Source organism: Lissotriton vulgaris, chromosome 8 (assembly GCF_964263255.1).
Source record: "Lissotriton vulgaris chromosome 8, aLisVul1.2, whole genome shotgun sequence".
Classification (NCBI taxonomy): Eukaryota; Metazoa; Chordata; class Amphibia; order Caudata; family Salamandridae; genus Lissotriton; species Lissotriton vulgaris.
This window is the reverse complement of record NC_141696.1, coordinates 792,641,835-792,763,636: the sequence shown is the minus strand read 5'-3', so window position 1 is coordinate 792,763,636 and position 121,802 is coordinate 792,641,835. Positions and strand designations below refer to the sequence as shown.

Genomic DNA, 121,802 nt, shown 5'->3' with positions numbered 1-121,802 from the left:
TCAGATACATATACCTTGCATTATTAACGCCGTGTCCATGCTAGAATATTTCATAGCTGTTTTATTGACTATGAAATGTATTGAGTTCAGTTATATATACAGCTTGCATTATTTATGCTGTGTTTTTGCTAAAATATTTCTTCTTTCCATGCTTATTTTCCTCTTCTTGTCTTTCTCTTCTTTCTTTTCCTTTCATTTCTGTAAGGGGGATGTGTTATGTTTATTCCAGAGCTGTATGTGTCATATATTCTATCTCCATGGTAGCGTCTCATGTGGAGATTCAAGAGGCTGGCAGCTGGAGTTGGTGGTTCCTTATGAACAAGAATAAAGTATTTTGAAACTTACCAGTGTAAGCTGCTTCTTAACAGCTGGCAAGCAAGGTCCATGGACGTTTTCCTTTAAAACTGTACGACTCTGCTGGATAATTAACAACTAACGGCCACATGCATCAAAGTCCGGTTTTGCGATTACTTATTTGCGATTTTTAGGGAATCGCAAATAAGGAATCGCAAAACGGGATGCATGATTTACATCGCATAATATTTGCGAATCGGTAAAAATCGCAATTTTTACCGAATCGCAAATATTATGCGAATTCTAATTTGCGATTTCGCAACACCCATTGATTCCTATGGGCCAAAAGGCCCATAGGAATCAATGGAAAGGCATTGACATTTTGCGAATTTCAATTAGCGATTCGCAAAATGTTAATGCATACCATGGGTGCAGGGGGGTGTCCAAAGGACCCCCCCCCTGCACCCCTGAAATGTATTGTTACACACACACACGTGTCCTAAGGACATGTGTGTCTGTAACATGACAGTGTTTTAAAATGCAATTTTGAGCATTTTAATACATTTTCGCAAATTACCACGAGGTTCACCCTCGTGGTAATTTGCACCCCCCTAATTGCAAATTCGCAATTTTAAAAGTAATCATGCATTGCTTTTAAGGAATCGCAAATTTGCGATTCCTTAAAAGCAATCGCATTTTTGGAATTCGCTAAAAATAGCGATTTTTCCAAAAATGCTTGATGCATCCCAAAAACCTATTTAGGAATCGCAAACGGCCGAATTTACCGATTCGCACCGTTTGCACTTCCTTAATAGGTTGATGCATGTGGCCGTAACAGCTTACAGCGTAATTACCAATTGAGGGAAATATTGCAAGGCGTTATTTGAAAAATTTGGGAGGACAAAAATCCTCCTACTAACTTTTTGCTTGGTGATACAATATTGCTGTGTGCGGCGTTCACTTACCGTCATTCAGCGTTTGCCGAGTTGTTTTTCTCGATATTTTGCGAGTGCTGCGCCATTTTGGATCTTGCTGCGGGATCCCGCGGGAGTTTGGCGACGCATCGCGAGAGTTCGCAATTGCGAACATGTAGATGCGGCGGGCAGCAACAATCTCGCACTTGCGAAATTACAAAATTTGCAATTCTGCACAAGAAATCCACTAGCAAGCAGCATAAACCTTCTGAAAATGATGATTTTTATCAGAATAACTCCTCAGGTTGACATTTGCCTGCACTTTTTTGGATTTGAGGCCTTTTTGACTTTCTTTGTATCACTTTTGGATTAGAAATCAACTTTCACAAGTAGGTTTGTTTGGGGCATTACAGTTGCTGTTCTGCAGAAAAACGAGTTTTGCAAAACTGAAAGCACTCAGCAGGTCCAAAAGTTCACTCATCATTAGTAACCATTCCCTGTAGTGCTTCCTGAGGGGCCCCTCCAGAGTTCAGTTGCCTATGTTTGTTTGGGGCATTACAGTTGCTGTTCTGCAGAAAAACGAGTTTTGCAAAACTGAAAGCAGTCAGCAGGTGCAAAAGTTCAAACTCATCATTAGTAACCATTCCCTGTAGTGCTTCCTGAGGGGCCACTCCAGAGTTCAGTTGCCTACTTGCAACTATTCTATGACCCTGCTCTGACCCTCACAGCAGGCTCATAGAATAGCTACAAGTAGGCCACAAAGGTCCTGGGAAAAAAAATTGCACTGCAACAGAAAGCAAATTACAGATAAGGAAGCAGGTGCCAGACTGGAATTTTAAAACAGTGACACATTAATAAATCAACCCCAAATTAATTGATGTCAGTTGAAGCAGGGCAGGTGTGCTTGCTTTTCCCCCCCATAATCTACAGTGATGAATCAGAGGGTGGCAGTGATGTACCAGAGGGTGGCATGGGTGAATCAGAGGGTGGCAGTGGTGAAACAGAGGGTGCTGTGAACCTGTGATGATGAACCAGACGTAGAAACAACAAAGTCGCGACCGTTGCGAGCCGACAAGTAAGTTCGCAATTGCGAACTGGTACAAAACCCTCGGGAACTGGCAGAAACCCTTGCGAACACAAAAAAAATCCGCAAATTCGCAAGAATTCGCTGATTTTGCGGATTGCGAGTTCGCAAATACGCAAATTCACGAACGCCAGATTCGCAAAATTCGCCCATGCTTAGAAAACACAACATAAGAAAAGTCCCACACTAATTTAGAAAAATAGAGTAAAATGTTATAAATAATATGAAAAGAAAATGAGAAAAAATCCAATCAGTAGAACTAGAGATATGCAATTTCAAAGTTTCTAGGTAAGTATAGTGTCCAAAAGCTTAAAGCGCCACCCGCAGGTAGCTGATTGTACTAGTCTGACAGAGTCACAAATTCAGGCTGACCGCTATGGAGGGAGGGCTGGATACAGGGACCAGGTTAGTCCCACTGAAATGTACCTTCTCAAAGTCTGGCATGAAGAGTCCAGTTTGTGGTTAAGGTCACAAGAGCAGAAAGAGCTTTGCAAATGGTCGTGTGACGAGGAGGCTGGGCGGTGCTGATGGTTGTCTCTGTCGCACAAAGATCCTGTCTGACGTCACAGATGATTGTTGCTGGAGCTTCACGTTGGCAGCAAGACGGGGCTGTTGATGCTGTTGCGTAAAGTACAGATCTTACATTGCTGGTCGTCTCTGCCGGTCGCTATAGCGCAAACAGTCAGGTCCACCAGAGCTTCGTGTTTGGCGGGCGTTGCAGAAGGCAAGATCTTGGCAGGCACGGGTCCTTGGTCAAGAAGAGCTGAAAACTTCATGATTTTGCCTTTTCTTAACATGAGGCGGCCCAAAGGATGCACAGCAATGACACAGGACTTGGAGAGGCACCACTTGAGGATCAGATACTCTCTCCAGCAGAGGAAAGCAGGGCTCCGACAGGTCCAGGCAGGTCTAGTGCAGATCAGCTGGGCAGTTGCAATGAGACCTCCAGAACTTGATGTATCCCTCTAGCTCTGACTCTAAGGGTCAGTTGACTGACCTCCTGTCTCTCCGGTAGCCTGAAATGAAGGGAGCAGGTCCAATCTTCCTTCTTGGACAGCAAGATAGTCCTCAATCAGCAGGGCAGCCCGTCTCCCTTATTATACACAAGTCCAACAGCTACCTACACCTAGTAATGTGACCCAGGATACAGGCTGGAGGCACAAAATGGTTAAAATAGGAAAATACCAACGCACTAAAAGTGGCATTTTCAGAATTGTCGTAACATCCACTTTCCCATTAAAGAGGGTTTTTAAATTACAATTAACTTGAGCATAAACATGACAATCCTACCTGTTCCCAATCAAAAGTTCTCACTTATTAAATGTAATAAGGTAATCTAATGTTTTCTTATGGGAGAGGTAGGCCGTGCAGTAATGAAAAACAAATGTCAGAGATTTTCACTACCAGGATATGTTGTAGTGAGGGCTGGGCCTTGTTGCGTACATTGCTATTTTAGCATAGGCCTATTAGAAGTTTAAACGCCATTTTACCTTTTGCTGCTTTTGCACACAACACTGCATATAGCTGCGTAAATTACTTCACATGAGAAAGGCTTGTTTTCGGCATCCCTAGACTTACATCGTGACCCTACTCTGCACAGTGAGTTCTAAAGCCTCCAAGGTTATCATAGCAAGTGTTGTTCGGGCTGATCGGCTTAAGTTTTATACATAACATACATGCAGCTGAGAGCCAACGGAGATTCTGGCACCTTTAATATTGCACTGTAGGCATGATTTCGGACACTTGGAAGAATCCCGTTTTTCCAGAGAGACAGAGAGCTTTTGCAGATCCTGATGAAATTTACTCCTGCTGATCTTGGAGGTATGGGGTCCCCGACAAAAGCCTAAGAGACCTTCTATATTTTATAAAGGCGCTATTGGACCGGTTTTCACCATCATTGTAATATTATTTCTCCTTTTGTGTTTTATGGAATCTTAACAATGCTGATCATATTATTTCTAATCATATGTCTGCTTATGTTAGCAAAGATACTGCATCTTAGAGCACGTCGTTAAAAAAATTATTTTAACCTTTTCCTGTGTCTCTTTGTATTCCTGTTGTGGACTGGTATGAGAGTATAACAAAAGAGTGTTCTTGCTTCCCACCATTCCTGAGTATAACCTAAGTTGCATGTTCTGGGTTGTCTAATCATCGGTTCCTTTGCTATAGGGCGAAGAGCTAATGTAACACTGATGCTAGCTGGTTAGGGATTCTAGGCACTAAGGTGAGGTTTTTGGTACACCACAATTCACTGAGGTCCTGGGTCTCTGTGCACAGTTCTGTGTAGGAGCAGAATCCCTGCAACAATGTAAAACTTAAAGGCACATGTCCAACTTTTTAAATACACTGCACCCTGCCCTATGTGCTATTTAGGACCTACCTTAGGTGTGACTTATATGTATTAAAAAGGATAGTTTAGGCCTGGCAAAAGGTTTGTTTTCCCATTTTGAATTGGAAGTTTAAACCTGAACACAGGCTGCAATGGCAGGCCTGAAACTTGTTTTGAAGGGCTACTAAGTGGCTGGGACAGCAAGTGCTACACGCCCACTGGTAGCGTTTAATTTACAGGCCCTGTATACATGTAGTACCACTTTCCTATTGACAGATAAGAAAATTAAATGTGCCAATTGGATGTAAGTCAAATTTACCATGTTTAGAGAAGATAACAAGAAATTTAGCACTGGTTGGCAGTGGTAAGGTGCACAGAGTCCTAAATGTAGGGGTGGGCGGTAAATTATGCTCCTTGGGCAGAGTTTGTGGAGTTTTGCCTGCTCAACTTGGAGTGTGGAGTTCTGGGAAAAACTCTGCCAACCGCCGCGTAATGGAGTATTTCTCACGGGCGGCTCGCCAACGTTAAGTTGGCAAGCGAGAAACTCGAACTCTAGACCGCCTTACTGTTGCGGCAGGTCAGTACTGCTTGCTTTGAGAAAGCTGCCACTCGCTTTTTAGAAAGAAGTAGTGCTTTCTGACGGGCTGCGTGGTGCCGGTCACACCGATTGTACAGTGCAGGAAATGTTCCCATTTCTAAAAATCCACCACTCTCGAAACTCCCTGGAATCTTGCTAAATGTTTAGGTAACCCAGCGGAATTCCCCTGAGTGGAATTCTGCAAGTTCCTCCCATCCCTACCTAAAAGTCAACAAATACGGGTTCGGAAAACAGGAGGGGAGAAGGGAGAAAGTTTGGGAGAATACTAACTAATACATACATGTCAATAGACCCCATTCAGGTGAGAGACTCCCGATTTTCAAAGCAAAAAATGGCTTTATTTTGGCTGTCTCCCGCCTGAAAATATATCTCCTTCAATAGAAGTCAATGGGAGAAATACATACTTCTGTTTCTTTATTTTAAATCTCCCTCTTTCCTATTCTAAAATGTTGGCGAATATCCTAACAGGCTGACAAGTCTAACAGTGTGGACCGGAAGAGATAGAGGAGGCTGTCTGCATACATGCCACATCCCTGTCAACTTGAACAAAACTCTCACTGTGTGAGGCGGAGGTGGGGCCTTGTGCCGAGAAGTACTTCCAAGGCACTTTTTCCCCCACCTCCAAAAACAATAAAATGCTAGGTGAGGCTGGTGCCGATGCCTTGGGGTGTTTTCACACCCCTTAATGGACGTCAGCAGTTCAAAGCCTCAGAAAACAAGCTGGAAATCCACTATTTACACTGCTTGTATTTCCTGCTACCGTGTGATATTGATGGAGCAAGGTGGAGAAACAAAATGTTGTGTACCCCTTGCAAAATCACACTCCCATAACCATAACTTTAACTAATTGAGTGATGTGTGAAATTAACCAACTTAGGATAAAAAAGTTGCACTTACACAGACATACGTGGGAACTAATTTTGCTTATGTTGCCATCATAATAAACTAATTATGTGATTCTGTCATGTCCTGAACTAATAAGCAGCTTTGAGATAATGAAATGCGGCATAAATGTGCTTTTTGTTTATGTATTTTGTGGCAAAACATGAAGACAGGTGAGCATATTACGCCTAAATGTTGCTTATTTCGATAGGTAACTATTATTAGGGAAAACCTTAGTAAGGGGAGGTAAACAGAAGGGTTAGATTTCCAAAATTAATGTTTGTTTATGTTTGTTTCTATGATAGTTCCCATTCTGGCCTGTGAGGCCTAGTGAAAACATGGCTGTTTTGTTAAACTGCGAATAGAAGATGAACTTAGCATGCGCAGCCCAAGTCTGAGTTCGAATGCGAGCTGCTTGTGCCTGAAGTGAAGGCAGTTCAAGGACGGTGTGGCCTGGAAGTCTAGATGGCTGCCAAAAAGGATGAGCACAATGGTTCTTAACGTGAGAAGATTCCATGAATTTGCTAATTGAGAACGTGACTAGGCCGGACATTGCTTAAACAAAGAACCTCATACATTTTAGCTTAAGGAAGAATAATTAATATTGTAATGATGAGGTGATGCTCATCCCCCCCAAATTGTCCAATCAGAACCTGAATGTAGGCAGGAAGTTACTCTTTTAGATAGATAGAGCTATTGAAAAAGGCATAAAAATTGCTGGTTTTACTGAGGAAAAACGTCTTTTCGATTTCCTCCCGAGATGCTGCTGGTATGCTGATTTTCCTGACATGTAAGATGTTGTAAATAAGATGTACATAGATGACAGGATACTTCTAGTTGATTACATGTAGATTTATTGTAGGACACAGCTGAGTACAAAACCTCGCCAGCTGACCAGACCATCAACTGACACAGGTAGAACACTCTGGTACAGGTTAGAACACTCACAGGTATTCAGGAAGGGTGAGAAGGTGAAAACACTAAGGAAGGGCTAATGACTACTATCAGCCATATTACAAGAAGAATCAATGTACAACATAAGACTTTGAATAATTTTCTATTTCCTGGGAGATACACTCTAGCTAAGGGTTTTAGTTAGGGAAGGTAGGAGAAAGAATGAATTTTGGGAACTATCTGTCTTTTGCTAAATACTTGCATGTCTGAAATCTAAATAAAATGTCTATTTTTGATTTTTCTAAAAATAAATGAAATTAACTGTTTGAAATAAAAATTAAAAATTCATATTCCTTTAAATGTCGTTTTGAATAAAGAAATAAATAAAGTGAATAAACTTTTAGACATGTCAAAATTTTGCTCTAATAAAAATTAGATAAATGGAGAATTAAGCTGTTCTTTTATTTTCCTACGCCTAATTTTTACTAGCAGATTCGTCTACCATTATGGTGGCGTGTCTAAATAAATGTTTTGTTAATGAAAACCATGGTAAACTAATTTAAACTGCAGGTGTAAATAGTATAAATATCCAGTTTTAGTTTTAGACACCCCACTATGATACAGTAACTCTCCTTTGAATCTCACCGATCCATGAAGTAGGATGGAAGTATTTAGTGAGTGACTCGCAGTGTTATGAGCCCCACGGACGAGAAGATGTATGATTTTGTACGTCAGGGAAAGGTGACATGGTGTTAGAAATTATTTCCGGAGAAGCGCTGCATCAGTAATTACTTTGGTAGCAGAGCATTGGTTGCTATAAGAATTAGCTAGGATTATGTATAAAGCGTTATATAAGAGTTTTTGATGTACAGAATTATGACTAACATTTGTTGAGTTCGTATTACGTTACATGTAGTCCTGAAAAGGCTTCCGAGTATTGGTCGAAGCTGGTCACTCTGTCTGCAGGCAGAGGAAGTGTGGCAAGTAAAGTCACACATCGCATAGTCTGTTTCAAAAGGTAGTATCGTCGTATACTGCGGTGGTATCGTCGTATATCACAAGTGGTGTCGTAGCACATCACTGGTTTAGGGACTTTCCGTATGAAAGGATAAAAGCGTAGCGAAGACAGCCTATAAAATCTTATCCTTCAAGTGCAGGGATCATTGTGTATCCTGATTTAAACTTACTGCTGGGAGAGTAATAGAGCTTAACCCGAGCTTGAGAGAAGGGTAAAGTAGAGGAAGTGGTGCTACTTTATCGGCGAATGTAAAATTCTGTGGTAGAGAAGAGGTAAGCGCTGTCTACTGGAAATACAGAATACTTGTGTGATTGAGAAAATTCTATCACTTTGTTTAGCGAAACAGACAAATGGAGTTGTTTTGTGTAAGTTACTAACCGATTCAGTTGAATATCTTTTAAAAACGGCTTCTCAGTAAACCTTGTAAAGGAGGGGTCAGTCGGCGCTGCAGAAACCGGAGCGCTTGTGACGTCAAAAGTGTCACGCAGGGATTGGTCCTCGTGACCAGGACAGAGCAAAGGCTGATTGGTGCATCACGAAAGCAGCGAAACTATTGGTTAAGCACTAAGAAGACGTATCTTGTTCTAATTGGTACGCTAGTGTAAACTGCGCTGTGATAGGTTGGGGTTACGAAACAGCAACAGAATAGTACGCGATCTTTTGAAAGACAGGGAATTTACAGGAAGATGGATTATTATTACGGAGAGGAAAAGAAGAAACCTTCATGGTTTAAGAAATTGAAGAATGTGTTTGTGAAGGACAATGCGATAGTCACAAGAGAGGGAAAATTGCTTTCTCCGCCGAAAACGCCTGCTTCCTATATGTTGTCAAAATATGGTTACCATACCAGGGCTCGACAAATCTAAAAAATCTTACTTGACCTGCAGGTCGAGTGAGTCGACTTTTCTACTCGACCTAACAGCAATGCACTCGACCCACAAATTGATCGCATAATGGACTTTTTTCAAAACATTTGCAGCGCCAACAACCCAGGAAAACGTTGGCCAACCAAATGAACGGCAAATTTGATTAAGTTATCACCCATTTAATTTAGCGGTCACACAATCTGCACAATCCGCACCTTAGAGGTGATGGTGACACTTTCTTGCGAGCAAAATCAAGCAATGAAGGTGAGGAAACATACAAATATTCTTATGCAGCAGCTCGAGATTGCATTTTCAAGGGCACAGTTTAGGACTTGCTTGACAGTGCAACTGTCATTTGACCTTACTACACCAATGTCATTCTATTATACAATTCTTTGCTTCCACAAATGCATATAATTCTATTTCTCATGCTATTAATTGCACATAACGCTTTACATTACAACATACTTGTAAAGTCAGTTAGTCAGATCTACTGGCATTACAGTGCTGGTGCATTAGTAAATCAAATCAGATTTATACTAAACAGAAAATTAAACTTTACGTCGTCCAAAGTTTACAGCAGTCACTTAGTTAATCTTGAAAGTTAACATACCTGTAACAGACCTAAGTGACCGAGGAGACTGATTGAGAACATGTACAGAGAAGACTCACTGAGATGGTATGCAAATGGCAGGCGTCATATATACTGCGAGAAGACAGACACTGACGAGTTATGTTAATTTGGAAAAATTCCCATGCTAGAGAGGCTCACTAAATGAGATGCCAAAAAACTGCTATAAAAAAAGGCACGTTTAGTAGCAAACATGAGGTCACTAACTCTCCTTTGAGGTTTGTTGAAACCTAGGCACGTTAGTCCTAAAGCAGGGAAATACTTAAAATTTAAAAATATTTTATTGAGACAGACCTTACCATGTTGTTTTCAAAACCACCTCTATTTGTATACAGGAGAATTAAAAAAAGCCACACATCAGTAAAAAAATAAAGCGTCAAAAGGGACAGAAACTCAGCCCCAGATCGGCCAGCAGGTACTGTAGGTGGCCTAATCTGTCTCTGAAAAAGAGAAAACCGAAGACAAATCCATGTATAAGACAATGTGCAGGATTGAAAAGATTTTCGGGTGTGGTAATAACAGTAAGATAGGCTGTGCCAGGGGTGGTAGGTAGAGAGTACCAGCACTTCATTTTAGCGACGGGGACTTCTTTTTTGGTCATCAGATCATGACCCAGCACAAAGACAGGAAGGGGAAAAGTTGGCAGAATAGAAAGATAGTTAGAAGGTGACTAAGAGAAAACACAGACGACAAGTATAAAAAACAAGTGCAATCAAGTGAAAGGAAATGAGGGGGCAGGAAGGGGAAAAGTTGGCAGAATAGAAAGATAGTTAGAAGGTGACAAAGAGAAAACACGGACGACAAGTATGAAAAACAAGTGAAATCAAGAAAAAGGAAATGAGGGGGTTAGGGCCCAGCCCTGTAACGGCTCCCCCCTATAACAGCGGTACAGAGACAATCGGTAGACATTCAGAGACCATCGGTGTGAAAGAGAGTGGAATCGTACCAGCTAGCCTTGCTACCAGGTAACTGCCATCCAACTGTGCAGGAGGAAGCAGGTGCCCGAGATTCATTTAGAGCAACTTTACTTAAAGTTATGAAGGTATTAAAGAGCTGCATTTATCCGAGAGTGCACTGGATAAATCTCACTTGTTTGGGCTGCTAGGCTCATCCAGGTTCTACAATGGGGAGTCATACCAATGTTCAAAACTCCCAAACCATTAAAAATTCTTCACATGAAATACCTCATTATGCTCAAGGACCAATAAAATACACTCGGAACATAACGTTGCAGGAAAAGGCAAGCTGCTACAAAAGTGGACGCAGAGGCTGAACGATAACAAATGCTCTAATTAAGGAATAAAGATGCCGCGCTCCACAACAAGATAAACAGGCAGGATAATACCACTCTCTGCGCCGCTCCCTTAGTGATTGCTGTTATGCAAATGTTCCGGACTAATTTGATTGGCAGCGCCGAGGTTCTTTCTGCGCCGAATCTCTTCTGACTGCTATTTAAAAACACAAGCGGTAGCTCTGGTCATTGCCCATATAAATCAGCCACCGTCGTGGGGGTGGAGGGAGGGAGCCAGAGCAAGGGTGACTGACATGTACACAAAGCGTGGCGGTAGCTCTGAACACATTTGCACACATGATATAAATCAGCCATCGTCATGGGGGTGGAGGGAGGGAGCGGGAGCTAGGCCTAAAGACAGCCACATTTCCTTTGCGGACTACATGACAAATTAGCAGGGAAGAAGAAAATGAGCTTGCTGCCTAGATGCTGTGATATGTCTACTGTAGGTAGCAAGCGACTGGGTGCTAGATCATAAATGCCCATTAAATGTTACATTCACACACCATTGAAAACCACGATGTTTGTAAGAATACGGTCATAATAAGACGGAAAACATTGTATCTGTTGTATGGACTAGCTAATCATAGGTATGCGTGTGGCTCACTTGAGCGTGTTGTGTAAAATATTTTTAATGCCAACACGAGTATTCAGTGAGGTAGCAGTTCAGGCGTGCTCTGTTTCGTGACGGTGTTTTACATGTTGTCTAATGCGTGCATCACAGCACTGCATGGCGATTCAGAATCTTTTCAGGTCATGTAGCAAATGGAATTAGGCAGAACATATCAGGAATGGCAAAGGACAACGTGGCATGACACAGCACAACGTAACTAGACATGCCATACGATAAAATGGCATGACACAGCTTAACAAATTAATGCATAACACAACATGCCGTGACGCCGTCTAACAGGGCGCACAAAGAGGGAAGGATCTTAAGCGTGCCTCTCTGCGCTAGGTTGTAATGCATTCCCCGCGCTGCCTCTCCGCTCTGGGTCACGTGCGATGAAGTTCAGGCACACTGTAGTGCCCCCTCCCTGATAATCCTCCCGCGTAACCATGCTCCATCGACAACTTAACTCCCCATTACCCTGGCTCTGTGGGGGTTATCAAACCATTCATAACTCCAGCCCTTCGCCGCTCTTATTTATCCAATTAATCGTGCACTCAGGTTATTAAATCGTACATGGTGAGCCCCGTCACGCACGCAGGCCGCACTCGCAATATCACTGCAAAATAAAAATGTGTGCAGGGCTGTGCGATGCGTGCACTAAATACAGATTAGCGCTGCCGGCAGCTCCAGGAGCGGGAAATCACCCCATCTGCCACGTCCCCGCTGCCGGGGCACACACAAAATAGAAGCCGCCACGGGTGTGCTTGTTGGTGTTATCACGATTCAGAAAAGGGGGTGGTGATGAACAGAGTGTCTGAATTAAGCAGACCACTCTTACCCAGTCCAAAGATCAGGGCTTGATCCATCACCGTTATTTATCTCACTGCACCATCCCAGCTCAGAACCTGGCTATATGCAAATCAGTCTGTCCCTGGCCCAGTGCATCATGGGAACAGGGCAGACTAAACTATCAAGCCAATTCTTCACCAGAAAGGAGACAAGCTACCGGGGACCGGTTTCTGGCATTTCAGCCGTCTTCGGCCCGGCTTGCTTGAATCCTGATGGTGCAGTGAGAAAGGGACTCATGTCTGAGTATACCCTGCCACACCTATAGTGGCCAAAAACGATTCAGAAAAGGGGGTGGTGATGAACAGGGTGTCTGAAATAAGCAGACCACTCTTACCCAGTCCAAAGATCAGGGCTTGATCCATCACCATTATTTATCTCACTGCACCATCCCAGCTCAGAACCTGGCTATATGCAAATCAGTCTGTCCCTGGCCCAGTGCATCATGGGAACAGGGCAGACTAAACAACCAAGCCAATTCTTCACCAGAAAGGAGACAAGCTACCGGGGACCGGTTTCTGGCATTTCAGCCGTCTTCGGCCCGGCTTGCTTGAATCCTGATGGTGCAGTGAGAAAGGGACTCATGTCTGAGTATACCCTGCCACACGTATAGTGGCCAAAAACGATTCAGAAAAGGGGGTGGTGATGAACAGAGTGTCTGAATTAAGCAGACCACTCTTACCCAGTCCAAAGATCAGGGCTTGATCCATCACCGTTATTTATATCACTGCACAATCCCAGCTCAGAACCTGGCTATATGCAAATCAGTCTGTCCCTGGCCCAGTGCATCATGGGAACAGGGCAGACTAAACTACCAAGCCAATTCTTCACCAGAAAGGAGACAAGCTACCGGGGACCGGTTTCTGGCATTTCAGCCGTCTTCGGCCCGGCTTGCTTGAATCCTGATGGTGCAGTGAGAAAGGGACTCATGTCTGAGTATACCCTGCCACACCTATAGTGGCCAAAAACGATTCAGAAAAGGGGGTGGTGATGAACAGAGTGTCTGAATTAAGCAGACCACTCTTACCCAGTCCAAAGATCAGGGCTTGATCCATCACCGTTATTTATCTCACCGCACCATCTCAGCTCAGAACCTGGCTATATGCAAATCAGTCTGTCCCTGGCCCAGTGCATCATGGGAACAGGGCAGACTAAACTACCAAGCCAATTCTTCACCAGAAAGGAGACAAGCTACCGGGGACCGGTTTCTGGCATTTCAGCCGTCTTCGGCCCGGCTTGCTTGAATCCTGATGGTGCAGTGAGAAAGGGACTCATGTCTGAGTATACCCTGCCACACCTATAGTGGCCAAAAACGATTCAGAAAAGGGGGTGGTGATGAACAGAGTGTCTGAATTAAGCAGACCACTCTTACCCAGTCCAAAGATCAGGGCTTGATCCATCACCGTTATTTATCTCACTGCACCATCCCAGCTCAGAACCTGGCTATATGCAAATCAGTCTGTCCCTGGCCCAGTGCATCATGGGAACAGGGCAGACTAAACTACCAAGCCAATTCTTCACCAGAAAGGAGACAAGCTACCGGGGACCGGTTTCTGGCATTTCAGCCGTCTTCGGTCCGGCTTGCTTGAATCCTGATGGTGCAGTGAGAAAGGGACTCATGTCTGAGTATACCCTGCCACACCTATAGTGGCCATAAACGATTCAGAAAAGGGGGTGGTGATGAACAGAGTGTCTGAATTAAGCAGACCACTCTTACCCAGTCCAAAGATCAGGGCTTGATCCATCACCGTTATTTATCTCACTGCACCATCCCAGCTCAGAACCTGGCTATATGCAAATCAGTCTGTCCCTGGCCCAGTGCATCATGGGAACAGGGCAGACTAAACTACCAAGCCAATTCTTCATCAGAAAGGAGACAAGCTACCGGGGACCGGTTTCTGGCATTTCAGCCGTCTTCGGCCCGGCTTGCTTGAATCCTGATGGTGCAGTGAGAAAGGGACTCATGTCTGAGTATACCCTGCCACACCTATAGTGGCCAAAAACGATTCAGAAAAGGGGGTGGTGATGAACAGAGTGTCTGAATTAAGCAGACCACTCTTACCCATTCCAAAGATCAGGGCTTGATCCATCACCGTTATTTATCTCACTGCACCATCCCAGCTCAGAACCTGGCTATATGCAAATCAGTCTGTCCCTGGCCCAGTGCATCATGGGAAAAGGGCAGACTAAACTACCAAGCCAATTCTTCACCAGAAAGGAGACAAGCTACCGGGGACCGGTTTCTGGCATTTCAGCCGTCTTCGGCCCGGCTTGCTTGAATCCTGATGGTGCAGTGAGAAAGGGACTCATGTCTGAGTATACCCTGCCACACCTATAGTGGCCAAAAACGATTCAGAAAAGGGGGTGGTGATGAACAGAGTGTCTGAATTAAGCAGACCACTCTTACCCAGTCCAAAGATCAGGGCTTGATCCATCACCGTTATTTATCTCACTGCACCATCCCAGCTCAGAACCTGGCTATATGCAAATCAGTCTGTCCCTGGCCCAGTGCATCATGGGAACAGGGCAGACTAAACTACCAAGCCAATTCTTCACCAGAAAAGAGACAAGCTACCGGGGACCGGTTTCTGGCATTTCAGCCGTCTTCGACCCGGCTTGCTTGAATCCTGATGGTGCAGTGAGAAAGGGACTCATGTCTGAGTATACCCTGCCACACCTATAGTGGCCAAAAAGCGTGGAAGGGTATACTCAGATGTGAGTCCCTAGCTCATTGCACCATCAGGATTCAAGCAAGCCGGGCCGAAGACGGCTGAAATGCCAGAAACCGTTCCCCGGTAGCTTGTTTCCTTCCCAGTATAAGAATTGGCTTGGTAGTTTGGTCTGCCCTGTTCCCATGATGCACTGGGCCAGGGTCAGACTAATTTGCATATAGCCAAGTTCTGAGCTGGGATGGTGCAGTGAACTAAAAAACGGTGATGGATCAAGCCCTGATCTTTGGACTGGGTAAGAGTGGTCTGCTTAATTCAGACACTCTGTTCATCACCACCCCCTTTTCTGAATCATTTTTGTCCACCATAAGCGTGGAAGGGTATACTCAGATGTGAGTCCCTAGCTCATTGCACCATCAGGATTCAAGCAAGCCGGGCCGAAGACGGCTGAAATGCCAGAAACCGGTCCCCGGTAGCTTGTTTCCTTCCCAGTATAAGAATTGGCTTGGTAGTTTGGTCTGCCCTGTTCCCATGATGCACTGGGCCAGGGTCAGACTAATTTGCATATAGCCAAGTTCTGAGCTGGGATGGTGCAGTGAACTAAAAAACGGTGATGGATCAAGCCCTGATCTTTGGACTGGGTAAGAGTGGTCTGCTTAATTCAGACACTCTGTTCATCACCACCCCCTTTTCTGAATCATTTTTGTCCACCATAAGCGTGGAAGGGTATACTCAGATGTGAGTCCCTAGCTCATTGCACCATCAGGATTCAAGCAAGCCGGGCCGAAGACGGCTGAAATGCCAGAAACCGTTCCCCGGTAGCTTGTTTCCTTCCCAGTATAAGAATTGGCTTGGTAGTTTGGTCTGCCCTGTTCCCATGATGCACTGGGCCAGGGTCAGACTAATTTGCATATAGCCAAGTTCTGAGCTGGGATGGTGCAGTGAACTAAAAAACGGTGATGGATCAAGCCCTGATCTTTGGACTGGGTAAGAGTGGTCTGCTTAATTCAGACACTCTGTTCATCACCACCCCCTTTTCTGAATCATTTTTGTCCACCATAAGCGTGGAAGGGTATACTCAGATGTGAGTCCCTAGCTCATTGCACCATCAGGATTCAAGCAAGCCGGGCCGAAGACGGCTGAAATGCCAGAAACCGTTCCCCGGTAGCTTGTTTCCTTCCCAGTATAAGAATTGGCTTGGTAGTTTGGTCTGCCCTGTTCCCATGATGCACTGGGCCAGGGTCAGACTAATTTGCATATAGCCAAGTTCTGAGCTGGGATGGTGCAGTGAACTAAAAAACGGTGATGGATCAAGCCCTGATCTTTGGACTGGGTAAGAGTGGTCTGCTTAATTCAGACACTCTGTTCATCACCACCCCCTTTTCTGAATCATTTTTGTCCACCATAAGCGTGGAAGGGTATACTCAGATGTGAGTCCCTAGCTCATTGCACCATCAGGATTCAAGCAAGCCGGGCCGAAGACGGCTGAAATGCCAGAAACCGGTCCCCGGTAGCTTGTTTCCTTCCCAGTATAAGAATTGGCTTGGTAGTTTGGTCTGCCCTGTTCCCATGATGCACTGGGCCAGGGTCAGACTAATTTGCATATAGCCAAGTTCTGAGCTGGGATGGTGCAGTGAACTAAAAAACGGTGATGGATCAAGCCCTGATCTTTGGACTGGGTAAGAGTGGTCTGCTTAATTCAGACACTCTGTTCATCACCACCCCCTTTTCTGAATCATTTTTGTCCACCATAAGCGTGGAAGGGTATACTCAGATGTGAGTCCCTAGCTCATTGCACCATCAGGATTCAAGCAAGCCGTGCCGAAGACGGCTGAAATGCCAGAAACCGGTCCCCGGTAGCTTGTTTCCTTCCCAGTATAAGAATTGGCTTAGTAGTTTGGTCTGCCCTGTTCCCATGATGCACTGGGCCAGGGTCTCTTCTAGGGAGAGTCATATTAGTCAAATTGAACGAATGGGCCACTGAGAACAATATCTTGAGTAATGTGCAATATGGGTTTAGACCTAAAAGAAGTACCCTGGATCAGTGTCTTAATCTCCACCTGCTGATCGAGAAATATACCAGGGCCAAGGATGGGTCCATGTACCTTGGGTTCATGGACCTCTCCTCTGCGTTTGATATGGTCAACAGAACTAAGCTCTGGCTAAAATTACTTGACATGGGCCTGGATAGATCCATAGTTAATTTATTGGCTGACCTTCATTCTGGCCTTACCGCTAAAATTAGAGTATCCACGAATGGAAGGTGTACAGATGTTTTTGCGTCTGAAAAGGGAGTCAGACAGGGTTGTATACTGGCACCACTGTTGTTCACGTTATATGTGAACGCTCTGGAGCCTGCCCTCAGGGGCGTTACAAGCGACATCCCACGTGCAGGGGAACAGGGGATACCAGTTCTCCTTTACGCGGATGACGCGGTTCTTCTTGCACGTACTGGGGTGGGGCTTCAACGACTCCTGGATGCTTTTGAATCCTTTATGGGCTCACTTGACCTGAAAATAAACGCGAAAAAATCACAGGTTATGCTTATGGGCATGGCCTCTAGGAGACCTTTTCATAAAACCTTTCTCTGTGGGCAGGAAAAGCTTGCACGCGTCTCCTCCTTTCCCTACCTGGGGATCACCTTTGACGAGAAAGGTAGCTGGGGTCCTCATGTTAAGAACAGAGCAGCCATGCTGGCCAGGACATCTGCTGCCCTCCATGGGTTTTCTAAAAAACTGGGGGGTAGGCCATTTGCAGCTGTTAGTAAAATATACAAGGCTAAATGCATCTCAGTTGCATCATATGGTGGCTCATTGTGGGGACATAGGGGAGTGGAACCCATACAGACAATGGAAAACAAATTTTTTAGATCTGTTTTGGGTGTCCCACAGTCAACCCCGTCCTATACCGTCCATATGGAATTGGGGGAAGGCTACATCTCAGATCTGATTAGAATAGCACCTTTAATCGCCTGGCTTAGGATGTGGCTTAATACAGAAATTCCTCTAAATCATATCATAATGAGGGACTGTTTGACCCTAGATAACGTACACAGGATTAGGTGGTTGATGTATATCAAGGAAAGTTTTTCGAGGTTGGGGAGGCCTGAACTTTACTCTGCTATTGACTCTATAACATCCAAAGACATTGTTTACACCAAAGTTGCAATGAAGGAGCTCCTATCCCTGGAGAGGGAAGAAACTGAGCTGAAGAAACCCTGTGTCAGGGCCAGTTTATTGTTGGCTATACCCAATGGCCCTGACAATTACCTTAATGTGGTGACCCATCCCTACCACAGGTTTATTTTAACTCGTTTTCGATTTAATTTGATATATTTTAACTTGGGTTTTTATCCCGTTTGGAGTACCCCTGAAAAGGCACCGCCCTGTTCCTGCGATCATTTCTCTGAGCAAAGTACTATGCACTTTATAATGTTCTGTAGTCATTACAATGAAGCTCGGAGATTGTTTCTCGTACCTATACTCAAGGAAGCAGGATTTATTTTAGTTAGACCTGCTCTTATTTATTTGCAAATGTTACAAACTCCCAGGATCATGTTTCATGTGGCTAGCTTCCTGGTGAGAGCTATTAGAAGCAGGAATATTAGACTTAAAAACGCGTCTACCTCCCTTTGTAGTATAGACCAGCACATTAGTTAGTCTGTTTGCTGGTGACCTTTGGGTCAGTATTCTTAGAAAGCACTGTAACAGGGTTAGTAGTTGCCTGTTCTTAACATTCTGTTGGGGACATCCTTAGTATTTTTTGAAGCCGTTTTTTAAGCCTTCTTTGCACTTTAGCACCTTGCACTTTAGCACTTTGCACTTTGTATTATTCTTGCGGATATAAAAACGTAACATGGAGTATGTTGGTTTTTTAACATGTTAACCCTAAATTGTTTTTAACTGATCTTAATGTATGTGTTGTTTGTATTTTTGTGTATATATTTGCCATTGTCTTTGTATGATATTAAGTTATCGCAATAAAGTATTTTGACTGACACTGGGCCAGGGTCAGACTAATTTGCATATAGCCAAGTCCTGAGCTGGGATGGTGCAGTGAACTAAAAAACGGTGATGGATCAAGCCCTGATCTTTGGACTGGGTAAGAGTGGTCTGCTTAATTCAGACACTCTGTTCATCACCACCCCCTTTTCTGAATCATGTTGGTGTTATCACGTCAGGAGCCGGAAATGGTTCTTACTGCAAACACACAATCACCTTTGTAGGGTGACAAATGTACACAAAGCGTGGATACTCCACTCTGCGGTTTGGATCAGTCAGCTCAGCCTCGTTTGACGAAAGGATGTAAACGCAAGTTGTCGAAACTGACTCACCTCTGCCGGGCAAATCGCCCTGCACCCTGTCCCGAGTCCCGACTCCACCGAGGAGAGCACGTGTGGTGGCGTGCTACGTCACTGCTGCATTAAGCAGCACAGCGCGGGGGCAGGCCAGGGCCGTCATTGGTAGCGCTTTCGCGCGCTACAAGATTGACGGCCCTGGCCCCCAAACAATAGGCAGTACGTGCATGATGCCCCCTAAAGCCTTTCACCGTGCACCGCACCACCTGCACTCCACCTATCGTGCGTGCGTGAACATGCTGCCCCCTAAAGCCTTTCATAGCGCACCGCACCTCAATGCTGCCACCTAGAGCCTTCCACATGCTACTGCACCTACCAGATAGCACTCGCCAGGCCAGTCAAGTAGGCCTTGAAACTGACTCGACCTGCACAAAATTCACTCGCATTTGCGAGCGGGCGAGTACATTTGTCGAGCCCTGCATACATGTGTTTGGTTAGAGAATTGGGTGAGATATACCAGAAATGATGGTGTGTTAGCTTTCCCAGAAGGAGGATCTTTTGATGTGGCAGTTTTGAGAAATTCAAGAGAAAAGATGATGAAACTTGACCCAAGACCTAGACCGACTCAGTTTGAAGCTTTAGATGGGAAGATGAGATGCATGAATTGGAAAGTTAAAGATTGAAAGGACATATCAGACCAAGAGGTAGATTTTGTAATTTATGGGGTGAAACACATGAGAGTAGATTGCGTAGATGGAGAAATGCTGACATGTGTGATGGCATGTATCCAGGCAGATTAGTGGATGATTATGAAGGGCGGAAATGTACAGAGAAGAGGAAAAATGTGGAAACAGGGAAAGAGGGTTATGGTGACAGTGAATCAGAGGATACTGTGCTAGAAGAAATATTAAATAGGAGACCACCACCGTATCAACCAGGTTCTTTATGGACTACACCTAATGCTCCACCCGTAGATGAAAGAATTAATGAAACCCCAAGACAATTTTCTAATTTTAGAGATGTACCAGAAAGAGTAGAAGTGAGATATAATCCAAGTACTTCAATAACAGAACCAAGACTAACCGGTACTCCCAAGCAAATTAACGAAACGAGAAAGTGTAAATAGGGTAGAAAAACAATGTTGAAGAACAAGCACGTACTGCTGAATATATACGGACTACAAATGCATTGACAGAAAAGATACAAGAGCTTACGAAAAACATAGAAGCTGTAACAGTTCCAGTAACGATCGGACCTGTAATTCCAGTGTTTGAAAACCAAAGAATAAAAGAACCAAGTTTGACAATCCCTTTACAACAGAGTTTGCAAAAGGTGAAGGAAAATATTTATCCAGATTTATCAGAAATCAGACGAGCAAATAATGTACATCCGCCTGACTTAACTTTCAATCAGACTTTACCCTACAAGTATGCAACCGGAGCCGAATCTGACTCTGCTACACCTGAAAAGAGCATAGAGAAAATAGATTTAACGCAAACCCCTGTAGGACCATCAGTGCAAGAATTAAGTGATTGGATTAAAACTCTGAAATTAAAAGGGCATGAACCCAAAGTACTGGATGTACCGAGATTAAAAGTTGATATGGAAGAATTAATTATTGGAACAATTGGAACAGACAGATTAAAAACGTACCAAGATGATGAACTTATAGTCATGTGTAAAAGCATAACATGGAAAGCAAAATCTGTACATGACCAATTAGAAGGATTGGCAAATGAATTTGAAGTAGAATTTGCAAAGAATAAAACATTGCATACATCCTATAGAGTGGATTTTTCAGAAAAAGACATAGAAAACATGAATACTGCCGGAAGGTTAACTCAAATAAAAGAACTAATTGTGCTGTTACGGAGATGGGGAGATGTGAATAAATGGAGAGTGAAAAGGGCAAAGAAGAAAGTGGAGGCTAGTGATAAATCCACATTAGCGTTCCCAGTCAGAAAAAAAGAGACAGTCGCAAATGAGTTCCCTATGAGAGAAATACCTGGAGGAGGATATGTGCATGTTCCTTGGAGTAGGCAGGATATATTATCATTTACAAATGATTTCCCCAGATTGAGAGAAAAACCAGTACAATGGTATTGACAGGTAGATTGATTTGTGAAAGTTTCAAAAGTACTATGGGTTGATCTGGATAGATTACTTGATATAGTCGTGCCAGCAGATTTGTGGACTGAGAGTAAAATAACTGTAAATTGGCCAAAGGAGGAATATCCTTGAGACAAAGTAACAGGTGCCCCATCACCTGAAGTAATGAGAAAATACGAACAAGTGATAGTGTTTTTGAAGAATAAAATTCCGAGGATTGTATTTTCCCCATAGATCTTTAGTGAAGTTGAGGCAATTTCACGCAGAAGACAGCTATATAAAGCCATTTTTGGTTTAAAAAATAGGGAGTATCCTGTCAGAATTGGGTCTGTTGGCATGTGTTGGGTTGAATAAAGAGGAATTTATCATCTTTGCCGTGAAATATTGGATTCCACAGGGGCTTGGCATACAAAATGTTTGAAGACAACAGTAATAATAAGGGCTCAGGAAAAATATCACTCCCAAATGGTTGTTAAATTTGCATTTATGTTAAAATAGTTATTGTTGAAACAAATGCAGCCACTAGGCACTGGAAAAGTTAATTTTATAGCCATTTTGCAATTTCTTGCATTAGGAGACTTCATGACTAGAAAACATAAAGAGGCAGAAATGTTTTAAAATTTACAATAAATACTTCGTTGATTAACTTTAAGGTCATATTTCACAATATGTACAGAAATGTTTCATTGAAGTTGATGACATTACATCACGGTTGATACCTTTATAAATCAGGCGGCTGTAGAAATATAGCTCGCAGTCGACCTATACCCAAACGAGCGACCATTCCCCTGGCGTTCAGCTTACTGATAGCAGTTCCGCCAACTGCATACTCTGTGCCATTCTAGTTTATTTGCTAGGTTGTGTGAACAATGGGCACGTCACTTCCGCCTGCGAACTACCGCGGTCTTCGCGCATGGCTGCTGGGGTTGTGTAGGGCCCGGGAGCCAGCATCTATGGCGGCAAAGATGGCGGAGAAAGGTGGGACAAGCGCGTCCGAAGGCAGCGCGGACCTGTTGTTGCTGCACCCCGAGCTGCTGTCCGAAGACTTCCTGCGGCTTACATTGGAGCAGGTGAGAATAAGATGCTACAGCTTTCATCATTCACCGCTGACATATCTTCGACAGCACCTGTCAGTCACTAAAGGATCCTGTTCACTCAAACCACACCCCTCCGAATTGTGCACCCAAGCACAAGAACTCCTGGCTCCAAAGTCGACTTTCAGTTTTCATTTTTTTTTACAGTTCTTTTTGCAAAAAAGCACAAATTAAATACAAATGTAGGTTGAATCTCCTCTCTTCGAAAATTATTTACTTTTGTAGCCCACTCACATAGCTGCAGTGACCAGGACCGAGTACCCTGAGGAACTTCACCTATTAAGATTGGAGCACAGCGGTAGAAAAGTGAGATTAATTTATCGTCCCACACTCACTGTAATTTAATGTAGTTGTTTGGTAGGAATCGGGCGCGTGTGATTGCAAGTTATTGCTAATTTGCGCTTTCAAGCACTCAGTATTCTACTTACGTGTCTAAAAGTATGCCCTTCTTTTGCAAGGATTTAACATTGACTAGTTCTTAAGTAAATCCCTCGTGCTTTTTCATTCAGCCCCTCTTTCATCACCCTACTATATTTAGATATCCTAGGAGTTATACAATTTTCCATGTCAATACATGTAGCAGTAAAGTATTCAATCAGAACAGATTCCCTTGGATGACGACAGCTGCGTTTCAGTACGCCCATACTTAAGTTCTTTCTGCAACGGCCCAGTAATACATCTGTTGTTTGTTTTGCAACTTTGATGCATCTTCCACCTCCATTCGTAGCACACTGTTGTAAATTTAGCTACCTCCAGGTTAGACTGTTATGTGTTTTGTATAATTTTCCAATTTCTCGAATCAAGTAATGTGCCAGAGTTTTCTTGTGCTATCTTTAGACTGAGATGCTTTTAGTGTTGAGGAGATTTAAAAATTCGTCGAGGTTTTGATATCCATACTGCTAAACCGCTGCGTGGATTCCCCCCTCTGTGTCCGGATACTAACTCATGCAATGTTAGGTCTCCATATTTGCTTTGCTGAAAAGCAATTTCTTATGCTTTTACAATAGTACTTTTTTAGTGTTTGACACACGAGCACCTTCACCGATGATCATAACTATCGCATTAATAATTGTACTACTTTTAAATAACGCTACAAGGTTTGAACGGCTAAATAGTTGATGTGTATTGACTGTTTCATTATAAAGCCTCTTACTGCTTGAATTTTCTGAAATAGAATGTTCTAATGCACCTCCCTCTTGATATCTTTAGACCTAACAAAATATTCACATTTTCTTGTTGCTTGAAAACCGATTGGACACGGACGGTCATTTTCCTCTAAAGTTAACCAAGCTCATCAGTTTGTTAACAAGGGTAGGTCTCTAGATCCAAAAGTTTAAGTATAATTTGCTTAATTGTAAGCCCAGCACCGCCTTTAATTGCGACTGCATTTCATTCTTTGTCACAGACCTGGATATTGGTAAATCTTGCCATTTGTGCACACTTCATCTGACCGCATAGATAGATGGCTAAGTAGTGCTTATCAGTTCTTCATTTTCCACCCTCATTGAGTGTGATACCTCCTGAAGAGCCTTTAACTGAACTGTTACTTTAAATTGAGTGGCATCTGTGCTAGTAAATAGTTGAAGTACAGGTTTTAGATAACGTTGCTCCCAGTTTTGCACGCAGATCATACAAAGAATAATTTGGACTATATGCTAATTGTGACTCGGTCATAATGATATGAACCTGTCCTTTCAGTTTAGTGTAAGATAGACCTTTATCCTTCCCGATTGATTCCACTCAAAGAATACCCCAACTGTTGGGTTAGTTTTCTAAATCTTGTACCCGCTCAGTTATTTCTGATCAGAGCAGCATTTGGTAGATACTTGCAGTCACACAAACTGTAGAAGTTTTTTGATTCCCAAACGAATGCCATGAAATGTTTTATTTACCAACTTTAGCAAAAAATTTAAATTGACCCATCCCTTGGAGAACGTCATTACGTAACTTTACTCGGAATTGATCTTCATTTTGCCATGTCTACAAAATCTTGTAATTTCATTTGTAGACCAGCTTGACAAAGGTCCAGCAAAACTGGGTCTCCGTACATAAGGGAATTGTTTTCTTTCCTTACTATGGAAAAAAAGGGACGAGATTCTAAGAACTCTATTTGGATGTGAATGCATGAATGAAAAATGTTTTATACAGCACTCTGTTGACCTCAGAAGGTATCCTAGTGCTGAACATACACAAGCCTCTACTCGGCAAGCAAAGTCCATGCAGTTGAGTGTAAAAGAGACCATTTGTGCTATACTTATAAAATGATACTTATAAAGTTCGTTTTGGAGCGAGAAAGGGACGGGTTTTATGGAAAAAATGTGCCCCTTTACCTGGAGCTAGACCTTTACAGAAATGGTCAATGCATTGCTAGTGGTGCTATGCCTTAAAAACTGAAGCTGAAAAAATGGTTGGGATGGAATTTTACAAAAGAATTGAGAGGTGCACTTGATAAAGTCAACAACACAAAAAGTTCATTGATTTTGTGACTCTTCTGTTCTTTCTTTAATGTGTTCTTTATTTTCTTTTAAAATACACAGGCACAGCCAACGCGTTTCATTCCCTTTCGTGCCTTGGGAATTTCGTCAGGGCTGCAAAAAGATTTTGACATGCATAAGCATTTTGTTTGCCTTGTGTTTAAATGTACATGTAAATGACATTAGTCCAAATAACATACAAAATTAGATTAAAATGGACTAGAGAATACACCAATAGACCTATTCATATTAAAATTACATGTCGAATGGCACCTTTGCCAACTCATTGTGGAGGCAAGTACACCCTCACCGGTACATTGCTGCAACAATGCAAATTCAAACCGTGTAATTTTGGCATGAATTAATTCCACAGACCCGTGCCAATTGGGGAGAAAAGACACCCGAAAAGATTTGTGTAATTGTGCCAAGTATAGTGCTTGCCAAGGATCAGAGAAATGAGTGTCGCAGAGTGTGTGGTCAGATTGACCGTGATCAAGATATGAGTAAAGCGTCAGAGTAACAGTACCGTCACTGAAATCACCTCAGGGGGCATAGGGGATAGAATATGATCACAAGGATCCCCCACAGACTCCACGATGTGTATCCAAAAAGTTTTTGGGCTCACCATACAATGAATGATCAATCACGTTCGATAGTCCGTAGTGTGATCGCACCTGCGAAGCTGGTGCTAAAGGATTGATGATCGCAATATGATCCCAAATATTCCTGAAATTGAGATGTGATGATATAATTTATTGGCGACAGTTCCGCCGTAGTTAGTGCAAAATCTAGAGACTGGTTATGAACAAATATTTATCTACAAGTCATGTTACAAATTGGGTAAAATGCGTCCCAATTACATATAATACTTATAACTCGCTATACCTCACTATAGTGCAAATAGAAAGGGGAGCGAGATATGTTAAGATAACTCCAAAGTCCTAACAGCGCCTGACGGAGCCGAAGAGATGTCAATAATAAAGGGAAAGTTATTCCCTCACAGACTGTCTGTTGATGCAAAGGAAAGGGAGTCATAAACTAGTTTGTACCTGGATAGAGTTGACATACAGTTCCGTTGTAGTCTCCCCAATTTTGCCGCAATGTTGAGTTGTGAAAGTCAACGGGTGTATATCCTGGTCCCCTGTATATAAAACATACACATGTGTCATATCATATCATGCGTGGAAAAGGTCAACAAATTTATATCCTGGCCCCATGTATATAAAACATACACATGTGCCAAGTTATATCAGACTCTTTTGAATAGATCGATGCATATTAACAAGTAATGCGTTTTGCCAGAGGTATTGGTTATATAAAAAGCCCTCTAGGATTTCAGTGGATGCTGTTATACTACCATTTCTACCAAGTGTGAAGACACATAATGAGTCTGACTCGCCTCAAGTAAAGAGTATAAATACAAACTGTATATAAAAGTATATTACTATAGGTATTTTCTACTCTCAGAAAGAATTTATGTAAAAACACTAATTGGTGGCTCGTGACACTTTTTTTATAAACGATATTCTCTACAGTGAGTGATACGATATTAAATGGGGGGGGAAAGGTGGATCACTGGAAGACAATATATAAACTAGTTCCCTCCTCCCACTGGTGTAATAGGAGGTAGTTCAGTCTGTATCAACCTCCCCCCATTATTAAAAACAGGCATATTCATTTCTTAAACTCGAAGCCCCCCGGAATGCTATATAATTAACTCTAGCTTGTCGGTCCATAGTACCTTAGTGAATCGGCGTAGAGGAAGGGCGGGCGGTATGCGCTGGATGACGAGTGGCGTCCAAACAAGTTACAACAGTATTCGTAGGGTGCGGGACCTGAATGTAAATATACGGTCCAGCGTCACAAAAAGTAATAGCGTTTTAAAAAGTTAAGGTAAGTTCTAGTTCCCTGCGGTATGACGTACCTGTGATAGGGTCTCTGCAGTCCCCTGCTCCTCCCCATGGATTTTTGGAAGCGAAGGTTTGCCGGTCCCCGCCATTTTTAAAAAGAAGTAAGCTGACCCCGGGATGCGGTCACGTGGTTCCTTCGACAGTGGAACTGAGTCGGGACCAGCTCAATGTTGGCCCGTGTCTTCAGTAGCGGCCATCTTTGAACGTGATAAATATGTGAGATGCTCCACTGATACGTTTGTAAAAAAGACGATAGATCAGCACCGTTGAATACCAACATTTTCTAGATGTTAAAAAGTAATATTTCCATCGTGTATACAGCGATATGCTATTAATTGGCCATAGTCCAAGAGAGGGCGGCCATGCCTACTTATTTGCATAAAGGCGTTTCCATAAGGCCATATAAGTAAATGATGCAACTATTTTAACAGACTATGTGGTTCAGTGCTCAAATGGTGCTGATCATAGCGTTTTTGTCCAACTAGTTCTCGGAAGCATGAGTTGGTTATATGAAAGTCTAGAGAGGCCATGGCGGCCATCTTTAAAGGTGTGATTGGTACACGAAGGATATTGAAATTCTGTTGTGGAGTGGGTGTGTCCTTTCCCCCAAAGTAAGATTGAGACAGTAGTGACTAAAGTAAGAAACCCAGTATCTGTTTTTCCCAAATTGCAGTGAAAACAATAGGAAATGTGATCAGAAACGGATTTTCAGTCTATATGCAAGTATCGGTGAAAAAAAGTGAAAAAGAAATAGGATCAAACAGAAAGGTATTTCAAAGCAAGATAAATACCCATGTACTAAGTATATGCCACATATGTTCAAGAAACAATCTTGCATGGGGAAGTCAACAGTTCGGTGCGGTACAGACAATTGAAGGATCGTCAGTTTTAACACACAGTGGACATTTGCATATTAGGAAAGTCTGTCCAGGCCATTTACAGTACAAAACCATTTAAGTTCGGCTCAGTCCTCCACTTATCCCTGGAATTGTAGTTATTCCAAAAGGTGTATACAGGTTACACAAGATTTTCACCAATATTTGTACTTTTAGTTCTTGTTATCAATTCAAGTGGGGAGTAGGGAATATAACAGGGGCAGTGGCATTATTGTCTTATTCGAGAAAATAATGAAGCTCTTTATCAGTATTGTGCCCCTTTTGCGTTGCTCGCAAGCGGCAAATCCACTTGGCTTCCCTCTGTCTGACTGCCAGTTCTCGGTCACCCCCTCTTTTGTCCTGTGGTACATGGTCAATTCCATGAAACCAAAAAGAGGTGTCCCCCGGATGTTTTGCGTCCTAGTGTAAACTCACTGGATAGCCTTTATCTTTACCAATAATTGCCCTCCGATGTTCTTGAATTCGCAGTTTTAAAGGGCGGACAGTGCTCCCCACATAGATAATGTTACAGCTGCATCCCAGTACGTAGACCACGTGTGTGGTGTTACAATTGATGAAGCTATTTATCTTGTAATTCTTAGATGTGTTGTATGTGAAGTCAGTGATTTTATTTAAACCTGAATCACAGACAATGCATGACCCACATGTGTAAAAACCCAAAGGCTTGGGTGGAAGCCATGATTCGCGCGGGGTGGTTACATAGCTTTGACATAAATTGGCCCTAAGGGATCTTCCCTTCCTGTATGAGATGAGTGGTCTCGTTGGTATAAGATCTCGTAGACCAGGGGCATTTTTTAAAACATCCCAGTGTTTTCTAAGTACATTGTGAACCTTATTGCTGTTAGAATTGTATTGGGTCATGAAGGTGATACTACAGTCCTTTTTAGTGGAGGTGTCATGTTTAGTCAGTAAGGTATCTTCCCTGCGTAGATTCCTCGCTTTTTGAATGGCAACGTCTACCACTTTCTGGTTGTAGCCCCTCTTTAGAAATCTGGTTTTTGCCATATCCAGATTTTGGGCATAGGTATTTTCTTCGCTGCAATTTCTGCGTAGCCTCACCATCTCACCATATGGTATATTGCTGGTTACTGAGTGTGGGTGAGCACTGTCCGCATGCAGTACCGCATTGCATGAGGTTTCCTTCCTGTATAGACTGCTTTGTACCACACCTTCCCTGACATAAAAACGAATGTCAAGAAAGTTGATAGTTTCTTTATGTGTCATAGTCAGTTTTACATTGTATTCGTTATTGTTTAGATACATGTGGAATTGTTGTAGAGATTCCGTTGAACCAGACCAGAGGACAATGATGTCGTCAATGTACCTCCCCCAGAACACGATGTGTTCGGTCCAGGGGGAGGCACGTTTGTTCCAGGCATGCATCTTTTCGAACTGACCCATGAACAGACAGGCATACGAAGGCGCAGCCTTAGAACCCATGGCGGTACCACGGGTCTGATGATACCAGACAGAATCATGTAGAAAATAGTTGTTATTAAGAATTATGTCAGTCATGTCTAGTAGCATATTGTTGAAGTCATGTTGGTCAGCTGGTTCCCTGTCCAGGAAAGATTGTAATGCCTCTATACCGGTGTCTCTATGTATGCAGGTATATAAACTCTCGACGTCAAATGTGACGAAGGAGAGTTCATCAGACCATTGATACTCATTCAACTTGACCAAGATGTCTTTGCTGTCCCTTATATATGAGGGGAGGGCCACCACATATTTCTGTAGATGTAGATCTACGAATTCAGAGATTTTTTTCAGTCGGAGACCCAATTCTGGAAATGATTGGGCGTTCTGGTGGGAAGGCCCCCCCCCCCTTATGAATTTTAGGCAAGATGTATATGCAGGGGTATTTTGGCTTTATCACCCTAAGATATCTGAATTCATCCTCAGATAAGAAGCCAGTCTCCTTCCATTCCATCAGTTTTGCTGTGATCATACAAGTTACTCCACTGGTCGGATTGCTGGGGATACGTCTGTAGCAACTGGTATCACTGAGTTGGCGGTTGATTTCGGTCATATAATCACAGAAGTTCATAACCACAACATTACCGCCCTTGTCTGCCTCTTTAATAACAATTGTTTTGTCAGCCTTGAGTCTTTCAAGGGCTTGTCGTTGTTTGGCGGTAATGTTGTGGTTAGGAATATTAGAGAGTGCTCCTGTGTCCTCCAATTTGTATAGATCCATAGACACCCTTTCATAAAAGGTGTCAATGCTTGGATGATAGTTGAAGGTAGGTGTAAAAGTGGACTTGCATCTAAGCTGGCTATCCATACTGTAGTCCTGTTCTATGTCCAACTCCCTCAACATGGTAGTCATATCCTGTTCCTGATCTAAGTTATACAATAGTAGGGCAGTACGGATATCAGCCACCGAATGTGGGACTTGTGAGTTAGTCCCTCTTTGTGGGGATTCCCTCGGTGTTTGACGTGAGAAAAAGTCTTTAATTTCAAAAGTCTGGTAAATTTGAAAAGGTCAATGTGAACATTGGTCATATCACCATTTTGAGCTGGGCAAAAACTGCGACCTTTACTCAGGACAGCCAGTTAGTCTTCATCAAGAGCTTTATTTGACAGGTTGACAATTTTTAAATCGGCAATACATTCTGAGACAACAATTTCCTGGGTGGGGATTGGCAAATGCATTACTTCTGCTTGGTTCCCGTCCCTGCTTTGCCTATTGCTCCCGTTTCTATACCTGCCCTTTGCCCTCCTTCCGCCCCTCCTTGTCTTGGTGGTACCCTTAGGGGTTTGGGTTGGTCCTTTTTTTGTTGTAGGCGACTGCTCGTACGTATTTCGGCCAGCTCCTTCTGAAAAGAGGAGGCCCCTTCTCCTAAAGGGATCTCGGTTACAGAGTTAGACCTAGTGCTGTTTATAGATGCGGTGGAAGCACCACTCTCAGATCGCGCATCTTCACTTGTCTCTCTTTCCTCACGTAATCTCTTTCTTTCTTCTGCCCCTTGAATCTGGTCAAATTTCTTAGCGAACGTATATATGCGTCCGTCTCTATAGTCCCTGTCGTCTCTCCTTATCTTTTTCAATTTCTTTTCCTTTAGATAAATTTGGTGTTCATCCATGACTTTTTTTAGGATGGCAAAATTCTTTGGGTTCTAACCAATTTATTTCCGTTATTAGGGCATCAATTTCAGCCATTAGTTTTTCACCCTTTTCTTGGGCATGACGAATCAGTATTTTCATCATGACCTGTGAGGCATGTTCTAAATTGCCCTCCCACTCATTAAGTATATCCTCCCCTAGATCTTCAAATGTTGGGAATAGCAGGATTCTCAGTCCCCTAGGGACTCTTTTGTTGGATAAATATTGAGTGAGGGTAGCCCCATCCCACCAGCGTGATAATTCTAATTTTTTCAAACGCTCAAGTTTGAGGAATAGGGTCTTTAAACTGGGTTTACTGGTTTCAACCGAATTCGGTGTCTCGTTAGGTCTATTGGAACCAAACATTCCATATATATTTCCAGGATCTCACGTTTGGGTGTACATTATTCAAAACATTTGGGCATTACTATATTCCCTTATCATGCAGCAGAAAGTTCAATCGTTTTGTTTGCAGTGGCTAAAAATAAGGTTTTCTATCATACCCACCTGTACCATCTTGGATAAGAAGTGATCTTCTCAATGTAGGTTTTTTAACTGGACTAAACTTGTACTGGCTTCTATGACAACTTGCCCAAAATGGGCTGTTGCTTCCTCCCAAATACTATTTTCTGTGTGTCTCCAATCTATTGTGAATTCTCTGTTAACCTTCTCACCTACTGTTGCAAATGGCTGTTGTACATATTCTAGAACCGATCCTTTCTTCCGAAAGTATCCTAGCCTGAATGATCCTATTCTTAATCTTAGTCTATATGTTGAGTAGATGACTTGTTCCTACAGCCTGTAAATATTTTCAGGTGGGTTTTTATCCTCGAAGTTCTTCTTTGTGAATAGCACGTACTGTATCGGCACCGCCGAGTGCATGTTGAATATGCTGAGCACGATGACCCCCAAATGCTTAACACGATGACCCCCAAATGCTTAACACAATCCAGCAGTCCTCAGTGTTCAGCCCACAGCTCAGGAGGGACACCATTGAAGTGTAGAGGTGAGAACACATGCACTTGGGGGTTGGTGAACATAGGACTGGACTGAGGGGGTGTGATGTGATAGATCTGGCAACAGTAAAGAAAACATGGAATTTCTTGGTGTCTCAGAGCTGATTCTCCTGCTTCTGGTGGCCTCTCCTCTGCCTACTTCTGTGACCGGTATATATTGAGTAGCAATAGTGTGGTGTACCCGGAGATGACTAAAATGTTCGTTGAATGACTGGTCAAATTTCATTTGTAAACTATGATATTTTATTCTTTCCTGTTGCATCCTATCTTCCAGGTTCGAAGTATGCATTAAAACCCCCTTTTTGTAGCCCACAAAGTGCATTATTTCATTCAAGACTCCACCATGCTATAACTATTATTGCATCTTTCGATCCCACAAATGATGTCACTGCATGCTATGCTTCCAACTCTCTTACTGTCACCATCTGTAGATATCCATTCATTTTACCCCAGATAGGAAATGCAGGTATGTTAATCCCTCCCATGGCAGATCACACTGTTCATATTGATGGTTCCTCAGTGGGTAAATACTTCCATTAGTTCAGTGACACTAACTAAAGAGTTCAATAGCAGTCCTATATATAGGGCAATGAGATTCCTTCTTCCCACAATTAAAGGCATATTATGGACACAGACATACTAGAGTGTGATATTCACAGAAGAGTGAGAAGTGTGCTCCATGATGTTTAAATGCTACCACCACCGGTCCTCCTCACTTGTGACCTCTACACTACTGTCCTCTAGTTGGGAGCCTTTTTACATTTTTTAAAATTAAATTTAGCATAAGTTGCACCCAGCACACATTCAGCTAACATTCTTTTAGAATTGGTAGTCTTATTTTCTAGTGTTGTTTTTTTCTTCAGCCTGTGTCTAAGAGGACATCTGTCCATTAGTGTTTACAGGTTATTTGCCCTTTGAGGTCCATTTAGCCAGAACCTGTTTAGCCTAGTTGCCTGTGGGGTTTTTCCTGTGTGAACTTTGATAAGAACATAATGTCGACCAATATTTCATCTAGTGTCTTCTCGTTAAATCCATCCATCCTCCCAGTTTGAGTGGTTTCAGGAAGGCCATCACTTCTGGTATTAGTCTTTACTTTCAAGCTAAATACTTTCTGTCTTTAACTGCTTGGGCTTCTTCAGGGAGACCATGTGTTGGTTTATATTATTTTCAGCAGATTGGTCAATTGACTGTTCTCTGCATCTTAATTTTAACTCTGTAAAACGCTCAGCATTTTACATTATGAGTACAGTTTCTGAACTTATTTTCCCCATTGCCTTTAAACCTCTCAACCTTATGTATAATTTCGGTAGCATTTCTTGACTGATCACTACTTTTTGGATCTTTTCTTGTGTTGCATTTGTAGATGTGACGATTGATTCTTGCCTTGTTCGTATAGGGACTGCTGTAGAAGATAAAATGCAGGACAGCAATTCATCCTAGATATTTGTTTCAGTCGATTCCTTCCCATGCTTCATCACTTCTCAATCAAGCAGTTAACTTGGTGCTGCAAACATTCTCTACTGGTTTCCACGACATGCTTTAAATGACTTTATCACTGCCTCACCCTCCATTATGTGAGATATTAAAGGCCAAAGTGCGCTCATCTCAGTCTTGGTTGTCTCAGCACTCCCTTTTGTACGTAGAACATTTCCTTAATGGAGGGGGGGGGGCTGACTTGCCGCAGACAACATTGTAGTTGGCACCCAGTGAACCCGTTATTCCTGTATCCATGTGGTGCAGAAAGCTGACTCAGCAAGGTGATTGTTCCAATCCACCGCCTTTTCTGCATTTCCTTTTCTACCGTACGTCGCTGTGTACAGAACTTTGCTGATGCCTTCCTGAGGTAGAACCCCCAAACCATAGTGGCGCTCTGCAGTACAATTCCTATTGCCACCCAGCCATAACTCTGACTAGCCCCTCTGTGATTTGCAGAGAACCACCTGAGCCGTCTAGGGAACCCAGAATATGCTCTTCTACAGAGCTTTAGTTACTCATTTGTGGCCGTTTCTCCTCTGCTAATCCCAGGTAAATGGACAATGCATTACTGGCATCTTGCTCTGGTTTTTTGCTGAACCTAACTCACACCGTATTCTCATCTATTGAAACCAGGGGTAGGTCCTGAAGCTGTCAATGTTGTAGGGCGCTGCAGAAGGATTGCAAAAACGGGAAGATCGTTGTTAAAGCCCTGCTTTAAAAGTTGGTAGTTTCTTCATACAGTACTATCTTGAAACCATTTTAGCTAGGTATTCTGTATCTTGATGGATGTGGGTCAACAATATGAGCTCCGCTTTAATAAAGGCATTTTATTTGCTTTACTTTGGGTCATTCTTCAGGAAGGGAATTGGACCAGGAAGTTATTTATTCAGACAGCTTTTTGAGGCAAGTCATCGTAAGGGTAGTTGAAATGTGAGCCTCAAAGAAGAAAATGACCAAATTATATAACATAGAGGGAAAAAATAAGCTTGGTAGGTTTGCTTTAAAAAAAGTTTTAAAAAATGACGAGAAAAGACTGCAAAAAATGCTAACAAAAGGAGGTGCAAAGATATTGCTAAACATCTAACTGTGGGGTTTGCACTGTCCTCATTTAGAACGTGCAAAATCTATTTTGATTGTTTTGTTTTTATTTTATTTTACGCCAGATCTTTGTTAAAAAGGCATTTGCAGTGCTGTCGACTTTCATTTGGAATGTTAAAAACAAGCCTAGCATAACCGGAATTACTCTGTGGCTGTTTAAAACCTGTGTAACTGGTTGTTACGGTTTAAAAGCGCACCCAGAAATAAGGAACAACTGTTTGAATGCAAAACCGTATCTCTAGAAGCTTAAGCCTGAATCCATATTTTTGCCCAAATAGCATACATAATTTCAGGGGGCTGCTGCATTTGTCCATGGTAGATTAAGCAAGCTCTTGCCAATCCAGGAGAGGACTGGCGTTGGCTGACAGCCTTTTGGTTTTGTCGGTGCTTGTTCTATTTAAAAAAATGTTTTTGTGAAACTTGATCTTTGAGGGGTGGAGCCGGTTCTTACCACTGTGAAAAATAATTGGCTAAAAGCAAAATAATTTTTTGTTCCCAAAATGAATACATTGCCAAAGAGGTCTCTGAAATAGAAGGAAACTCATTTGTGTGCGGATGTGCTCCTTATGAAAGAGCAGAATGCCATCTCTTCACTGAATTTATCCAGTGACTGATGTGGGATAACCTTGTGCCCTTTGCTCTAGTAGGCAGAAAAAAAGCTGACATCCCCTATAAGTAAACATATGTATCCGTGATACAGAAACACGCGCACTCCAGAGTTTCCCATGCAAATTGATTTGTTGAGGCAAAGTGTGTGTGTGTGTGTGTACTTTGATTCTATCAATTTGCATGGGAAACTCTGGAGTGCGTGCGTTTCTGTATCACAAATACAGATACATATGTTTACTATTAAGAGATGGGATTTCAGCTTTTTTCGTCCCACTAGAGCATATATATGGTCATTAAAGCATCCTTTATGCTTATCACTTTGTTTTAGATAAACAGACCATAGGAATGGAAATCCAGTTTTTGTGCGTTGTTTAACCTGCAACTGCATTAATTCTGCTCAATCACCTGACTTTCACATTGGCTGCTGGCTCTGAAGGAGGTATTATGACATCAGAACTCCACTCTGCTGTAATAATATTTTTGGATGCCACTGTTTTATCTGCTTGGAGGTCTGATTGTTGAGTTCATGTACCTTCAATATTCTTCCTTCTAATGCTGCTAGCTCTTTAGGTATGGCTGGGTGCATCCCTCCAAACGGAATGGTGTCGGGTACCAGCTCGTCAACTGTGTGTCTCCCTGCTCCTTGTCTCTCACCTACCAAAGCCTTGCTATCACTTCTCTTGTTTATTAGGGCTTAGGGTTGAATCCGCCGGCCCTTCACCTCTAGCTGTCTCTTCCTGCCCCCACTACCATCTACTTCACTGTAGTAGACAGTTTTTCCAGTAACTAAGAGCATACATTTTTGTGACTAGTATGCATAATCATTAGGATTCCACTAAAGATATGGATGTGAGAAGGATTCTGTTTCTACAGCAAGAAATACCGGAAGGCATGTGAGTTCTATAGACTAGTTTTGATCCCTTTCCACAAATGAGAACTTGAACTTCCTCACTCAAAGCTCCACCCCTCAGAGCTTGGTGGTACAAGCATCTAAATTCCATGGTGCATTTCCTGCCGCTCCCCAGGACAGGGAATCCAAGAGGCTAGATAGCTTGGGGAAGAGGTTTTCTTCCGCCAGCCTTGCATTGCGGTTGGTGAACACCACATACTTACAGGGCTTCTACTCCAAAAGTTTGTGGAACACGGTTGGGCAAGAGCTGCAACAAGTCCCAGAGAAGGCCTGGGTCGTTGTCTCTAAGGCAGTCAAGGACGGGAGACAGACAGCAAAGTTCACCATTAGTTGTGGTTTGGATATGACTGACTAGCAGGGCAGAATGGTTTTATCGACTGTGTCCCTTAGCTGCCACACCTGCTGAGAACATCTGACTTTTCAGGGAATGTCCAGGCTGCCCTCCTGGACATGCCCTTTGATGGCAACTGCCTCTTCTTAGACCAGGCAGATTCAGCGCTGGAACGCTTAAGTACTCATGGGCCATGGCCTAGTCCTTGGATCTCTGATGTCCCACGTCATCCCCAGGCTACCTATTGCCCCTTTTGTGCCTACGGAAGTGCCTTTCAGCCGTGCTAACACTATTCCAGCCGCTGACTGTCCGGGGGCGAGGACGTGGTTAATACCGATCCCGTGGGTCAGGTAGCCAGAGGTCTGCCACAACCACCAATCCCTTGCATGCAGCCTCTAAGCCCTCCTAGTCATGCCCTACAAGATCATGGACGTCCAGTTGGTAGCAGAATCAGCCTATCGCCACCACTGGCCGTCCATAACATCAGACAGGTGGGTTTTTCAGATTATTCGGAGGAGCTACTCCCTTCCCTTCGAATCCTTTCCTCCACCTTTGCCTCCATCTCACAACCGGCTGACAAATATCATTTGTCCTTGCTACGCGAGGAAGTGTCAGATCTGTTGGCCAAGGAAGCCATAGAAAGGGTTCCAGTGTCAGAAGTAGGCAGTGGTTGCTATTCCCTCTATTTTCAGATTCCCAAAAGAACAAAGGTCTTCTCTCCATTTTATTTAGATCTGAGAAGCCTCAATCCCTTTATCAAGAAGGAGAATTTCAAGATGCTCACATTGGTTGTGCCTACCCTGGACACAGGATTCTGGATGGTATCATTGGACTTGCAGGACGCCTATTTCCATGTTTCCGCCTGCCTGCCCATTGGCTTTACGTGCAGTTTATGATGGAGCACGAGCACTTGCATTTCATCATGCTCCCTTTTGGCCTTACCTAGCACCCCTCTGTGTTCATTAAGGTGATGGCGGTGGTCGCAGCTCATCTGCGCAAGTCAGGGGTGCCAGTCTTTCCCCTGTCTCAACGACTGGCTGCTGAAGGTGGGCTCACCCCAGGCTGCTGTCTCCCACCCTCATACTATGCTGAACCTTCTGAATTTGCAGAGGTTCATTATCAACGTGCTGAGGTCACACCTGACTCTCTCGCAGACGCTCCCTTTCATCAGAGCTATGGTGCAGTTTTGGGATTCTCCTCCCCAGCCGCGAGTCTGGAATATTCAGGCCTTAATATCGATGTTTCAGCCTCCATCTTGGATTTCAGAGAGAATGACTTTGAGGCTGCGGGCCTCATGACATCCTGCTAGTGACTCATGCCAGATGACAAATCAGCCTCTGTAGTGGGAACTGAAGTTCCAGTGGGCGCAGGACCTGGTGAATCTCTCGGACATGGTCCAGATCTCCGAGGGAAGTGCTAACAATCATTGAAAATTAAATAGGTCTCGCCTTTGATTAAGTTAAAGCCATTTTCTTTGCTAATGGTATTGTATAAAAGCAAATGTCTTTAACTTAATCAAAGGCGAAACCTATTGCATTTTCAATGCTGTTTTTTTGCCATGTTGTACAGTAGCTGCTATACAACATGTCTGAAAGTGATTTTAAAAAGCACTATGATGCAACAATGCTCCACATCACAAAACATTTTTAAACAAACTTTTAGATCACCCGCTGTGCAACATGAATGAAAATCACATTGACAAAAGCCAATTAATCTTGTCTAGGCGAGACTAATTTGCTTTGCCAATGCTTGTTGCTGCCTGGCATTGCCCAGATGTAGGTGGATAAGCAACTTGCACAGTAATTCAGTCCCAGTTAGGATCCAGCTGCAGATGCTAACAGGAGAAACAGAGGTGGAGGGCGAGGAGAGACCGCTGTGGAGGGCGAGGAGAGACCGCTGTGGAGGGCGAGGAGAGACCGCTGTGGAGGGCGAGGAGAGACCGCTGTGGAGGGCGAGGAGAGACCGCTGTGGAGGGCGAGGAGAGACCGCTGTGGAGGGCGAGGAGAGACCGCTGTGGAGGGCGAGGAGAGACCGCTGTGGAAGGCGAGGAGAGACCGCTGTGGAGGGCGAGTCAGAGGTAGGGGAGGGGGGCGAGACCGAGGTAGGGGAGGGGGGGCGAGACAGGTGGAGGTGAGGAGAGACAGAGGTGAGGAAAGACAGGTGGGGTTGAAGACGGGGATAGGGGATGGTATCGCTTTCACCTCCTCTCCTAGTGTAAGGTAACGCCCCCTCTCCACAGGCCCTGCTGAGAGCAGATCCCTGCCCGCATCAGCCGTCACCCGAGAACGCTAGTGCTTGTTGGTAAAGAGAGGTTCATTATCTGCTGATGATGTGATCCACTTTGAGGGGGGGGGGAGCTCCTCTCACCCACCCCCAAGGGCCGAGACCGAGAAGGCATCAGAGACCTGAAGCTGTCTATGCTGCAATACTGGGGGGGAAGGGGCTGAGGGGGCGGAGGAAGAGGAGTGGGGTTAGAGTAGGAATAGAGAAGGCACAGATGGGGAGAGAAGGGACAGATAGACAGAAATGGAGCAATTTAAAAAAAAAATTGGAGTGAGCGAAAAGTGCAGAGTTGGAGAAAAGGAAAAAACAAGTAAAGTGCTAACAGTATAAATATGGGCACTGTTTACATAATGTGTCCAGGTCGGGCTGTCCCTTGGTGGGGGCAGGTGGGGGGTGTGTGAGGCGCACATAGCTGGTCTCAGGATTGGACTGTGTCTTCGGTGTGGGTGTGAGGCGTAAGTTGCTGGTCTCCGGATTGGGCTGTCTCTTGGGGATGGTTGTAAGGCACACATAATGGGTCTTGGGTTCGGGCTCTCACTTTGGGGGAGGGTATGCAGTGCACGTAACCGGTCTCGGACTGTCTCTTCGGGGGTGGGTGAGAGGCACACGTGGCCGGTGTCAGAATCAGAAAGCCTCTGTGCAGAAGAGGGAGTGTTGGGGCTGTAGGGTGTGAGGTGTACAGGGTCGGACTGTCTCTTCGGGGGTAGGTGAGAGGCGCACGTGGGTGGTGTGAGAATTGTACAATCTCTTCGCAGGAGGGGGTGTTGGGCTGAAGGGTGTGAGGTGCACCGGGCTGGTGTCGGGGTCGGACTGTCTCTTTGGAGGTGGGTGAGAGGTGCACATGGGTGGTGTAAGAAATGTAGTCTCTTCGCGGGAGGGGATGTTGGGCGTAAGGTGCACAGGGCCGGTTTCAGGGTCAGGCTGTTTCCTAGGCTGCATGTTTGGTAAATGTGAAATACATGTCCGGGATGGGGGCGTGAAAGCTGTCTTCCCGTCCGGCAGGTGTGAGGCGCACGTGGCAGGTCTCAGGGATGGACTGTCTCATTAGAGGTGAGTGTGAGAAGCAAATGGCCTGTCTCGCGAACGGGCTGTCTCTTTTGGAGTGAGGCGCCCATGGACGGACTCGGGCGGGATGCTGGGTTCAGGGAATGCTTGTTTCTTCTGATGCGAGTGTGTGGCAAAGCACATGGCCGGTCTCCGTTGCGGGCGTCTCTTTGTAGGTGGGTGTGAAGCACAGGGACGTGCTGTCTCTTTAAAGGTGATTTTACAGAGTACATGGCTGGTCTCTGATTCGTGCACTCGCTTCAGCTGCGGGTGTAAGAAACACGTGACCCGGGGGTGACACAACTGGCTTTTCAGAGGTGGGAGAGGTGGGTGTGGGGCGCAGACCAGTCTGTCTTTTTGGCGTTGCTAGGAGGTGGGTGTGAGACACAAATTGCAGACCTCACAGACCGCCTTTTAGAGGTGTCACAAGGTGAATGTGAGACGCACATTGCAGACCTCGCAGGCGGTCTCTTTGGCTGTACCTCAAGGTGGGTGTGAAACGTTCATGGCTTGTCTGAAAGACTGCTTTCTTCAGCAGTGGGTGTGAAACGCCCACTGCAGATCTTCGAGTCCGAGATCTTTTAGGAGGCGCCACAAGGCAGGCGCGAGGCGCACATTGACAGTCTCTGCTCGTGCCGCTCTCCACAGAGCTCTCTTCTCCGCATGGTGATAGCAGTTCCTGGAGTTTCATTGGCTGGTCGCGAGGCTTTGTCTGGATTTGCTTGTCTTTTCACTTGGTTAAATTCACAGACAGAATTCGGAATCCGATGAGGCAGCCCCCGCCTCGCCCCGATTCCTGGAAATGCACTTCGTAGGAGACCTCATTCGCTGTTGAGGTTTCTTCAACGTGTCTTCATGTCTCATTGTTTTTTTTTTCTTTTTATTAAACAATCACATCAGAAGAAATCACATTATAGAGGACACTCATGTAGCAAATAATACTTCAAGGGGGAACAATGATAAATAAAATACTGATGAAAGGGAACTTCACGGGGAGGGGGGGTCATCCAAAACAGCATGTCTCTGTGGTGTACAAATTTCTCCTCTGTAACAATTCCAGGGTCCCCACACCATTGACAACTTTCCAGGGCGTCCCCTCGCGAGGTATGTAGTTTTTTCCCTAAACATACACCAATCTAAGTTGTTTTCCCATATTTCCAGAGTGGGAGGCTGTTCGGCTCCCCATAACTGGGCTATATTTCTTTTCGCTAACATGAAGCCCAGAGTAGACCATTGCGTTAGTGAGGTGTTGAGATCCGTGGGCTCCCATATGTTTAGGAGGCATCTCCTCGCCTCCGGCATCAGAGACCCCTAAGACCCTACGCATAGTGTCATGTATTTTGCGCCAGTTGTGGTGATGTGTTCACATTCCCAGATAATGTGTAGAAATGTACCTGTAAGGACACACCCCCGTCTATACAGTCCCGTATCAGACAGTCCAATGTGTACAAGCCTGGGTCCCGTTACATATACCCTGTGCAGTATCTTAAGCTGAACCAGCCTTAGTCGAGCCGGAATGGCGACCTCCCGTGGGGAAGAGACTGCTTTCTGCCAGTCCTCGTCGTCAAGTTCTATCCCATCTTGCACCCACTTGTCCCTCAGCACCTCAAGGGGATCAGCCCTGTGATTAATCAGCTTCTTGTAAATCAATGAGATTGTTTTTTCGGGGAGGTAGCCGTCAAGAATTCTATCCTCCAGAGGTGAGGCCTCCGGGGGATCCACATCACCAGGGAGTGCCGCATGGAGCCAATGCCGGACCTGTGCATAACGGAAATATTCGGCCTTTGATAGTGCGTATTCTGCCTGCATTTCTTCAAATGATTTGATCCTCCCCTTACCCCAAATATCTTTGATGGTGGAGATCCAGATCAGGTCCCATTTATCAAATCCCTTGGTCCTCCACAGCTTTCCTAGCTTCTCTGAATCCCAGAGCGGTGTGGCCATGGTCAATTTGTCTCTCCAACCTAGGGAACTCGTGGCGTCATGCCAGATCTGAACGGCATGCTTGGTCGTCCCCGTCAAGTCCAATTTCATCAGTCTTGAGTATAAGGCCCTGCTATACCTACCCCGGGAAGAAGCCATTTGTCCATGGCATAACCAGGGTCATCCACTAGACCATACGTGCCATGATTGATCGCCGCCAGCTGGGAAGCCCAATAATATCTTTTGATATCAGGGAGTGATATGCTCCCGTCATACCAGGGAAGTGTTAGTTTATTTAGGGCGTCCCAGAGTAGACTACTCTGCAGACTTTCGACTAAACGAAAGTGGCTGGCAGGAACTGCATCCAAAGTATTTTAAAGTGCATACAGGAAACGAGGCAGAGCCATCATTTTAAAGAGGGCTGCCTGGCCCAACAATGAAAGCGGAAGCCTTCTCCAATTAGAAATATCACTCCTGAGTCTCTGCAACGGGGGAAGAAGATTCTGGACATATCTAGTCTGTGGATCCATGTCTCATTGTTTCATAAAGCGCTCAGTGCCTGCTTCACAGCGCCATGCGCGTGCACATCGCCTGTCTGTGCGCGCACATGGTTTGTCTCCCTTCGCACTCCAACCCGAGGACAATAGTCTCGCCAAGGCGACGCAGCGCATGCGCTGCATTCGCTAGGCGAGACCTAAAAACTTGAAGTGGTGGCTACATTTTTTTATTTATAAAGTTTTATATAGAGCGAACTTTATCCTGAAGGATATAAGAGCGCTTTACAATTTGAGGCAAAGGTAACAAGTCAGAACATTAGTCTTAACATGGGGAATCTAATGGGCATTGCTTTGAAGTCAAAGCAGGACTGAGTCAAACAAACAAAAGCAAACAGGCTCCCAGCATCTGACATTTGTTTTCAGTCTTTGGATACTCAGCAATGTGAGGAGATAACATGATTTACAACCCTGTTTACTGAAAAGCGCTCCAAGCCTAGGAGAAAGTGAAAACACAGGCACTCCTGAGGAAGGCTCTTAGAGAAAGAAACAAGGATAGAAAGTTAAATCAGCAGCTTTCTTAAACAAGGATAGATATTAAAAAAAACAAGTAATGGGGCAGGAGGCAGCCGTAGCATTAACAGGAGATGGGAGGATGAATGCTCTATGTAAGCAGCTAGGGAGCTGAAGCTGAACACAGACAAACAGTAACAGAACAGGAAACCAAGAGAAAAATAGCCCTCAAGCTCCCGGGAGAGCTCTTTAGGGCTCAACCGTCCGTCTGGGGTCCATTGCTTCAAAGTGTTTACAATACTGTCTTGAATGGGGGTGCAATTACGGAGACCTGGCGTGGTGCTGAAATTATCCCTATCCACAAAAAGCACGATAAAGAGTCGCCGGGGAATTACAGGCCCATCAGTCTTATTGATGTAACGCAAACATTTTTTTGTAAAATCTTGACCAGAATCCAAAACTGGATAGAGGACAACAATGTTCTATCAAATCTACAGGCAGGACTCAGGGACGCAGCCAGTACCACAGACCAAGTTTTTAGGTTTCTTCTGTTAATCTGGAAAGAAGTTACAATAAGAGGAGGTAACCTATATGTAGTGTTTGTGTACTTAAAGATCGCCTTTGAATCCATCGACCGGCCCAAACTTTGGCTAACACTGAGCTCACTGGGTTTACCACCGTATTTGCTCAGACTTTTGGTTAGGTTACATCAAGATACCTTCGCCAAGGTCCGGTGGAATACTGAAGACTCCCTGACTAACGCCATAGCTGTCCAGAAAGGCGTTAGTCAGGGATGCGTTCTTGCTCCTACATTGTTTATCCTCTATATAAATGGCCTAATAAGAGAACTTTTTAATTGCGGTGGCGACCCCCCAAAATTGGCTGGAAAGGTAGTGCCCTGTCTGCTTTTTGCAGACGGCACACTGCTTATTGCCAGAACACCCTGTGGCATTCACAATCTTTTAAACAAATTTGCCCTAGTTTGCAAAGATAAGGGTCTAGAAATAAATGGGCTGCAGACCAAATATATGGTCTTTAATGCTAAACACTAGGTCCATGCTCAAGCACAAATACGAACTAGAATCCTTAATATCAGACAACAATCTAGATCTGGTATTTCTTACAGAAACCTGGGCCTCTACCACCTCTGGACCTGACTGGAACACGGCTGTTCCTGCAGTGTATTCAGTAGCACAGGTAGAAAGGACAGGAGCAGTGGGAGGGGGTATTGTGCTAATCTATCGCTCGCATCGTAAAGTGAAGTCCACATCAGAGTCAGGACTGGAGGCAGAAGCATCAAAAATAACAACCAAGCCCTTCTCACAGGCCTACTGATCTACAGGCCACCTGGAACTAGAGGCCCTTTTATCAGAACACTCCAAACTTTCTTAGAATCCTGCCTAGATACCGCTACATATACAGTCCTAGGTGACTTTAATTTCCATCTGGAAGACAGCAGGGACTCTGTTGCCTCCTTTCTGACTGATAATCGGTTTCATCCCAAAGCTATTGAAGTTATCTCTAAACCCACTCACCAAGCTGGCCGCACTCTGGATGGCATTTTTACTAATAATGACAATATCAAAGTGGTTTCGGTCCAACCGGTCCCATGGTCTGACCATGCGGCCATTCATTTTAAAGTCAAATGCAATTCACTAGCTTACGGCCGACGAGAACGCCCCTTGCTAGCTAAAACCAGGCAGTGGAAACATATTCAGGGAGACGAACTAACCAAAATCCTATCGAGCAATCTCCCCTCATTTAAAGATGGCAATGATGGGGCAAACAAACGCGACCTATGGATAAACAAGGCAGTAAACTAACTAGCCCCTGAAGAAATTAAGAAACCCAGGAGACAATCTGCCACCTCTCTTTGGTATACACCAGAGGTCAAACTCTTTAAAATCAAATGCCGGTGCCAGGAACGGATCTGGATATCCAAATACAGCCTATGTCATAAGAGGGACTACACAAAAGCCTTGGAAGACTATAAAATGAAGATTCAACAAGCTAAATCGGCCTACTTTACACAAAAAATTCAAGAGGCCACCAATTCCTCCAAGGAACTATGTAAAACAGTATCAAGCTTACTTAAATGTCCTAGAGACATAATATTTGCCCCAGACAAAAACTTTGTAGACAAGCTGGCCTTGTTTTTTCAACAAAAAGTCCAAGCTGTCTACAAGGAACTACACGATCTATCTGACACAAGGGGAAACGACAATAGGGAACAAACAGAACCCTCCCTCAACTGTCTATCCCAATTCTCCTTTCTGGACGACGACCACGTCACCAAGCTGATAACTCAAACCAAATCAGGATCACCTCTAGACCCTTGTCCTCCCTATCTACACCCCCACCCAACAAGAAGGTAAACAATCTTGGGGTGTGGATAGATCAGAAGCTCAATTTCTAAGACCAGGTTAATTCAGTGGCTTCTGCCATGTCCTACGCTCTTAGGTCTTGCAAGAAAATTCTGCCTCTGCTACCGATTGAATGTCGTAAAACAGTGATTACAGCTCTTACCATGTCGAGGCTGGATTACTGTAATAGTCTGTACTTCACCACTCAGGAAGGTTTAATGCAGAAGCTGCAACTCTTACAGAATGCAGCTGCTAGAGACTCCTGTTAGACATTCCTAAATATGCTCCAATCGCGGATGAGATGTGAAAATTACACTGGCTGCCACTCAGGAAGCGCACCCTGTTCAAGCCGATGTGTCAGGTACATAAGGCCGTTTACGGAGTAGGGTCGGCCTATCTAAAAGAAAGCCTTTATTGGTATACGCCAAGCAGATTACGCTCATCAGATGCCAAATTGGTTCATGTGTCAGAAAGGCCATCTGGGGTGGTAAAAGTTTTGTGGCAAATGCAGCCTAAGCATGGAACAAGCTTCCCCATCTGCCTAGAGCTATTTCAAAACTCTTCATCTTTTGAAAGGCTTTAAAAACTTGGCTGTTTTTGGAATAGTTAATTAAGTATCATTCTTGGCTTGGTCCCTCTGGAGAGTTTTCACGTAGCGCCAGGACACCCATGGGTAACAGTGCGCTCTATAAATGTTATAAATAAATACATAAATAAATAATTATATCATCTGACCCCGGAAGCAATTAGCGCATTCTTAACCCCCCTTCTTAATGAGATAATAAAATCCGGACTCTTCCCTCAAAGGTGGAAAAAGACCAGCATAAGCCCTATCCTGAAGAAGGACTCCCTAGATCCACTGGAAACCAAATATTACCGCCCCATATCCTGTCTCCCCCTACCTACCAAAATATTAGAAAAAGCCCTAAACCAGGAATTAATGGAGTTCGTAGACCTCAATAATATTCTCAATAATACCCAACATGGCCATGTACCTAGGAATGGGCGAAAGGCAGCTTTCCAAACTCCAGTCAATGCAAAATGCCGCGGCAAGAGTACTGCTGGATCTTCCTAAGCGCCACCCAACATCTAAGGGCATACGCCAACTCCACTGGCTCCCAGTCCGTCGAAGAGTACAGTTCAAAGCCCTCTTGTCTAGTTCATAAAACCATAATTGGAGGAGGGGCGGAGGAAATGACAACTCTCTTTCCTCGCTATGTTCCAACCCGCACACTAAGATCTGGCGGGTTGGGCCGGATCAGCCTCGCGAGAATAAAGAAAGCTCGCTGGGGTTGCAAGTCGTTCTCACACCAGGCAGCAAAGCTATGGAATACCATGCCCACCGAGCTTCGCCTAGAAACAAACAAGATTCGCTTCAGAAAGGCAATAAAGACCTGGCTTTTCACCATGTCCTAGTCGTTTGTAGCAGCCAAACCCTCCATGCAGGGCCAAGACGCCTCAGCATAAAAGTGCTTAAGAAATAATTTAGTCAGTCCGTTTTAATCCATATAAGTCTAAGAGGAAACTTGCCCTGGACATGCATAGTCTGGAGCAGGTTTGTTCTTTTGACTATCTGGGTATCCGTATCAACGATAGGCTGGCATGGACACCGCAGATAGAAAAAAGTATTGCGACCCTTCAGCATGTTGATTGTGCTATAGTTCAAAGGGCTAGAGCTTCCCCTTTTCGGCCAATATCACCTATTTGTGAAATTCATGGGGCTAAAGGATTAGGTGCGGCCCTCTATGGGGCCGAATTATGGGGGTTGGAAAACCTGACAGAACTAACTTGTGCTGAAAGCAAAATCATGAGACATGAATCTCCCAGTGAATACTCCACTCCTGCCACTTAGATTAGATCTTGGCCTAAAACCTATTGACCATTATGCCATTTTGAGGTCAATCCTGTGCTGGATCAGGGTGTGGATAAGCAAAACACAGGTGCCCCTGAGGGAGGCTTTAGTAGATCTGACTGCTCTGTATAATCAAACAGGCCGCATCAAGTGGTTTAGTAAGATCAAGATTTGGTTTACAAAAATTGGGATGGTGCAGCTCTGGGAATGACCCAGGGTCTATGACTAAATTTACGATCCCTTTAGTCAAAAAAAGGTTCTGGGACCTAATGGTCTCAGAAAGTGTTGACCTGTTTGCACATGGCACTAAGACCGCTGGGTTTTTAAATATAAAAGGAGTATTTGCGTTTGAAGGGTTTCTGGATGATATTGAACCGCCCCAGTCTCAAACTCTGTATGTTCCGTTTAAATACGGAATTCCACATAAGCAGGCTGGTACAAATGTTCATGGACAGCACCATCTCCAGGTGTTTTTCGGGAAAGATGAGCCGGTTTTGTTTTGAATTGAATGTGGTGATAGATTTCCTGATAGTATACATTTGTTAAAGAAGTTTAGGAATAGTGCTTTTTAGGTTGAGGGACCGTAGCTCTCACTGCGAAGCAGTGAGGGCGTAGTCCCGAAGAATTCATGTTTTGGAGTTGGGGGGCTTGGAACCCGCCTCTCTACTCCATTGGCTGACTTCCTAAACGGAGGCCAGCCATTGGAGGAGAAGGGAGTCACTCCAATAAAGCCCTGTCTCTTTCGGATTCGGGGCGTGTTTTTGGCGTTCTTTCCACCTGTGATGTCATCCGTCACTCAGAACGGCCAAAACACGCCCCCGATCCGAAATTTCCGGACGTTTGCGGCCGCCATTTTGCCAGAGCCAGCCAAGAGGATCGGCCGTCTCCTGAATTGCATTTCTATATTTCTTTTTAAAGCACTGTGCATACAGCTAACTGCCTAAACAAGCGTTACCACAGCCTCGCTCACAAAATCTGACCCCGAGTGCAGAAAGGAGGTTCTACTTTGAGGTGATAAAAATCTCTCCTGTATCCCCTTCAGGCAGGACACCACCCCGTGGTTGCTGGTTGCGGCAGCGCGTGCACTTGGGGGGGGGGGGGGGTGCAGCTCAGCTTCCTCTGCTCCCCGCAGCCCTTGTCGGTGCCCGTCGGGGTGCCCTGTGCCGGGGGGCGCGACCCTGGCGGCACCTGCTCCTCTTCGTCGTCTTCCTCCTCCTCGCAGGTGTCCCCGGCCGGCGGGGGGGCTGAGGCTGGGGGGGCGCATCGCTCTCCTCGTCCAGCTCCAGGCTCTCCACGTCTATCTCAGAGTCCCTGGCAGCCCGTACATGGCGCCCCTCCGCTGAGCAGGCCTCTCTGCTGAGACAGAAAGGGATGTGTGAGCGAGAGTCATGCAAACAAAGTCTTCAATGTGCAGGGATCAGACCTAGGTACAGACAACAACGGGTCCCGGAACACAGCAGTTTGTTCTTATTTCAGCGGGGAGGGTGTGCTCGAGGCAGATGTAAACGCATAGACACACCTCAGTGACAGCCACTTAAACAAGGGGGGGTGAGGGCGGGGAGTAGGTAGAAGCTGGACCTCAGAAAGCAAAGCAAGGACATACTCTCTGTAGTCGAGCATATATAAACAATAATAAATACACTGCAAAGACATGTCACATGTTTGTTAGTTTCATGGCTGTCCGAATGGATGCGTCGGGTGGTTTAATATCTGAAAGTTAAATATAGCTTATTATATGTTGAAAATGAAAACAAATCTTCTAATAAATGTAGTTTTACATGCAAGGCGCGACTGTGACACATCTTAAAGAATGTCTCAGGAGGTGGGGGCTTCGAGTCACATCTGTGATGCTTCAATAAAAGAGAAACGGCAGGGGACCTACGCTTACTTCATAAACATTGAGTGGTGTCGGCAGGCAGTGCTTAATTTGAGCCAATGTTAGCGGCACACATTTTTTGTGACCGACACTTGTTTCCCCGCATCAGATAATTGACAACGTCCAAGAGAAGGAAAAGCTCACAGGTTGGAAAGACGAGGGAGGAAAATATGGGAAACCCGTCACAAAAGAAGGAGACAGAAACCTGCACGAGTGACAAAAATGCTTGGTGAGTGTCTGGCAGTGGAGTCAAGAAGCACAGCCTTGGTTTTGGCGCGCACGCCCCCGGCTCCTGGGAAGCGCCTCGGCACTCTTTCTGTCACAAATTAAATGCTGGTGGCAGGACCCCTGGAGAGAGCAACAACAGTTAAACTGAGGCCTGTTATGCGTTATTGGTGCACTATAAAAGTATAACTACGCGGCAGCTAAGTAAACAGCTAGAAGTGCAAGGCTGCCTCCGGCAAACCTCAATGCACAGAGTTCGTTCACGCCGCCCCGTGGGGCAGCTCGAGCTCCTAGATACGCATTCTTGAAAGAGAGGGGAGCTAAAGGGTGACGTTTGGAGCCGATGGTGTACTTTAGAAGTTGAAGTGTTTCCTCCTTTGCGCCCTTTCCGGGACAAGCAGATAGACGAAGATCACCAATGAATAATTTTAGGGGCAAAAGTATCAGAAAGAGGCACTGTGCAATTAATCTTCATGCTGCATGGACAATTAACCGGCAGCGCACCTGGCTGTTTCATGCGGGTAGGTATAGCTGCAAGAGGAGCGAAGTGTGAACAATCTGGAGGCAAAAATAAAATATGTATCCTACGACCATTAGCCACCCGTCATCGCCTTGCAGTTGTTTAGGACAGTGGTGGTAACTGCTTCATCAATGGTAGTTTACTTTAGTAAATTACACTATTAATGGCACTTTAATGGCCCGTGGAAGATGGTGGATGGAAGGGCACTATTATGTCACATGTGCCAACAGTACGCCATCAATTACTACCATTGTGCAATGAATGACAATAAAGAAATCATTTACGATTCTTCCCAAGTGGCGTAAAAAACACCTTAAACGCGAACCCTCCACATATATTCTACCAGGGCCCTGTCATATCTGGAGTTCACTAGCGCCGCCTAATGCACACCCCTGTGAAACGGCCTTCCAACATGCACAATTTGTCTTTAGACAGCAAGCTCAGGACTCTCAGAGGAGCTGCACATGAAGGGGGTCGGAATATTCCGACTTTAGCTGTAGATAGCAGAGCTGTCTCTAAAGTCCCAGTGATCTCACATGAGATTTCTATAGACAGAAGAGAGCGTTACACACAAAGAATAGCAGTCTCTGTTTCCAAACAGCAGCACTGTCTCGCACTGATAGCACTGATCTCGGATGAGCCCTCCATACTGTCTCCGGTGAACTTCCCCGCACTGACCCCGTTTGAATCCCATTCCGGTGTCTCCCTGTGGGCCACCTGCACAGTCTAGTGTGAATCTCCCTGCACTGACCCCGTTTGACCCCCCACCCCTCTCCCCCCGTCTCCGGTGAACCTCCCTGCACTGACCCCGTTTGAACCCACCCACCCCCCCCCACCCCCTGTCTCCGGTGAACTTCCCCGCACAGACCCTGTTTGAATCCCATTCCGGGGTCTCCCTGTGGGCCACCTGCATCGTCTAGTGTGAACCACATCCCTCCACTGGCCCCGTTTGAGCCCCCCTGAGCCATCTTGTCGAACTTGCCTCCTCTATTTCCGTGTGGACTTACTTCCCTGCACCGTGTCGTGGGCACCCATCTGCACTGACCCCCCCCCCCCCCCACTACACTGCCCATTTGAAGCGTCCTGCTTGCCCGCATTTGCGCCCCACCGTGCCGTCATGTGTGAGCTCCCCTGCACTGACCCCCAATTGTACTGACCCACGCGAATCCCACTGTACCGTCTCCTTGTGGCCCTCCTGCACGGTTCTGGCATCTCCGGTGACCCCCGTCCCTCTTCTCCCAGAAAGCATACCCTGAGATCAACATGTTCCAGGGAATGAGAGGTTTCTCTGGGAATAGGTGCTTCGGAGGACGTGGCTTCAAACGTGGCTGAGGAAAAACAGCCAAAGTGTGGGACGGAGACAAAGTAAGTACACTCTGTGCCTTCTCCACGCCCAGTTTTATTTTTTTTACTTGATGTACCAGATGGGCACTGTTGAACAGCTGCTGCCCATTGCTTACCATACGCTCAAGTCTCTATCTGAAGGGATACAACATGTAACTTCTGCCCAGCACAGTGTCAGAGCGCTTCACAATAGGACAGAACTGAAACATGAGAACATTACAACATTACTAGTGAACAAATTACAAAAGCAAAAGTTACGTTACATGAGGCAAAAGTGACAATCGTGAGCAAACGGTGCATTACAGGACGATAAAGTGGCAAGTGTGTAGGTTACAAAAGCGAACAAAGTACGCGTAGAGGTATAGTACTGCAATAAATGGAGGACACTCAAACACAAGAACAAACGTTATGTAGGCAATGGTGGCACTTGTGCAAGTATCGAAAGCAAATAAAATGTAAGAGGTAGCAAACAGTGTGTTACAAGTTGTTGGTTGTGCTGGCACACGTAGGTCTAGTGTTGCAACAATCGAGGGATGGGTGAGACCGCATCTCGTGGGTTACCGCATCTCGTGGGTAGCAACAACTAATATGTCCCACTGAGCCATTTTCAAGAGATTACTTTTATAACATATCTGATCGGGCTATATTACATGTCACTTCTTGCAACCATAGAACCGATTTAGTAGTAGTAGTGGGGGCAATCATGCTTTCCCTGTGACAAAAACAACAGTTGTATCTGGGCATATCAGGCATCCCCATGTGCAATAAGGGAATGTGTTCTCTGTGTGTCTTTGTGTCTGTGTGGCTCTGTGTGGATACCTTTTTTTGTAGGTGGCTCTATGTGTGGGTGGCTCTGTATGTGTGAGGGTGGCTCTGTAGGGGTGTAGCTATTGGCATTGTAAATGACAATGCCATTTATTTAACGATTAAGCTATTGGCTATGTAAATGACAATGCCATTTATTTATGATTTAAAAAAAAATGTCATGAGCAATGCCAATAGCTATACCTTTAATAATGCCGAGACCATTGCATTGTAAATGCTTGTTTTTGAGATCGAGTTCATGCATGTACAAGAGAGCTTTTGGAATGGCATTTATGAATTTAGAATAGTTATTTTGGTCGATTTAATAGATTAGACTTCAAGAGTATATGATTAGCTTCAGAAGAACGTATTTCAAACGTATGAGTTTGGCTGTTTTAGAGTAGCAAATAAATGAATAGTCTTGTTGCTTCTACTGTGCTTTTCTCATTTCTGATTTCCTTTCTTCTGAGGGATAAGTAATTTCAAGTCGAGTTACATATGAAACTCTGCAAACTCCTACTTAGAACTGCTAAATTCCTCTCAAATATCGTTTATCATTAAATTGCAGAGGACAATTTGTTGCAGAAAATGCATGCCTGACAAATGTAGGTGGAGTAGCTTCTTGCAAATGTCGACATGCTTGGTATCAACTAGAGATGTATGTTAACTTACTGCCCATCACAGCATAGTTTGCGTGCAGTATTACAATAATAAAACTCCACAATAGCAACCCAACACAGCAAGATACAACCACTTAAAGCGAACACCCAAAACTCAACACATCCAAAAAACGCAGTATGCAGGACATTAACACATCATATCGCCATAACATACCTTACCAACACAAAACCATACATTACCACAATGCTCACTCAGCCACCGATTTATTCATGTACTTAACATTTAATTAACCAAGCACTCGCAACCATCCAACCACTGGTCCAGTCTCACTCTAACACATCCACACAACTAGCCCTTCAAACTTGTCAATCAAAAATATGTGCTTTCAGTTATGGAATAGCCAGTTGTATTACCTTTGCCACTACTTGTTAGTCGCACAAAATCTCTTTATGGTATCATTGACATTAAGTACAGAGTATAGAATTACAGTTCTGCACTATTAACCTGTTGCTTTGAGTATTCAACATGTCTGCCTTTCTTTTTCCATAGAAAAACATACCTGTTGATAATGCCTTACTTGACAAGCAGCGGCTAACTGACATCTATGTTCAACATGTCATACCCCTTCCTCAAAGGAGTCTACCAAAGAACCGATGGGGGAAACAGATGGAAGAGAAGAGAGTGAAAAATGTTTCTCCTGTGCAGCAAAATAAAAGGTATATTATAGTTTGTTAATGGCATCCTTTTCCCAACTTCGTAGTTCCTCTGTGATATGCTAAACACTTTTCAAACCTAAATATCTCTCTGTTTAACCCATTGCGTCACAAATACTGCTGCACTGTAATGTTTAGAAGAAACGAATTGTCATGTTCTCTAAACTACTTTGCAGTTGGCGTTGTCTATCCTTGAGAAAAATCTAAACCTCAAGATGTATCTGAAAAGTGTTACCATCGGAGACGATTATATTTGAGCATTTTCCCTCCTGGAAATAAATGGGGGTTTCATAAGGAAGCAGTCCGTGGTGTAAACTGTTTTCTTCACCTTTTGGTTGTTGCAACACAAATATCCTACATGTAGAAATTGCTTTTGTTTCACGTTGGTACTTAAATTATTCATGCATAAAATGTAACCAAGATTTGTCATGCCTGCTTAGTTGAATTTTTCTTAGGAGAATAGTGTAAGTGCGACATAACTTTGGAGGAGTTGAGATGAAGTATAAAACCAGCAACAAAGTGATAGAATGAATCCTCAATTTAATCTCTGCTAGTGATTTTCACCCACTATGCCACGCTACACAGAGGTGTGCCATATGCAAATCTGTCTTGGTCCTACACCAATAGAAACATTACATCTCAATCTACTAGTCCGTGTCTCTGGTAAGCAGAAACACAAGTAATCCCTAGCCAGTTTCATCTTGGGTCTGGTCAGTGAGGTATAGCTTGAGTCCAGTGACAAATTGGGTATGGGACTTAACATCTGTGCATATCCGTCGCACTTTGGGCCTCTATTTTGTTTACTCCATGAAGTACGAAAAAGCACAACAGAATGAATTTCGTACTGTTAACCCGTTTGCTGCTTTGAACGTTTCGCGCCAGTGTTGAACGTTCTATTAAGCTGGCGGGGCCACGTCGGCCAACGGCCGTGCGCAGCACTACCGAGGTGGTGCTTGCAGCGGCTGTTGGCTGACAGCAGCAGCAAACTGGCTAAGATCAGATTGGCTGTGGTCGCACTGGTTGAGGAAATAAAATGCCATGACGGGAACTACATTAAATTAAAAAGAACAGTGTTACACTAGTAGAATCATAGATTTGGGAATAACCATGCTATCCAGTCCTTTTGGGCACTAGCTCAGTAGTAATGACAGTGGTCTGATTCATTACGTTTTGGGATATTGACAGCTTAGCACACGCAGCATGAATTTCATGCTAATAAAATTGAGATGGCTCAAAACTCCTCTAGAGAGAGCTTCTCTATTGCTCAAGCATTAACATTGTTGCATTGAGTTTTGGTAGCAACACCATCATCTGTGGAGAGCTGCAACGCGCTGACAAATGTTTTCTCTGACATGGTTGTCACCCTTTACTCTTCTTTTCCGGAGGCATCGGGAAATGTCCCTTATTGTGATACGTGGTTTGAGCCTTCTAATGAAAATAATCTCTTGCTTCAGTTCAAACCCATTGATGGGGATGAGCTAAAGGTGTTCTTGTCTTCAATTATGTCAGGTTCTCCTTTTGAACCAGGTGCTCCCAGTATTTTGGAGCATGTAGCTACTGAACTTCTTCCTGTATGCAAGGAATTGCTTAACATGTCCAATGAGGGGGCTTGGGTACCTCTAAACTGGAAACCGGCTTCAGTTGTTCCTTTGCTTCAAATGTCTTCTCTAGATCCTGCTAAACCTGAGAATTTAAGGCCAATTTCTCTACTTCCCTTTTTATCAAAAGTGGCTAAAAAAATACATTAATCGGCAACTTTCAGGTTTCATTGAGCAGATGAATATCTTACACAATCTGGCTTCTGCCCTAGGTATAGTACTGAGTTGGCTCTTCTGTTAGCTTCAGAATCCATGCGCCAGATCTCATTGGCAGAGGTGACACGGCAGCTATATTACTACTGGATGTAAGTGCAGCTTTTGATACATTATCCCACGGTCGCATTTTAGAGCGGCCGTAGGGGTTACGGGGTCGGCCATAAGCATTAAACTGTCTGGCATCTTTTCTTTGTGGGGTGGGGGGTTTCCACAGATATTAACGTTGAGTTTTACCTTATTCAACCTGTACCTCTGCCCCTTATGAGACATAATCGTGCAGCATGGCGTTAAAATAATCTTATGCCGACAATATCCAGTTGATTGTCACCTTGTCACATAACTTTGGTGTTGTAGCTGATTCTCCGACGGGTTGTTTGTCAGAAGTATCTTATTGGATGGACCTCAGTTGTCTGAAGTTAAATGCTAGTAAGACTGAGGTTCTGCTTCTCGGCAAGCAGCCCTCGATATGGTTCTCGGCCTGGTGGCCAGAGTCTCTGGCCCCTTTTCCTCAGCCTAAACCCAAGGTTAAAAACGTGGGTTTTTGGTTTGACGATAACTTCACCTTCGAGAGTCCAATCACAGCCTTAGCGGGCAAGTGTTTTTAGTATTATTAAATCTCGCAAAAGCTTTATCATCTGCCTCTTTTGGCTTAGAAGACCGTGATCCAGGTGTTAGTGGTCGGGAGCTTCTCAGGCTTGGACCAAGAGACCTCCGCATGTTCAAAATTTGGTGGCTCACCTTCTGCTTAACCTCCCTAAGCATGCATCTATGGGCATGACACTTCAGAAACTGCATTGGCTTCTGGTGGAAAAGAGTCGCTTTAAAAGCCCTCTTCTACTGTTATAGGATTCACAGGAAGATTGGGGCGGCCTATCTGCATCCCCTCTCACTTCCTATTCTCCTAGAAGGTGCCCCCGGTCCTCAGAAACGCTGTTAATGCAGGTGCTCAGAGTCCAGAAAAATTGCTCTGCAACGATCTTTTGACTATTTGGCATCTAAACTCTGGAATTCTCGACCGTTACACCAGTGGCAACCTTCGACAGATATCAGTTTCTGAAACATTTGAAAACTTGGATTTTCTAGACCGTTTTCTTTCTTTACCTGTTATTGGTTGAGTTGTTTGTTATGTTATGTGCTGTTTTATAACGCGCTCAACTACTACCGGAGTATCCTGGCGCGGAGTGACCAAAAAGAGGAAAACAGGAAAATAGAGCCGAAGGGGGGAGCCTAAAACGCCATTTTAAACAAGTGAGTTTTAGAGCTTTTTTGAATGAGCCAAAGTTCGGATTAGACTGGAGAACCAGTGGAATGTCATTCCAAGCAGACGCCACTGTGGCGCGATCGACTGCCCACCCTGCCGGGATCGCCGGAATCGTGGGAACTGCAGCAGATGTTGAGTAGCAGAGCGCAATGGCCTGTTAGGAGAGTACCGACAGAACCGTTTCATCAGGTATGCAGGGCCATGGCCATTATGGGCCAGAGTGAGTATTTTGAAAAGGATCCTTTGCGCATTGGCAACCAGTGTAAGCTCTGCAAATAGGTCCGGACACTCATGCGGCTGGAAATATTACCTAAGAGTCTGGAAGTGGCATTTTGAATTATCTGGAGGCGCCCCACCAGATAAGCCGGAGATCCACCCAACAAAGCGTTGGCATAATCGAGACGCGATTACCTCTTAGCGCTGGGATACTCCTTATAGGAGTAGCTATGCACTTTATAAGACTCAAATTAATTCAGTTCATTCATTCATCCTTGAATATGGCGAGAGTTCATCAGACTCTGCAATAGTCACGGTAAACCTAGGATTTGAACACACAGGTGATGCTGTATTATGCAGAAATAAATGGCTACCTCCTTTTGACAAGATGTTTGAAAAAAAACTTAAGACATACCATTTGATGGCGAATCTCTCTTTGGCAAAGCACATGGGAGATGCCCCCATCTTTTAAAATCATTCACAGCCCGCTCCCTTGGAATCCTTAAGCCATGGTGCCCGCAGTCCTTTTGAGGTGAAACCAGATGTCCTATTGTTATCAGCTGATACTGCAGCCAGCTAATTCAAGCAACAACAGCCCTAATCGCTCACCACCACCATCAGCTGCCTGTAGGAAGCTGCAACCTTGATGTAGAGGAGGAAACATAAAAAAATCTCTGGATTCTTTTACTCACTCATTCTGGCACAGACCACCACTCCTGCTTTTGGAACACTGGGTCTTCTTACCTGTTTTCTGGCAAAAATAGATGACCATAACATTGGATTGTTGGGTCCTACTCCACATGTAGTTTGTTCATACTCTCAAATGCATCCTTGTGAATGTGACAGCTTAAATTGATAAATCAATCTCAGCTTGCACAAAGCTGAGATCTTTGGCATGCTTTGAAAATGTACCATAAAACCACCGGTTCTCAAACATCACAGGAAGGTGGCTTTTTCCTCCCAATAGTTTTTTGTAAGGAAAAAGAAATGAGAAGACCTACACCTGCTCAGTCTTCCTACGGAAATATTATTTTTTGCATGGTAACCCTGCAAAAAGATATACAGATTTTGATAAAAGTGAAATTAATTGCATTCTTTTACGTTGAAGACACCTTCTTCCACCTTACCTTACACCTTGAACGTCACAAGTTCTTGCCATTGGCCCAGGTCAAGGGTAGCAGCACACTCCTAACACAACATTAACTGGCAGTCAACTGATCTTCTTTATTCCTTTGCACTTAGTTTAAGTACAGCTGCTAACTGAAGGAATAGTTAGTAAAATCCTGGAACATCCCAAGTTGGACTGTTTTTTGAGACACATTAACTCAATCCTGTTTAATCTGGGGTAGAACAATGCTTTCATTTTAAAACTGAGTGCACTCTTAACTTCTTTGGTAAATTGCTTCACTTTTAGATGTATTTAATTTTAGAAAGAAATATTTTTTTTTGTTTCAGTACCACATCTTCGCAAGGCTTTAGAAAACGACCTCTTATTGTATTTGATGGCAGTTCAACCACAACAAGTATAAAAGTGAAAAAAGAGAATGAAATGGTTACTGACCGCCTGAAGCCTCCCCCATCTGGAAATACCACAAACACCATTCGGAGGATTTCCCTGTCATCATCCAATTCTTCATCACCGCCTCCTGTCTCTAGCCCACCAAAAACTATCAGAATGGAAAGCAAAACTGGTGCGATTCAACATAGCCCAACAGCAGTGACTCATGTCAATAACTTGATTTCTTTTGGAGCAGCTTCAGTTGTGAAATTAAAAAGAGCAGCATCGAAAGACGATCCAGAAACAGTGGTAAGTGATATTCGCCTACTTAAATCACTGATGTGTTGGGTAAAACCGACCATTGAACTCTCTTGCTGATGAATCCTTTTGTTCAAATAATGAACTTCAGTGTTCATTTTGAAATTGGGGCAGTGTATTTTTTTTGTTACTGATGAGATTTGAAAAGCAGAGAGGACAACCTCTGGTGTTGGTGCTGGGCCTGCGATATTCCTGTCCATTGCAAAATATGTGTCTGATACAGGTGCTGCTACTCGGCCATTGTGGCCCATAACAGGAGGCAGAATCACATATTCTTTTCCTTTTTGTTCAAAGCATCCATTATTTTTTATTTACTTTTTTAATCTTTTTTTGTTAGAAAGTTGTATTGTGGAAAACCATTACATATCTATACTAGGTTGTCTTGGTTCAAATAGTAAATCAGTTGTTAAAACAGGTGGTACTTATAATAGTAATCTTCCTTTTGTAAGTCTGCAGAGTAAGCAACATACACATTTCTATGTGATCATAGATAACCTTTAATAAATCCAACTAGGATTCCTATAGCATTGTTAACATTTCTATCTGAATACGTACCAAGGTAAAGGGCAGGAGCAGGGAAAGTGTCAGCAAATAGTTTGAAAAAACAGATGTCTAAATGGAACAGCAATGTTAAAAAAAGTACATAATCCTAAATTCTTATTGCCGATCACAGGCAATCATCGAAATTATAAATACTAGAATACACCAGGTACTTGGCCAAAAAGGTCCAAAGACCTGTTAGAACCTGTTCTCAAGCATTGAGTGACCAAGATTGTTCTGAACTAGATCTGTATAAATACAGTGTTATAGGAGCAACAAACATTTCTTTTAACCAAAAGGGGAGAAGAGCTAAAACTATGTAAACCAACTTTATAGTTATAACATATACCATTCCACCCCATTTAAAAAGAGATATTTGAAGTGTCCTTCTAATTCATTGTAATTTGTTGTTATACTACTGCTAACAATTACAAAGAAACTTTTCTGCCTTTGATAGGATCGAATTTCCAATTTGTTACTAGGCTATCCCAAAAATATGTTGGCATGATAAAGGGGTGTCCGTCATACCAATTACAATGATTATTTTCTATACATTGAAGCAAAACATTGATTAGTAGTCTATTATAAAGCTTATATTACAAATCGGCTGTTTCTTGTTACAAGGACCCACATTACTTGGTCATAAAAGCAATAGACCTGTGTGGTAAGAAAGGTGTCAAAAGCATTCTATTTACAGAAAAAAATGTTTGTGTTGTACTTTTTCAAAAGATATCAGATGCACCTTAACCTGAATAGATTACCAAATTTGACCCTTTCCTGTAACTTTTCAGTCAGTCTGTTTTTCATCCATCCTTATCAGCTAATAAATTATAAATCATGAAAGCCTTTAGAGAGAATGTAATAAATAGATCATATAAATTAAGTTGATTTTAAGCATACACCAGTAATTTCTTACTATTTTACTCAGCAGTGGTTAATTTAAAGTTCTGTCTTTTAAAGTTATATGCAAGACTGTAACAGTTTCGTAAGTGAAAAAAGAAATGTAGAGAATCCGAATCAAATAACTGATGGACCCACATAATACCATTTGATATCCTCCTGAACCACCAAAATGAGTGGTGCATCTTTATTTTACTATTATCGCATGTTAGCGAGTTAAAAATATTCGTTTTTTTGGAAAGTTACATTTAAAGATATGTGATAACAATCTTCGTGTATTGTTAATGGTAGAAATAGTAAAGATTTGTACTTTTGAGACATAAAAAGTATTTATTCCAGAACAAAAAGAGAGCTACAATATTTTTTTTATTCCTACTACAACTACCACCAAATCGGAGTTAAAAAATAAAAACAACCATAACCAGGACTGTCGAGGTAAAAATGTTGAATGATGCATACAAAAAACAGGGAATATAATTTTGGTTTCAAACATTTACATTTAGAAAGAAAAATGTTTGTCTTTTTCTGACTCCACATACATTTTTTTGAAAGGAAATAATTAATGTTCTTAAAAAAGGATATTGTAACTTTCTTAAACATGGATTTTCTTTCCAGGCAGTTCGGAAAGAACTGTTTTCATGTGGAGTAGAGTCCATACTGTCATGAATAAGGCGGCCCTCTGTCTAGATTACCACAGTGGGTGAAAAACAATGGACTGGACTGTCACTCAAGGCAATTGCCAGTGGTTTAGACTATTTTCAAATACTCCTCCCTTAACATGTTATGTTTCATGTCATTCCGTACACTTCTAGCGGTATTCCCTGATATTGATCCCTTGCTTGCTGTGCCACTGAATCCCAGCTCTACCTTACTGACAAGGCCTAACCAAGATGAAAACTACCTGGTGTTGCTTGGGTTCTCTCCTGGAGAAGGCCTCATATGGCAGCTCTGGATAAACTGTTCTCTTGAGGAGCAGGGCCAGTATGGATTTGCATAAGGCGGTTAGACTATTTGCAAACATTCCTCCCATTGTCTTTTTTGTGTTTAACATGGATTTCCGACACAAAAGACAGAATGGTAACCATTTTTTTGTTACATTTTCTTTCTTCGTTTTTATACCCAAAGGATTTATTTAAATGTGTCTTTAATAGGATTGCATGACAGAATATTTGATCTTAAACATGAGACTCTGTTCACAGGTAAGTGCTTCTCTGCCCCAACTATGGTGCACAAACTGTACCAAGTACTGTCTCTCCACACTTGACTCCCAGGGTAGCAAGTAGTTAAAGGAATCTCAGAGAGACAGTGTGGAGGTGGGGTTAAGAGCTCTGAACTAAACAGTTAACAAATCAGGCACAATATATTGTTCAGTCTAGAGTTTATAAAATGACATACATACTTTCATTTACAGTAACATGAATGATTACATAATACAATGGTGCATTCAGGGGCATGATTGTAAACTTATCTGTGAATTTCTATGAAGTGCTGTACCCCTCCAGTACCCTCTCCCCACTCTAGGCATTTACTGATGTCAAGAGTCCTGGGTAAGAAATGAGAATAGGCACAGGTGTAATTTACTCTGGATTACCCTACTGAGTAGATACGTAAATAAGTTAATTGCCTTATGTTGACTTGAGTTCCCACAGGCATAATTCTTAAGTTCCCATGGCAGATATTTCCTAGTGGTCAGTCTCTTGTTCCAGTCACCGATAGGCCCTGCTTATTACATGCTTGATGGAGATGCAGTTCTGGGGTAGCTGGCAAGTGCGTTCTGCCAGCTCACTCCTGTGGCAACTGCTTTATTGGTGCAGCAGCTCTTCTCCACCATTAGCTGCTGGGCGGGATTATTGATGAAGGCCTGCAAGGGGGCGCTACCTAGACATTTGTGACCTAGACAGACTAGCATCAATGGTAGTTGCATCCTCCTGTGGTGGTGGGCCTCAGCAAGGCCTACCAGTGCTAGGGGTACGCCCTTCTCTGCACAAGTACTCAGACCAATAGGATAGAAGTTGGCACAGAAACTGGAATAGAAAATACAAAGTTTATTAACCTCATGAGGTGGAACTACATTCACACAACACCCTTCGGCAATGTATGAAGTAGCACGCTGAATGGAAGAAGCTTGGTCCTTTTATACCCACACAGGGGCTCAAAAGAAGGCGGTACAAGTACAAGAAGTAGGTTTTAGGTACATATAAGGTCATACAGAAAATGCACACTCAACTAGTGGGAGGAGCTAACAGTTGCTAATTCTGGTGAACACATCCTGACATTTACAGACTAACAGCAGCAGCATGAACAGCTGCAAGCTCAACTGAGCATGTGCAAAGTGGAAGAGGCTAAATATAACCTGTCTCTAGGCAGATTTCAAGAGCAGACAACAGCAAGGTGGAACAGAGCACATGGCACCCACGTGGTAGCACATGGCAAACAAAATGGCTGCCAGAAATACAAAATGGATTCCACAAAACGGACAAGATAGCCTCTAAATACAGGATGGCTTCTGCTAATGCTAACCCAATCGCTGCCAAATTACAACAGACAACCCTTTTAGCATTAGCTGAAGACATTCGTTCATCTGGGGTAATCTAGATATGCATCCTGTACATCGATACTCATCAGTTCAGTGACCTCTTTATTTAGCATTTGTTGGGCTTTCATTTCTGCAACATTTCTTTCAGCAGGTGCACAAGCAGTGATGCAAATAGAGCAAAGCATGGGACCACATTGTATACATATACAACATGTAAATAGTATCACCAATAGTACACATAGCATATAGTCAGTAGCTTCCAGCCCCAAGTAATAAAGAGTGTCCACAACCAGTTTGAAGAAGTCCATGTACCAGTCTCTGGGTGAGTCTCTGCTGCAATCTTATGTAGTTTAGAGATTGCATCTCATACTGAAGGCGAGTGATCCGGAATGAAAACACAACAGCTGCTGCCAATGATGCGACATGCACCACCTCGATCAGCCAAAATCACATCAAGTACCATACGATTTTGGAGTGCTACAATCCTCGCCACTTGCAGCTCCTCTGTAATGTTCCCAAGTGCCATTGCTGTCTGGTTGGTAACCGCATCCACAACACAAGTCAGTCGCCTTATCTTTCCACTGTTCAATGCAGCACCCACGAAGAAAAATAAACCCAAGTTAAAGTCGACATATTGTTGCAAAGCGGTGTCAGTTTGGTCAACTTCATTCATACTTATTGTCCTCTTATTTCTGTTCTTGGAAATGTCATTTTAAAGTTTAAAGTTCCGATGCCGGTGCCAGAAACACAGGGGGCAACAGAAAGGACACATAGCAGACCCCTGAACACCCAACAGGTAGCTGATAATATCCCTTATTTTCGCACACGAAGTAAGTATTATGTGAAGACGTAAAACTGCTGTTATTAGCACCTTCAATGGTTAGAATTGAGTACATTCACTCCTTCCCAGTGGAATTCTCCCAACACTACTAATACATAAGTCTGCTTTAACTCTAGTTACAGAAATTACAAAAGGTCCGTTGTTCTTTATTGTCCTCGTATTTGTGAAAACATGTGGCATGGAAATATTGTCAGGTTGGTACTCCCATTCCCATTTAGTTCCTCTAGCTTGAGGGTAACCATTCTCATAAGGATAACACTCTTTATTAAGGTAATAATTGATTTGTCCCACTGTCATCTCTGTAATGTTTGCCCTTTCAGAGGCAAACAAAATCGCAAACCAGGCTTGACGAGAACCATTATGTGAAAAAGGAAGAGGAATGAAAGGTGTTCCTCCTTTCTTTTGGTGTGCAGGTATCATCCCACACACCCAACAGTTGGTAGTATTCGTGGCATTATGAGTATGATGCAACATCTGGATGAACGTATTGTTTAGGTAGGGTTGTCAATGCTTCTGCTCATGGTAGGAGAAGCGTAAAATAGTGGTGCTCAACTGGTACTGGAGTAGTGGCGATCAAAAGCTCTTGAACAGGAGCAACTTTCTCAACATACCATGTAATTGCTGCCATAACCACCATAGCACCAACAAACCCTACAGCACAAATGATTTTCTTATTGTAGATCTTAACAACTTTTGATCTTTCAGCAGACATGATTATTTCGTCGTAAAAAAAAAACATATGTTGGAGCTCTTATCCTTGGGCAGCCGTTGATTTCTTCACCGAGGGTCAAGACGGGTGTCACTTCGCAGGACTGATTCCCCTCCCCCCTGCCACATCGGCACTCCGTTTCACCAACCCAGGGTGGTAGCTCAACCAGTCCTTTTCGACAATGCAGGCCCTTTCCTTGGTCTCAATTGGTATCGCGATGCTCCAGAAATCGTGTGGTCCGGGAAAACTTTCTCAGATCCGTCAGGTGAGATGGCATGGTTTTTCTCCTTATCCAGAATCTCTCGATGGTTGGTCAGCACAGCAGGTTCCACCAAGGTAGGTGACACACACTTGCATTGTGTGCTATGGATCCAGTTCTTTCTGTTCGTCACTTGAACTGCTGTCCTCGTAGCCAAAAGCACTTGCTCTGGGACTTGCCACCTCGGCTCTAAGCTGTTCGACCTCTCAAATTCTGACCATAACCTGGTCACCAGGTTGGAGATCGTGGGCCTCACCTGTAGATCTGTCAGGAAGAGCTTCTCGAACCTGTTGATGAATAGAGATCAAACTGTCGGTTAACTGTGCCAAATAATCATTCATCAGAACACAAGGTACATCATGTATGGGGCGTGGCTTAAGAACTCCCCAAATGCTCATCAGTCTCCCAAATACCACTTCATATAGTGTAAGCCCAGATCGTGAATGTGGCACCGATCTAATGGACACTAAGGCCAAAGGTAGTGCTTCTGGCCACTTCAAAGACGTGGAAGCCAGTATTTTCGCTAATTTCAGCTTCAGTGTAGCGTTGTACCTTTCCACTAATCCTGCTGATTGCGGGTCGGGTGGAAGACTGCATGGAATTTCTGTTTGATCCCTAATCCTTTCAGGACATGCTCAACAAATTGCCCAATAAAATGAGGTCCGTTGTCACTCCACAAAAGTTTACAAACACCATATCTAGGGGAAACACTCCTTTTAGAAGCACCTTCGCTGTAGTGACAGCTGTATTATCCTTTGTAGGGTATGCCTCTATCCATTTACTGAAGGCACATACCACCACTAGGACATACTTTAAGTTATTGCAGCGTTCAAGTTGGATGTAATCCATCTGCAAAACTCCATAAGGTGCAGTCGGTGTAGCAAACCCTCCTATAGGAGTTTGTGTCCCTTTACCAGGCTTATACTGCCAACAGATCAAACAGGACTGTACTACTCTTAGCTGTCCTGGCAATTTCAGGATGCTCCCAAACTCGCGTAAGCAATTTCGTTATTGCTAGAGCTCCAACATGTGCCAGCCCATGTGCCATTTGAACCATAGGCTGCAGGCAGTTTCCACTTATCCGTGTCTTTGTTGCGCCAACAACCCTCATCGTCCAATATTCCTTCTTTGGCCCATTGCTCAAGTTATTCTACCGAAGCAGATCTCTGTACATCTAGCAATTCCTGTCTAGCATCATGCCATTGCTCAGCTTGTGACTTCACTACATACATGGAAGTAGTGCTTTGTTGCGTTGCAGTCTCACGAGCTATGTGATCTGCAAAGGAATTGCCTTGTCCTGTCTTATCAGTTACTTTGTGGTGTGCACAATAGCTATCTTCTTTGGATATGTTAGTCCAGTCAAGAGATTATGCACTAATTCTCCGTGCATTATCTGCATCCCGTGGGACGTAAGGAAGCCTCTTTCCTTCCAAAGTAGGGCAAAATCATGGGTCACTCAAAAGCATAGCGGCTGTCTGTATAGATGTTCACACGCAAGTCAGTGCTAAGTTCACACGCTCGTGTTAAAGCTATTAGCTCAGTTGCTTGAGCCGACTTCTGTGGTATGCGAGCTGTCTCCACTACTGTCTTAAGTGTCGTAATTGCATATGCAGCTGAGTTCGTACCATCAGGTAACTTCAAACATGACCCATCAACCCACAGTTCCTCATCTACATCTGAAAGGGGCGTATCTTGCAAATCGACGCAACCCTTTGTCTGTTACTCAGTAAGGAAGATACAATCGTGAGACTCCTGTGACTGAGCCTGAGTCGCTGGATATGGCAACAAAGTAGCTGGGTTCAGTGTCGCACATCTCTTCAATGTAATGTGAGGGGATAACCGTGTCAACTCGTATCCTGTTAAACGAGCACTAGTCAAATGTTGCGTCTTAGTCTGATTCAAAAGGGCATCAACCGCATGGGGTACTAGCACTAACAGTTTGTGACAAAACTATCCCTTCACTCTGAAGTACGGACACAGCTGTTGCTGCAACTGAACGAAAGCACCCAGGCAATGCTCGAGCAACAGGATCAAGAACTGCTGAAAAGTATGCACAGGGACGTTGCTTGTCACCATGTGTCTGTACTAAAACCGACAATGTACACCCATCTTTCTCGTGTACATAGAGTGTAAAAGGCTTTGTGTAATCTGGAGTACCTAACTGGTGCAGAACAAAGTGCTTGACGTAACTGATGCAAAGCATTCAGACATTCATCTGTCCATGGAAGGGACATTGGAGTCAAAAGCGCTAGCAGGGGTTTAACAATGTGTGAAAACCCTAATATCCATTGCCTACAAAATGAAGTCAACCCAATGAATGCACGAAGGTCTTTCTGAGTGAAAGGTACTGGTGTATCTAAAATTGCTTGAATGCGATCTGGTGTAAGTGCACGGCCCTCCTTAGACAGAAGGTGACCTAAATAGGTAACCTTCGGTCTACAATATTGCAATTTTTACCGTGACACTTTATGGTTGTGTGTAGCAAGAAAAGAAAGAGACAAAGTACATTTTTCACACTGCTCAGGCGTATCTGCTGTCAACAAGATATCATCGAAATATTGTATGAGAGCCACTCCTTCACGCAAAGTAAAGGAGCCAAGTTGTCGTTTCAGGGCTTGACTATAAATGCTCGGACTCTCAGTGTACACTTGAGGAATTCTACAAAATTGTTACGATCTATTATTCAAAGTGAAACTGAACAAATATTGTCTATCCGGATGAATAGGAATCGAGAAGAAAGCCTTCTTAAAATTGATCACAGAAAATTTAGTTGCTGTTGGAGGAACTAGGGTAAGCAATGTCGTTGTGTCTGAAACCACAAGGTACTGTGGTACTGCAATCTAGTTGACTTCTCGTAAATCAATGATGAATCTGTAAATCTTAGTATCAGTATCTTTTTTCAAAATGGAAAGGTTAGGACTGTTAGACATTATAGGGAACTTCTTCTACAACCCCCACTTTAATCAAATCATGAACAATACGTATAAGTGCTTCTTCTCCTTCTCGAGATAATTTATATTGAGGCAATCGTGGGAATCAAGCACCCTCCTAGACACTAATATGCACTGGCGGAATAACCATTTACCCTACATTGTTGTCTGAAGTAGCCCACAAAGTACTAGGGAGTGAAGCTAATGCAATGTCCTCTTTAACAATACAGGATCTCTCTATCACAGGGTAGTTGTCATTCAAAATAACCCGTACTCCTTCTGGAGAACATTGTATCGTAGCCCTGAAATATTTAAGCATATCAAGACCCACAATAGTATCTGGTGTGTTTGGAGAAAGCAAAAATGGACATGGAGCAGAAAACTTGTCAACATGAAATGCAAGTGGTTGTGATAGTGGGCTAAGGAAAGGTGTTCCATCGAAACCTATTGATGTAATAGTTAAGCCAGACAAGGGGGCCCTTGGAACCAAGTGTTTAGATAAGGCGCTACGAGTAGCTCCTGTATCAACCAGAAACTGATCAGTAGAACCCAAAACATATGCTGTAATTTAGGGACCCTTCTGATCTACTGGAACTTCAACTGATTCCTTACCCCATCCTAGGCAATCCTATGCATAAACTGAATCTTTGAAACCGGATGGCACGTAATCGGACATTTGATATTGATTTTGTCTGTCAAAAGCATTAAACCCATCCTGTCCACGCATGTTAGAATCAAATCTGGCACGATCATCCTTGCTACCTCAAGATTCTGAATATCCTGAACGATTTCGCATTTTTCCCCGACCACCTGGATACTGCTGAGCACGTAGTGCCGGACAATCTGAAGCCCAATGTCCAAATTTCTTGCAGTACGCACACTGATCAACAAACCAATTTGAACGAGTATAAGAGGAAAACGACGAACCATAAGATCCACGTCCACCTCTATCATTGCATCTAGAAGGCGGACCATAAGCCTGAGCCAACATAACCTTTTTGTTTTTAATTCTTTAGTCTTTTTATCCTCATTGCCTTTCGCTTTTAATTCCTGTCATTCGTAATACTGAGCCATAGTTAAAAGAGAAACTGGAGAAGAGGTAGTCCAAGAACTCTCGCTGGCCTTTAAGCGACTACCTATTCCTGGCAACAGGTTTGTGACATATTTATCGACGAACAGATGCCTACCCGTGTCATCTGTCAATGACTGGCCACTAAAACCGTGGAATGCCTCTTCAAATCGCGTGAAGAAGTCAGAAACCAATTAATCTGTCTTGCTTACAAGACGCTAATATACAGTCCAATCTATCTTCTTAGGGGGAAGAATTGTCTTTAACTTTACTATATTAGCTGCGGGAAGACCTAAAATTAACTGACCCGGTTTCTGCGCAGGCTCTCTTTCTTCATCTAATTGTTCTAAACCTTTCCATAATGCTCCAAAAGTCGCACGATCATCAACTTTACCAACAGTTCTCTACATATCAAGGGGTAATATTAAACCGAAAAACAGGTCAATATTGGGCAAAGTCATAGTACAAGAGCTAATAGCACCCTCAACTTCCTCATAAAAAGCTGCTGGATTTTTCCGCAGATCAGGTAATGCAGTTTTAAGAGCCATAACATCCGCTCTGTTCCAAGGAGTGTAAACCCAATTTTAAATAAAATAACCCTTTGCATCAGTAGAAGCCTTATCTTCACTTGTACCCGCTCCTTTAGGAGGAACATACAAAGGTGCAGCTTCCCGCATAGGTTTCGCATGAACTATCATAGTCTTATCTGTTCCAAAGATAGAAGCTTGGGCCACGCCGGATGTTTGTGCAGCTGCGTATGCTGCCTTTTTCTCTTCCCGCAAACGGACTGTCTCAACTCGTAATTTAACCAAACACCTGATTGAATCAGCCACCTGAGAAGAGACAAAAAGACCATCGCGCATTTGCTTACAATCATTTGCTATATCAACAGGCTCCAAATCGTCAGAATGTTTCCTAAACCATTCAACAACTTTTGCGCCAAACACCTCTGTAAAATATACTTGCTCCCTTTCCTGCCAATCCTTCATGTCCTCTAAAAGTTCAAAAGCAGGAGCAATATTACGGGCGGCTTTACGAGCAGCAGATCTAAGCTGAGACGCGCGCTCAGCGGACAACATAGAACGAGTTTCCCGTGCTTTCTCATGGTCTCCAGGAGAATCCTCATCTGACTCATGAGGAGCAGAAGGAAAAATATATGGAGGCAGAGAACGATCTAATAACAAGAAATCATCTTTAGGCTTATTAAGAATAGGATAGAGGGGCCGCTGAACAGCGTATTGGCCAGTTACCTTTAAATGGCGCTCCCTATCTTCTCTCTCTCGTAGTTCTTTTATGTCTTTATTTTTCATTTCTAATGCTTTCGCATGCATATTCTTTTGCTGTTCTTTTTCAATCAAGGCTTGTTCACGCTTCATTCGCTCACGCACTTCTTTCTCCCACATTCGCACACAGTCAAACATATCTTGCCTAGTCTTTCTCTCAAACATACATTGTTCCACATACTGAATCCTTCGTAATCATAAGACCCATTCATAGGCCAACGCAACTCAGGATCCTGACGAGTAGATTTATTCCATATCGTGCTGTACATTATAGAAGAAATACCATATGTATTATACATGTCCCTATTAGGCGTCCCCTCCAGGGGGCCCGTTGTGCTTAGAGTCTCAAATTTGGTACCACTACAAAAGCAACACATCCTACGAAGTGTGCTAGAAACAGGCATGCCAAAAATAGTGCAGAATATGCAGTATTATAACCAGAGTAGCACTTAAGGTACTGTAGTACATTGTGCCGTTCAAATCAATTCAAAACCGAGAAAATTCTCCTCATTACCTGCTTATATAAATTGCAATTCATATATCAATCACATACAAATCCAAGTTGGCCCTCACAAATTCCAAAGCCACAGCAAGCGCCGCAAAAACGACCTTACAATCCCAGTTAACAAAACCAACAGCAAGTGTTGCATAACAACGCTTACCAATCACTTGGTGTCCAGATTCCAACTGCCAAGTTCTTAAATTGACCAAATGGTCACTGCACGGCGAATCAACAGAAGAGATCTCAGTCGAGGACCGGCACCACCTGGAGGGTCGCATCAGAAAGAGAGGAAAACGCCGTGGTTGCCAAGACGCGGGTCTCCTCGGGTAGTGATCGTCCATAGCGAGATTCCAATCCTCCGTTTCGACCACTCCTTCGGGCTTCCGAGTCGCCAAGTCCCACTTGGGCGCCAATTTGTGGTGGTGGGCCTCAGCAAGGCCTACCAGTGCTAGGGGTTCGCCCTTCTGTGCACAAGTCCTCAGACCAATAGGATAGAAGTTGGCACAGAAACTGGAATAGAAAATACAAAGTTTACTAAACCTCATGAGGTGGAACTACATTCACACAACACCCTTCGGCAATGTATGAAGTAGCACACTGAATGGAAGGAGCTTGGTCCTTTTATACCCACACAGTGGCTCAAAAGAAGGTGGTACAAGTACAAGAAGTAGGTTTTAGGCACATATAAGGTCATACAGAAAATGCACACTCAACAAGTGGGAGAAGCTAACAGTTGCTAATTCTGGTGAACACATCCTGACATTTACAGACTAACAGCAGCTGCATGGACAGCTGCAAGCTCAACTGAGCATGTGCAAAGTGGAAGAGGCTAAATATAACCTGTCTCTAGGCAGATTTCAAGAGCAGACAACAGCAAGGTAGGACAGAGCACATGGCACGCACGTGGTAGCACATGGCAAACAAAATGGCTGCCAGAAATACAAAATGGATTCCACAAAACTGATTCCACAAAACGGACAAGATAGCCTCTAAATACAGGATGGCTTCTGCTAATGCTTACCCAATCGCTGCCAAATTACAACACTCCAAAGCCCTGTGCAGACAAGTGCTTGTTCACAGCAGTTGTAGCCTTTCAGGTGTGTGCAAGCGGGGACTCTTGTCATGTCAATTTCTGCTTCTGGACCAGATACTCAGTTGGTGTGCATCTTTGGTGGTTACAACCTTCCAGGATGATTGGAGCTTTGCCGGTGATGAGGATTCTTCAGTTTGGAGGGGAAGGGGGGATTTTTGTTGGGTATTAGTTGAGAAGCAGAACCTCGAGGTGAGCCTCGCTTAATAGTGCGCTTTACTAAGCACTACAGGACTAAGAGTTGAGGGCTGTCTCAGAACTAAGATGAATCATTATATCTTTGCTCCAGAGCAAGACTATTGACTGTTTGAGGCGGGACATCCTGAGATTACTATTTATACCTATATTGTGATGTACAATGAAACTAGCACACAATTACAATGTGGCATAAGCGATGCTTTCATTTATTTGATTACAAAGTAATAACCATCTGTTTACAAAAAAAATGAGGAATTTTCAGTTTCAACGTTGGGCAGCACCAGTTTCTTGGACCCATTGCAGGATGCCAAAGACAAGTTGATGTTTCACTAGTGAAAGTCCTAGGGCCGTTCACAACTGGTAAAGCTCGGCAGACAGTGGAACCCCTGACAACAGGTGTCACTCCTGGCTTCATTTTTGAAAGTTTTGTTGCAGTTTTCCATGGGAACCACTCAGAAGGCAGGTAGCTCCTGGCTTTGCTTCTTTTTTGTAAACTTCGTCTGGGTGTTCCTCACGCTGGTTGTTCTTCCTTTACCATTGCTGCACGGCCAGGCACTGTTGTTCTCTCTTTCAGCTGATGGGCAGACTTTTGGGCAGTTGATCAGCGCCTCCAGCCAGAAGTGTCGATTTCAGGCGATGACCACTCACTTTTGGGAGACTGGCTGTTGTGCATCACCAGCCGTAGTCAATTATCAGTCCTTGGAGTGCTCTGCAGAACACTTTCTTCCTTGGTCCTGAAGAACTTGGAAATGGAACAAAGTATGAGGGCTTGGGACCCACTTTTATACTCATTTTCCAGTTGGGATTTGGATCCACTGTTAAAGGTTTCCAACCCGGGTTGGGTTAGTTCTTTCTCATGCCATCTCTAGGCTATTCCTCAGACACAGTCTTTGTGTAAAGTGATGTCCTTCATAGCAGGTAGCAATGATGCGGGCTCCAAGCAGTAGCATCCAGAACAAAGGCCTAGGCCCCAGAACCTTTTCTCACTTCCAGTACCTGGAACTTGCTTGTGATATCATTGAGCTCCACAGCTTCTCTATGGTGTTCAGAAAACAACATACAACTTGGTAGTACGATTCTCTGTAGGTCTCTCTCACTGCTACGTATTCCATAGTACCAGAATGTCCAGTCTGGGCATTGGTGCTCTCTACAAATAATTAATTCTTTCATTTATTCAAGGGCACAAGAATGAGATCTATACGTCTGGCTGCCACCTGTCTTTCTAAAGCAGTGATCAGGGTCAGACAACAATGCGATCCCTTCCTATATTCTTCCTCACCTTAAACAATTCAAACTGCAGTTCCATCCTTCTCTCCTATCGTCTTGCACATCGTAGTGTTCTAAAAGAAATATTCAGCTGCCTTCTGCTATCAAGAACCTCAATGAATTTCTAAGGCCAGCCATGTCTCTATCCTCCCTTTCTTCATTATTTGTCTATCCAGCCTCAGATATGCAGTCTATAAACTTCCGCTGTGTCTTGGAAAGCTGTATCCATTCTTCATCTTGTGCCAGACTGAACCAGGACTCATCTAACATTAAATCCCACTTAAATCCATCACATACCATACACTGTCCTACTGGCACACATATATCCATGCTCTCAGCATCTACATGGAATGGCAGTGCAAGAGTTTGGGTTTCACATAGAAGCAGAACTGTACTCAAGCAGTGACAAAAATCATACAGCTGCTCGAAGGAGGACATTTTTTTTTTTTAAATCTCATCTTCGAGGGAAGTGCTTTACTTCCAGCCACATATTTTTTTCCTTTTTTTCTCTTTTCATCAGTGTGATGAGCAGGACCCACTGACTTCACACTGTTTGCAAATGAAAGCAGTCTGCTCCATTTAGTTGGAAAAAGTAGTGGGATACCCACAGGTCACACAATCCTGGTGTCTAGTTTACAGAAATGTTTTGGTTTGGTAGGTTGCCCCGAGTGCCAATCAATCCTGGCCCGAATTCCAGCAGCCAACCGACATCGACAGAATTGGTTGATTTGAAATACAAAACCTCGATGTTTCCCGGTTTGTCTTTTCGGCCATTGTCTGTTGCGGGTGATGAACTCACTACATAAGTGGGCTAATTTTTCTCAGGAGAAATTTGGAAACCCAAAATAATGGAACATTTGCTAATATCAATTGAATTGTTCTCAATTTTTGTATTTAAGCCTGTGTGCAAGATAGAATACATTTTAACAAATGTCCTCTGAATCACTTAATAGTATGGGTAATCCCAAATTCAGAGTTGTACAAATACCCACTGTTCCTAAACACATTATCTTGGGGACATGCAAAAAAAGTACAGGTTTCCTCCATGCTCCTGTTTCATTTTGCCATATGAATTAATGTAAGGTTGGCAAGCTATAAAATGTTTTGGACAGGCAACAAACACTACATATCCTTGCGACAACTAGAGTGAGAACTAATGATATTACTTTTGTGATTGGGACAAATAAATCCAGATTAAAAAACTTCTACATATCCAACTTTCTCAGATTTTTGATTTCTACAAATAGTTTTTGAAATCTAGACAAATGACCCATTGCTGAATTCTCAATTTGGTCTACTTTTCATTAGTTTACAGCTATCTGATTTCACTCCTGTTTCCACACAAACTGCAACTAGTCAGAGATCGCAGAAATAGAAAATCAACTGCCACTTATAAAAATGTAAAACTGGTGGTAGTTTTTTTTTCTACAACTCTTGCCTGTTTCCTGGAAGCGGAGATGGTGGTGATCTTAGTACAGAAAACCTATTGCTGATATTTTTTTTTAAACATTTTTTATTTTATATAAACAGAGCAAATTGGGCAGCTTTACACACATTGGTTACATCACATAAGCGTGCTTTAGCGGGCATATTGCAGTTACATTGTGTTGTAGGTATCAAGCAAGAAACATAACCGTTTAACACATCCCCTCATCAGAACTGTGTTCGATTAGTCCAAGGCTTCCTCAACCCCAGCGGCACGTGGTGGCTCACAAATGTTACCCCGAAACTTGTTCCAAGCCCCCCAGATTTTATCCCATTTCCCTGGGCAGCCACAGTGTAAGTAAACAGCCTTCTCCGCCACCATCGCCTCATCCATGTATCTACACCATTTATTAAGCTTCGGCGAAACTGCCGAACCCCACAGCATGGCAATGTTGCGTTTCGCTATCAACATACCCAACATCACCCAGTCTTGTTGCCGGTGGTTCAGGTCATTGGGTTCCCACACATTCAGCAAACAGCGACGTGGCTCCGGCAGCAAGGTGACATCTATGGCTTGGGAAATCGTGCGCATTACTGCTGTCCAGTATGTTGTCATGTGTCTGCATTCCCAGATGGTGAGGAAGAAGATTCCCTCCTCCCCACAGTTACGCAGGCAGATTTTATGGGTAGCTTTCCCTATTTTGTGTAGGGTTGTCCTGGTATAATATATACGATGCAGTACCTTGAGTTGAACCAGCTTCAACCTGGAGGGAATAGCGGTTTCCCGTGGCGAGGAGAGGGCTTCCTGCCATTCGGTGTCTTCAAAGAAGCCCACCTCCCCCGACCAGTTCTGTTTCAATGTGGACGTCGCGTCTGGGAGGTTATTAATGAGTTTCCTGTAAGTGAAGGAAGTGGCCTTGTCCTGCATGTGTTCTGTCAGAAGTCTATCTTCGAGAGGAGATGATTCCTGCAAAACGGTGCCTGTCGGTATAGCCAACTGTAGTGCATGCTTAATTTGTAAGTACCTAAACCTCTCCATCTGCGACATCTCATAATGTGTTTGTAGGTGGGCAAAGTCCATCACTTTACCTTCCTTCCAGAGATCGCCCACTACCGATATATTAATGGTGTCCCAAGCCCGGAACCCCTTACTATTACAGAGGAAGCCCAATTGGTAAGAGTCCCACAGTGGTGTCATTTGGGTGATAGTTCCCGAGCACTTAAGGCATTTGTTGGCCTTATACCACAACTGCACGGAGTGCTGCGTCGGACCTGTCAAGTCGGGCGGTGGCAGTAAAGATTACGAAGTAGTCCCTTGCCCTCCAAAGAGTGTCTATCAGCGAGGTATGCCGGCTCAGTTTGTGGGGTGTGCAGCCAAAAGTTAATCTGCTTAAGATGTGCCGCCCAATAATAGAGTTCAACATTTGGAAGCGCTATCCCCATCATACCAGCTTCTAGTTAATTTATCCTGCGCGATTCGGGCGGTCTCTCGTCCCACAGCAGATGAGATACTGTCGCAGCTATAGCTTTAAAATACGCTACAGGGACCATGGACGGGGTGTTTTCAAGCACATACAGAAAGCGCGGAAGTGCCATCATTTTATACAGCGCCGCCTTGCCTAAAAGTGTGAGAGGGAGAGTCTGCCATACTTTAACGTCGCGTTTAAACCTCTCCAGAAGGGGGCGGAGGTTTAGATTGTAAAATTCGTCAGGGTCTGGTGTGATGAAGATACCCAGATATTTGAACGCCGCCGTAGCAGCCCTCAGGGGGCAGCTCAGGGGTAAGACAGGTGGGGGGCCCACGAGAACATAAAGGATAGACTTAGTCCAGTTGATCTTGTAACCGGACACTCTACCGAACTTCTCACAAACGTTCAATAACTCGAGAATAGATTTTTTGGGGGATGTGAGATAAGCTGATGCCATTTTTAGATATAAAAACATACACCAATTTGCATAGCAGTTACTTTGTTTTCCTAAAAGGAAATTGCTATATCTGGCTGTTTTCTCTCTTCCTTCCCGTAGAATACACAAACCCTTGGTAGCTTTGGAATTCCCAACATTTAAGATACCTTATGTGAGGAAAATGTTCTGAAGGCTTAAGAGAGAACTGATGCAACACAAAAAAAGGGCTTAGTTGAGTTGTTTGTGTCGTTGTGGGGCAGAGGTCCTCAGCACTTTCGATTATATTGAAAACCTTCTATATTTGTATTCTGTATAATTTAATCATAAAAGGATGTCAGAGCTCTAAACAGTGGCGTTTTAATGGGTAGGTGTATCCCTGTCAGTTTCACCTCTCTATGTATTAATGTCAAACAAGTGCTTGTACATTAAAAAAAAAGAATTTATCAAACCTAAACTTTTTAAAGATCTGAGATTATTTTCAGTCTCATAACACTGAATGTTATGTTATGTGAGCTAATCTTAATACAGACTTCAAGTCAATGCATTAAGCCCAGAAAGTTGATGTATTAGCAGAGGGAAGAATCCACTATCTGTGTAGAGCAGCTTGCTGTTAAAACCTACCATTGATTCACTTCACACCTGGTTCTTAATTTTCACATCGATCTGCTGAGTAAAAAACTCCTACATTTTTAACCGACAGAAGTTTGTTCACCTGGGAATGTCCGGGTCACAAAAGATCCCTAATGCCTATGATGACCCCCAGGATTTCATACAGTCTCCTGTGATCTTCAGCCTATACATGTTGCCTATACCTGGCGTCGCTAGGTGCTCCACTGAAAGATAACAGCATCACGATTCTTCAATTTGCCAATGATTCACAACTCTACTTGAAAGTCTCCTTTGCATCAGCCAACCACAGCCACAAACACTGCTCACCCGCAGTATCTATCAGGACACCCTTCCCTCACCCAGCGTGCTCTAATTTAGAAAAGAGGTGAAGACTCGCCTCTTCTAAAAAAAAAAAAACCTGTACATCACAATGCATTAACCATCCTCAACCCAGCTTCATCTTTTCTCACTGGTTGACTTTGCTTGTCTTTAGCCTTGTGCAGCGCTCTTCCCCCTTTTCGCTAGGTTAGCGCTATAGAAATACCCTACACCTACATAATCACATGCAGAGAAATCTTTCTTTAGGTAATGTGTCTTGAGGCATCATATTTTCCTTCAAAGAGATAATCACCTTTCCCAGTTAGTTCCAGAGTATTCTTTATAGTTTAGGAGTAATGTTGTTAGTGCTTAATTCTTTTAAGAACGTGCAGGGTGGCTATAAAGAAACCAAACTTCCTCCTTAGTAAATGCTTAGTTGGATTATAACATGGATCTTCAAGTTGCCTGAGCTTTAGTTGGGCTCCTGTTTTGGTGATTGCTTATTCACTCCTGTTTTCTCCTTTGGCTGTTGTTTACTGATTGCTACAGTATTTTAAGGGTGCAAATTGATAGACAGAATGCTCTTTACCTGTGACAATAGCTCTCCAGTGTCCTGAAATTAGACAGAATGCTCTTTACCTGTGACAATAGCTCTCCAGTGTCCAGAAATTAGAGATTACCATGTAACCTTCGCAAACAATGCTCCTGGTTCCAAAGGTGGGAATTCCTAGCAAGCTTTCCGAAGTAACTACACTCGAAAAAAATGTTTTTCAAACTGCACTTTAATAATTTGATGTCCATTTTTAGGTTTTGCCTATACAGCACTTCACTGTGCTTGCAAAATATTTTGTAACGAAAAAGAAAATCTTGAAGAGGGCTTAGAGTCTACCCATTACTTACCTTTACTTATTATTGTTTGGTTCCCGCCTCAATCTTTTCATTTCTTCCTGTTGATTAGCCCCGCCTCCTACCTCCAGCTTAGTGTTCTGATTCTTGTTTTCCTCTTTGCTGTGAAGCTTGAACCAAGTACTGCTTCTGGCAGCCAGTGTCCTTCCGTGGCTGCCCTCTTGTAACATATATTATATATTTTTTTTGTACATTCCATCCTCCACATTCTGTTCATTGCTGGCCTGTTCCTCACACCACCTCTCTTCCCCACCCTGTTGCTAGTCATAGCTTGCTTTACCTAGCGCAAAGTCGATTGGAAGGACTTGGAGCGTTTTACATGAGCACTAGTTACATTGCACAAGGGCACATTCATTTTTACATTCACCGGGAGAGTATGTGATTTTCCCAGAATCGCAGGATGTTGAGCCGGTGCAGAGACTCAGACCTGGTTCCCCAGCTTCAAAGTCAGCAGCTCTGGACATAAAGCCTCAGCCTCTCCATGCTCAGTGTTCCAGCTAGCTAAACTTTGACACTCTGGTAACCGTAATGGTCATTTGTTCAAGAATATAAACTGCATTTAAAGTATAGGGAAAATACAAAGTGTAACTTGTTTGTACGTGCATTAAAGTAAAAAAAGACGCTTAAGAAAGTGCTTTGATGCAGTTAGCCACGTATTTCGCTTTTTAAAATTTTTTTTTTTTACTTTAAGCAATGTACCACAATAGCTCGTACGGCTGTGCAACATTTTAAAATTACATTGACCGAGCCAATAGGCGAAACCTATTTCCATTGCAATTGCTTGTTCTTTAATGCACTGTCTTAGAATCGTTCTAACACCTTTACTGCTGCACCATATAGGTCCTGTAATAAAACTTCTTCAGCTTTTTTTTCCTTTTAGTTTGCTAAGAAAGGTTCCCAAATAAGAACATCGAGTACGTTCCTCTAATAGTTTTATCAGGTGCTGTCAGTACGAATGGGTGCCACAAGGCGGCAGTATTGCCCTTGAAATGGCAAAAGTTAAGTATGTGCATTCACCTCACTCGACAAAATTGAAACAGTAGGTTTGCTAACATAGTGGCCGATTAGAAATCGACGATTAAGTTCAATATGGTCCTGGCGTCTTAATTAAAGAACTGAGTAATACCATGTATGACTGAAATGCAATATTCGAGGGTTGATAATTTAATATGCTCTAATAACGCTAAAACGTTGATTATAATTTAGTTCTTCTCTATATTTCAGATAATTCTGCCTCTGCTAGCACGGGGAGCTTAAATAATTTAACCCCTGAGACTTACTTTCTTCAGTTTATTTTGTTTAAATTGCCGATGAGACTGACTAACGGTTGCACTATACTCATTTTTAGATGCCTTAAAATGCCTCCCTGTTCCATTACTCAAATTAACAAGCCAATAAGATGTATACAATAAATAACACAATTTTCCTGAACCACAATTACTCAACAATATTTTTTGAGGGAAAAGATCAATTTATTGTGATCACCCTCGACATCCTACTCAATGTCAATCTTTTTATCTTTTTCAAATTAGCGCAAACTTTGACAGAAAACTAACAATACATTCAATATTTACACACCTATATATACTTTGTACACACATAAAAAACACAATATTTACACAATAAATGAAAACTCCAGCATCAAACATTAAAAAAGAATTTTGAATACATCACAAACAACATTATAACAAACATTACAATCAAAAAATAAGAAAAAACTATTTTTTAGGGGGAATTATAAGCAAATCAATGGCTCATAGATTAATACTGGACCAGCCGGTCCTAGTATCATAGAGATGACAATAACTTCCACCCTAGAAAGTGCTGACGCGTTTCGAGATCAGGCACTTTGTCACTGATCTCTCATCAGGGCTGTTTTATTCTTTGTATCTGCAAGATGCAAAGAAAATATTTCCCTCATCAATTCCAAAACCACACTCCTTTTAAAACAATGGGCTGTGAAGATAAATAGCTACATACCAGGCTTGGTTATGGAAAGAGCAGGGCATGGGCATAAAGGATTTCAAACGGACTACTTCTTCTCGTGGCCAGGCAGGACAACCTACAAGAAATTTGTGGTGCAATGGTAAATCAAACCATCTCATGGTTCCATTATTGCGGTGTTGCCTACCACTAAATCAGGCATACCTTGCTATTGTCAGCTGCCGCCAAATGGCGTTTTCATATGTATTCCACCACCATGCAGGTCCATTCCTAAAACAATAATAGCAACTGTCTTAGTAATAGAGCGTTTGCCTGCAGTTTTCACATCGCACTTGCATAACAATTAACGGAAAAGGCAGGAACCATTTCGCCTACCTTTACGTTGTATTTTTGGTCTTGTGTTTCTAAAGTGAGCTTTCAAGTCTCGATCTTGTATTAAACAAAAATTAAAGCGAGTTTAAACGCTTATAGCCAGAGTGTGACTGTTCGGGTAAATCATGAGCGTTAAAACAGACTCAAGCCACTTACCTTCTCTGCTGCAACAGCACGCCGCTGGTGTGATTGGAAGTTTCTCAAAGGAAATGGCCGTGCATGCACTTGCTGTATTTAAAACACGATGGGTTAAAGATACCTTCAAGGGATTTTAATAGACACAGGAATTTTGAAATCACTTAAAGGATGAGATCGTGTGGGCTTAGTGATTTGGACCCACTAATGCTGGTTATGCAACAACAAAAATGACATATATACAAAGCTGTTACTTGTAAGTAATCAGTCAGGAGAGAGAGCAAAAAGAGATTGAAAAACGGGTGTATATAAACAAAGAGTATTTAATCTTTTTTTTTATCAAGTTAAAAAGTTGGGTCCAAGATAAACAGCAAAGATGTAAAAGGGTAAAACCATTAATCCACACAGCCCTTGTTACATCAATTGCTCAAGCTTTTCTACCTAACACAAAATTAATTAAATATTCAATGGTAGATAAAGCCACAGTCAACGTTTCGGTCTCTATTCTTTCGTGTAGGAGACCATCCTCAGGACATGGATTTCATATCTTGAGTACCCTCAGTCATGTAGGCGCATGTGTCAATCATGCAAGCGTCCGGATCATAAAGTCAATTTCCTAGCGCTGATACCGATTCAAGGATTTTCGTATTGTGCTGAAGTACCCTTATGGGAGCCAACAGGTGTCCCAGGTAGATGGAATAGACCCCCTGTTTTGTTTTTTTTTTGCCCCGCAGGGCCCTTTTATGGCCCCCACATAAAACCTAGGGGGTCAAGGGGGGGGTCTACTCTGCCCCATTATGGTCCATTCCCCCTTTGTTTTAGCCACCTCTTGTGTCTCGATCCTACCGAGACACAAGATGGCGGCCGCTCCGGACTGTTTGGAATGTTTACAGACACCCGAGAGCCAATCCGCTTTCCGCATGCAGGTCGCGTAGCGCGCCCGGTACGCGCCCCGGTGCGTGTACCGGGGCGCTGCCATAGATATATATATATATTTTTGAACCTTAATTACTCAAAAACCACTGGAGCACATATCTTGAGACATAGCAAAGGCACACCGGGCTACCAGTCCCTACAATTTTGCCAAGTTTGATGGAAATCCATTCAGCCGTTCGGGCTAAAAGTGAGTTTGACCGCCCTATGGAAATTAACATGGGGAAAACACGTTTTGGGACCCCCCTTTTATCTGGCCCCCCCCCTTCACGAATCCCCCCCCAAACTTTCAAGGAAGGACCGGAGCTCCGCGAGGCAAATTTGAGGAAAATTTCAGGCAGATTCGTCAACCGGCGCCAAAGTTATTCCAAATAGAATTTTGAGATTTTGCATTGAAAAAAAATCCTAACTATAACTACCTACTGGAGACCGCCAGTATATATATCTATGTATCCTTCCCCGAAAGTTTTGGGGGGATTTGTCAAGTGGGGGCTGAGAAAAAAGGGGGGGGTCCCAAAACGTGTTTTCCCCATGTTATTTTCCATAGGATGATTAGACACGGCTACAGCCCGAACTGCTAAACGGAATTACAAGAAATTTGGCAAAATGGTAGTCTGATTCGCAGATCAAGCTTTTGCTTAAATGATGTAAACCCCTCCAGTAGTTCCTGAGAAAATCGAAAGAAAAAAATGTGTATCTATAAGCGCGTACCGTACCCGTACGGTACGCGTATCTTCCCGTGCACAAGCTGCATGCTGATTGGCTGTCAACTGTCTGTCAACACTCCAAACCAGAAATTGTTGGCAGCCATCTTGGGCCTCGGTAGACTGAGGCACAAGAAAGCATAAAAACAAACGTGTAGAACTCAAAAAGGAGGCAGGGTAGAAGCACCCTGACCCCCTAGGCCTGCCCAGGGGGTCGCACAAGGATCCCCAAGGCCCCCCCAAAAAAAATTTTTTTTTCAAATCGTGGGGTACGCTTACGGTACGCGAACCTTCCCGAGAAAGCTGCATGCTCATTGGGGGTCAACTCTCCGAACCAGGAAGTGTTTGCAGCCACCTTGTGCTCGGTAGACCGAGGCACAAGAAAGCAGAAAAATAAACGTGTAGAACACAAAAAGGGGGCAGGGTAGAAACACCCTGACCCCCCTAGGCCTGTCCAGGTGGTCCCACAAGGCCCCCCAAGGCCCAATTTTTTTTAAAATTTAAACCCGGTCTGTTTTTTTTCAAATTACCCCCCGGGGTCCAAATCGCGGGGGCATAGTGAAAAAGAAGTGTGGGGGGGCCCCAATCTCCCCCCCCCCCCCCCCCCTCATGCCCTGGGGACCTCCACCCCTGGGGCAAAGCAACACAGCCCCCTGGCGCATACTGGAGGCTCCTGGTGGGCTAGTTGGCCCCCAGGGACCCCCAGTATGCAAGGGGAATTAGTTCCCCCTCTGCAAACGCGCCAGGGGGCTGCGTTGCAGAGAGGTGTAAAAAGGGGCATAGCCTCATTGCACCTCTCTGCAATGCAGCCCCCTGGCGCATACTGGAGGATCCAGGTGGGCTAGTTGGCCCCCAGGGACCCCCTGTATGCAAGGGGAATTAGTTCCCCCTCTGCAAACACGCCCGGGGGCTGCGTTGCAGAGAGCCGTAAACAAGCATTTACAATGCAACGGTCTCGCCTTTGCCAAAGTTAGAGCTATTGGCATTGTAAATGACAACATTTTTATTTATATGTTGGTTTTGAAAGAAGATAAATAAATGGCATTGCCATTTACAATGTCAATAGCTTAATCTCTCGCAAATGTGAGACCTATTGGATTTGCACCCCCCCCACACACACACACACACACACACACACACACACACACACAAAGAGCCCCCTCACACACACAGAGAGAGCTCCCCCCACACACACAGAGCTCCCCCCACACACAGAGCCCCCCCCACACACACACACACAGAGCCCCCCCACACACACAAAGAGCCCCCTCACACACACACACAGAGCTCCCCCCACACACACAGAGCTCCCCCACACACAGAGCTCCCCCACACACAGAGCTCCCCCACACACAGAGCTCCCCCCACACATACAGAGCTCCCCCCACACACACAGAGCTCCCCCCACACACACAGAGAGCTCCCCCCACACACACAGAGAGCTCCCCCCACACACACAGAGAGCTCCCCCCACACACAGAGAGCTCCCAGAGAGCTCCCCCCACACACACAGAGAGCTCCCGCACACACACAGAGAGCTCCCGCACACACACAGAAAGCTCCCCCCACACACACACAGAGAGCTCCCCCCACACACACACAGAGCTCCCCCCACACACACACAGAGCTCCCCCACACACACACACACAGAGCTCCCCCACACACACACACAGAGCTCCCCCCACACACACAGAGAGCTCCCCCCACACACACAGAGAGAGCTCCCCCCACACACACAGAGCTCCCCCCACACACAGAGAGCTCCCCCCACACACACAGAGAGCTCCCCCCACACACACAGAGAGCTCCCCCCACACACACAGAGAGCTCCCCCCACACACACAGAGAGCTCCCCCCACACACACACAGAGCTCCCCCCACACACACAGAGAGCTCCCCCCACACACACACAGAGCCCCCCCCCACACACACACAGAGCCCCACACACACACAGTCACACACACACAGAGCCAATCAGTGAACCCCTGAAGCCCAATGGTACTTAAATAAAGTATTTCCTTTTATATTAACTAAAGGTCACTGATAACTTGTCCCCTTAAAGCAACAGTTTCTCGTGTATAAGCGTATCAGACAGCAGGAGTTACTACGGCATAATGATCTACAGAAATTACTTTTCTTAGTGCAACCCATGTGGGATTGTGCCGGCCTTGTGGTATGCAAACCTTCTGTTGACTCTTCAATCATGAACACCAGTTCTATTGCATGTCCTGCACCATGAGATTAGACCACAGCATTTGGGGAATAATATAATTATTTTTAAATAAACTTAGATGTGAGGGTCTGGGGTGGAGAGAAACCAGCATAAAGTGAAAAACAAAGCAATTGGGACATGGGAGACAAACACTTGGTTAAAAAAACAAAAAACGGCATTTGGACTCAACAATGTGGAGAGCTTTAACATCTGGGTTATGGCCAACTCCTTTTTAAAATCTCAGCATACTATGCCTCTCTTCCCCAAACCAACGTAGCTAGAGGGGAGAACATCTCATATAAAAAAATAAGAGCTGGAGGAGAACAGAAGCCAGGGACTGGGGAAAACTGTTGCATGGGAAATTTAAATATCTACAGACACTAGCAGAAAGCACACATCTATGAATGTGTGTGGTGAAAAGGCTTAGAACCCACGTTTGTGTCGGGTACCCTGATGAGAGGAATGCAAAATACTAACACACACACATTAAGCTACCTGCATCAGTTTTGGATTGGCATAGACTAGTTACGGGTGTAGACCACAAAGCTTTATTTTTAAATTAAACATGGCTTAAGACTAACTCTATCCCATACTTGATAGTGCAGTTCCTACCGCTACCTAATGTAGCGGTAGGAACTGCCAAATAGAAGCGATGATAAACTATCATGAAATAGTGAAGATGCTATTTTATAAATTTACTGAATATTGTTTACCTTTCAAACTCTTTACACTTTAGCTCACCGTGCATTACATTCCTCATGCAAAACCTACCCTTGAGTTAATCAAATGGCTTTTTAATAATTTACCAAGTAACACTGCATTATTGTTATAAACGGCATCTATCAGTTGGTTGTCTCAAACTCTGGAATGATTTAGGCTTTGCACATGATAAAAGAGGTTTTATTGATTTTGGCCATAAAGAAATGTGCTTACGTTCCTATATAATAAGTCAGGAACTGTCCAAGATCTGATCACTGCTTAGATCTCCATGATCAGATTCCCGACAGTCGGGTAATTCACTTTTCTTCTTACTATTCTCACGGGTTTGAAGTGCACCTTTACATCGCAGTCCCATCCCTGCTGCATGCTGGACTCCATCATGCATTTATTAGGGATTAGTGTGTACTCCTGGACCTGGCTGTGGCGTTTCAAATGGCCGACAACATCACAATGAGCCAAATGTCCATCAACTGCCTTCGCATGCATAGGTCCAGGACGGATGTTCCTCTTTCCATTCAGGTGGATTATGTTTATCACGGTGGGTCATCCCATGCACTACTATGGACCCCGGTGGTCATACCTACATGGTGGGATCTGCAGCAGGACATCTTAATCCATTAGGTCACCGATGTAAGTCTTAAAAAGTGGCACGTCCAGTGCCTGAAGCAGTGTCTTGAATCCATTATGGACTTGAAGCATCTTTCCTAAACCTCAGCCAACTAAAGCATAGCTTCATCTTTCCCCTCTCCAGCTGTGACTTTCGGATACTTCTCGGCCTTCACTCTCTTAAACTCAGTAATGCTCTTTAACATTCTCCTATGATTAAATCTTGGAGGTTCCTTTGTCGCTTCATTTCTTGACTTACAGGAGTGATTTGGTGTAATTTTTAATTTAAGTTCTTTAGGGAAAAGGTGGAAAGTGGTAATAATTTACACACTTGCTTATAGGCCTTTTATGTTCTGTAGCCAGGTTCTTCTTCCACGTAGACACCTTATCAAGGTAGAGAGTGTAGAGCCGAGGGGCTGGGCACAGATATACACATCATTGATGCGAGAAAGATGGGTCGGATTGGCTGGTCCAATAGCGCATACACACAAAGGACATGAATCGAGGGAAGGGTGGCGAAGGCGGGAGGTGATGAGGTGAACAGAAGTGTGGCTCACTGTTTAGAGGAGGCAGACCTGGACGCTGAGATCAGACCCGGGACCAGGGTTCAATTCCCGACGCGGCAGGGTCTTGAGCCTAAAATGTCTACGGACTCAGTAATTCTCGCTTCGGTGCCTACTCGAATCACAGGGTCACACTCTGCAACTCTGGGCAATAGCTTGCTTAATCTCCACTACGGCCCCCCGCGGCGGGATGCCTGGCTTTCACCTTGGGGATACCCAGTAGGGGCTATCTCACAGGGAAAAATATTGCGCTATATAAAAAACTATCCATCCATCCAACAGTAATCCTGTAATTATTCTGATCATACTGTGCCAGACTGTGGGGCACTGGGGTGTTAAAAGGATGTTGTGACTAGTGTGAAATGTACTTTTAGTGTTATATAAAATAATAAGCAAATGAAAACAAAAAGGTTGTGTGTAGTGTAAGCAGAGACTGCCTGCAGCTTCTTACGCCAGCCTACCTGTGGCCTGGCTCAGGTTGTGGTAGCAGAAATACGAACAGGTCACCAGTATTCTTTCTGTACTGTCAGACATTCAATATTGGGGTTATGTTAAGTTGCGCTGCTCACTTTTGAGGCGTTCGTTTTTGGACTGCCCAGATATACGGTGGCCAAACTGAAGAACTTACAAGCGGGTCCAGGTGTACAGAGTCATGAATACTCTTCATTACAAAATTATTTTATTTCATTTAATTAAATTTGTTACCTCATACACAAATTTTTCATACAATATGTAAAGTCCCAAGACACTGAAAAGATTCCCATGCAAATCTTCAAGCCCCTCTTTTTAGACTAAAAATGGGAGGCGGCAAATCCTTCTCAGTTCTAGGATTCAAGGCATGGAAACAACCCCCAGCCCTTAGCGACTCACGGAATCAGACGCCCTATTCAAAGCTCCTGTAGACCTGGCTCTTCCTGGCACCTGAGGAGCTCTGCTATTCCCTTATTTAGCTATTTTCCATCTTTTCTTCCTTTTTGGCTGAGTATTGGATTCAATGTCAGCGCCAGGGTGCTCCATTGTGAGTAACATTAAGTGTTAAAGTCAGTCAATCATTCAGCTCTGTCAAACCAGCTCACCCACCACACAAGGATACGACTCAACACTTCTGAGAGGACTGGGAGAACACTACACACATGGAAGCTGCTAAGGGCCACCTAGTACTGCAAAGTTGCTGGTTTCCCACACTTTGTCACTATTTGCCCAGTCTTGTAACAATTACAATTAGAGTCCATCAGCTTAGAAGCACTAGTCACTGAATGAGCAGGTAAGACTGACTGCGGCGATCGCAAACGCTATAGACGCCAGTATGCTTTAAAGCTCCCTCCTACAATACCTTCTAGTGATGCAAGTGTAGAGCAGAGAGCACCCCCACAGACAACAAGCACATCCACACCACACTTCACAACTGAAGTGTAAGGCGCAGTTGAACTGTGTGTGGTTTTTACGCAGCAGTTTATACAAACAGCTAGATCGAGATTTCCGAAGCTAGCCAATAATTCTCGTCCAGCAACCTAGCCAGTAGAACCAGCAGCCCACAATAACACTTCCAGGGCGGAGGGATAAACAGTGCTTGCGCCAGGACACACGCAAGGATCCAGCAAGAGACACCTGTGCAGCACATGAGCACCGCAGTAAACGTTTCACAATTAAGGGGGTCTTATCTCTATATCAATGATGCCAACTCTTGAGCTACGATTTAGAAAAGGGGGTGGTGATGAACAGAGTGTCTGAGTTAAACAGACCACTCTTACCCAGTCCAAAGATCAGGGCTTGATCCATCACCGTTATTTATCTCACTGCCCCATCCCAGCTCAGAACCTGGCTATATGCAAATCAGTCTGTCCCTGGCCCAGTGCATCATGGGAACAGGGCAGACTAAACTACCAAGCCAATTCTTCACCAGAAAGGAGACAAGCTACCGGGGACCGGTTTCTGGCATTTCAGCCTTCTTCGGCCCGGCTTGCTTGAATCCTGATGGAGCAGTGAGAAAGGGACTCATGTCTGAGTATACCCTGCCACACCTATAGTGGCCAAAAACGATTTAGAAAAGGGGGTGGTGATGAACAGAGTGTCTGAGTTAAACAGACCACTCTTACCCAGTCCAAAGATCAGGGCTTGATCCATCACCGTTATTTATCTCACTGCCCCATCCCAGCTCAGAACCTGGCTATATGCAAATCAGTCTGTCCCTGGCCCAGTGCATCATGGGAACAGGGCAGACTAAACTACCAAGCCAATTCTTCACCAGAAAGGAGACAAGCTACCGGGGACCGGTTTCTGGCATTTCAGCCTTCTTCGGCCCGGCTTGCTTGAATCCTGATGGAGCAGTGAGAAAGGGACTCATGTCTGAGTATACCCTGCCACACCTATAGTGGCCAAAAACGATTTAGAAAAGGGGGTGGTGATGAACAGAGTGTCTGAGTTAAACAGACCACTCTTACCCAGTCCAAAGATCAGGGCTTGATCCATCACCGTTATTTATCTCACTGCCCCATCCCAGCTCAGAACCTGGCTATATGCAAATCAGTCTGTCCCTGGCCCAGTGCATCATGGGAACAGGGCAGACTAAACTACCAAGCCAATTCTTCACCAGAAAGGAGACAAGCTACCGGGGACCGGTTTCTGGCATTTCAGCCTTCTTCGGCCCGGCTTGCTTGAATCCTGATGGAGCAGTGAGAAAGGGACTCATGTCTGAGTATACCCTGCCACACCTATAGTGGCCAAAAACGATTTAGAAAAGGGGGTGGTGTAAAACTCTTGAGCTACGGCAGATTAGGGTGCAGCACCAAGGATTGGAAAGGCTAAAGATCACATCTGTGTACACAGCAGTTGCGCCAGACATTTGAGGGGGGGTGGGGAACGTACTATGGCTAAATGGGAAAATTGAGATCAGAAACCAACGCTGCCAAATTCCAGCTCAAGCACTGGACCACAATTGAGGCGACGGGACCAGCCTTTCGTGGAAACGGCCACAATGCTGTGGGGACGAGTAGCACTCCCCCGGAGAGGGCACACAGCGTGTGGGGGGTCCTCAAAGGCTCGTGGTGGTGCAGTATTGGTATTCTGTTCAGTCACAAGTACCTGTGTTCGAGTCTCAAACGGTCTCCTGGACTAAGCCTTCACTGCTCGCTATTCCCAGTTTTAGGGGACAAGTTTAGTTTACAAAATGAACAATTCTATTATCTGATTTGAAAAAAGGCCAAGGTGCACCACGTCAACATTTAGGGGAATAGATATTTTCAGTGAGGTAAACAGTAATAATTATATCAGAGAGATTTTTCTTCATATAATTTTGAGAGTTCTTTATTTAGTTCAGATGGTTAAAAAATATACAGGATCTACAGCCGACGCGTTTCGTCCACAAGGGACTTCTTCAGGGCAGGATAGTCAGATGGTGATGATGTCCCTGGTTTCTGGACCGTAGGTAAGGGATGTGTGAAAGTGCCCGGATAACTATATTAATCATCCGATAGTATCATGTATAATTAGAACTTAAATCCAATTGGATAACTGGCGTTAGAGGATTCAACTGCCATCAAGATCGCACCAATGATATCAGGTGTTGCAATGTCTTGTGTTCAAGCCACATAGAAAGTGAGGACAATAATCCAATGGTAGTGGAACCAGGGTAGATAGGTAATGGAGACCTCCGTGTAATATCTACTTAAATCTTTTCTTTGTATGCGGGAAAGTTTAGGGAAATTCTATTGCCAAACAGCTCTTGATGAAGCGTGCTACTGCATCCCCTGGTTCCTGCGTGGCTAGAAACGATAGCGTCTGACCAGACGTCCCCCTCCGTCAAGTACTATTATCTGAATGGAACAGTCTTGAATACCAATATCCAGCAGGGGTGCTGCCGAGCAACCACCGACAGGATTTAAAGAAAAGTTCTTACAATGCACTCTGGTCTTCTGCCCATGACCTGAAACTATTGGGGGAGCTTTGAACCCGCTTCAATGCAGGGAGTGGAGCTTATGAACGACCTAGACAGGACCCCTAATAAGGCGGGCAAGTCAATGGGGTGGAGCACAATAAAACCGTGTGGGCCAGCTGGCATGAAGCCATGGGAAGGGCCACGACAGCGGCACACACCTGCACAATCCCGCCCTCTCTCTGACGCGGGCGCCGGGGCTGTGAGGCTGGCGCCACCAGGGGCCCAACTGGCGAGCTAGGACCAACGGGTCAATGCCCGGTGGGCAGGCAGCACCGGAGGCCGCCTCGCTGCAGGGGTACAGGCTTGTCGAGGCGGGGTGGGGCTTGGACAGTGTATTAATATCTGGGTCCTGATTCACGGGCCTGGAATGGCAGCTGTGAGGGGGCACCCGGGCATTCCTCCCAGCTCGGGCAGAAATAGCAAGCTACAGCTCTCGGAATGCGTGGGTCACCGTGCCATGACACAGACATTCCGAGTGCCCATCACAGCGACCTGAGGCTTCGCAGCGCACGTCAGAACGGAGCACAGGCTCGCCTCAGGCGTGTCTACATGACTGAGCCCAAAAATGTACATAAAAGAACACCAGGTGCCTGCGAGTATTTTGAAATATATATATAATTACAGACAGCAAGCAGTGAGGCTTCCGTGTGCGTGGTACAGCAAACTACGGCGTTTTTGCACTTGAGAAGACAAAGACATGGGCATGGCTGAGCAGTCCCAAATTTTGAGGAAAGCGAGTGGGTAATAGTGAACAAGAGTGTGGGAATTGAAATATCATTCCCGGAACATCGAATTGTAAAAGGAGACAAGAGCGCGATGGAGGAGAGCTCGGGGGCGTGTTTTTCGTGCCTTCCCCTTCCCATTGGCTGGAAGGTAAAATTACAGCCAATGGGAAGAGGAGAGGGCGGGACTTAAAAAAAGACACGGAAACGCCCCCGAATCGCGCTCCGACGGGGAAAGAGTGATTGACAGCCAATCTCTTCCAATGGCTAGCCTCCATTTATGGAGCTAGCCAATGGAAGAGAAGGCGGGACAAAGCCCCACACTGTAGGATCATAAGATTTTGCCTGCGCGATCACTGCTGCGCAGTGCTACGGCCAGGCGAAACCTAAAAAGGGTGTGGCCTCATTACACCTCTCTGCAATGCAGCCCCCTGGCGCATACTGGAGGTTCCAGGTGGGCTAGTTGGCCCCCAGGGACCCACAGTATGCAAGGGGAATTAGTTCCCCCTCTGCAAACGCGCCAAGGGGCTGCATTGCAGAGAGGTGTAAACATTTTTTTTCAATTTATATTAAAAATATGTAATGTAATTTAAAAAATAAAATATCTAAAAATAAATAATGTAAAATAATGTAGTAAATCAGTATAAAAAATATAACAATACATTTAAAAATCCATTAAATTCACTGAAAAAAAACATAGGTTTCAGCCACGTTATAGTTAGGAATTGCCATTTAAAAAACCTTTGAAATTCACTGAAAAAACCATAGGTTTCAGCCACGTTATAGTTAGGAATTAGCATTTAAAAAACATTTGAACTTCACTGAAAAAACCATAGGTTTCACACCAGTTATAGTTAGCTGGACATTTTACTCATACAAAAGCATTGAAATTCCCCCGTTATAGTTAGTTGTACTCACTATAACTCGCGCACCCGCAATCCAGTGTTGATGATGTTACATATTACATCATTCGTGACATGGTCCGTGACATCACTGATGACATCTCAAATGACATCACTGATGAAATCATCCATGTGACAATGAAATACCTCATCACACAGTAGTATAATATTTCATCACTCACTGTAAAATAGAAAGTGCAATATTTCAAACCATTGACACACCAATAGTAATTTTAAACACTCACTCAGTGATTCATAGATCTATACACACATCTAATCACTTACCTATAGATTCAGAGTTATATGCAGTGAATAATTAACAGAACTCTATCAAATATACTGATAACGCCTATTTCAACATTACACACCAGCACACCTTGTATTCACTTATAAAGACAACCTTCTGACTTATGCAAACAATTGATTATACTTACATTTACTCATTTACACACTTATATAAACACCACTTTATCTATTTATATAAATAGTAACTCACACTTACTGTGTTATAAAATCACTATTTCAAGTATACAGTTATCCATATAGTGACTCATACAATCACTAAGTCTTAGGAACACTTAATTAGATATAACTGTCACATACACTGCCTTTTTCTTTTCAAGTTTAATGGAGATGTACCATTGAGAGAAATATTTCAAAACCACCACACCCATAAACATATACACTCACTGAAACAACTGTTATAACATGTAGTCTTAACCTCATATACCTACTGAATGAACTATTCACACATTTTTGGGCAATCACACACACCCCACCAAACTACATAGACATTCATTTACCCATACAAATACTCAGTTAAGAAACCAATTACAAATATAGTCTTTAACATAGCAATTAAGACAAAGCAATAACGATTTTCACACAGTTTAGTTACTACACATTATATATAGTGAGACTCTACAAAATAGTCAAGGAAACAATCAATGACACTGTTACTAAATCCACCATCCACACATTTATATTTATATATCCACTCATTCTTCAATGCAAAGTAGTGTATTTATAATACATATTTAAATATCAAAGCAAACCACATTCACTGGATGATGTCATTAGTGATGTCATCAGTGATGTCCCTGACATGTCATGAATGATGCAATATGTGACATCATCAGCATTGGATTGCGAGCGCGCGAGTTATAGTGAGTACAACTAACTAAAATGGGGGAATTTCAATGGTTTTGTATGAGTAAAATGTCCAGCTAACTATAACTGGTGTCAAACCTATGTTTTTTTTAGTGAATTTCAAAGGTTTTTTAAATGCGAATTCCCAACTTTAACGTGTGTGAAACCTATGGTTTTTTCAGTGAATATATATATATAATTTTATATGGCTCTTGACAGCTGGATTGACAGCCTGTGTCCAGGGACACCCCGTGTGCTGTGGGAGTGGGTGCCCAGGGAATAACTTTGTCTGAGGTGGAATAAACTATCCACCAGAGCCTTGGGAATAAGGCCCCGGGTACGGATGGGTTGCCTATAGATTTGATTAAATGTAAACCAGATTTCTGGGCACTGATCTTTTGAATGTTTTAAAAAATTTACAATACGCCCCGATGCCAAGTACCTGGGCCATGAGTTTTTTCGTCCCAATTTTCAAAAAGGGGGGACCGGTCGGAACCAATTAACTATAGGCCCATCTATCTCCCTGACCGATAATACCCTAAAGATATTGGGCAGAGTTTTATATAATAAGATTTTAGAGTGGTCAGAGGAAAGTGGAATTTTAGAGCCTTGTCAGCTGGGTTTCCGCAGTAAGGTTGGCACCAATGAACAGTGCTTAGATCTTAACCTGGTCATTGGGGAAATATACCATTGCACGATCCTCCCCTGTCTGTTTGGCATTTATGGATTTATCTTCCGCTTTTAACCTTGTTAATAGGTCAAAGCTCTGGTCCATCCTTTTGGCCTATGGACTGGATGAGCCTTTGGTTCATTTTTTGGCGCATCTCCATAAAGATCTTCAGGCCCAGGTAAGGATTGGCAGCGGTGGCGAGTTCTCTGGAGCCAATAGGGTAGGCAGGGATTTCAGACAGGGATGTGTTCTGGCACCCCTCCTTTTTATTATTATTATCAATGGATTGAACAATGCGTTAACATCCACGACCCCAGACGTCCCCAGAATTTTTGGGAAAACACTTCCGGTACTATTATATGCAAATGATGCGGTCCTCATAGGCCGCACTCCGAACTCTCGGCGTATGTTAGTACAGACCCTTGTAACTACATGGGCGGTCTGGATTTATGCGTCAATTAAAAAAAAATAATGTATAATGTCTGGGAAACGGCTTTTACAACGAAGCCGTTTCCACGAAATCTTTAACCACGCATGCAGTACAACGCATGCGTGGTTACAACTAATGCCTTTACCACGCATGCCTTTACTACGATGTTTGTAGTAAAGGCATATGTGGTAAAAATAAAAAAATAAAAGGAGGGGGCTTGGGGGGGGTCTCCCCCCCCAAATAAAACAACTCACCATAAGTCACGTCGGCATCAGAGTCGATTAAGAGAAATCGGTAAAAAAATGCAGTTTTTTTTAACGACGTATGACGTCACCACGCAAATAGTCGGTGAAAGGTTTATGCGTGCTAAACGAATTCCGTTGTAACGCATGCGTGGTAAAGGCATGCGTTGCAACGGAATTCGTTGTATCATCATATATTCATAATGTCTTGCTGCCCCGAAAAGCGCGAGGTCAGCTCTCACTGCTGGGAGTCAAAAATTGACTAGCACTAGTTTTTCCTTATCTTGGGGTGGTCTTTGCTGCAAACTGCTCCTGGACTGAGCATTTAGCTCACTCCAGGAGCAAGTTCTCAAAGGCCAATAATTCCATCCTTAGCCTCCCGCTCCTAAAGAACACGGGTGCTATTTTAGCTATCCTAAACATTTTTAAATCACAATGTGTCCCAGTAGCCACATATGGAGCCGAGATCAGGGGTAACACAAACAGCTCCTGCATTCAGCAGTAAGAAAATAGGTTTTGAAGAAAGCTGCTGGGTGTCCCAATCTCTACTCCACAATACATTTGCCACAGACAACTTAATTTAAATTATATTGATGATTTTATCAAGGCCCGTCTGTCTCTTTTTGGGCTATCAGTCTGGAAGAACCAGGCTGCTTCTTTAATTAAAAAGATTATCAGTGACTGTGTCAAATGCGAGAAGGAATGAATATCCCTTGGCTTTCTGGAGTGTACCATAGTCTATGTGGTGTTAATAAAGGCAGTATTTTCTTAAGTCCCAGTACAGCCGAAACACTGCAAAGCAAGCATTTACAATGCAACGGTCTTGCCTTTGCAAAAGTTAGAGCTATTGGCATTGTAAATTTTTTTTTTTTATTTGTGTTGGTTTTGAAAACAGATAAATAAATGGCATTGTCATTTACAATACCAATAGCTTAATCTCTCGCAAATGCGAGACCTATTGCATTTGCACCCACACGCACGCACACACACACACACACACACACACACACACACACCTACACACACATGTTACCATCCTTGTGGGCACTATGTGTCAATACCAGCCTTGTGGGGACGAACCTTTCCCAATGTTTTTAAAATACACTAATAACAGAAAAATATTAAGAAAAAATTCCTGAAGAACAATGGATTCAACCCAGATCTGTGACCGGGGTGAGTGACTGAAAAGTTTCAACACTCCGCCCCTCATCTCCTTGTGTTTGCTTCGACTTGAATATCATCAGCTTCACATTCTCTGTATGGGGCTTTGTGAATATTGAAAAGTAGTAAAGTTAGACTTTTGGTCTGAATTTACCTTTGTGAATACTGAAACCCAGGTCCCCACAAGGTAATGTCCTTTAAATGATAAAAAAATGGCTTCAGGAACATCTGTGTCAATTTTTACAACTTTTTAAAAAATTGTCTTGTGGGGACCTGTGTTTCAGATAGTGTGTTTATATTTTTGCTCGCTCTGCCCCCATAGACAGGAGGCGGTACTGCAGTCTTAAACACACTTTGCATTTAAACACACTTTGTTCACCAGGAACACAAGTTAGAACACAGGTCCCCACAAGACAATTTTTTAAAAAGATCTAAAAATTGACACAGATGTTCCTGAAGCCATTTTTTTATCATTTAAAGACATTACCTTGTGGGGACCTGGGCTCAGGTCCCCACAGTGCAATCAAGTCCCCAAAGCGTGAGTGTGTAATCTCAGGCAAGTCCCCACAAGGATAGTAACACAAACCCAGAGCCACACACGCACACGTGGATGTGGTGGTGTTGGATGTGGTGGTGTTGGATGTGGTGGTGTTGGATGTGGTGGTGTTGGATGTGGTGGTGTTGGATGTGGTGGTGTTGGATGTGGTGGTGTTGGATGTGGTGGTGGTGGATGTGGTGGTGGTGGATGTGGTGGTGGTGGTGGTTGATGTGGTGGATGTGGTGGTGGTGGTGGATGTGGTGGTGGTGGATATGGTGGTGGTGGTGGTGGATGTGGTGGTGGAGGTGGAGGATGTGCTGGTGGAGGATGTGCTGGTGGAGGATGTGCTGGTGGAGGATGTGCTGGTGGAGGATGTGCTGGTGGAGGATGTGGTGGTGGTGGAGGATGTGGTGGTGGTGGAGGATGTGGTGGTGGTGGAGGATGTGGTGGTGGTGGAGGATGTGGTGGTGGTGGTGGAGGATGTGGTGGTGGTGGTGGAGGATGTGGTGGTGGTGGTGGAGGATGTGGTGGTGGTGGAGGAGGATGTGGTGGTGGAGGATGTGGTGGTGGTGGTGGAGGATGTGGTGGTGGTGGTGGTGGTGGAGGATGTGGTGGTGGTGGTGGTGGTGGAGGATGTGGTGGTGGTGGTGGTGGTGGAGGATGTGGTGGTGGTGGTGGTGGAGGATGTGGTGGTGGTGGTGGTGGAGGATGTGGTGGTGGTGGTGGTGGAGGACGTGGTGGTGGTGGTGGTGGAGGATGTGGTGGTGGTGGAGGATGTGGTGGTGGTGGTGGTGGAGGATGTGGTGGTGGTGGTGGTGGTGGAGGATGTGGTGGTGGTGGAGGAGGATGTGGTGGTGGTGGAGGAGGATGTGGTGGTGGTGGAGGATGTGGTGGTGGTGGTGGAGGATGTGGTGGTGGTGGTGGAGGATGTGGTGGTGGTGGTGGTGGTGGTGGAGGAGGATGTGGTGGTGGTGGAGGATGTGGTGGTGGTGGTGGTGGTGGAGGAGGATGTGGTGGTGGTGGTGGTGGAGGAGGATGTGGTGGTGGAGGAGGATGTGGTGGTGGTGGAGGATGTGGTGGTGGTGGAGGATGTGGTGGTGGTGGAGGATGTGGTGGTGGTGGAGGATGTGGTGGTGGTGGAGGATGTGGTGGTGGTGGAGGATGTGGTGGTGGAGGATGTGGTGGTGGTGGTGGTGGTGGAGGATGTGGTGGTGGTGGTGGTGGTGGAGGATGTGGTGGTGGTGGTGGTGGTGGTGGTGGAGGATGTGGTGGTGGTGGTGGTGGTGGTGGTGGAGGATGTGGTGGTGGTGGAGGATGTGGTGGTGGTGGAGGATGTGGTGGTGGTGGAGGATGTGGTGGTGGTGGTGGAGGAGGATGTGGTGGTGGTGGAGGATGTGGTGGTGGTGGAGGATGTGGTGGTGGTGGAGGATGTGGTGGTGGTGGAGGATGTGGTGGTGGTGGAGGATGTGGTGGTGGTGGAGGATGTGGTGGTGGTGGTGGTGGATGATGTGGTGGTGGAGGATGTGGTGGTGGTGGTGGTGGAGGATGTGGTGGTGGTGGAGGAGGGTGTGGTGGTGGTGGAGGAGGGTGTGGTGGTGGAGGAGGGTGTGGTGGTTGAGGATGTGGTGGTGGTGGTGGAGGATGTGGTGGTGGTGGTGGAGGATGTGGTGGTGGTGGAGGATGTGGTGGTGGTGGAGGATGTGGTGGTGGTGGAGGATGTGGTGGTGGTGGAGGATGTGGTGGTGGTGGAGGATGTGGTGGTGGTGGAGGATGTGGTGGTGGTGGAGGGATGTGGTGGTGGTGGAGGATGTGGTGGTGGTGGTGGAGGAGGATGTGGTGGTGGTGGAGGATGTGGTGGTGGTGGTGGTGGAGGAGGATGTGGTGGTGGTGGAGGATGTGGTGGTGGTGGAGGATGTGGTGGTGGTGGAGGATGTGGTGGTGGTGGAGGATGTGGTGGTGGTGGAGGATGTGGTGGTGGTGGTGGAGGATGTGGTGGTGGAGGATGTGGTGGTGGTGGTGGTGGAGGATGTGGTGGTGGTGGAGGATGTGGTGGTGGTGGAGGATGTGGTGGTGGTGGAGGATGTGGTGGTGGTGGTGGTGGAGGATGTGGTGGTGGAGGATGTGGTGGTGGAGGATGTGGTGGTGGAGGATGTGGTGGTGGAGGATGTGGTGGTGGAGGATGTGGTGGTGGAGGATGTGGTGGTGGAGGATGTGGTGGTGGTGGTGGAGGATGTGGTGGTGGCGGTGGAGGATGTGGTGGTGGTGGAGGATGTGGTGGTGGTGGAGGTGGTGGTGGAGGATGTGGTGGTGGTGGAGGGTGTGGTGGTGGAGGGTGGTGGTGGTGGTGGAGGATGTGGTGGTGGTGGAGGGTGTGGTGGTGGAGGAGGGTGTGGTGGTGGTGGAGGATGTGGTGGTGGTGGAGGATGTGGTGGTGGTGGAGGATGTGGTGGTGGTGGAGGATGTGGTGGTGGTGGAGGATGTGGTGGTGGTGGAGGATGTGGTGGTGGTGGAGGATGTGGTGGTGGTGGAGGATGTGGTGGTGGTGGAGGATGTGGTGGTGGTGGAGGATGTGGTGGTGGTGGAGGATGTGGTGGTGGTGGTGGAGGAGGATGTGGTGGTGGTGGTGGAGGAGGATGTGGTGGTGGTGGTGGAGGAGGATGTGGTGGTGGTGGAGGAGGATGTGGTGGTGGTGGAGGAGGATGTGGTGGTGGTGGAGGAGGATGTGGTGGTGGTGGAGGATGTGGTGGTGGAGGAGGATGTGGTGGTGGAGGAGGATGTGGTGGTGGAGGAGGATGTGGTGGTGGAGGAGGATGTGGTGGTGGAGGAGGATGTGGTGGAGGAGGATGTGGTGGTGGTGGAGGAGGATGTGGTGGTGGTGGTGGTGGAGGATGTGGTGGTGGTGGTGGTGGAGGATGTGGTGGTGGTGGTGGAGGAGGATGTGGTGGTGGTGGAGGATGTGGTGGTGGTGGAGGATGTGGTGGTGGTGGAGGATGTGGTGGTGGTGGAGGATGTGGTGGTGGTGGAGGATGTGGCGGTGGAGGAGGATGTGGTGGTGGAGGAGGATGTGGTGGTGGAGGAGGGTGTGGTGGTGGAGGATGTGGTGGTGGTGGTGGAGGAGGATGTGGTGGTGGTGGTGGTGGAGGATGTGGTGGTGGTGGTGGAGGAGGATGTGGTGGTGGAGGAGGATGTGGTGGTGGTGGAGGATGTGGTGGTGGTGGTGGAGGATGTGGTGGTGGTGGAGGATGTGGTGGTGGTGGAGGAGGATGTGGTGGTGGTGGAGGAGGATGTGGTGGTGGTGGAGGAGGATGTGGTGGTGGTGGTGGAGGAGGATGTGGTGGTGGTGGAGGAGGATGTGGTGGTGGTGGTGGAGGATGTGGTGGTGGTGGTGGAGGAGGATGTGGTGGTGGTGGAGGAGGATGTGGTGGTGGTGGAGGAGGATGTGGTGGTGGTGGAGGAGGATGTGGTGGTGGTGGAGGAGGATGTGGTGGTGGTGGAGGAGGATGTGGTGGTGGTGGAGGAGGATGTGGTGGTGGAGGAGGATGTGGTGGTGGTGGAGGAGGATGTGGTGGTGGTGGAGGAGGATGTGGTGGTGGTGGAGGAGGATGTGGTGGTGGTGGAGGAGGATGTGGTGGTGGAGGAGGATGTGGTGGTGGTGGAGGAGGATGTGGTGGTGGTGGTGGTGGTGGAGGAGGATGTGGTGGTGGCGGAGGAGGATGTGGTGGTGGTGGAGGAGGGTGTGGTGGTGGAGGAGGGTGTGGTGGTGGAGGATGTGGTGGTGGTGGTGGAGGATGTGGTGGTGGTGGTGGAGGATGTGGTGGTGGTGGAGGAGGATGTGGTGGTGGAGGAGGATGTGGTGGTGGTGGAGGATGTGGTGGTGGTGGAGGATGTGGTGGTGGTGGAGGATGTGGTGGTGGTGGAGGATATGGTGGTGGTGGTGGAGGATGTGGTGGTGGTGGTGGAGGAGGATGTGGTGGTGGTGGAGGATGTGGTGGTGGTGGAGGATGTGGTGGTGGTGGAGGATGTGGTGGTGGTGGAGGATGTGGTGGTGGTGGAGGATGTGGTGGTGGTGGAGGATGTGGTGGTGGTGGAGGATGTGGTGGTGGTGGAGGATGTGGTGGTGGTGGAGGATGTGGTGGTGGTGGAGGAGTTGGTGGTGGTGGAGGATGTGGTGGTGGTGGAGGATGTGGTGGTGGTGGAGGATGTGGTGGTGGTGGAGGATGTGGTGGTGGTGGAGGATGTGGTGGTGGAGGAGGATGTGGTGGTGGAGGAGGATGTGGTGGTGGAGGAGGATGTGGTGGTGGTGGAGGAGGATGTGGTGGTGGTGGAGGAGGATGTGGTGGTGGTGGAGGAGGATGTGGTGGTGGTGGAGGAGGATGTGGTGGTGGTGGAGGAGGATGTGGTGGTGGTGGAGGAGGATGTGGTGGTGGTGGTGAAGGATGCGGGGGTGGTGGAGGATGCGGTGGTGGTGGAGGATGCGGTGGTGGTGGAGGATGCGGTGGTGGTGGAGGTGGTGGAGGAGGATGTGGTGAAGGAGGATGTGGTGGTGATGGTGGTGGAGGATGTGGTGGTGGTGGAGGATCTGGTGGTGGTGGAAAGCAGCTCTGAATGTGTTTGGTATCAAAATGGCAGAAAGGGGGTCGGGGAGAAAGACGCGCTATACTTTAAAACAAACTTCACGCTTGTGCACAAAAGGGTAACTGCAGCATTCTTGCAGGCTATAAGGTGCTGTTGCGGCTGCAGCAGCCCCCAGAACTCTGAGTCGTTGTTGATGGTCTGTTCCACGGCCTCAGCTGTGAACATGGAGGGCTCCCCGTCGTCCTTGTCAGGGGGCGGTGGAGCTCCCTGAAGAGGCTCTCCATGCAGGCGGTCGGGTAGATGGCGGTGTGCTCGTGGATGCGCAGAGCCACTGAGCTGTCCACCATCCAGCGGTGGAAGCAGCCCACGGACAGGGTCAGCCCGCAGCGTGCAGACTTGCTCAGGCGTTCTGCGCCACCGGTGCCTATGTTGTAGAGGGAGAGGGCACCCTGCGCCGCCGCCGTGCCGCCCGCAGACAGGCTCCAGGTGAGCACCCCCTCTGACCCTCGGAATCTGCCATACCTGTAGCCGGAGTGCCCCGGTCGACCTAGTGAGGCCCGGCGGCTCCCTAGTGTATCGCTAGCTGCGCCGTATCAGAGGGAGTGATCGGACTTGCGGCACTGCGGGGGAGTCCCTGGAGGGCATCCCAGAAGTGTGATCACCCCGGGCCAGCCGTCTGCTTGTGTCCCTACTTTGGTGGGAACTTTTCCAACTTCCTCTTCAATCTGTGAGATGTCTACAACAATGAGAACGATAACCAGCAGCGTGGCGGCCCCCAGAATCCAGTGCCTGCGTTCCAGATGCATGGCTCGGAGCGGGCAGAGGCGGCCGCACGCTGAGCCTGGCAACAAAAGAGCCTCGCAGAGATGCCCTTGCTCGCATTCTCCACCTTGCCCCAGACTACAACTCTGCACTCAGAGGCCAGTATCTAGTTCACTTAGGGCATTTTCAAACATTGGGGCTCATGATATTACACCTATGTGGCGCTCACGCTATCGGCACCCCGGCTAACTGTGCAATTAGTTTGTGAAAATGGCGGTCTGGGGAAGACAGCAAAAAAACAAGCACTCGCCATTTGTCTCTAAGCCCCGTCCTTTTCAGACTGAAGTGCGTGTTATGGACTTTCTTTCTAGGATGTAAACAGTCAAAAACACGCCGCCCAGTCTGAAAAGGACTGGGCTTAGAGACAAATGGTTCTTCTTTCTAAGCCCCGTCCTTTTCAGACTGGGGCCGTGTTTTTGACTGTTGTTTACAGCCTAGAAAGAAAGTCAAAAACACGCCCCCCAATCGAAAATGACGGGGCTTAGATCCAAAGAAGAACGTCACTGGGACCTCTTCTCCAATGGCTGGCCACCGTTTAGGAGGCCAGCCAATGGAGAAGAGGGCTTAACCTCGGTACTCCAAGTCATTAAATCTCGCCAGCGAGACTGCGCATGTGCGCAGCAGCCTATGCTAGCCGAGACCTAAAAATGAGCTCAAGCAACTTCATGTTAATGTTGTTTATTGTTATAAAACAAAAAATTAGACCTGTCCATATCCGCACGCTGAGCACGAACCAACTGCACATGTAAATGTTCAATGCCGCTGCACCTCCGGGTTGGAGGCATACAGGTTGTGTAATCAAATGTATAACACATACATACGATAAAGTGGCGGCCGGCCCCAGAGGTTGTAGGCCAGAAGCTGTGTGCTGTTTGCACATGATCAATAAAGGTCTTTAAAAAAAAAAAAAAAAATGAGCTCAAAAGTGCACTTTATTCATTATACAATACAGAAAGGATTGGTATGGAATCTAAAAAATCCTTTGCCTCAAGCTATATGACTATATAACAGCATAGGTATCCCCTACCCATTTATCTCACCTTACCAATGAGCCACTGGGAAAGGAGCTTTTTATTTCATCCAAGAGCGGGTACTGTTAAATTTGTGTTTTCCCCTTGGCTACCACCCCAATCTTGATCATGCCCCCTGCCCATGTGATGGTGTGAGTGGACAAACTATTTAACATTTTTTGTTTCTTTGTAAATACTATTTAAAATACACCAAGTGGTTCTTAACTAAATTTTTTAAAAAGCAGAGACCTATTAGCCTGGACAATGCCGACTTGTGGTTACTCACTTCGGCCGACGAAGAGTTGGTCTTCCGCACTAGCACTTTTTTGAAAATCGCCACACGAGCACGTAAGACTATGTCCAATCCCAAAGTTCTTATACCGATGTATGACCATTTTATCAAATTGATGTATGAACTGTTATTTTACATTATCATAAATTGTTTATCATTAATGAATGTTATAATTATTGTTAACTTGTCATGCTGCTGTGCTTTTATGGATTTCAAGTAATCTGAATAAAGTTTCTTTAAATTGAATATATATATATATTCTCAAGACAATTTGGAAATGCATTTTTGTGTCTGGTATTGATTCCGCTAGAAGGAACAGAGCCATTGCTATGTAAAAGATTTAGCTGCGGAGATGAAGATAAAGTTCCTGATTGTGTGATAAACGGATTACTAAATAACCCAAAACTAAATAATTGTCTTCTTTTACAGGATGAAGGAAAACCTGTTGAAGCAAAGAAGAAGATTCAGCATATAACATGGCCATGATATTACTTAGATGCAGGCAGTGTATATATATATATATGTGTGTGTGTGTATGTATGTGTGTATATATATATATATATATATATATATATATATATATATATATATATATATATATATATATATATATATATTCTGACAGTTTACCAACAGTATTTTTTATAATGTTTTACAGGATTTCATTTGCTGTAGATTTTTTTAAGTTGCCTCCCAGATACAGCTTTTTGCCAGCAATTGTAAATTTGTCCTTTTGCTGTTCGAGTGATGTTCAATGAAAACATGTTTGTTATTATTTGGATTCTTCAACAGATTGTATTTGGACTTGAGATTCTTCTCTAGGATGGTCTAAATGTTGTCAGATGCCACCGAATGGTATTCGGTCTAGGTGTGTTATTTATTTTGTTTTGTCTGTGGTACGCAGGCGCAATGCTGCCATTTGCCAGTGATTCGCCTACAGGGGTAGAAAAAGCAATTGAACATCAGGCTGTCATTTCGTAATGCACCGTTTCAAAACTACCGACTCTTGCATGTGCAGACTCATAGCATAGGGGCTGTTTTAAAAGCGGGTCAGCAGCAAATTGGAATTGTCTTAACTTATGCCCTGTTCTAGTTGGTTAAAAGGGTCCTTGTGCCATTGTGATTGCAAGCCGGCAGCCAATTGCAGTCTTTCCCAGTAGGTCACATCTCCATAGACCAAGTTTTACAAACTAAAAAAGTCATATTCCATATGATTAGCTTTTTCAGCAAATATATCTGCTCATCCCAGGGAGTGGGATTGGGGAGAGAGGGCAAGCGGGACCTGGGGGGCTGATTGGGGCTGGGATGGGGTGCATTGGTGTCCAGGCGGGGGAGTTGGGGAGGGGCTGGGTGGTCAGAGGGGCAAGTTGCCCTAATTGGTATTTGATGCAGAAATAATCTCAGACAGTGCAACTATCCATACACATTGGCCACTGTGTAGCTTCTGGTCTGGAACAAAACAAGTATACTACCCAATTAAGATGTAGCCTGCCGCCACTTCCCCTTTGTGTTTGCGCTTCTTCAGATCAGCACGAACCTCAACTGTAGTATTAAAATACAATGCGTGATTCTGTTAAAAACGTATTTATTATTTTAGAAATCTATTGAGTTCATTTGGAGTGCTGTCAACCATCAGAAGTGGTTTGGTCTTATCCTAGTTGGACCGTCCGTCTTCTGCATGTAGCTTTCAAGACACATGGAGTGTCTAAATATTTATTTTAGAAACAAGATATGTTAATTGTTTCCAGTTTTGGACAAACAAAGTTGAGATTACCACATTTTGATAAACTGTTCAGCATATTTACTTTAAAAAGAAATTTCCATTTGCCAAATCTGCATGCCGTAAAATTATTTTTAACATCTGCATTTGCGTGGGGAGGATGCAGCTAGACTGTGAGCGCTTGTGGACATGGATTCTCCCCCCCTCACTATCTGCTAGCCATAGAATAACCTTATTATTATGGAAGCACCCAAGGTCCCTGACTAGGGTCATACATAGCTTCTATTGGAGGATTCTCAGGAAGGTATGAACTGTGTAACATGGTAAACCGAAGTGGTACATGTCTTCCAACAAGTTACCATGTTTAACATTAGCTGATGGTTATGTCGCCGTTTACATTGCCATGAAACTTTTTTAAGTGGTCTTACACATTGTATCCCATTTGTGTTTTATCAGTTTTAGTTGAAAACATATTGTACTTTATTAACTTCCAGTTTCGCAGTGGTCTGTTTTAAAATTAGTTTTGCTTATAGAATGTGGTTCCTTTGTATACGTTTTCCATGTGTTGCACATTCGTATGATGATATAGTTGGAAGTGCTTATGATGAAATACCTCTTTGGCCAGGATATGAAATCTTTCTGGTGTGTTTTGATATTTTGACTGCCATGTCATTTTTGGACATTCAAGGAGCACCCACATCGGTCTGTAATAGTTGAGTGATTTTACAATAAGTGTAAAGAAAGGTCACTGTGCGATTTTCTCTTGCCAGTGGCAGCTTGAACCTTTGAATCATACCTGGTACAATCCAGTGGAACCTGGTGATTTTCCTATTCCATCACAAAAAGATGATGGATGGGATGCTGAACATTGTCAAACATTCACCTCCAGTCACAGATCTGCGTTTAATCCATCATTATTTTGTTCACCACGCCATTCCAGTTTAGACCCAGCCATATGCTAATCTGCCTTGACTTTGCTCCCCATGGGAACGTCCAGCTCGCTGAACTGCCAGGCCAGGTCCTTCCTGTACCAGAAAACAAGCACCTTGGGACCGGTTTTGGGGTATCGGCGCTCCTCAGTTGATCAAAACAGTGGATTTAACCTAGTTTCTCTTGACTGGGGGTGAGTGTTTGAAAAGTTTCATCACTCCATCCATCATCTTGTTATATTTGCTATTTTTGCTCTGTCACCAAGGGGATGCCCAGATGTGGGTCCCTTACTTTCTGTGGCACTGGATTCAATCTACCATGGCTGATAAAGGGTGATTCTCCAAAACTGGTCTTAGGATGCTTTTTTCTTTTCCGGGTAGGACCTGGCCTGGCAGTGTGGGCGGGGCTGTTCCCATGAAGAGCAGGGTGAAGACTAATTTGCATATGTCCAGGTCCAAACTGGGGTAGCATGGTGAGCAAAAGAACAATTTATTTAACCCAGATCTCCTGTTGGGTGTGTTTGAAAAGTTTCAGCACTCCGTCCATCGTCTTTTTGTGTTTCTGATTTTCTTCTTCAAGGCAGGTTTGTGTTTAACCCCGGACTAAAAAGGGCCCTTTATTGTATACAATACCCCTTTTATGCCCCAGGCTGGCAGAGTAATGTTTGGGGCAATATGCAGTTCATGGCAACAATAAATGCATGGCTGTAGTAATCATTGTCTCAGTAGTTGACATCTTGCTGCAGCTGATGAAAGGAGAAAGTAGAGGTGTTCCTCTTGCAGGTTGGCCATGGAATCGGACGCAAGAAGAGGGACTGCTACAAACTCCTTTCTACGATTAACAGGTTAATGTGTTTTTTTTTTTTTTTTTTTTAAATGCGGGCAACCAGTGTTAAGACCATAAACAAATGTTTCTGATGGAACTTTTTCCTTGATCTTTGTTTTATGTCACTATAACCATCATTGTTGGTTTGATCTTTAAAATATGTATTTTGTGTTAAAAAAAACACTATCATTCTAATGTAGCCGCAATAAATTGAAAGACACTGACTGTTACTTGGTAATATACCTTTTAAAATTGATGCATTGATAAAATAACCTATTTTCTTCTTTCAGCTGTCTGATTACTATCTGTCTTTTCTCTCGAAATTCAAATTTGCAAATATAAATGCAAATGTTATGCTTAGTAAAATTTAAATTGGGTAATTCTTGGTCAGCTTTCTTCATATTGGATTTCCCATCAGATAGAAGTTTACCATGCTCTTTTAAACTGTTATTTGGCAGCATTTGACAAGAAGGCCTTATTTGTTTTTTTTTGTGGATTTTAATGAGTGCAGGTTTTGTACATAAAGTGGATAGGCAATGTACAGTTTATATTTAAATGCAAACTTTTGTAAATAGGATGTACTAAATAAATTTAGTTTTCTGTTTTGCAGTTGTCTTGTTTTACTAATTAATGGTAGACATTCTTGGAAAATAAGTGAGACTGCAGTTGATGAGTGTTTGGTTTGCTATTTGTAGTATTGTGTGGCGGGTAAATAAAGTTAACAAATAAGTGGTTCCCAGCACTCCAAAATATACATTTGCCACTAGATTAGAGGCGATTAACACATTTTCTTTGTAGATCACGTTAGCTCTCCCCCCCAAATGAAGGAACATGAATCAGTCAGTGAAATGGATAATATTCCCACACAGGTTTCTTGCCTGCTTTTATTCTGTTCCCACCTCCTCGTTTCAAGCAAATCGCCTACCTATTTAAGTAACAGCTGTTTATTTGTACCCGGGTCCAATGTTTCAGAACATAGCAAAGACCGCCAAATGTCATATTCTTCAACTTACATTTTCAGCAGGCACACGTTAATCTGTGGGAAATCCCAACATTATTTCGGGGCAGTGTCTTTTCATCGGTGTGGTGCTTCACTCCCATTTCAAGCTTTTTTTAACAATGTGTTTGAAAAAACTGTAGCCATTGCCTCTGGTTTGTTTTCATACCATGTGGATAGCACTGCCGTAACCCATACGGTAGTGGCCCCCAGGGCACAGTCAAATGTTGCTGAATGCTTCAGCTGAACTTTTCTCAATAAAGTTTTTTTACACAAAATAAACCGGAGTCTTTCTTCTTCTTTACAGGATTTTTAATTCATCCTTTTCAATTTCAACCATATATGCTGGTAATTCGTAAATGTAATCACATTACATATTTCTTCGTTTTTCAAACATGAATTCACATTTTACAATCCATGGAAAATCCAATGCATTTCGCCCATAAGGGCTTCATCCGGGAAATCTACAAAAAATATATATATCTATCACCAAATCATATGTGAATATGCTGTATCATCACATTGTAATATACTAAACATAAATGATGTTAATAAAGTACAAAAAACCATTACCATTCAACATGTATGTGACCACTTAATAAACGATTCATGCATACCTCGTCTATTGTTCCTTATGATCTCTACGTTATAGACTACTGGTTGGTTCATCAGGGTCTTAAAAAACGCCATATCAAATATACGTTCTAGCATGTGCAAAGTCCTCTAAACTGCGCCTTAATTGTAGTACCCAGCCGCGTGGTTCGTGATTCTTACAGTAACAAAACGTGTTACGTGCTGTTCATGATTTTTACAGTAACAAAACATGTTACGCGCTGCTTCCTAAGTACACTGAAAGGGATCAGCAGTTCTTACCCGTAACGTCTGGAAATTATGTGCGCGTCTTTAGGTTTCTACAGCATTCTGAACGGTCTCCTCCGCCGGTGGCGTGTGACGCGCTGACCGGAAGTGTGTATGTTTAAAGACGCAATGTGCTTAAAGAAACACGGTACTTAAAGAGACAGTATCTTCGTGGGGACATACGTGCTAAGTAAACCAACGTGTGCATTCATGAGTCAATTATGCATCAATAGAAATACATACATATTGCGATTTTTAAAAAAAATTTGGTAAGTGCATGATAATCAACAAAGAATTCAAAGAATCTGCATGCCATACACGATGCTCATGTATAAATACCATCCTCATAAGTGGATCATAGGTAACAACTGTATTCCACTCTTTCATTAATTCCATAAGGTGCCAGGCTCTGTAGATAAAAGATCCAGTGATTTTCTCGCATAAGCAAAGATTTCTTATTGTCCTTATCATCTTTTCTCTCAACTATTTCAAGGATGCAAGCCTTTATTTGGTTAATTTGGTGTCTATGTTCCAAAAAATGAGTAGCCAACGTGGATTTCATAACTTTTGTTCGGATATTACTTTTGTGTTCTGTTAATCTGGTCTTTAGTTTGCGTTCCGTGTGTCCCACGTACACCTTGCCACATGGACATTTAATTAGATAGATAACATTTTTAGTATCGCAGGTTCCTGTGACCGCTAGTTTTATTTGGTTACCTTTCATCGGATGTCTGATGGTATTCCCTTCCATAATATTGTGACAGTTACTACAATTTCGGCAAGGGATGGTTCCTTTGTGGATTTTTTTGTCCTTTTTATTATCCGGATATTTAAAGATTTCACCCAAATTTTTGGCTCGGGTGTATGCAAACACCGGTTCCTCCTGAAAAATGTTTTGAAAGTCTGGTTCTGTTTGTAGCATTGGCCAATGTTTTTTGATTGCTTTCTTAACCAAATGGCTTACAGTAGAATACTTACTTACGCATGTTATTTTGATATCCTTTTTGGTTGGTTTTGAATCAAGTAACATTTCTCTGGATTTCAGCTGTGCCCTTTCTTGTGCTGTTCTCAATGTACTTTCTGGGTATCCACGTTTTTTAAAACGTAACATGTTTTCTGTTTGTGTCATTGATACTTGGGGGTTTGAGACAATCCTTTTTACTCGCAATAGTTGTGAATACGGTAAGTGTTGTTTAAGGGAGCTGGGATGGAAACTCTGATATGTCAATGTTATTCCGATCCGTTTTCTTGGTATATAGTGTGGTTTCAAAATGATCATCTTCTTTCATGATAGTCACATCTAAGTAGTTGATCTGTTTGTTGTGGATTTCTGATGTGAATTGGATGCGTGAATCTATGGAATTCAACTGGCAAATATTTTTGATCAAGATTTCTTTGTCTCCTTTCCATAGTATAAATATATCATCGATATATCTTATGTACATACATAGCCCATGTTTCCATTGTTCATTCTTTATAATGTGTTTTTGTTCGTATTGGTACATAAAGATATTTGCGTAGGCTGGGGCAGCCGGATTGCCCATAGATGTTCCCGACTTTTGTAAGTACCACCGTTTGTCACATTCAAAATAACTGTGCATCAACACAAAATTCAATAGCTCCATTAAAATTTTTTTTAATGGTTCATCATATTTCATCTGGAGCAATGCTTCCTCCACTGCCTCTATTCCCATAACATGCGGTATAGAGGTATACAATGCCTGTACATCAATCGTACATAGGGTAATTTCTTCTTCTGGCGTGAATTTGATCTCATTCAATTTTATAAGGAAGTCCGTGGTATCTTTAACGTATGACTCCATAGTGGTCACAAATGGCTGCAATGGTTTAATCCATCATCATTCTTTAGCTCACTCCACCACCCCAGTTCAGACATGGCCAGATGCAAATCAGTCTGACCCTGTGCCTCATGGGAACTGTCCAGCCCAAACTGCCAAGCCATGTCTTCCTTGGACCGGAAACAAGCATCCTGGGACCAGTTTCTGGCTAATCAGCCGTCATCAGCCAGGCTAGCTTGAATCCAGTGAGTGAGTAAGGGACCTACGTCTGGGCATACCCTGCCAACTTAGGGTGAACAAATTGATACCAAAGGGGATGATGTACGGAGCGTTGGACAAATCAAATACTCACCCCAGTCAACTGATCTGGGTTTAATCCATCATTCTTTAGCTCGCTCCACAACCCCAGTTCAGACATGGCCATATGCAAATCAGTCGGACCCTGTGCCTCATGGGAATGCCCAGATGTGAGTCCCTTGCTCACTTTGCCACTGGATTCGAGCTAGCCTGGCGGATGACGGCTGAATAGCCAGAAACCGGTCCCAGGAGGCTTGTTTCCGGTCCAGGGAAGACATGGCTTGGCAGATCGCGCATGACTGTTCCCATGAGTCACAGGGTCAGTGATTTGCATATGGCCACGTCTGAACTTGGGTGGTGGAGTGAGATAAAGATTGATGATGGATTAAACCCAGATCAGTTGACTGGGGGTGAGTGTTTGATTTGCTCAAACGCTCCGTCCATCATCCCCCTTGGTATCACTCATATACCTAAGCAGCTAGGAAGACATACGTTGAAAATTTAGGCCTCCAGTTTTTCATCAGAAAAGAAAAGGAAATTCCTAATTTGGCCTCCTGAGCTGAAATCCCCCTCAGCAGAGGAAGTGACATGACTAGTTTTCCCATAATCCTTCGTAACAGGAGGTGGCATCACTGGTTTCCCTGGCAAACCTGTTTTCAAAAGAACCAGGCAAATGAGAGGACTTAATTTTTCATTGCACATCTGCACATGAATTGACATCACTGCATTTCTGCACAGGAATTGACATCAGTGGTTTCCAGCCCCTGTGCTCCTTTCTCCCAGGACCTATTTCTTGGCACCTGCTGAGCAGATGTGCTCAGCAGGCGCACTGGTGACGTACCAAATGCAAACCTGTCTGCGCCATGACTACGCTCATCACCATGAGTTCTGCTTCTCCCTCAACCCACTGATAAATTGCTGTGCTCCTCTATGCTCTTAACAGTGGCTGCCGCTTGCAGCACTGCTGATGTACCACACAATGGAGCAGGAGTATTCACAAGCCCCACCTGCAAGTTCTCATGCATTTTCACATACTCTACATACACCACTCGCGCACCAACAGCACCCCATTAGCTCATACTCCGACAAACCAGCCACCTACTCACACAGATCAAACACCACTCAAATAACACGCCACTCTAGCATGCAAGCTTTTAAACGCTCGTTCACCAAACACGCTACAGAGATATGGGACCTATTGCACTGCACTGCCATGCTTCAGCCCTGCGCTTTCTCATTGAAACCTGGCTAAACCCAACCTTAGCAATGGACATTGCTACAGCCATACTGGCTGGCTACAAAATGTGTAGCCAAGATAGCACAAGCCCCTAGGTATAGTCAGCATCATATTCAAGGATAACACTGGATGCACCACCTACACAGACACTCCCACAGCTACATGTAACGCCTCACATTCAAGATGCGCATTACAGGCTACGTCTCTGTGGGTGAACCCCTTGTATACAGTACACCAGGACCCCGCACCTATTTCGCCAGTGACATCACAGACTTCATCTCACCCCTCCTCATCAACACCAGTACCTTCATAACTTCAACCTCCTCAGAGACCTTAGCTTTCAACTAGAAACCGCACCAACCCAAACTCTATGGCCCTCCTAGAAAGCCTTGAACTCCCCCAGCATGTTACCCACACCCTGGGAGACCTATTGGGCCTGGTTTTTCTCCTTATTCAAAAACTTCAGTCAATAAGCCAGCAACTGTGACTTGGACAGGCCACACCCATGTCAGTTTAAGCATACCCATTTCACACATCACAAACATGCCACCACTGGAATCTCCTGATGCAGCTGGAAAGCCATCTCAGAAGAGGAGTGGTATTCAGTTTACTCTGAGCACCAGCCTGATTACCCAGGCAAATAGCTTTAAACCTTTAAAAACCTAAACCACTGGATCACTGCATGCACCAACACCCTGGCTCCCCTCAAGTGCAAATCAATGACAAGAGGCTGACCATAGGCCAGCTGGTAAACAAAGGAAGTCAGACTGATGAAACCCCACTGCAAGCCAGTGGAGGGCAAATGGATAACCAGTCTAGACCCCGCAGTTAATTACATTTTCTAATCAGCCCTAAGATGCTACCACCAGTAGATACCGAACAAGAGCATAGCTCTTACAGATTGCATCAACGCCAGCACTCTCTGCAGCAAGGGAATCTTCCCCATCATCAGACATTTTCCCATGCCTCCTGCAGCCTCCAGCAACCCCACTCCTTCACAAGACCTTTGCAATAAACTCTGAATTCTGCTGTAACAAAATCGCCTCCATATACAGCAACGTATACCCACAACTGAATCATGTCACCATCGTAACTAGACTTCCCATCAAGGCTGATGAACTACTCCTAACCTCGTGGCCTGCCGTCTCCACTGTTCAAATTACTGCTAGCATGAAGGCCGTTTACTCAGGGGCTCCATCTGACATGTACAATGCCTTCACCAAAGGACGCACACCAGTCAGCGAATCACTAACAGCCATCCTCAATGCCTCCAATGCAGACACTGGGAAACGTGCACCGTCATGCTCCTACTCCAGATGCAATCCACTGACATCCACTTTCTCAACCACAGACCCGTCTCCCTTCTACCATACTGGTCAAAGGTCTTTAGAAACTAACCAGCCTACGCCTGACTGACCACCTCAGCAACCAATAGCTCCTCAACGCCAAGCAGTCCGGATTCAGACCAGCTACAGTACAGAAATAGCACTCCTCGCGGCCACAGACATCTGCATGATTCTTGACAGGAGGCACAGATCCCTACTCCCTGCACAGCCGATTAGGTGCTGATGCGAGAGAGGGGTGGACGCCATTTTAGGGGTACGGAGGGGTAGCGCTCTAGCTGCTGGCTGCCTCCCGCCCTCTCTGATTACTTAAACCGCGCTGAAACGGGGGCGCACAGATTAGTGTGCTGTTTACCCCTGAGGCGAAAATCCAGGTGCTGGTAGGCTTGTAGAATACTTCTTTTAATAATTGCGCTTATTTTAAAATTGCGGTGCCACACGCTTTATTTGATTGAATTGTTTTAAAACTGTGTGTATAAATTGTTGGTGGATTTCAGAAAAACTTAAAATCGCACTTTAGTTACTCCCTACCTCTTCCACGCCACTCCTTGATCCCTACTCCCTGCACAGCCGATTAGGTGCTGGTGCGAGAGAGAGGTGGACGCCATCTTGGGGGTACGGAGGGGTAGCGCTCTAGCTGCTGGCTGCCTCCCGCCCTCCCTTTTTCCTTTAAAATGATTACCACTCCCTGTCCGCGCAGCGGGCGGGCGCGCCAAAGGCATGCCCATCTGCGCGCGACCGGTCGGGGCTAGGGGCAACAACCCCTGCATCTTTCACAGGGAACGTCAGGAGTTATAGCTCAAATGTACTGCATAGAGTAAGAACTCAAGCTAAAGTGACGTGTTGTCATCTTTATTATCCTTCAGATTTACCTACTCATTGCTCAACTCAAACCTGCGTCCCCTACTGATAGGCAGCAGGCATATAAAATGTTATCTTCTTAATTGTAGGTCCTTACCTAAACATTACATTGAAATATTTTTACTGCTTGATGAACTTAAGCCGGATGCAGTCTTTCTCACCGAAACGTGGTTAACCCCGTATTCGGAACCTGATTTAGTACAAGCCCTTCTGCAGGGCTACCAAATAGTAAGGATCGATCGCCCTCTTGGGAAGGAAGGCGGTTTGGCAATTATATTTAGAGACTATTATGCTTGTCGATGCTCCCCTAACCCCATCTCAGACTGCGAAAGCTTGTCTTTTTGTTTAGAGTTTTCCCCGAACATCAGTTTCTCTGGGGCTCTTATTTATCGCCCCCCCCAGGGCCTGTAAAACAGTTTCATGCATCACTGCCCTCGGTTGTCGCTGATCTAGCCTCCTCCCCCTCCAACTATACGCTGCTAGGCGATCTGAACATACATTTTGATGACATAACTGATCACATCGCCCGAGAGCTAATTGCAGATCTCTCCGCACTATAGTTGGCCCAGCTTGTTCCATCTCCCACACGAACTAAAGGCCATTTGTTGAACCAGTGTTTAGTAACTGCCCCAATCTGAAGGTAGATCCTCCGATCGCTCTTCCTTGGACGGACCACTTGTTAATCCCCCTTATTTGGGAGATTCACAAAATCCCTGTTTTAACACCGGGACTTCGGGAAGCCCGGAATTGGTCCATACTCCCGCTGGACCAATGGGTCCATGAGTTAGAGACGTCAAAACCGTCAATTAATCAGGAACCTTTGGTAGCCAATGACAAGTTTAACAACTGGATACTGAACTCTAGACAGATCTCTGACGTTTGACAGTCAGGCAACTAGACTGTCTGCCACCTGCTTTGGTCTCCTCAGAATCCTCAGGAAGATTCTCCCTCTGCTACCCTTTGAAGCCAAACAAACTGTGATTCAGGGCTTGATTCAATCTCGCCTAGATTTCGGCAATGCTCTGTATTTAGGGGCCCCTGACTTTACTCTGCGTAAACTGCAGATAATCCAAAATTGTGCTGCCCGCACTCTATTGCAAATCCCTTGCAGGCTTTCTGCTAATCCTGGTCTGAAGAGCCTACATTGGCTTCCTGTTAGGGATCGAATCAGCTTTAAGTCCCTATGTATTGCCCATCAGGCATTCTGGGCAACTGGCCCGGCGATCAACCTTTCTCTAATTACTCCGTATCATCCCAGCAGACAACTGCGTTCAGCCCATGCCTTTTTGGCCGCAGTGCCCAAGATTAGGAGAACAAGAGCAGGAGGTCGCTCTTTCTCCTTTAATGTGGCCAAGCTGTGGAATGCTCTTCCCCTCCATCTAAGGTCCAACCCGAATTTGACCCCCTTCCGTAAACAACTGAAAACGTTCCTGTTTAACAAGTAAATCTACCCTCCAGCCCATATGCCTCTGTTTGGACAGCATAATCAGTCGCAGCGCTTGGACGCCCCAGGGCAGCTACGTCCGCTTTATAAAAAACATTTTCATTTCATTTCACAGAAGCTCTCATTCTTTAACCGCTCTGCAGCATTTGAAATGGTCTCACATCTCATCCTCATCATGTTCCTGCACAAGATTGGCATCCAAGGACCTGGTCTGCAGGTGTCGTGTAGTTCCTAAAAATACATAGGATCTGTGCTTTTAGACAACATTTACCATGGGATTGGTGTCCAGACAGTTTCCAGACACCCCCAAAGGATGTGCTAGCCTTTTGACCAGCTAGCTCACTGTGCAACAGTAAGCCCCCTAACCTTACCAAGGAGCGAAAGGTTTCTGGCAACTATCAAACACGACAACCTTTGATCCTTCAGGGATTGTGGAAACTGTGCAGTACTTTTCGCTCAGTCAATCATGCTCACTTAGTCTCAGATACACAGAATAAACAATGTGGACATTTTCAATAAGCATTTATTGAACCAGCTTCATCTCGTATTAAATGTATGTGCTGTGACAACCATTAGAGAGGAACAGATGTATAAGATTACAAGCACCATCAGAATAAAGAAAAGGTAGAATTCTACATGGTGCTAAAACTGTGAATATATGCAGGCATATAGATACATGACTAATCAAATGAACTCCTACGATGTGAACCCTACCTAAGTGTAGTTAGCATGTATGTGGGTGTAAAGCCAAGAATCTCATGGGAAAAGGCCAACCCCATTACCTAATGGGACAGAACTAAGGATCCAGTCTTGGTCTAGAGTTGGACACCCCACAAGGTATATCGGACCACTGCGTGTCGTAGCTTCTGCAGGCCGGGATCTCGGAGTCTAGTGTCAGTGTGAAGCTTCTCCACTGCCTATCTAGTATTGGTATGGTTTTTTATACCATAAAGATAGCCTTAGGTTTCCTTACATAATCAAAATTTGGCTAGAATGATTGTGCAAATAAGCCTAGCACAATACATATGATAATGAAAAGCAGTTATTTTGCCCTAGGATGGAGATGACAATGACTTCCACACAACAGCATGAATATACTCAGTGTATCATGTGCAGTGATTTTTCTAAGAATCCTCATATATAATAAATGAGGCTAGCTTCCAAGAAATTGATAGACATTTATTAAGCACATAACAGGGTAAAAGGTCAATGTTAGAACTGTTATTCTGAGTAAGGTAGGACAAATGTAGGTAAAAGGTCATGTAGCTACCTAGGCCTAGATTGGGGTACATAACACCCACTCCTCATCCGAAGGTCTATAAGGTTAACAAATGCTAAAATATGCCTGTTAAAAAAAAAAAAGTAAGAAAAATGAGTCTAAAAACATGGTATTTGTTAAAAATTATGCTATAAAAATTTAAAAAGCTCTAAAAGTCTAGAAAAATGTCAATATATGCCCAGACCGACTGAGCACGCCGAAGGCCATGGTGCTCAGTGAGAGCAGAAAAATTCAACAAAGCAATGTTATTGAATTCCAATGTGGCTTGTTTTGGAAAAAAAGGCCGAATTGTTCCGATCACACGGAGAGCCAAATGTTTGTGTCTTGTGGGGGAGACCATCATCACTGTTGTTTGCATCCGCAAATGACAGTCCCAGTAACACCTCTTGTATCAGGTCAGTGGAGCAAAGGAAATCATCTTCAGTTCCTACAGCAGATGCCGAGGGAAACACTGGATACCTGTGAACATGATGCAGAGTCTTTATCCAATCCAACAGGAGCTGAAGCATCCCGTGGGGGCAGTAAGAATGCTGTCATCAACATGGGAATGTGCAGAGGACACTAACACGTTGGCCTTTAAGGGGTCCAGTAGTACAACCATGTCCAGTGGCGCAACCGATGGAAGAGTCAGACATATGCCCAACATGCATCTGTATCCGCAGAATAGGTAGCGGAGCACAGGCAAATGCAGTCAACCCAGACTGATCTGAATTATAGGAACCAATGCTCGCTTAGTTCCGGAATCGGAGGTGTGCCCAGATGATGTACCATGTATTCATGGCAACGTTGCACCAGGAGTGCCTTTTCCATCTCTGGAGGAACTGGGTCGTCCATTGTGTAGCAGGAAAATTAAAACCAGGATACACTTCAAGTAGTAGGACTAGCGGAATCCCTCCAAAAACACTTCCTAATATGGAGTGTATAAATGCTGGAATAACTCAGAAGATTGTCTGAAAGGTGCTTAATAGTCTAGAACCTATGCTCTTAAATAAGTGAACAATCCCCCCGTATCAGACATGTTAAAAATATGATTAACCATTTTCCCGAAATAGTGCAGAAAGTTCGTACGGACTAGCGCCTGTATCAGATGACGACCTTGCAACCTGGAGATCAAAAGTCTCTCAGGCTGAGGTTAAGGCCACATCCTTCTGCAAAAGCATGGATTTCAGTCTGCTCAGAGAATCAAACCATATAAAGGAAATATTCAATGAAGGCCATAACGTCACCTCCCTAACTGTGTCGGTTGGTGGAAACAATACTTGTATACAAGTAACCCTGGAACTTACTGTAACCAGATATGCGATGCCATCCCACAACAACCTTAATCCTTCAGCATCGGATAGCTTCAATTCGAAAGCAACTTGAACACTGGATGAATTGCAGCAGCTGGGGAACCCTTCAAGTGACAGGATAAGTTAGCAACCGAAGCATTACATTCTCTGTGAAGCAAAATATCCTTGCAAACTAGAGACCCACTTAAAGCAATTTCACATTCTGAACCGCTGAGAAACTTCCATGTCTCCATTCCTGCATCTAAATCTGTTGGGTAATTCACATGTATATATCCTTCTCTCAACGCTTCAAACATGCCTACCTGGTAATACTGTAGACAGTATTGAAATTGGAATGTCATGACTGGCAGTGTGATATAGCCATGGATTAATCATTCTGTGGAAGGTCACTCAGCCACGGTGGAAGGTAATTGATCCAATTTATCAATGTACTGCATTGTATATTTTGCATCTTTGTGCCAATGACATCCGTCTGTCTGTCAGATTTTTATGCAGAAAACAGTTTTGATATAGCGCTAGGCCACGTGACCAGAACACAATGATTGTAGCCTCCAGCTCAATAATAGAACGGACTCCAATTGCAATTGTCCATGTTGAAGAATACACAAATCATATTCCATTATATTTATTGCACAAGACACAATGTTGTCCAGTGAACACATTCTAGATGAGTGTGCTCATACCATTGTCGACCACTGCCAAAGCCTTTTCTAAGTTAATCCTATCAATCTCATGTAGTCTCTCAGCAGCCTCCTGTTCAGAGATTTTCCATACCTCCTTATTAGCGTAGAAGAAACACTTTGATGTGGCTTCTGGGGACTTAACAAAAAATCCCTATTATCCATTTCATCTGAGAGTAAAGACAAGTGTTTCAACTGGGACAGTGTTGAGGTTTTTAGCCACTCCAGGCATAACTTCCCAACACTGTAATACAGGGGTCTCCAAACCAGTCCTGGAGGGCCGGATCCACTCCAGATTTTTTGGATATCCCCATTGAGATACATGTAGTAATTTAAAAAATCTGGCATGGATCCGGCCCTCCAGGACCGATTTGGAGACCCCTGCTGTAATATGTCACCACCGTGTTCCGATTGTACATAGTGCTGGTCAGGCCAATGGATACTAAACCCTTCTGTGATACACAACAGGATGTGGGAGCACACCGCTGACCTCTCGGGCAAGGTTCGCCCCTGGCATTCTGGTAAATGCAGTCTCTTGCAGCTCGCTCCAATATTTTCGAATATTTCGCCAAGGTTGGCTCCAGATAGTGCTGATCTCTAGACAAGTGTTTCTGGTTTATTAACCGTCATCAGCAGAGAATACAGTCTTTATTTTAGGGTTTGCTGAGTAGGCTGCCAAACATATCCGGTCCGGTACCTCTCATTGGTGCGCAGGTACTTCATCCACAAGCTCATCACCTCAATGACTCACAGGAGTACTGATATGTTTGACAGCCTACTCCGCAAACCCCAAAATAAAGACTGTATTCTCTACTGATGACGATTAATAAACCAGAAACACTTGTCTAGAGATCAGCACTATCTGCGCCAACCTTGGCAAAATACCCGAAAATATCGGAGCGAGCTACAAGAGACTGCATTTACCAGAATGCCAGGGGCGAATATTTTATTTATTTTATTATTTTATTTTTTCCATTTGTATGGCGCACAGCTACCCAAGAAGGGTTTCCCGGCGCCGACAACAGGTTTGCTGATCACAAAGTTTCGCTTGAAGGTTACAGAGTTATTTGTTAAAGAGCCAGGTCTTGATGCTCTTTCTGAAACTGGCATAGTTTACCTCAGTCCTGATGTTGACTGGGAGGGAGTTCCAAAGAGTGGGTCCCAGGACAGAGAAAGATCTACCACCAATTCTTGCCAATTTGTATCTGGGGATCACAAAGAATGCTCCTGAGTGGGAGCGCAGCATCCTTCCAGGAATGTAAGGGGGGACCAGTGTTTGCAGGTATTTGGGGGCTGTTGAGTTTTTAATTCTGAACATGTAGGTGAGGGCTTTGAACTTGATGCGTTGATCGATCCTGAGCCAGTGTAAGTCCCTCAAATGTTTCGATACACTGGTGAATTTGGGGATGTTACAGAGCAGTCTTGCTGCTGAGTTCTGGGCGAGCTGCAGCCTTTTGATCACAGCCTGATTTGATCCTAAGTATAGGATGTTCCCGTAGTCAAGACGTGATGTTATCAATGCGTTGACTACGGTCTTTTGAGTTGCAAGGGGCAACATCCAGAGGATCTTTCTCAGCCATTTCATTATGGTGAAACAAAAACTGACTACTTTGTTTGCCTGTTGCCTCATGGATAGTGTCGTCGAGGCAGACGCCCATATTTCCTGCATGGTCAACAGGAGTTGGAATGGTCCCTAGTTCAGATGGCCAATGGGAGGGGTTCCACAGATGTTTGTCTTTACCTAGGAGTATGACCTCCGTTTTATCGCCATTTAGTTTCAGTTGGTTGATGGACATCCAACTGAAGATGTTCAGGAGTCCCTGTCTGAGAAGAGAGGGGTCTGGGGATTTTGGCTTTGTCAGGGAAAAGATGGTTTGGGAGTCGTCAGCATAGGTCATTGGGGTTAGATCAGAACTTTCTGCTAGATCGGCCAGAGGTCGAAGGTAAATATTGAAGAACAGGGGGCTCAGGATGGAGCCCTGTGGGACACCGTGTGGGGCACTGAAGGTGTCCGAGCAAGCAATGGACGAGGTAATTTGAAAGGTCCTATGTAACAGAAAAGATCTGATCCAGTCAAGAGCTGCACCTCTAATGCCGTTGTTATCTAATGTGGTCAGTAGTTTGGAATGCGAGAATGGTGTCAAACGCTGCACTCAAATCTAACAGTATGAGTGCGACAGTTTGGCCCTCATCCAGGTGCTTCCTAATGGCTTCCGTGACGCCTAGTAAGGCGGTTTCAGTAGAGAAGCTGGCACGAAATCCTGATTGGGATGGATGAAGGAGGGCGTTATTCTCGGTGAAAAGAGTAAGAGCAGAGTGAATGTGTCTCTCCAGAAGGTTAGAGCAAGCGGGTAGAAGTGATATGGGCCGATAGTTAGCCAGCACTTCAGGGTTGGCTGAGGGTTTCTTCAGTAATGGACTGACCATCGCGTGCTTCCACAGAGAAGGTACCGTAGAGAGGGTGAGTGAAGCGTTAAGGGTGTTAGCGACAATAGTCAGAGCTGGGTCGTCGAGGGTTTTTAGAACACTGACGGGGAGGGGGTCTCGAGGAGAGCCGGATTTGATGGACTTCAGGGAAGATTTAAGTGAATCCAGGGTAATTTCAGGCCAGTGGGTAAGGATTTTAGAAGCAGGAGGGTTTAGTGGTGGAGCGACTGGAAGGTTGTTAGGGAGAGGTTGAGAGTTTATGGCATGGACGATGTTCTCAATTTTATCAGTAAAGAAAGATGCTAGGTTTTGACATTGTGTGGTGCTCAGAGGGGGGGCGTTTGCAACAGTATTGACACCTGCAAGTTCCTTAACTGTGTTGAAAAGAGTTTTTGCTTTGTTAGAAGCTAGATTGATATTATTTGCAACATAAAGGGCGCGCGCTTTGGTACAAGCGGAGTGGTACTTATTTCTGGCATTTTGGTAATCCCTCTTTTTTTCAATGGAATAGTCCTTTCTCTATTGCCTCTCAAGGTGTTTGCAGTGTGATTTTTCCGATTTCAGGCATTCAGTAAACCATGGGGCTGGGGGTCGGTGTATGTTTTTTTTGGATGGAGAGGGAGGGAGACAGCTGTCAACAGCTTTTTCCAGCCAAGTGTGCATTGCGTTGGCAATACCTTCCATATCTGAGGCCTGAGCTGGTGGGCTGTTTGCTAGAGATTCACTGAGTTTACTGGTGTCGAGCTGTTTCCAGTTTCTCATGGACGAGACCGGCCATACAGCGTTATTTAGAGTAGGTGTAGGTAATTTTAGGCCGAAGAGTAGGAGGTGGTGATCAGACCAACAGACAGGGGACGTGGACGTCCAACTAAGTTCAGGGATGTTTGTAATAATGGGATCAAGTAAGTGTCCCGCCTTGTGAGTAGGGCCAGAGTTTAGTAGTCTAAGTTGCAATACTGCAAGGTCCTCCAGTAAGTTGGAGCAAGTCACGTTGTTAGGGTCATCAAGGTGCATATTAAAATCACCAAGCAGGCAGGGTGAGATTTTTCGAAGTTATAAATAGGGGGGTTATAAATCTGGCCAAGTTTGCAGCCCAATTTTTTAGGTGGCCGGAGGGGGGCCTATATATTAGGACACCGGAGAATGTGAAGTTGGGATTCAGTGAGATCTTGAAGATTGCCTGATAGGTCAGCGGTGTGCTCCCACATCCTGTTGTCTATTTAAAGTACTCCTGTGTCCTTTACAATAATGCAGAGCTGCTGTCAGATAGTAACCCTTAAAGTCTAGTGCAGCCACACCTCCCCGTTCCTTAGAAAGTGCCAGCAGTTTTATAGTCCTTCGAGTTTTGCCTGTTGCCCATATAAAGCGATTGCAGACCCCATCAATTTCCTTACACCAATAATTGTTAAATATTAACCCCTTCACTGCGGCGGCTATTCCGCCGCAGTGCTAAGGAGGGAGGGAGGGCGGGCGGGCGCATGCTGGTGACTGAACCGCTCCGTCACCAGCGTCTGTTGCGCTGTGTTTGACGGAGCGGTTCCGTCATGGCCCCACCCGCTCAATAGAATGCCCAGCGCAGGCGCGGAATCCACGGCGCGCAGGCGCATCGGGCGGGCCATGACGGAACCGCTCCGTCCACCGCGGCTGATGACGGAGCAGTTCCGTCATCAGCAGTGGAGGGGTTAAAGGAATTGTTCGGAAAAAATATAAAATTTTGGGCAGGAATAGCATCTTAATAACATTGCAGCGTCCAATTATTGTTAAATGTAGGTTGTCCATCCTATCTAAATCTAATTTAGCCTTTCTGATCACAGGGGTCAGATTTTCCTCAACCACCTTGGATAAATCAGACATTATCGTGATACCTAGGTAAACAGCCGAATTTGTGACTCTCGTCATTTATCATAGCAAATCGATTCACGACTATTTGTGTTTTCCCCCGATTCAATTTATAT

At 44.5% G+C, this 121,802-nt stretch overlaps 1 protein-coding gene across 1 annotated transcript; it reads left to right on the top strand.

Moving 5' to 3' along the window:
* Positions 1–22,239: 22,239 nt before the first annotated feature.
* Positions 22,240–102,393, top strand: TSLIG2 (tRNA splicing ligase complex subunit 2). Its single transcript, XM_086933385.1, has 4 exons — positions 22,240–22,405; positions 52,666–52,832; positions 57,576–57,927; positions 102,288–102,393. The coding sequence occupies exons 1-4, from the start codon at positions 22,289–22,291 to the stop codon at positions 102,342–102,344; spliced, it is 693 nt and encodes a 230-aa protein (XP_086789511.1). The 5' UTR covers positions 22,240–22,288; the 3' UTR covers positions 102,345–102,393.
* Positions 102,394–121,802: the final 19,409 nt, after the last annotated feature.

Coding starts and splice junctions, on each gene's coding strand:
- TSLIG2 (XM_086933385.1), top strand. CDS start 22,289: ATGGCGGCAAAGATGGCGGAGAAAGGTGGGACAAGCGCGTCCGAAGGC. Junction 22,406..52,665: donor TGCGGCTTACATTGGAGCAG/GTGAGAATAAGA, acceptor CTTTTTCCATAG/AAAAACATACCTGTTGATAA. Junction 52,833..57,575: donor CCTGTGCAGCAAAATAAAAG/GTATATTATAGT, acceptor TTTTTGTTTCAG/TACCACATCTTCGCAAGGCT.